Source organism: Suncus etruscus, chromosome 20 (genome assembly GCF_024139225.1).
Source record: "Suncus etruscus isolate mSunEtr1 chromosome 20, mSunEtr1.pri.cur, whole genome shotgun sequence".
In the NCBI taxonomy this organism is placed as follows: Eukaryota; Metazoa; Chordata; class Mammalia; order Eulipotyphla; family Soricidae; genus Suncus; species Suncus etruscus.
In genome coordinates, this window is record NC_064867.1 from 43,105,924 (window position 1) to 43,230,112 (window position 124,189).

Genomic DNA, 124,189 nt, shown 5'->3' on the forward strand with positions numbered 1-124,189 from the left:
GAGCTGACGGCCCTGAGCGTGGGCTGCATCCAGACCTACCGCGACGCCGTGGACTCCCTGGGCGAGGCGGTGGACATGAGCATCAAGGGCATGTACACGCTGCTGGCGCGCTGCGAGGAGCTGGAGCGGGCCCTGCAGCCCGTGCAGGGGCTGGCCAGGCAGATCCGGGACATCCGACGCGCCCTGGAGGTGTTGGAAGCCCTGTGCAAGTGACCCCAGGGGCAAGACACGGCGCCCACATACATACAAACACATGCACGCGCATAATCCTAAAGACTTGAAGGAGACTGGCTGGTCTGGAGCTGCCCGTCGAGGGAAGGCCCAGAAAGCGCTTGCAAAAGCTCTTGCAAGGCGCTTGCCCTTCCTGGGCCTTGTGCAATTGTCTCTGAGGATGGCCTAAGAAAGGACTGCTTATGATGGGAGGGCTTGACACTCATTTCTGTTCATTTAGCCCCCCCCTACTGTAGCGACCTTGTCCCCCCTTGTCCTTCCAGCTCTTTCCCAGCCCAAGCACCATTCTGGGAACCCAGGGCTTGGAAACTAGTTCTGTATGTGTCTGACAGAACAAGTTCTTGGCCTTGGAAACTAGTTCTATATGTGTCTGAGAGAACAAGTTCTTGGCCTTGGAAACTAGTTCTATATGTGTGTGTCTGAGAGAACAGAAGAGGCCCCCCAAGCCCAAATGCGGCCACTCTGATTTCAGGGCCACATCCCAGGCACTGAGGGCTGTGGGAACTTGAGTTCTCTCTGGGCAAACACCATGCAGACAAGGTTGTCCACCTGCAGATGAAAAACTTCCTGCTTCCGTCTTCTGGTCCCTCCAGGCTACTTCCTCCGTCCCAGCAGGGGTGGAAGAGGAGAGGAGAGATGCATTCTATATGTCTGAGAGAACAGAAGAGGCCCCAAGCCCAGATACGGCCGCTCTGATTTGAGGGGTCACATTTTAGGCGCTGAGGGCTGTTGAAACTTGAGTTCTCCCTAGGCAAACACCATGCAGACAAGGTTGCAGACCTGCAGATGAATAACTTGCTGCATCCGTCTTCTGGTTCCTCCATGCTACTTCCTCTGTCCCAACAGGGATGGAAGAGGAGAGGAGAGATGCATTCTGTAGTGGAGATGGGTGTCTCGCTGCCTTCAGAGTTCAGGGGGAACTGTGGGTGGTGTGGAAGCCGCCTGTGGTGGAGTGTTCTAATCCGTTTTGGCTAAGTTTTTTGTGGAATTAAAGTAATGCTACTCCTAAGGCTGAGGCTGTGTCTCTGTTGGGTACAGATTTGGTGAGCCAAAGGAATTGCAAGGAAGGTCCATCTTTTCCATGGATCTCCCTTGGGAGGGTGGGAGACCCAGGCTACATGGGGATGGGCATGGTTTTATTAACAGATCTGAGGGGACATTTCAGACACAAATATGGATTTAGGTATCCAGTAAAAGCAAATATGGAAATCAGGTACTTCAGAAGACAGGAGGGGATCTCTTCTTAATTTTTTGGGGGGTCACACCTGGCAACACTCTAGACTCAGAAACTGCTCCTGGCAGCTTGGGGGACCATATGGGATGCCAGGATGCCAGGATTCAAACCACCGTCCTGCATGCAAGGCAAACACCCTGCCTCCACACTATCTCCCTCTTCTCAGTTTTAAAGTGACCAGGTTGGGGAATTGGACAGCTTGGCTCTGAGTTGGAAAACCGTAAAGAGCTTTTAGTTCCATTCTTGATTCTTCTTTCTACACACCACTGATCAGTGCCATATGGATGGCTGGTGCACCCCTTGGTATGATCCCTGTGATAGCCACCCATGTTTAGGTTAAGATATTTACCCAAGGGCCCGGAGAGATAGTACAGCGGCGTTTGCCTTGCAAGCAGCCCATCCAGGACCAAAGGTGGTTCGAATCCCGGTGTCCCATAGGGTCCCCCGTGCCTGCCAGGAGCTATTTCTGAGCAGACAGCCAGGAGTAACCCCTGAGCACCGCCGGGTGTGGCCCAAAAACAAACAAACAAAAAAAGATATTTACCCAAGGAACAAGAGGAAAAAGAAGGGAGGGAAGCACAAGAAAGGACAAAGGCAGAAATCACATTTTTATTTCTTTTGGGTCACTCCTGTTGGCGCTCTGGAGTTACTCCTGGCAGGCTGGGAGGGACCATATAGGAATCAAACTGGGGTCCAGCCAGCCAGCGTTGGCCATGTGCAAGGCAAAACACCCAACCGCTGTGCTATCAATCCACCCTTAGAAATCACTTCTGGGGCCGGGCGGTGGCGCTCGAGGTAAGGTGCCTGCCTTACCTGCGCTAGCCTAGGAGACGGACCGCGGTTCGATCCCCCGGCGCCCCATATGGTCCCCCAAGCCAGGAGCGACTTCTGAGCGCATAGCCAGGAGTAACCCCTGAGCGTCACCGGGTGTGGCCCAAAAACCAAAAAAAAAAAAGAAATCACTTCTGATTTATGTAATCTTCCACTTCCCTCCAAAAAGACTACTTTTCTTTAGATGACTTAAAGAGAACTTTCTCAGAGTGCAGAAAGTTCTGGAATTGGGAAAGCTGCTCAGTAGCAGGTGTTCTCATATTGTAAAATAAAATTATAAGTTTTAAAAAAAACTTAGAAGCCTGTACAAGGACTGAACTCACATCCACGAATTCCTAGCACTGTGTTCTAATCAACTGAGCTAACCAACATCCCTAGCCCACCACAGAAAATAGTTTAGAATTTACATTTTGTCCAGTCCTGCCACGAATTTAAAAAGTCTGAAGAGGCATTAAAGCAACAAAAGCTCAGTCCCTAAAGCAACAAAAGCTCAGTCCCTTGAGTCCTTAAAGTAAAACCCAAGCTGCAATTCTTAAAAACATGATGGCGCTTGGGGAAAGACGGGGTCCCACCTAAGTGCAAACAATATCCACATCCATCACCATTTGGAAACTGCCTTAGAGATCTGTTATTGTAGGAGAAGAGGATACAAACTAGAGCCAGATGCTGAGACCTGAGCAAAAAGGAACTGAAAGAGGAGGGCCCGCTGGGAATTGAACCTAGGCCCAGCCCCCCAGTCGCCTCTCCCAAACCCCCCATTTGTCAAGGTCAAAGAACCTTCACTAAGCCAAGAAACCTTGTCAGGAAAAAAAAGGGACATTACAAAACTCCAGACATTTTGCAATTGCAACTGTTGTACAGGAAAACTATATTGATCTGTCCGAGGAACTTCGATCACAAAATAGATCAGGACACAGAGAAACCGACGAGGATGGGATTCGAACCCACGCGTGCAGAGCACAATGGATTAGCAGTCCATCGCCTTAACCACTCGGCCACCTCGTCCGCAGGATCGCTGCTTGCCAGAGGATAAACTCACCTGGAAGTGCGGCCCCGTGGATCACCCGGAGACTAAGGTCGGGGTTCAGTCCTCTGAGCTTCTTGCCTTCCACCCTCGAGCCCAGCGATTCCAGGACCCACAGTTGCCTTTCGGGCCCAAAGTGTGGTCGTTTTCCAAGACAAAGCATTTGGGCTCGGGAGTTAAACCATTGTTGATAATGAGGGGAAATAAAATGTATATTTTTTAATATATTATAAAAGATCTACTTTTTATATAAAGGGGGACAAAAAGGAGTGGACACCTGACCCCGACGTGATTTGAACACGCAACCTTCTGATCTGGAGTCAGACGCGCTACCGTTGCGCCACGAGGTCGGCCGGCCAGCAGCGTCAGCAGATCCCTTTATGACCACTTGACAAGCAGGGAGCCAGGCTGTGGGAATTGAGCTCTGACAGTTCAAGGACCTTTCAGACTTTTGGAAAATCCCAAAAACCTGGGGCTTGAGTCTTGGTTTTGTTTTGTTTTGTTTTTGGTCATTGGGGAAAATGGAATGCTGCTATGGACTCGAATTCCTTCTCTTTTGTGTCCGTCCACCAGCACCTTCGTTTTTGCTCTTTCTCCTTTAATATCTTGGTGGTATGCGAAAACTAAGGATGTTTCTTTTTCATTCCTATAACATCTTTATTTAAACACCATAATTCAAACATGTTTGAATATGTGCAAACAAGGCAAACGCCCTAGCCACTGTAATATCTATCTCTCGAGTGGCCCATTTTTCTTTCTCTTTCAGTTTCTTGTTTGCATAGAGATGTACAGCTCGATTTTGTGTATTGATTTTGTAGCCTGACACTTTTCTGTCTTGTTCTTATTTTTAATAGTATTTTTGGTAGAATTTTCCTTTTTCATTTAACTTTATTTTTTTTAATAGCATCTTTATTTAAGCACCATGATTACAGACATGATTGTAATTGAGTTTCAGTCATAAAAAGAACACTCCCCCTTCACCAGTGCAACCTTCCCACCACCTATGTTCCCCCCATTTCCCTCCTTCCCCCTCCCGCCTATATTCAACAGGCATTCTACTTCTTTCACTCATTACCATTGTCATGTTAGTTGTCGGTGTAGTTATCTCTCTAACTGAACTCACCATTCTTTGTGGTAAGCTTCATAGCATGAGCCTGTCCCTCTGGCTCTCATCTCTATTGTCTTTGGGTATTATTACAATAATGTCTTTTCTTTTCTTTTTTTTTTCTTTTCTTTTCTTTTCTTTTCTTTTTTTTTTTTTTTTTTTTTTGAATGTTGTGAACATTTATTTAAAAAAAAGGTTACGGAGAAGAAAAACAAAATGGATTGAACCAAAAGGGAAATAAAAACAACACAAGAAAGGAAAGACCCAAAGTGTCTGGAAGGAATGGAAAATGTCTTTTATTTTTCTTAAATTCCACAGATGAGTGAGACTATTCTTTGTGTCTCTCTTCCATAGCATGAGCCCGTCCCTCTGGCTCTCATCTCTATTGTCTTTGGGTATTATTACAATAATGTCTTTTCTTTTTTTCTTTTTCTTTTCTTTTCTTTTCTTTTTTTTTTTTTTTTTTTTTTTTTGAATGTTGTGAACATTTATTTAAAAAAAAGGTTACGAGGGGCCGGGCGGTGGCGCTAAAGGTAAGGTGCCTGCCTTGCCTGCGCTAACCTTGGACAGACCTCAGTTCGATCCCCCGGTGTCCCATATGGTCCCCCAAGCCAGGAGCAACTTCTGAGCACATAGCCAGGAGTAACCCCTGAGCGTTACTGGGTGTGGCCCAAAAACCAAAAAAAAAAAAAAAAAAAAGGTTACGGAGAAAAAAAAATGGATTGAACCAAAAGGGAAATAAAAACAACACAAGAAAGGAAAGACCCGAAGTGTCTGGAAGGAATGGAAAATGTCTTTTATTTTTCTTAAATTCCACAGATGAGTGAGACTATTCTTTGTGTCTCTCTTCCTCTGAGTTATTTCACTCAGCATAACAGTTTCCATGCCCATCCACGTATAGGAAAATGTCATGACTTCATCTCTCCTGACAGCTGCATAATATTCCATTGTGTATATATGCCACAGCTTCTTTAGTCATTCCTCTGTTGTTGGGCATCTGGGTTGTTTCCAGATTCTGGCTATTGTAAATAGTGCTGCGATGAATGTAGGTATGCAGAAGGCATTTTTGTGTTGTGTATTTGTGTTCCTAAGGTCTATCCCTAGGAGTGGTATAGTTGGATCATATGAGAGATCAATTTTCAATTTTTTGAGGAATCTCCCTACTGTTTTTCATAAAGGGTAGACTAGACAGCATTCCCACCAGCAATAAATGAGAGTTCCTTTCTCCCCACATACCTGCCAGCACTGATTGTTCTTGTTTTTTGTTTTGTTTTGTTTTGTTTTTTTGTGGTGTGTGCCAGTCTCTGTGGCATGAGATGGCACCTCATTGTTGTGGCCCCAAAACCAAAATAAATAAACAATAAAACAGCATGGTAGGGGCCAGAGAGATAGCACAGTGGTAAGCCGGGTTCAATCCCCAGCATTCCATATGGTCCCCTGAGCCTGCTAGGAGTGATTTCTGACCTCAGAGACAGGTGTAACCCCTGAGCGCCACCAGTGGCCCAAAAATAAAATAATAAAATAAAATAAAAACCAGCATGATGGTATTGGAATACAGACAGAATCTCAGATCAGTGGAATAGACTTAAGTATTCAGAGGTAGTTGTGTCTTCCAAGTCCCAGAGGCAAAGGCAGAATCCTTAGTAAAAATGATAAACAAAAAACAACAGGACAGACCTAAAGGGTTTATTGATTCACAAAAGGAAATGGGACTACCTAGTTCTTGCTATATCAGACTCCCAAGATATTGGAAGCCTAATAGAATTCCCCCAAACTTCTAGATGCAGGAGTCCAAAATTTAACACTAATCCTTGACTCACACCCCCTTTTTTGAGTCACACCCAGTGATGTTCAGGGGTTACTTGTTCAGTGGTTACTCCTGGCTCTACACTTCAGAATTCCACTTAGTGAGCTTCCGGAGCCATATGGGATGCTAGAGAATCAAATTCAGGTCATACATATACAAGGCAAGCACCCTACCTGCTGTTTTATCTCCACTCTGCAATACTCCTGGCTCTGTGCTCATAAATCACTCCTAGGGACAGAGGATTGAACTTGGGTGGGCTCTGTGCCAGGCAAGCACACTACCTGCTTTACTAAAACTCTAGCATCACACCCCTTTTTTCTTACCAACCCACAACCCAAGTCAGATTTTGTTGTTGTTGTTGTTGTTGTTGTTGTTGTTTTTGGGCCACACCAGGCGGTGCTCAGTTACTCCTGGCTGTCTGCTCAGAAATAACTCCTGACAGGCACGGGGGACCATATGGGACACCGGGATTTGCAAGGCAAACACCGCTGTGCTATCTCTCCGGGCCCCCAAGTCAGATTTGATCAATTGAATACCTATACTTTTTTTTTTTTTGGTTTTTGGGTCACAAGGCAAACGCCGCTGTGCTATCTCTCCGGGCCCTAATACCTATACTTTTTTTTTTTTTTTGGTTTTTGGGCCACACCCGGTGACGCTCAGGGGTTACTCCTGGCTATGCGCTCAGAAGTCGCTCCTGGCTTGGGGGACCATATGGGACGCCGGGGGATCGAACCGCGGTCCGTCTCCTAGGCTAGCGCAGGTAAGGCAGGCACCTTACCTCGAGCGCCACCGCCCGGCCCCATATACTTTCTATTCCCAAAAGAAAAGGCCTGTAAGTTACAGGTAAAGGTAAGAAAAATTTTAAGTCCTATCATTCTGTATTCTTTGTCATAAGAATTTTTTTTTTTTGGTTTTTGGGCCACACCCGGCAGTGCTCAGGGGTTACTCCTGGCTGTCTGCTCAGAAATAGCTCCTGGCAGGCACGGGGGACCATATGGGACACCGGGATTCGAACCAACCACCTTTGGTCCTGGATCGACTGCTTGCAAGGCAAACGCCGCTGAACTATCTCTCTGGGCCCTGTCATAAGAATTTTTCCAGACTAGCTGTGCTCCAGTGTTGGGAAAGTATATATACAAGGAACCAACCTTATTGTACTTTAGGTGTCCAAGTCATCATTCATTTCCTTCTTTTCGTAAAGCAGTTTAATATTTCAATGATAATACAGTACAAGATTGAGAAGGTCAATTTAAAAAATTTATTGTGGGGCTGGAGTATAACAGAGTGGGTAGGGCATTTGTCCTGCAAGTGGCTCACTTGGTTTCAATCCTGGCACCCCATATGTTCCCCATAACCTGCCTTACAGAGCCAAGAGTAACTCATAAGTGCTGCTGGGTATGGCCAAACAAACAAAAATGGTTTAAAATTTCTTTGTTTAGGGATGCAAATATATAATTTAGTAGTGCTCAGGGTTTATTCCCAATTTAATACTTGGTAGATCAGATAGGATGCAGGGACTCAACTCCAGTGCTCAGTCTTTGAATTCTCTCTCCATCCCTATTGAAAACATGTTACTGTTTAAAAATGAAAATACACACATACGATTCCCTGAGCACTGCCAGAAATGATTTCAGAGTGCACAGCCAGGAGTGGGCCCTGACTATTGCCGGGCCTGGTCCCAAAATATAAAAAGTAACTGAATTAATTGGGTTAATTTACAGAAAAAGTTGCATAAATAAACGAATTCCCCTAGGCATGACACGCATGGGGACACCTGTTGTTTCCTTCCTGAAACATCGCTATTTCCTAGCTCAAGGATGCTGCCTATATTCTCCTAAACTCTGCAAACCCCTAATAGTCTGGGGCGTTGAACAAGTTCGAAAACAATGGCAGCAGAAATCCGTGGAAGGTAGGTCTGGGTCTGGGGCTCTCAGACTTCAGGAACTAGGAGACAATCACCTCCATTATTTCTTCCCCCCATTATTTTAAAAATCTTTAAGAACCATAATTACAAGCATGTTTGTAATTGGGTTTCAGTCATAAACAGAATACCCCCCTTCACCAATGCAACATTCCCACCACCAATGCTCCCCTCCTCCCCTCCTCCTGCCTATACTTGAGACAGGCTTTCTACTTCCCTCATTCATTCACATTGTTATGGTAGTTCTCAATGTAGTTATTTCTCTAACTATGTAAAGGAAGCTTGAAACAGCCGTCAGGCAAGGACAGGAAAGTGGGCTAGACGTGGCCCTCAAAAACACTGGGGTCGGGGCCGGGCGGTGGCGCTAAAGGTAAGGTGCCTGCCTTGCCAGCGCTAGCCTTGGACGGACCGCGGTTCGATCCCCCGGTGTCCCATATGGTCCCCCAAGCCAGGAGCAACTTCTGAGCACATAGCCAGGAGTAACCCCTGAGCGTTACCGGGTGTGGCCCAAAAACCAAAAAAAAAAAAAAAACCAAAAAAAAAACACTGGGGTCATACAGGCATCCATGATAATTCTGGGAGTTTCCTGACTGCCCTGATCACCCACCCCCCTTCACAATTGTGGGAAAATGCCAGATGTCATGTACTTCCTAAAGCAAATCAATCTACTGTACCTTTCTATTGTTTAAAATACTATATATAGCTTGTAAGCTCATGGCTCAGGGCTGGCAGTTTCTGGCTTATGCTGGATTCTAGCACAGCCCCTGCATATGCTTGTAAGCAAATAAACCCCCTGTTTTTGCATGAGACTGTGGTCTTGGTGTCTTTGAACGGCGCATCATTCTCCAGGACTTAACAACTACACTCATCATTCTTGGTGGTGTGAGCTTCTTGTCGTGAGCTTCACCTTCCAGCCCTCCTCTCTTTTTTTTTTTTTTTTTTTTTTTTTTTCCGTTTTTTGGGTCACACCCGGCAGTGCTCAGGGGTTACTTCTGGCTCCACACTCAGAAATCATTCCTGGCAGGCACGGGGGACCATATGGGATGCCAGGATTTGAACCAATGACCTTCTGCATGGAAGGCAAACGCCTTACCTCCATTCTATCTCTCTGGCCCCAGCCCTCCTCTCTTTTGTCTCTGAGAATTATAGTAAAAATGTCTTTTTTCTTAAAACCCATAGAGTGAGACTATTCTGCGTCTATGTCTTTCTCTCTAACTTATTTCACTCAGCATAATAGATTCCATGTACATCCATGTATAGGAAAATTTTATGACTTCATCTCTCCTGACGGCTGCATAATATTCCATTGTGTCTTTGTACCCCAGTTTCTCTAGCCATTCATCTGTTGAAGGGCATCTGGGTTGTTTCCAGAGTCTGGCTTTGTAAATAGTGCTGCAATGAATATAGGTGTGAGGAAGGGATTATTGTATTGCATTTTTGTGTTCCTAAGTATATCCCTAGGAGTATAGCTATATACTATATACTATATATATCCAGCTATAGCTGGATCATATGGGAGCTCAATTTCCAGTATTTTTGAGAAATCTCCATATTGTTTTCCATACATTTTTTTCCTTTTTCTTTTATGCAATGCAGAGGGAAAGAATGGAAAGAGGCGAGAAAGTGGCACATCCAAAGGTCAAAGGTCAGAGGTCGCCAAGGGGCTATGCGCATGCGCATCCGAGAAACAGGCGGTCCCGGGACCCGCCGCGGTTTTCAAACTCGACGTGTGGCGCGGCCTACACGCTGCATCCATCGCCATCGCACCGACAGCGAGACGGAGCGAAGCGGCGAGTGGAAAGGTGAGAAGATCTGTAGCCAAGGCATCCATGCTACCACCCTCCGTGTTTTCCTTCCGCCCGGTTTTTCCGACTCTCGCGAGATGTTGCGAGATTCTCGTCGTGCTGTTGCCATGGTAATGTGGCTGCGCATGCGCAGAGGAGGGAAGGAGGGAAGGAGGCCTTGCTCTGCTTTGATCTCCTTTTCTAGAGCTCAGGTCTTGGGGCTTTCGGGGTCTGGGGCCACGATCTCTGTTTGGGGGGGGGGTCTTGGAGGTCATGGGCCAGATCCCTGAGCTCGTGCCCTCTCGCTTCTTGACTCTCCTGGCACATTTGGTGATTGTCATCACCTTATTCTGGTCCAGGGTAAGACTCAAGTCTGCCTTCCCCTAGGGGACCCACCCACTTATGGGGGTCCCAGCCTCATCCTGAGCCTTCCCTGGAGGCCCTTGTAGGGGGGCACCCTTCACCCCCTGATTGCTTCTTTCTGATTGCTCTTCCTCTGCCTTCCCCAGGACAGCAACGTTGAGGCCTGCTTGCCCCTGGCCTACACCGTTGAGGAGTATGAGAAACAGGACGTTCAGTGAGCACCTGGGGCTGGGCATTTTGGAAAGCACCCTTAGAGGCACAGTAGAGAGGGTCTCGAAGGCCCCAGAAAAGTCTGAGTCCCAGTCTGTTCCCTCTCCGCAGGTTGGTGATTGCGCTTTCCATCACCCTGGGCCTCTTTGCAGTGGAACTGGCTGGCTTCTTATCAGGCGTTTCCATGTTCAACAGCACCCAGAGCATCATCTGTATCCTTTCTACCTGTGTGCCCCTCTCTGCCCGACACAAGCTAATATTATAGTGCCCCTTCCTGGCACAGTGTTGTCTGTCCTAGATAAGACAGAAATATATATATATAGAGAGAGGGGGGGGTGCCCTCCTACAAGGACCACCAGGAAAGGCTCAAGATGGGGCTGGGACCCCCATGAGTGGGTCTCCCAGGGGCAGGCAGACATGGGCCTTATCCTGGACCAGAAATATATATATATGTTGGTTTTGGGGTCACACCTGGCAGTGCTCAGGGGTTACTCCTGGCTCTAGGCTCAGAAATCACTTCTGGCAGGCATAGGGGACCATATGGGATGCCAAGATTCGAACCACCGTCCTTCTGCATGAAAGGCAAACGCTTAACCTCCATGCTATCTCTCTGGCCCCAGACAGAAATATATTAATCAGTGAAGAAAATCTAAGAAAATGGGCAGTTTTTCATTAAGGTTCTGTCTGCCATATACTAGGCATTTAGAGTTCTTAAAATGGGAATAATATATAGTTATTTTTGGGGTGTATGTTAGGTGTACATGGCTGATTATCCTCAGGGGGCTGCTCTTCATGGTGCTCAGGGGCTATATGTGATGATGGGAATCAAATGGGCTAGCCCATCCTACCCACTGTACAGGCCCCAGTAGCAAAATGATTTTTTGTTTTTGTTTTTTTCCTGTTCTTTGAGTTTTGGGCCACTCCCAGAAGCTCTGGGTTCTCCTGCCCTGTGCTCTGAAATCTCTCCAGGCAGGCTCAGGGGACCATATGGGATGCTGGGGATTGAACCCAGGTCTATCCTGGATTGGCTATGTGCAAGGCAAACACCCTACTGCTGTCCTATTACTCCACCCCAGCAAACTGTTTTAAAAGCATTTTAGTATAGGTTAGGTAATATGGTTACAATAATGTTAACATTTATGGTTTTTATGTAACAAAATTAATGCACCATCTCCCACCAAAGTGCCCAAGACCCTCCACAGTTGTCCTTATCTGAGTCATAACAGTTCCTACCTTTAGAAAGAAGCAGATATGTCTCCCAAGTTCACTAGGAGTGATTGCTGATGGCAGAGCCAGGAGTAAACCCTGAGCACTGCCAGCTGTGACCCAAAAACCAAGGGGAAAAAAGGTAGAAGTGAGGTAAGTAAGTGAGGAAAGGCTCTAGTCACTTGAATTAAGAACCAGAAGGGCCAGGATGCTAGCGGGTGATTCCAGATAAAGCGTAGTTATTGGGGCTGGAGAGATAAGATGGAGGTAAGGTGTTTGCCTTGCATGCAGAAGGATGGTGGTTCCAGTCCCGGCATCCCATATAGTCCCCTGAGCATAGAGCCAGGAGGAACCCTTGAGCACTGCTGGGTGTGATCCAAAAACAAAGCAAAACAAACAAAAAAGAGGTTATAGCTCCCAAATTCAAGCTCTGCAGGCTCAACTCTGTCTTCTTTACAACTGATCTAAAACTCAGAGAGACAAAAACAGCTCTGGTGTTTGCAACCAGTAAGAAGTGAACTTGTGGGCCTGGAGAGATAGCACAGTGGCGTTTGCCTTGCAAGCAGCCGATCCAGGACCAAAAGTGGTTGGTTTGAATCCTGGTGTCCCAAATGGTCCCCCGTGCCTGCTAGGAGCTATTTCTGAGCAGACAGCCAGGAGTAACCCCTGAGCGCCGCCGGGTGTGGCCCAAAACCCCCCCCCCAAAAAAAAAAAGTGAACTTGTATGCAGTGTGTAGTTGCCATTGGACTACTGATCTTTTCTGGTTTAGCACTAAACTCATCTCAAGATTTTCCTTGACTCATGCTCTCCTAAGCCATAGGAGCTCATTGTAGTGCATCTGTGGCCCTTTCCTTTTTCATATCTGAGCGCTGGGAGTGTACCACATACTGGTATATTTTTGCCTTCTGCAGGTATAGTACCACCCTGTATTTGGAGAGGAGGGGAGAACGGTTTAAATCCTAAGCTTTTGGGACCGGAGAGATAGCATGGAGGTAGGGTGTTTGCCTTGCATGCAGAAGGACGGTGGTTTGAATCCCAGCATCCCATATGATCCCCCAGGATCTGCCAGGAGCAGTTTCTGAATGTAGAGCCAGGAGTAGCCCCAGAGTGTTGCCAGATGTGACCCAAAAATCAACAAACAAAAAAAAAATTCTAAGATTTCTTCTGCTTTTATTTCTCCCACTTTATTTTACGTTTTTTGACCAGTTTTTTTTTTATTGTTGTTGTTGTTTGAGGGTTTTTTTTTTTTTTTCTGGCAGTGCTTGGGTTTATTCCTATCTCTGCATTCAGGTATCACTCGTGGCTGGACGCTGGGACCATATAGGGTACCGGTGATGGGAAATTGTAACTCAAGTCAGCCACATTCCAGGCAAACACCCTGTCTACTATATTCTCTTCAGCCTGATTTCTCCCTCTCTTAACTTAGTTTGGGAGTTCACTAAACATATTGCAATTTAGGGGTAGGGGGATACCCAGTGGCACTCAGGTTACTCCTGGTTCTGTGCTCAGAAATTACTTCTGGCAGGCTCAAGGAATCATATGAGATGCCTGGAATTGACCCAGATCGGCTGTGTGCAAGGAAAATCCACTGTGCTGTTGCTCTGGTCCCACACCTTGCAATTTTTTAATGTTTTCCTGTCTCCTCTTTATATTTTGGAATGGTGCCCCTGGTTTGGGGATTTGAATCTTTTATTGGAAAGGGGCTCTAAAACATCTCCTACCATCCACAGTGCCCTCCCAGCTGTCACTGAAATGGCATTATTTACCAGTGTCTTCGTGTTGAAAAAGAAACCTTTCTGAGATCACCTCATAATGGAACTTAGATGTGAAGGCTCATCCTTGGAAGAAGAATGAAGGCAAAGACTTAAATCTTCTTAAAATTTTATTAACATGTTGATGGACTTCAGAGTTCGGATAAACTCTCTCGATCTGGGATTATCAGCATGTATTTTGTTTTTGTAATAAAAACATTTTTCCCCCAGGGGAGCTTCACTGATTTCGTTTGGGACTCGCTACTAGCTCTGCACTCACAGTTCACTCCTGGCTGGACTTGGAGCTAAAATATAGCTTTTGTTTGCTTGTTTTTGTTTGGGGGGCATTCCCTTAGATGCTCAGGGGTTACTCCTTGCTCAGGTATTACTCCTGGTGATGCTTGGGGGACAACATGAGATGCCCAGATCAGCTGTGTGTTACGTGTAAGGCAAGTACCCTACCTGTTGACCTTCGTAACAATGGGCCCAGCTGCATAACTCCTGCCATACTATTCAACAAGTTAAGAGTACAGCCAACTGGATGGGGAAGATACATAGAAGCCCACAAAGCCCAATGAATGAAAACAAGAACACGGTGATCTCAAACAGCAACAACTAGCTCAGTAAATCTTAAGACAGTGATTTCAGTGACACCATCATGAAAATGTTTAATGAGCTCAAAGAAACAAAGCCAGCAGTGCAGAAGAAAAATCAAGGCTGAAATGAGAAAACTATAAGCAGAAAGGAAATATGTGGTAGGTGATTTTTAAAAAATAAAAATAAAAGGGGGCCGGAGAGATAGCATGGAGGTAAAGCATTTGCCTTTCATGCAGAAGGTCATCGGTTCAAATCCCGGCATCCCATATGGTCCCCCGTGCCTGTCAGGAGCAATTTGTGAGCATGGAGCCAGGAGTAACCCCTGAGCACTGCCGCGTGTGACCCAAAAACCATAAAAAATAAATAAATAAAAATACGGGCCCAGAGAGAGAGCACAGCGGTGTTTGCCTTGCAAGCAGCCGATCCAGGACCAAAGGTGGTTGGTTTGAATCCCGGTGTCCCACATGGTCCCCCGTGCCTGCCAGGAGCTATTTCTGAGCAGACAGCCAGGAGTAACCCCAGAGCACTGCAGGGTGTGCCCCCACCCCCCAAAAAAAAAAGGGAGGAAATGAACTAGAGAGATGTTGGGCTTCTTTCTGCAAAGGTGGAGACAGCCCCAATACATAACCCAGCATGAAAGTAGGAAAGTGCACATCGAGAGAGAGAGAGAGAGAGAGAGAGAGAGAGAGAGAGAGAGAGATATGCCGGTGACAGTGTTCAGTCACCTAGAAGTACCCAAGCAACACCTGTGCGCATCTCCTTTGGTCCAAGTTGACTTTTATGGAGATTTTTTTTTCCCCCAGCCTGCTCCACTTGGAGCTCTCAAACAGGGATTGCTCTCTAGGGTGGTTAAAATGGAGGTAGGCGATGGTCTTCTTTGATATTCCTTTCCTGGCCATTGTTCCAACTGGAGCTTCTCACCTTGGTAGGAGGAGGGAATGGGTGACAGTGATGGAAGTGGAAGGAAACTTTGGTGTAAGGAAGATGATATCGAGGGTGGGATTGGTATTTAAATTGTATGCCTGAAACAACTGATTTACAAATCATTCATTATGTAGAGACAACTAAATTTGTAAATCACGGTGTTTTAATAAACTTAAAAAAACATTTTTTTGAGTCACACCTGGGAGTGTTTTAGGGCAATGCTCAGTGGACCATCCTGCTGCCCAGGATCAACTCAGGTTGGCTGCATGTAAGGATTACTCTACCCTCTGTACTGTCTCTCTGGCCCCTAATAAACAAATGTTTAAGAAGACATACAAGGGCCGGAGAGATAGCATGAAGTTAAGGCATTTGCCTTGCATGCAGAAGGACACTGGTTTGAATCCCGGCATCCCATATGGTCTCCCAAGCCTGCCAGGAGCCATTTCTGATCGTAGAGCCAGGAGGAACCCCTGAGCGCTGCCGGGTGTGACCCAAAAACCAAAACCAAAACCAAAAAAAAAAAAAAGACATACAAATATGAGAAGAGAGTGATCAAACTACTGGAGAAATGAAAGGCTGGTTTTGCATGCTTTGAGCTAATGTGTGTGTCACTATTTATATATAAACATGTTTGTATATATTATATACAATATACTTCTGGCTGCACCCAGAAATCCCTCCTCCTGGCAGGCAGGCAGTCTTGGGGGTCCCTATGGGATCCACCATGGCCCTTAGTCCCTTCCACTCTATGGAGTCTCCTATGTGTTGTCATTCTAATCCAATCATTACGGTAGGATCCCGGAAGTCATGCGAGGAGGGCGGGGCTATGCAAATCATGTCCCAAAACCCGGAAGTGAGTGAAGCAATGCATTCTGGGAGGAGACAGTTTCCCGCCTTTTCAGAGCCAGGGGGGAGCCCAGAATTTGGGGGTAGCCTCAGGCAGCTGAGGAAGTGAAAATGGACGCCCTTAATTGGACTTCAGCTTGCCCAGGTCGAGCTTTCATCCCTCACCGTAAGTGGGAGATGCACCTCCCCTCACTGAGCTAGACGCGCCCGCGCTTTGGCTTTATCGTCAGGTAGGATAATCCTTACCTGTTCCTCCCCCTCCGGGGGAGGGCAGCGAGAAAATGATGATCGGAGCCCGCATGACGCGTGATTAGCGCCTCCTGGCGGTTGGGGACTGCAACACCCCGATTGCTCCTATCTGATTCGGCCTGACGATCCCAACTTTGTTATTGCTGGCGGAATCTTGGCCTTTTGGCTTTCCGTAGCCGCGGGGTTTTGACCTCGTGACCTTGAAGTACTTCCTCCTGGCTGGTTTTTGGCCTTTCTCCTCTCTGCTGTGGGGCTTCGTCCTGTCTCCTGGAAGGAGTTTTTCTGGTCCTGCCAGGTTTCCTCTGAGTTTCGGCCTTCCTCTGCTTTGGGGCGTTTTGCCCTTTGCCCTTGAAGGCGTCGTTCTAAGTTCGTTTTATTTGGGGGTTTGGGGGGGGCCCCCTCGCTCTGGCTTTTGCTCCTCTCAGCTGTGGTACTTAGTTCTGTGTGCTGAGGGAGTTACTCCTGACAGGATAAAGCCAGATCCACCCAGTTCTTTCTTTCAGTTTGTTTTGTACTGTTTTGTTTTTGGAGGGCTACTTCCTGTCACGCTCAGGGGTGACTCCTGGCTCGAGGGACCCTATGGGACGCCGGGGCTCGACCCCAGACACGCCATCGCTCCCGCCTCTCACCCCTTCCTTAGCTACTGAAATGAACCCAAGTCTCACTGGCTGGCGGGCCTTTGGGTGCTTCTTGCTTTTGCCTCCTCTGTCCCGGGCGTCGTTTTGTGGGAGCCCTGCCACCAGAGACATGGGTAGTGTGCGGGAAGGCAGGGCCACAGCCGGCGCCCCACTTTGATTGGCTGGCCTCCCATTCTCCAGCCACCAGGGGTGGTCTAGATCTAAATCAGTGGTTTTCAATCTTTTTTTGTGTGCAAATCTTTATTTTCGTGGGAAAAAATCACTAGGCACGCCAGCGTTAGGAAATGTTCTTTTAAAGAAAATAAACGTTTCCCTTCTTTCCTCCTTCCCTCCCTCCTCCATTCCCTCCTTCTTCCTCCTCTCCCTCCATTCCTCCTTCTTTCTTTCCCTCTTTCCTCCCTCCTTCCCTCCCTCCTCCTCTCCCTCCCTCCTTCCTCCTCTCCCTCCATTCCTCCTTCCTTCCCTCCTTCCCTCCTTCCCTCATTTCTTCTTCCTTCTTCCTTCCTCATTTCTTTTCCTCCCTCCTTCTTTCCCTCCTTCCCCCCCTCCTCCCCTCTCTTCCTTTCCCTAAGCCAATTTCTTGCCAGAAAGAAAAATAAAAGAAGATGTCAAAAAATATTTAACTCTGGGCCTATATTGACTATATCTAAAGTACTTCTCTCGAACAGGCATCAAACACGAAGATCTTATTCCGTAATTATTATGAAATAATAAAGCAGTTTATCATTGTTCCTATTTCTGTTGACTTACTAAAATACACACGAAGACCTTATTTCATAATTACTATGAAATAATAAAGCATTTTATCGTTGTTCCTACTTCTGTTGACAACAAAATTCACACAAACACATTATTGTATGATGCCTTTATGATGAAACAACCAGTGGTTGTCGTGGTTCCTTTTCTGTTGACTTCCTCAGGCTCAGCCCTGGGCCTGTTCGGCTGAACCCCAAGCTGACGTCCTGGCAGGAATGGGAGAAAGACAGACGGAGCTCGTGGTCAACAGCTCTGCTTCTGTCTTTAGTTTCCATAGTCCAAACAGACCCAGCATGCCCAAGCCACATGTTCTGGATGAAACTGGGATTTTCTTTTTTTTTTTTTTTTTTTTTTTTTGGTTTTTGGGTCAAACCCGGCGGTGCTCAGGGGTTACTCCTGGCTTTCTGCTCAGAAATAGCTTCTGGCAGGCACGGGAGACCATATGGGACACCGGGATTCGAACCAACCACCTTTGGTCCTGGATCGGCTGCTTGCAAGGCAAACGCCACTGTGCTATCTCTCCGGGCCCGAAACTGGGATTTTCCCCACAGCACACAATGCCTCACGCGCTGCGGCCCAGTGGTTGAAAACGCTGATCCAGATGTTCGTCCACCTGCTGTACTCTCTCTCCAGCCCCCCAACAAGTTCATTCTTCGTCTTGGTGCCGCCCTAGCAAATGCTCAAGAGCCGCACCTGACAGTACTCGCTCCTGGATCACTCCTGTGGTGGGTATTGGGGATAGAACCAAGACCAGCACATTCCAGACAAGTGCCCTGCTTACAAGTAAACGATCTAAACACAGAGGTGATCCTCAGAACTCACTGCTTTCTGATGATTTTTGGTAATTTTACTAGTATATGCCCTGAATTCTATCTAGAATTACTGTTTTTGTACGGAGGAAATGCTCTGTAATGAAATGCTATTATATATTTAAGCACGCTTGTTGACATCTGGTTTGTATTTGCAATTGGCGAATGGTTCGTATCAGGTTTTGTTGATTACCTAGATTTAGGAAAATTAATCTGCAACTCAGCTTACAAGTGTCATGTCCGGAGCGGTGGCACAAGCAGTAGGCTATCTGCCTTGCAAGTACTAACCTAGGTCGGACTGCAGTTCGATCCCCTGGCGTCCCATATGGACCCCAAGCCAGGGGCGATTTCTGAGCACATAGCCAGCAGTAACCCCTAAGTGTCACCTGGTGTGGCCCAAAAACAAAAAAAGTATCATGTCTTAAAAATAAATAAATAAATAAAACAAAATGTATCATGTCTTGGGGCTGGACTAGAGAAATAATATAGTGGGTAGGGCAGGCACTTCCTTGCACAACCAACCTGGGTTCGATCCTGTTATTGTCTGGTAAAAACAAAAACGAAAAAGTATGTCTTACAGTTATATTGGGAATGGCTCATATAATCTTTTTTTTTTTTTTTTTTTTTTTTTTTTTTGGTATTTGGGCCACACCCGGTGGCTCTCAGGGTTTACTCCTGGCTATGTGTTCAGAAATTGCTTGGGGGACCATATGGGACACCAGGAGATTGAACCGCGGTCAGCCCTACTGCTTGCACCACTGCTTCGGCCCCAAATGGCTCAAATAATTTAAGAGGATATTCTACCAGGATGTGGAATCTATTAATAGACTTAGTTAAATAGTCTTAGTTAAATAATAGACTTAGTTAAAATTCAGTTTATGAGGGGCCGGGCGGTGGCGCTAAAGGTAAGGTGCCTGCCTTGCCAGCGCTAGCCTTGGACGGACCGCGGTTCGATCCCCCGGTGTCCCATATGGTCCCCCAAGCCAGGAGCAACTTCTGAGCACATAGCCAGGAGTAACCCCTGAGCGTTACCGGGTGTGGCCCAAAAACCAAAAAAAAAAAAAAAAATTCAGTTTATGAGGGCCAGGGTGATAGCACAGGGAGAGGGTGTTTGCTGCTGACCTGGAACGTACCCGGGTTCAACTCCTGGTATCCCTTTGGTCCTCTAGCCTGCCAGGAACAATTTCTGAGCGCAGAGCCAGGAGTAACCCGAGTGCCACCAGGTGTGGCCCAAAAACAAACAAACAAAATCAGGTTATAAGGGACCAGTGAAGTATTTACTTATCTTTATTATTTTATTTTTATCTTATTCAAAAACGCAAATAAAAAATTTTAACAAAAGATTCTGGAAGAGATAGCTCAAAGTTTTGCAAATTAGAGGCGCAGGTTCAGTCATCAGCACTGCACAGTCCCCACTGCCAAATGTGATCCCCAAAACCAATAAAACAAAATCAAATATTGATTTTGAAATACTTGTAGTGAGAACATAACTCCATTTATATATATTTTTTCTTTTTGGATTTTGGGCCACCGGATGACATTCAGGGGTTACTCCTGGCTATGCGCTCAGAAATCACTCCTGGCTTGGGGGACCCTATGGGACGCCGGGGGATTGAACCACGGTCCATCATAGGCTAACGCGCGCAAGGCCTAAGCCACCACTTCGGCCCCCATTTATAAAATTTTGACTATAAGTGGAATATATAGGAATGACTATTGGAACATTAGGGACACAACTCAGAATGGGATCCTGCTAGGTTCAATCCCTGGTACTGCAATACTTGGTAATGCTATTCCTGGTTCTGTACTCTGGAATAATTTCCAGAAGTGCCAAGGATTAAGAAACCTTATGGTACTAGAGTTCAAATGCAGGCAAAGCTTGTATTCAGGACCAACCCATGTCGATCTTTGGCATTCCTTATGAGTCGTGTCTCCATGACCCCCTCAACCTACAGTGATTCATGACTGCAAAGCCAGGAGTAAGCCTTGAACACTGATGGGTGTGGTTCCAAAACCTAAAACAAAAAAGCATTTGCTAAGTCTGTTGTACAGTCTCACTGTCCCCTTTGTCACCTAGATTTTTTGGGGGGGGCCACACCTAGTGATGCTCAGGGGTTACTCCTGGCTCTGTGCTCAGAAATCCCTCCTGGCTTGGGCGACCATATGGGACGTCGGGGGATCGAATTTGCAGTTCTTACTAGGTTAGCGTGTGCAAGGCAAACGCCCTACCACTAGCTCCTGGCAGGCACGGGGCGGGGGGGGGGGGCGCATATGGGACACCGGGATTCGAACCAACCACCTTAGGTCCTGGATCGGCTGCTTGCAAGGCAAACACCACTGTGCTATCTCTCCGGGCCCTAATCAGTAATTTTTTTAATAAACTAAATATATCCATAAATGCATACTTATTTTTGAGGGCTGTTAAGCATTTACTTGTATATTCCTTCCCAAATAATCCCAAGAAACTCTCATCACCTTAATTTTCTTGTTGCTAAATCCAGAGGTCATTTCTCCGTGTTTAACTTGATTAATTGGAGCATATATTATGTTGACCACTCCTTTCTTTTTTCTTTTTTTTTTTTTGGTTTTTGGGCCACACCCGGCGGTGCTCAGGGGTTACTCCTGGCTGTCTGCTCAGAAACAGCTCCTGGCAGGCATGGGGGACCATATGGGACACCGGGATTTGAACCAACCACCTTTGGTCCTGGATCGGCTATTTGCAAGGCAAATGCCGCTGTGCTATCTCTCCGGGCCCGAGCACTCCTTTCTTAGGAAACTTTTTCCTCCTTAGTCTTTGAAACATGGTTTTCTTCCTGCTTTAGCTGCCAATATTTTCTTTTTGTTTGTTTGTTTGTTTGTTTGTTTTTTGGGTCACACCTGGCAGCGCTCAGGTTAGTTACTCCTGGCTCTGCGCTTAGAAATCGCTCCTGGCAGGTTTGGGGACTTTGTGAGATGCTGGGTATCGAACTCGGGTATGTGCCAGGTCAGCCATGTGCAATGCAAATGCCCTGCTACTGTGCTTTTGCTCCAGACCTAACTGCTAGTATTTTCACTGTTAGTCTGACCCCCAAAATCTGAGTGACTCTGTCAGTGAGTAAGTCAGTCACTGGAGAAATAATACCCTGTTATCTTCTCCATTTTTCTCAACTATTAGTGATTGAGCTGGGGAGTGGAGCTCCAAGTTTGGTTCCTGGAACTACACACACACACACACACACACACACACACACACACACACACACACACACACACACACACACACACATATTTACCCACAGCACACTCTTCCTCTTAAATAATAGTAATGGGGGGACGGATAAACAGCACAGCAGTAAGGCATTTGCCTTGCACACGGCCAACCCCAGATGTACTCCGGTTCAATTTCCAGTATCCCATATGGTCCTTCGAGCCAGCCAGGAGCGCTTTCTGAGCACAGAGCCAGGAGGAACCCCAGAGTGCTACCTCAGGGTGTGAACCCCCCAAAAAGAAACAATAGTAATGGTTCCTGTTGCTTTCGGGAAGAAAAGATTACAATAAGAGCCATTTCTTTTTTTGGCTGGGTATCAGATTTGGGGGTGCTGAGGAACCACCAGGGCCATCTCAGAGGCTGCGAGGGTTAACCCAGTAGTACTCTGTTGTGTGTATGGTGGTGGTAGTAATAGAAGTTGATGTAAACTGGAGTCTGATGCAAATAACGCACAGGCCCTAAGTCCCAACTCAGAAACTGTCTCCCTGCCCCCTTTGCCCCTTTTTTGTTTTTAGGTCACACCCAGCAGCGCTCAGGGGTTCCTCCTGGCTCTAACTCAGAAATCACTCCTGGCAGGCTTGGGGGACCATATGGGATGCTGGGATTCGAACCACCATCCTTCTGCCTGCAAGGCAAACGCCCTACCTCCATGCTATCTCTCCGGCCCTTCCTTTTTTTTAAATTAGAGTAAAATAGTCATAACAAAAATTAATATCCTAGTCGTGTGGATGTGTGCATATGCGTGTATTCGTGTGGGCCATGCCCAGTGATGTTCAGGAGTCATTCTTGTCTCTGTTCTCAGGAATTCTGGTGGTGCTCAGAGGGGTACAATGCAAGCATCTGAAAAAACAACAGCAACAACAACAATGCAAGCACCTGATGTACTCCAGTCCCTTGAGACCCCGTCTTCACCATTTTTTTTCGTGTACATTTCATTATTTTCAGTACATTCACATAGCTGTGCAGCTGATCTCCATAACTCTTCATCTTGTAAAATTGAAACTGTTCCCTCCATTTTCCAGTCCCTGGCAACCACCTGTTTTTACTTTATGAATTTGCTGTTCTAGACGCCTCAGTGGAATGAAGCATTAGCTGTCTTTTTATGGTTAATTAACAAATCACTTCTTTTGCGGGGGGCACACCTGGAGGTGTTCAGGGGTTACTCCTGGCTCTGTGCTCAGAAATCGCTCCTCGAAGGCACCAGGGACCATATGGGATGCCGGGATTCGAACCAGCATCTGTCCTGGTCGGCTGTGTGCAAGGCAAACACCCTACGGCTGTGCTATCTCTCTGGCCCCTGTAGTCGCTTCTTTTGAGTGAGAAGAGAAGTGAGGAACAAAGAAGTGAAGTTATGCTTGAGACTTCATGGTTTTTCTTTCTTTTATTAAGACACCGTGATTTTTTTGTTTGTGTTTTTGTTTTTGGGTCACACCCAGTCACTCAGGGGTGACTCCTAGCTCTACGCTCAGAAATCGCTCCTGGCAGGCTCAGGGGACTCTATGGGATGCTGGGATTCAAACCACCTTCTTCTGCATGCAAGGCAAATGCCCTACCTCCAGGCTATCTCTCCGGCCCCAAGACACCGTGATTTACAAATTGTTCATAATAGTTATTCAAGCATACAGTGTTCCAACACCAATATCATTTACTACCAATGTTCCTGTCCTTTCAACAATGTTCCCAGCTTCCCTCTCACCCTCGATTCTGTGCCTTTTGCAGGCATATAACAAACAGATTTTCTATTACTTGCTCCACAATACTAAAAGGAATGGAATTGCCAGAAATTAAATCAACATAAGGTAATTTGTGGGGCCAGAGTGATAGTACAGTCGGTAGGGCTCTTGCCTGGGGGCTCACAGCCAATCTGGGTTTGACCCCTGGGACCCCATATTCTTCCCGGAGCCTCATTAGGGATGATCCCTGAGCCTGACAGAGCCAGGAGTAAACCTTGAGCACTGCTGGGTGTGGACAAAAACAAAAAAAAAGTCAACTTCTGAGGCTATACTGATAGCACAATGGTAGGGTGCTTGCCTTGCAAATGGCTGACCTAGGTTTGATCCCCGGCACCCCATAAACCAAGAGTTATTTCTGAGTGCAGAGCCGGGAATAATACGTGAGCATTGCTGGTGCAGTCCAAAAACCAACCAGCCAAACGAACAACCAAAAAAAGTCCACTTGTGATGATGGCTAAGTGATTTTAATTAATATAAACAAGAGGTTAATAATGGAAAATGTAGAAAATCTCTTGACAAGTTACCTTTCTTAACCTAGTAGAGGACAATATGTACTGTTATGCACTATTAGTGAGTGGCATATTCAATGGCTCGTGTTGGTAAGTCCTGTCTTTCAGAGAAGCACGTATGAGCTGGAGCAATAGCACAGCGGTGGGGCTTTTGTCTTGCACACAGCTGACCCAGGACGGACCTAGGTTCGATCCTTGGTGTCCCATATGGTCCCGCAAGCCAAAAGCGATTTCTGGGTGTATAGCCAGGAGTAACCCCTGAGCATCACCGGGTGTGGCCCAAAAAACAAAAAAATAAAAATAATAGTGAAGCATGGGGGCTGGAGTGGTGGCGCAGAGGTAGGGTGTTTGCCTTGCACGCACTAACCTAGGGATGACCAAGGTTCAATTCCCTGGTGTACTGTTGTATCAAATAATTAAGGATGGGGATGGATGGTGGTGGATGGTGAAGGATTTCTTTCTGCCATCCCAGGCCACGTGGCTCAGCAGCCCCCATGAATCGGCAGGTTCCAGGCCCAGGTGATCCGCGTAATCAAGACTCACTCACAGGCAGGCATTAGGAAGCATCAGCTTTATTCATGCCCTATTCACCACATGTGTGTGGCCTACTCATAACCTTTCAAGCACTAGTTATTCTTGGCCCTGCATCTTAAACTCCTTTCAGCCATCTTCCCTTTGGGCTCCATGCTGGTCCAAGACCAGAACACAGAGACCCCAAAGCCAGCGAGCTCAGCCGGGCCAAAAGGGGGCCGAATCCCCTTGGGGCCGGAGAGATAGCATGGAGGTAAGGCGTTTGCCTTTCATGCAGAAGGTCATTGGTTCAAATCCCGGCATCCCATATGGTCCCCCGTGCCTGCCAGGAGCAATTTCTGAGCCTGGAGCCAGGAGTAACCCCTGAGCACTGCTGGGTGTGACCCAAAAACCACAAAAACCACAAAAAAAAAAAAAAAAAGGCTTATCTAACTTTTCCAAGACCCGTCCCAGGAATGGGCCGGGTCTTGCAGGTAAGGTCACACCTAATATCCGGTTCCCAAGACCCCTCCCAGAAATGGGTGGGTCTTAGGTATCTACACCAAATCCAGGGTCTCACACCAACAGTGTACCATATAGTTCCCCAAGCCAGGAGCGATTTCTGAGTGCATAGCCAGAAGTAACCCTGAGCATCACCAGGTGTGTCCCCCCCCACAAAAAAGAAAAAAAAAATAGAGAAGCGTATGCCTAAGCCTATTGAACTCTCTTTTGCCCTATTATGTCTTTTTAGTTGCTATGTTTGCCAAGTATACCTGTGTTTTGTCTACATACACTCACACACTTGGCTATCATTCTGGACCTTCGATCTGTGTGTGTGTGTGTGTGTGTGTGTGTGTGTGTGTGTGTGTGTGTGTGTGTGTGTGTGCGCGCGCGCGCCACACCCAGAAATGCTCAGGGGTTACTCCTGGCTCTGCACTCAGAAGTCACTCCTGGCAGTCTCAGGGGACTGTATGGAATGCCGGATCTGATCCGGGGTCCATCCTATATTGGATGTGTGCAAGGCAAAAGCCTTACAGCTGGTCCCAGGGCTACTTATTTTTGATAATTTTATTACTTTTTGGTTTTGGGACTATACCCAGTAATACTTAGGAGCTACTCCCGACTCATTGTTTGAGAGTCATTCCTGGTGGTATTTGGAGACCAGGCAATTTTAGGGATCCAAGCTTTTGTATGCAAAGTGTGTGCTTCAGCCCTTTAAATTATCTCTCCAAATGGATTAAAACATTTTTCTTTGGTGCCGGAGCAGTGGCACCAAATGCAAGGCATTTGCCTTGCACATAGTTGACCCAGAACAGACCACGGTTAGATCCCTGGCATCCCATAAGGTCCCCCGAGCCAGGAGCAATTTCTGAGCACATAGCCAGGAGTAACTTGAGCATTACCATGTGTGCCCCCCCCCCAATTTTTTTTACATTTTATTTGGGGCCACACTCAGCATCAGAGATTATTTCTGGCTCTGCACTCTACCTACCTACCTACCTACCTTTATCATCTACCTATCTGAGTTTTATAATTTGGGCCCAGAGGACTATTACTGTGGTGTTGGAGGACTGTGTTCAGGAAATTATGTACTACCGAATTTCTACATGTGAAGCATGTATTCTAGCTTTCTCAGCAATCCCCTTGGACTGAGTTATTTCTTTGCTGTGTTTTGTTTTGTTTTGTTTTGTTTTGTTTTGTTTTGATTGTTGGGGGGATTGGGAGGGAGCACTTGGGCCATGTTCAGACAAATGTGGTGCTGGGAATTAAACCAGGATGGTACCTTAAGCTCTATACTTTCTCCTCAAGTTTTGAATTTTTTTTTTTGGCCACACCCGATGACGCTCAGGGGTTACTCCTGGCTATGCGCTCAGAAATTGCTCCTGGCTCCGGGGACCATATGGGATGCTGGGGGATCCTAGGCTAGCATGCTAGCACAGGGCAGATGCCTTACAGCCTGTGCCACAGCTCCGACCCCAAGTTTTGAAATTTTTAAATATATCTTGAGGGGCTGGAGTGATAGCACAGTAGGTAGGGCTGGGCTTGATCCCTGGCATCCCAGAGCCTGCCATCCCTGAGCCTGCCAGAAGTGATTTCTAAGCATAGAGTCAGGAGTAATCCCTGAGTGCTTCTGGGTGTGGCTCAAAAATCAAAATATAAAATATATCTTGGGCCAGAGTGATAGCACAGTGATAGGACGTTTGCCTTGCACACGGCTGACCCAGGACATACCTCAATTTGATCCTGGTGTCCCATATAGTCCCCCAAGCCAGGATTTCTGAGCACATAGCCAGGAGTCACTGAGTGTGGCCCAAAAAGACCAAATAAATAAATTAATTAAAAATATATATGTGTCAGATGTATGGTGTATGAACACTTTCTTCTATTTTTGTTTGTTTGTTTGTTTGTTTGTTTTTGGGTCACACCTGCCAGAACTCAGGGATTACTCCTGGCTCTAGGCTCAGAAATCGCTCCTGGCAGGCTCAAGGGACCATATGGGACGCTGGTATACAAACCACCAACCTTCTGCATGCAAGACGAACACCCCAGGAGTGATCCATGAACATAGAATCAGGAAGGAATAAGCCCTGAACACGGCCAGATGTTGTCGTCTAAAAACAAGACAAACAGGTCAAGACCTGGCAGACATGATGAGTCTGTGCTCCCCCAAAATTCTGGGTATATCTAATTTTCATACTTGAGTTTCATGCACTTGCTTTCCACATTTCAATTTGAGCCTTGTTGACACCAGTGCCAGCAGAGGTGAAATGAGGTAGAAATAGGCCAATTCTTCTGTGTTCACCCTCTCCTGCATTGAGGGCAGAAATGGAAATAAGGAAGATCCTCTTAAAAAAATGTGACGGGCCCGGAGAGATAGCACAGCGGTGTTTGCCTTGCAAGCAGCTGATCCAGGACCAAAGGTGGTTGGTTCGAATCCCGGTGTCCCATAGGGTCCCCCGTGCCTGCCAGGAGCTATTTCTGAGCAGATAGCCAGGAGTAAACCCTGAGCACTGCCAGGTGTGACTCAACCCCCCCCCCCAAATGTGACAAGGCCGGAGCGGTGGCTCAAGTGGTAGGTCTTTTGCCTTGCACGCGCCTAACCTAGGAGGGACCACAGCTTGATCCTCCGGCGTTCCATATGGTCCCCCAAGCCAGGAGCAATTTCTGAGTGCATAGCCATGAGTAAACTCTGAGCATCACCAGGTGTGGCCCAAAAAGAAAAAAAAAAAAGTGGCTCCAGAGAAATCAATGAATGTTTGTAAGTCTCCCTAAAAGATTGTCGAGACTACCCCATTCAAACCCTTCTAATAAGTCTCTTGGTGGCCCTCTATTAAATATGAGTAGGGGATTGGACCAAGGAGATGGTACAGTGGTTGAGGCTTTTGCCTTGTTTGTGTCCTAACCCAGCTCAACTCCTGGCACATCAGGAATGACACAACTGGAGTAGCACCAGTGTAACCCCGTCCCACCCAAATACGAACAGGGAGCCAAGGTCCGACAGACATTTGAGGAAAGTCTCCAAAATTTCCACATATTCTATATACATTTTTAAAGGATTAATTAAAATATGCTAATGTGGCCCGACAAGATAGTATAGGTTATGGTAAGGTGCTTACCTTGAAAGTAGATGATCCTGGTTCAATCCCCGGCACCACGTACAGAATCCCCAAACAACAGGAGTGACCCCTGAGTACTGTTCCCAAATATATATGGAAGAGAGGCACTGGAGTGATACAGTACAGCAAGTAAGATGCTTGCCTTGCACACAGTCAACCGGGCTCTTATCACTGGCATCCCATATGGTGCCCAAGCACTGACTGCCAGCCATGTTGAAAAAAAAAAAGGTCTATATGTTTATTTCTGAACCGCCAATCTGGATTGTAGGTACATGTTTTGGAACATTTAGAACAAGGGTTCATTAAACTTTCTTTGTACTTTTTGAAGTTTGATTTTGTCACATATTACCTACTGGTAGTTTAAAATCTAATAATTGAGGCGCTGAGAGGACAGCTCAAAGAGCTGGGGCATAGACTTTACTTGCTAGAGTTTTCTTTTTCTTTCTTTCTTTTTTTTTTTTTTAAGATTTTTTTCAATTCAGTCCCCAAAAACTGCCAAGAGTAGCCCCAGAGCGTTGTCAGGCATGGTTGCAAAATAAAACATATAGTAGATAGATAGATGCATACATATACCTTTACATACAAATATCTATCTATATTAATTTTATTTTATTTATATTTTTTATTTTTTGGGCTACCTCCGGTGACACTCAGGGGTTCCTCCTGGCTATGCGCTCAGAAATTGCTCCTGGCTTGGGGGACCATATGGGACACCAGGGATTGAACTGCGGTCCATCCTAGGCTAACGTGTGCAAGGCAAATGCCCTACCACTTGCACCATCTCTCCAGTCCTAATTTCTGTGTGCAAGGCAAACGCCCTACTGCTGGTGCTATCGCTCTGGCCCCTCTATATTAATTTTTATATTAATTTTAAAGATAAGGGCTGGAGTGATAGCACAGCGGATAGGATGTTTGCCTTGCACATAGTTGACCCGGGACCAACCTGGGTTCAATCCTTGGTTTCCCATATGATCCCTCGAGCCTGCCAGGAGCAATTTCCGAGTGCAGTGTCAGGAGCAATCAGAGTGCCACTGGGTATGGCCCAACCTCCCCCCAAAATACCTTAAAAATAGAACCAGAAAAATAGTATAAAGAGTAATTGCTTTGAATATGGTCAACCCCGTAATAACCCTTGAGCATTGCCTAGTGTGTTACCTTCCCTCCAAAACAGTTATGGTGGTTGGCATAAATTTGGAGAACCAATTGGTATGGTTTGGCATAGAAAGTTGGCACATTACTATTGCTATTGTATCTGGAGGGCTGCAGCACTGTACACAGTCCACTACACACTGCCAGGTCTCCCATATGTGACCTAAAAACAAAAAAAGCAATGTGGCAACCCATGTAAAACATGTGGCACACAGTGGGTAGTTTCCCTTATCTCTAGGCAGGCTAACACTGCACTTGGCCAAAGGCCTCCATGTGGGATTATTTTTGTTTTGTTTTTGGTTTTTGGCCACACCTAGCAATGCTCAGGGGTGACTCCTGGTTCTGAGCCCAGGAATCACTTCTGACTGGGCCAGGAGACCATATGGGATGCTGGGGACCTGGTCAGCCACATGCAAAGCAAGTGTACTATGGCTCTGACCCCTAGGCCTCGGGTTTTGAACAGCTGATTGCAAAGATCAGTACAGGTCCTTTTGCCCCTATTCCATACTGCATCCCCAAAAGCTCCTAATTAGAAGGCTTTTTTTTGTTTGTTTTCGGGCCACACCCGATGACGCTCAGGGCTACTCCTGACCATGCGCTCAGAAATCACTCCTGGCTTGGGGGACCACATGGGACACTGGGGGAATGAACCTAGGTCAGTCTTAGGCTAGCCCTAAGGCAAGGCAGACAACTTGAGGCAGACATACACCTAGGCTTACAGCTTGCTTGTGCCACTGCCAACCTCCTAATTAGAAGGCTTTCTACTTTCGTTTTCTATTTTGTTACAAACCCTGTTGAATTTGGGGGCTACTTCTAGTGTAATGCTCACGGTGTCTTGAATTGAATTTGTATTTTATGGAGGTTCTCCATACAAAATGTATGCTTCAGCCCTTTGAAACCTCACCTTTTACTGTTGAGGGACAGCCAAGACCTTTGACATTAATTACTAGTTTGGTCAGGTTTGACTCATGTGGAGAGAGCAAGCTCATGAGACAGTGTAGGAATAACCCAGCCCCCTTCTATGGCAATCTCTCTCTCTTTTATTTTTTTAATAATATCTTTATTTAAGCACCATGATTTTTTTTGGGAGGGGGCCACACCCGGTGACGCTCAGGGGTTATTCCTGGCTCTACGCTCAGAAATCACTTCTAGCTTGGGGGACCATATGGGACACCAAGGGATCGAATCACAGTCCGTCCTAGGTCAGCGCATCCAAGGCAAATGCCCTACTGTTTGTGCCACCACTCGGCCCCTAAGCACCATGATTACAAATATTTCTTTGGTAGAGTTTGTCATAATATGCCAATTTCTAAGTCAGTTGTTAGATAAGGAAAAACGTAGACAATCTTTGTGAGGCCAGAGTGTGATACAGCTCCTGTTCATTTCCAAGGACTCAGTCATCGACTTTACCCCCTGTATCTCCATCTTTGATCTAAATTTGAGGTGTTCAAAGTACTGCTGCATAAATGGGATGGGCAGGAAGAGAATCCTCCGTGAGAGGCCTCTTTCTGCCCTAAGTTCCTGCACTCCTATTTCCAGGGGTCATGTATGCCCGTTTCTGCTGCTGCAGTCCTCCAGATACAATAGCAATAGCAATGTGCTAATTTTCCATGCCATACCAATTGGCTCCCCCAATTTTTTTTTTTTTTTTTTTTGGTTTTTGGGCCACACCCGGCGGTGCTCAGGGGTTACTCCTGGCTCTCTGCTCAGAAATAGTTCCTGGCAGGCACGGGGGACCATATGGAACACTGGGATTTGAACCAACCACCTTTGGTCCTGCAAGGCAAACACCGCTGTGCTATCTCTCCGGGCCCATGGTTTGGTTTTTGGGTCATACCCGGAAACCATAGGATTTCCTGAGTACCACCAGGAGTACCCGTAAACACTCGGGGGTTACTCCTGACTGTGCTCAGAAGTCGATCCTGGCAGTTTCAGGGGACCATATGGGATGCTGGGATTTGAACTGGGGTCCATCCTGTGTTGTCCTTGTGCAAGGCAAACGCCTTACTGTGGTGCAATTGCTCTGGCTCCATACAATAAATAATTTCTTAGCTGGTGCTAGTAGGGGACTCCCTTACTTATAGCTCCTTCCTTCTTCCTTTCTTCCTCCCCCCTTTTTATTTATTTATCTTGGTGGCACACCCAGCAATGCTCAGGATTCATTCCTGGCTCTGGGCTCAGAGGGCACCATATAGGATGCGGGGACCCAGGAATGACCTACTTTCCTTCCTTTCTTCCCTCTCCCTCTCCTTCCTCTCTTTCTTACCTCCCTCCTTCCTTTCATGCAAAGCTTGCACTTTGCTTTGATCCCTAGCCCTAGCCCCTGTTTTATACCCAAACACCGATTTCAACATGAAAGCTTAGAATTTAGCATCTCTCAGAAAGGAAGTTGAGACATCTCAGTACCAACCAACAGCTGGGTCAGAGACCCTCACACAAGCTGCTTTTTTCTTCTTTTTTCACAGGCTGAGCTATCTGATTTTCTGTTTCTGTGTCAGCACACAAGTACCAGAGAAGTGTCAGCCCCTGGGGAGAGGAAGGGAGCTGAGAGCAGCACACCTAAGAGTCCCTCACCCACCACTTGGCTCCAGGCTCACTCACCTCCCCCAGACAGCTGGGAAATGACACCTTTGGTAACTGAGTCAAGCTTCAGGCTTTGGTGGGGAGGAGGTGGAATACCTGGGGGAGGTTGACAGCAGGAGGCCTTGGGCAGCCTTGGTGGTAAGGGGAAAAATGTGTGTGTGGTGTGTGTATGTGTGTGTGTGTGTGTGCTAACTAGTGTGTGTGTGTGTGTGTGTGTGTGTGTGTGTGCTAACTAGTTTATCTGGCCTCCCTACCATCTTGACAGCAGGAGGCCTTGGGCAGCCTTGGTGGTAAGGGGAAAAATGTGGTGTGTGTGTGTGTGTGTGTGTGTGTGTGTGTGTGTGTGTGTGTGTGTGTGTGCGCGCGCGCGCTAACTAGTTCATCTGGTCTCCCTACCATATTGTCCTGTCCTCCTTGCAGTCTGCTAAGACAAAGCAAGGTGTCTTGTGTGTAGCGCCTTAGAGAACCACTCAAGGCCCAGTCAAGGGCGCTTCATTTCTTCCTGCCACGTCCCAGATCCAGATGTGTGTGTGTGTGTGTGTGTGTGTGCTAACTAGTTTATCTGGCCTCCCTACCATCTTGTCTTGTTCTCCTTGCAGTCTGCTAAGACAAGCAAGGTGTTTTGTGTGTAGCGCCATTGGAGAACCACTCAAGGCCCAGTCAAGGGCGCTTCATTTCTTCCTGCCACGTCCCAGATCCAGATGTTTATTGGATGTCTACATGTGGATTCTCTTTGAAAGAATCCAGAGAGGAGTCAGTCAGTCAGTTAGTCAGGTAATGCCCAAGGAGGTCGAGTCCCATCCAGGAGGCCAAAATCTGCAGGCAAGTGGGTCACACGTAGGCCATGCATGGGGACAGACATGGATGGCGAGGCCCCTCAAAAAAGGAGAAAGTGGGGTGCAAGATCTCTGGTCATCACATGAGAGTCACCCCACTTGCAGCCTGAGTTGGGGGGGTGCATGATCTCTGGAGTCATCGCACGGGGTCACCCCACTCGCAGCCCGACTTGGGGTGCAAGCAAGGGCGTGAGGCAGAGACAGACATTGCCTCAGCCCCTTTTTCCTCAGCCTCCCCAAAAAAATCTGTCAGGGGGGCCGGGGTGGGGTGCCCTGAGGAGAGGCTGAACCCCTCAATTCCTCGCCTGGCTCGCTCCCCTCCTGAACCCCACCTCGGCCAGTGGCAAGCGTCCACAGGGGCGCTGTGAGGCGCGGGCGGTGTGTGAGGAACACCGACAGCCGCGCCCCGCCCCCGAGGAGGAGTTAGCCACGCCCATCTCTAGAAACGCCCAATCAGAAGCCAGCACCGGAGGAGGCAGCCACGCCCCCCGGACAGGCCGACCAATCAAGCGCCAGCGGCTCGCCCCGCCCCTCCCGCAGTGCCCGGATGTGGCTGACGCGCGGCCGCCATCTTGCCGACCGGGGCAGCCAGCGAGCGCCAGTCAGCCGTCGCCGCCATCACTGCCCGTCGTCCCCGCCATGTAAGTCGCTCGCCTTCGCCCCGGCGTCGCCTCCTCCCGGCGTGCAGGGCGCCCGGGTGCGCCGGGCTCAGTCAGGGCGAGAGGCAGAGCGAGCTTGAGGGTGGGGGAAGGGAAAGCTCAGGTGACAGGCGGGGAAACTGAGGCACGAGGGGGAGGGGAGGGCTCGCATGCAGGTCAAGGTCAAGCCCGCCGACGGACGACGGGAGGCGAGCTCGGAGGGGGCATGACGGACTGGCGGGCTGACTGACGGACGCACTGACAGGCGGATGGGCGGAGCCCCGGGCCCCCAAGTCCGCCATCCGCACCCCATCGTCGTCCCCACCCGTCCCCGTCTCCCGCAGGTCGGCCACAGCTGCCACCGCCCCCCCTCCGGCCGCCCCGGCTGGGGAGGGGGGTCCCCCCGCACCCCCGCCCAACCTCACCAGCAACAGGAGGCTGCAGCAGACCCAGGCCCAGGTGGATGAGGTGAGTGGGGGACTCGGGAAGGTCCCGAAAAGCAAACCCGCGTGTGAGTACGGATTTGGGGGGTGTCCATCTTGGGTGGGGTGCATGGCAGGGCCCTTTGGAGTCGTGGGGCCATTGCAGCCAGGCCCCAACCCTATCAGAATAGCCCTGGCCTTGGTAGCCTGGGGGAGCTTCGGATGGTGTAAGGTAGGTACTGGCGCAGCCTTATGCTTCTAGGGGGTTGTTACCACCCCACCCCGTGAGAGTGTGTCTTTTGGGGGTGCCCATCTAGGGTGGGGTGCATGGCAGTGGCCTTTTGAGTCATGGAGCCCTTGGAACCAGGCCCCAACCCTATTAGCAGGCACTCAGAGTAGCCCTGGGGTGTTTAGTCAGTCGGCCTTGCTAGTCCGGGGGTGCTTCGGATGATGTAGGGAAGCACTGGCACAGCCTTGTACATCTCGGGGGTTGCTACTACCGCACCCCGGTTGTTATTCGAGCTTCTGAATTGACCGCACATATGGATTTGCTCAACACTCCCCCGAGGGGTGCACTTAGACCCAAGCCCAAGTGGATGAGGTGAGTGAATGAATCAGTAAGGTCAAAAGCAAACCCGTGTGAGTATGGATTTTGGGGGGTGTCCATCTTGGGTGGGGTGCATGGCAGAGCCCTTTTGAGTCATAGGGCCATTGCATCCAGGCCCCAACTCTGTTATCAGGCACTCAGAATAGCCCTGGGGTGTTCAGTCAGTCTGCCTTGCTAGTCTGGGGGTGCTTCGGATAGTGTAAGGTAAGTATTGACGCAGCCTTATACATCTAGGGGGTTGCTACTACCCCACCCCGTGTGAGTGTGTTGGGTGTATGGTAGAGCCCTTTTGAGTCATGGGGCTATTGCTACCAGGCCCCAACCCTATTATCAGGCACTCAGAATAGCCCTGGGGTGTTCAGTCAGTCGGCCTTGCTAGTCTGGGGGTGCTTCTGATGGTGTAGGTAGGCACTGGTGCAGCCTTATACATCCAAGGGGTTGCTACCCCACCCCGGCAGTTATTATTTGAGCTTCCAGACTCACTGCAGGTTTTATGTATTATGTATGTGCACACACTCCCCTGAGGGGTTCACTTAGGTGTGTTCTGTATGTGTCCTTTGCATGTTAGCATGTTAGCTAGCAGGTGCATGTTCCTTAGGGTGGGTCTCCAGGATAGAGTTCTCTCTCTTGGGGTGGATCCTTTGTACACCCCTTGTCTCATGAACCCCCTCCTCCAGGTGGTGGACATCATGAGAGTGAACGTGGACAAGGTCCTGGAACGAGACCAGAAGCTGTCAGAGCTGGATGATCGCGCTGACGCTCTCCAGGCGGGGGCCTCCCAGTTCGAAACGAGTGCAGCCAAGCTCAAGCGTAAATACTGGTGGAAAAACCTCAAGGTGGGTATGGGAGCAGCTCCGACAGACAGGAGGGAGGAGGACTGGGAATGAACAGGGCTGTTGTTGGTTCGTCTCTCTCACTCTCTCCTCTCTCTCTCTCCACCCTCCAGATGATGATCATCTTGGGTGTGATTTGCGCCATTATCCTCATCATCATCATCGGTGAGTAGGGCAGGAGTGGCTTGGGCCCTTTCACTAGATAGATTTCCCCTTCGATTTCTGGCTTTTGAAGATCATAACCAGTTTTCACTGTTCAGTTCAGAACCTATAACTGCTTCTGGCAGTTTCATTTAGAACCCCCAAACCTTGATGTTTGGTTGGCACGTGCGTTCTGGGCAATTTGTTAAGATTTTGGAAACAGGAATTCTACCCTTGGGGCCGTAGAACCCAGTTTGGGAATACTGGAATTGGGGAGTGGGAGAATAGGAAATGCCCAAGCCAACCCCTAAAGAACTTGTGGTCTCAGGCTCGAGGGTTGATGAGCTATTCTCCCAAGATTATACCATGGAGTTGAAGAGACCTGAGAACCCAGTTGTCTGTTTCCCTTATTTTATTGAGGAGAGAGTCTGAGACCCAAGGGGTGGAAGGGTTTTCCCACAGCGGTGTGTGTGTGGGGAGGAACTGGGTGGGGCCTGACCTGCTACTTTCTCTTTCTCTTTCTTCCTTCTTCTTCCTTCTCTTTTCCTTTCTACAGTTTACTTCAGCTCTTAAACCCCTGAGGAGCCTGCCCTGCCCAGAGAAGGGCCTCTCCCCCATCCCAAGCTGCTCCTCCACCTCTCAGCCATATCTTCCAGTCCTTCCCCTCCGGATCCGTGTGTGTGTGTCCGTGTGTGTGTCCCTGTAAATAGCCAGCTGTTATTTATACATATATAATATATATATTTGGTCTGTTTGTAGTTTTATTACTAGAAGATTTTTCCGGTTGTCCTGAACACTCCTTCCTGAGGTTCCCCATCACAATCTTCCTCTTCCTTTCTCCCCTTTCCCTCTTCTCCTGCCCAGAAGTCCCTTCATTTGCATTTGCTATGCAATAGTCCTCCTTTCTCTCCTTCCCTTGGATTTAACTAATTCTTTTTCCCATCCTGGCTTTCCCCACACCCATACCTCAAACCCCTACCAAAAAAAAAAGTAAGACAAAAAGCAACTGTCCAGGCCTCCTAGGTGCATCTTTGCATCACTGGAAGGCTCTGAGACTGACCTCAGAATCCCAAGGTATTCTGGGAGCTTCCAGCTTGTTAATTAGCATTCGTTTTGCATTTGACTGTACTTTTTGGTTATCTTTTTTGTTGCTGTCACTCTTCAATGTTTTATTGTTTTATTTAATTTTTTTTTATTAGAATTAGCACCCATTGGTCCTAGTTTTTATACTTTGATTTGCATGACATTCATTGGAGGTGACGGGAAGCGGAAGGTTTCGGGCAGTCCTCTATTCTGATCCCCAGAATCCTTCTCTCTTATCACCTCTAGTCCAGTTTGCCTTCCTTACCCCCATTTTCCGAACCTCTCGTTATCCCCCTTTCCCTCCCCCCAGCTGGTGTGTAAGTGTCTTGGAGTTCAGTGTGTTATGATGGACCAATAATTCTGCCATTTGGAGTCTCTTCCCCACATTCCTGCTCCCCAGTTTTCATGTGGGGCGCTCAACTGACATTCCCAGGAGGTTTCCCTCTCTCCCATCTGCCTAGTCTGCCTCCTCCTCCTCCCACCAGGAGAGTTGGGGGGTTGGCCACAGTCGGATCTCTCTTGGGAGAGGTGGCTACCAGTGTGTGTAGAGTCATCACTGCCTTGGGGCGGAGTGGGGCAGGGCAGAGAATCCCCCCAGATCTTGCCTGAAATCCCCTCTGACCTATCCCTGCTGGGAATTGGACTGTAAATCCTACTCCCCAATTCGGGGGGTATTGCTCCCATCACTGCCCAGCTCCTTTGACTGCCCCCTGAGTTCTGGGGGATACTAGTCACTGCCAATGTGTGTTTGGGACTTGATGGAAAATGGAGATGCTTGCCTTCTCTCTAGGGCCGTGGAGCCCAGAGAGAGCTGTCTCCTCAGCTAAAGTGATAGAGGAAGCATCTGATGTATTTTTCAATGGCACAATTTTAGGGGTCTGAGGGTGCAGTTCCTTAAACCTACCACTGGAGGGGATCCCCTAAATTATTTTTCCCCTCACACTCAAAAGATTTCTGTGTGGAGGGGAGCAGGGAGATCTAAGCTGTGGTGTTAAAAGGGTAGGAAGAGATGCTGGGGTGGGGGTGCTGTGTTCTAGACCCCCCCATATGATCCCAGTGTCCCCTGCCCTCCTTCCCTCACCCCATGCCCCCAGTTCTGTGGCGCATCCAGATTGTGAAAATGTACAATAAATGTGTAATGAGTAATACAAGTGTTGTCTAAGGTGTTTTTTTAACCGGTGGGAAGAATATTGGATTTACCAATAGCATTGGAGGGTTTAAAATAGGGGTCTCAAACTCAATTTACCTGGGGGCTGCAGGAGGCAAATCGGGGTGATCCTTGAGTTTAAAGGCAGTAGTAAGCCTTGAACTAAAACAAAACAAAACAAAAAAAGATTCCTCTAGGGCAGGGCCACAGAATGTTGTACGGAGGACCGCAAACAGCCTGTGGGTCTCGAGTTTGAGACCCCTGGTTTAAAAGATAAATTGAAAAGATACTGGGGGCCGGAGTGATAGCACAGTGGTAGGGTGTTTGCCTTGCAGGCGGCCAACACAGGACGGACTTTGATTTCAAATCCGGGCATCCCATATGTCCCTGAGCCTGTCAGGAGCGACTTCTGAGTGCAGAGCGCCGCCAGGGGTGACCCCCCCAAAAAATAGGAGGAAAAAAAGAAAAGATACTGAGCTTTGCCAAAGGTCCTGACCTTGTCAGGTCAAAGTGTTATTCCCAGAGTGGGCCACTGACTAGGAGAGCACCTGGGATTTATTATGGGAAGTGTTTTTGTTTTGTTTTGTTTTGGGGCCACAAAAACTCTGGCTCCTGGCTATGTCCTCAGAAATCACTTTAGGCTTGGGGTCCCATATGGGACTAGGGGGATTGAACTGCGATTCATCCTACGCCTTAGGCCCTGTGCCACCGCTCTGGCCCCAAGGGACCTGTTCTTGATTCTTGTGTCTCAGCCTGATAAACTTTGGTGGTTTTTTTTCTGTTTGTTTTTGTGGTTTTTGGGTTACACCCAGCAGTGCTCAGGGGTTATTCCTGGCTCCAGGCGCAGAAATTGCTCCTGGCAGGCACGGGGGACCATATGGGACTCCGGGATTCGAACCGATGACCTCCTGCATGAAAGGCAAACACCTTACCTCCATGCTATCTCTCTGGCCCCTCAGCCTGATAAACTTTGAAGTCTGGACTTTACAACTTCTCCCCTGCCTAGGATCATCTGCTATTGGTTTCCTAAAACTCCCAGATGCTCAGAAGTTGCTCCCTAGGCTATTTTTGTTTATTAATTTTTTTTAAGCAATGTGTTTGTTGATTGATTTTTGGGCCACACTTGGTGATGCTCGGGTTTCTCCTGGCTCTGTGCTCAGAAATCACTCTTGGCAAGTTCTGGGGACCTTTTGGGATGCCAGGAATCGTCCCGGTCGGCTGCATGCAAGGCAAATGCCTTCCCGCTGTGCTCTCTCTCCACCCTTCCCTAGGTCATTTAATCCTTGGCCTGAGTAGGTGACCAAGTGCGAAATAATCTTTTCTGATCCATCCTGGCACATATCCAGACGGGGTAAATAACTCACTGGGGCTAGGGCGATAGTTCAAAGGGAGTATGTACAGGAGGGTCCTGCATTTGAACTCTATAGCTTAGAACTGCTGGGTATAATCAAGGCCTCCAGCACCACTGGGGACGTGCCTTTCCCCTATAAGTTAATGGCCTCAGAGATCTAACTGGGTAGCCTGTACTCAGTGTTTGGTGACTGTAGAACCTGAGCTAAACCCCTTTGGCCCCCAGGTCTTTTTTTGCCTGTGGAGGGCCCTCACCTAGTGATGCTCAGGGGTTACTCCGGGCTCTGCACTCAGGAATCGCTCCTGGCTCGGGGAACCATATGAGACACCAGAGAACAAACTTAGAGCCATGCTGGGTCAGCTGCGTGCAAGGCAAACACCTACCGCTGTGTTATCACTCCAGCTCCACCTCCAGGTCTTTTATGCCCCTGATGTGACATCCCTGTTCCTGCCTATTCGGCAGTGAGTGGAAAGTATTCGATGAACTGTGGATGGCCACATTCTGTAGTATGAGGGTTCAGCTTTCTAGCAGACCTAGTGATTTCCAAATCTGTCAGCTCCTATCTGGAAAGCTTTTAAAAAGGATTTAGGTGGAGGCCCCAGGGTGGCGCAGTCGTAGGGCATTTGCCTTGCACATGGCTGACCTAGGATGGACCGCAGTTAGATCCCCAGTGTCCCATATGGTCCTCCCAAGCCAGGAGCGATTTCTGAGCGCAGAGCCAGGAGTAATCCCTGAACGAACGTCACCGGTGTGGCCCAAAAACTAACCAAACAAATAAAAGGATCTTTGGCTGGAGAGATAGCATGGAGGTAGGGCATTTGCTTTGCATGCAGGACTGGTTTGAACCCCGGCATCCCATTTGGTCCCCTGAGCCTGCCAGGAGCGATTTGTAGAGGCAGGAATAACTCCTGAGCGCTGCCAGGTGTGACCCAAAAACCAAATAAATAAATAAAAGGATCTAGGTGGAGGGGAGATAGGTCAAAGAACTAGAATGCTTGCTTCCCATGCAGGGGGCCTGGGTTTGGTGTATGCAAGGTCCTCTGCCAGGAATAGGCCCTGCACAAGTGGGGTGTTTTCAATAAAACCAAATTAACAACAAAAATCAAGCTTCAAGAGAAAGTAGTTTTAGTGACAGAGCACAGGCTTTACATGAATGTGGCTTTGGGTTAGTTTGCTGGCACAAATAAAGGTCAAGCCCCTTCCTGCAGATGGATTCAGCCCTTCTAAGGGGCCCAGATAAAATCATCTTAGTTATAACTAGGTACAAAGTCATAATACCCACCAGTTAAGTCACTGGATCCCAGACAGCGCTCGTGGTTCTTTTGCTTTTACTAAATTTCTTTCTTTTTTTCTTAGCTCACCTCCTGATGAGCTCAGGAGGGAGGAGACCAGATAGGGGTGCCAAGAAAAATCAAACCCAAGTTTTGCTCCTTGCAAGGCCAAATCCCAAACACTGTACTATTACTGTCACTCTGACGCCCTCTACTGACATTTTTGGGTTCACAAGTCTAGAGTTTCTGTATTCTACGATCAGTCTTCTACATAGAGTCAAGAACGTGGGTTCAAGTTGGACCCCAAAATGGACTAGTATATTAATTTGGGCTGATTATGTAACTTCTCTTCTGGCTCCCAATTCAACATGGTGCCCTCTCTCTAGTTGTTTGACAACCCACTAGTCTGCGTAGAAAGGTGTCCATAAAATGCAAAAATCAAAAATTGTGTTTATTTTGCTCAGCATGATCACTACATGATTCCTGAAAACCGTTTTTACCTCAGATCTTTAATTTAAGCTTTGTGGGGGAGTGTCTGACTGAGCCAGGGCCTCGAGGCCCAGCGCAGAGGGAGTTCTTGCAACCTTGCTATGTCTCCCCAGAAAGAACTATCACAGCCTCACGACTGCCACCGCCGTTGCGTTCTGCGCCTGCGCGCGGCCCACAGCGTGCATGCGCACAAGCCTGCTTTTCCGGGGGCGGAGTAGGGAGCGAATCGTCAAGGAAAATCCCCAGCTTCTAGGTAAACAAGTTGCCGCGTGAGGCGCCCGGCACGTGTACGCGACAGCTCCGCGAGCTCAGCCAATGGAAAAAGAGCGGATGGCTGACGTCACCGGTTGTCAGGCAGGTCAGCGGACGCCCGCCAGCCAATGAGAACGCGGAGAGTGGATGGGGCATGGCCTCCAAGCAGGAAGTCCAATTTAGGAGCGCGCGCGGGCCCCCTCCCGCACGTGGATCCGTCGCTGACTCGGAACCGGCGGGCCAATGGGAAGAGAGCGGAAGTGAAAGGAGCCAATGAGCGTTGAGCTGCGGTTCTCGGGCCGCACGCGGCGCGGGGCATGGGTCGGAGGCTTCCGGCCAATGAGCGCGAAGGGGGCGTGGCCGACCAGGGCGGTGGGCGTGGCCTCCCGCCTGAGGGAGCGAGCCTGAGGCGCTGAGGTAACTTGGGAGTGAGGAGACGTTGGCTTCGGCGGGATCGCCTGTGGTGAGTGCTGGGGGACCGGGGTGGGAATGGGGTGCGCGTGGGGGGAGGCCGCGTTTCTGTCAGGGGGCCCCAGTCAGCCCTGCCATGGAGCCCAGAGTCGCTGCCCTGCGCGCCTCACCGTCCTGTGTAACTGAGTCACGCGGCTGCCTGGGGAGGGTCTCGGGATCCGCTCACAGTGCTCCTGGGGAGATCCAGGGGGCGTCCCACTGTCGGGATGGACGCCATCAGCTGACAGAGATCTCTGACAGAGACAGAGACTGACGTAAATTGACAGAGACAGAGACTGACGTATATGTCTTAGTAGGGCATCTGATAGATCCTCTCACAGTGCTCCTGGACAGATCCAGGGAGTGCCCCACTGTTGGGGTGAGCGCCATCAACTGACCCAACATCTCTGACAGAGATAGAGACTGACCTATGGATCCTCATAGGGCATCTGGTAGATCTTCTCACAGTGCTCCTGGGGAGATCCAGGGAGTGCCCCCCTGTTGGGGTGGGCGCCATCAACTGACCCAACATCTCTGACAGAGACAGACTTGTATCTCTTCGTAGGGCATCTGGTAGATGCTCTCACAGTGCTCTTGAAGAGATCCAGGGAGTGCCCCTCTGTTGGGGTGGTGGGCGCTATCAACACCCAACAGAGACTGACATCTAGACCCTCATACGGGGTCTGGTAGATCCTTTCACAGTGCTCCTGAAGAGATCAAGAGAGTGCCCCGCTGTTGGGGTAGAGTAGACTCTTTCAACTGACCCGACATCTCTGACAGAGACATAGATTGACATCTAGATCTTCGTAGGGCATCTGGTAGGTCCTCTCATAGGGCTCCTGGGGAGATCCAGTGAATGCCTCACGGTTGGGGAGGGTGGTATCAACTGACTCAACATCTCTGATAGAGACAGTCTGACCGTAGAGATCTTCGTAGGCATCTGGTAGATCCTCTCACAGTGATCCTGAAGAGATCCAGTGGGTTCCCCTCTGTTGGGGTGGGTGCTATCAACTGACCCAACATCTCTGACAGAGACACACTGATGTATAGACCCTCATAGGGGGTCTGGCAGATCCCTCAGGATCCACCTTCTGGCTGCCCAGAGGGTGACGGACGAGGTCCATGACCCGACCTGTGGTCCCGTGGACGCTCTGCATGTTTCTCGTGTGTCAAATCCGGAGTGCACCCAAGTCCTCACCAGGTGGGAATCGACTGTTGAGGGGTAGTTGTGCATATCGGTCGTAGTTAAATCTTTGCTTGCCTGTGAAGAGGCGTCAGATTCGGTGCCTCTGTGGTGTCTGTGTCCAATCCGAAAGGGACCGGATAAGCCATGGTGGTCCTGTGGAGGAAGGGGAAGAAAACGAGTCAGCGGGGTTCCTAGGGAATAACTGGGATTGGTCGATCGATCACTTGGAGATGTGGAAATTGAGGCTGTGCTGTTCAGTGGGGTAGATAGGTGGGTGGGTGGGTGAAGTCTGCATGACATCAGATTGGCCCCAGGGAGGGAGGAAGGGGAAGAAAGGCATGAAGGGGCCGCGTGTGTTCCAGTGTGTGTGTGACTCTGGATTTATTGCTCACAGGGTAAGAAACCAGAATTAGAGATCCATTGCCAGAGCTCGGATTTAACTCTGGGCTCCGTTGGTCAAGAGCCTGAGAATATAGCATGAGGCCATTTGGGGGGAATGTGTTGGCTCTGGACCTTAGAAGTTGATTCCTTGACGATGTCCAGTCGTCCTAGGGCTCGGATAATAAAGGGGTGAAGCCCTCAGCAATATTTGAAATAAGACTTAGCTTCGAGAGTGGCAGGACAGGAGGTCTGGTGCTTGCCAGGCTGGAATCCCCCAACATAGGATCCCTGAGCCAGGCAGGGTGTGCCCCCCCCAAAACACAACAGAAAACCAATACCTACTGGGGATAAGAGCAACGGTGACAGGGCGAGACCTCTGTGAGAGTATTGTGGGGTGCTTCTCAACACATTTCCCAATCTCCCCGAGTGTCTTGAGGCTCAGGCTTGATCCAACCCAGGTCCCTTTTCTTTTGGGGTGAGGGCTGGGCCAAGTCCCTTTCTGCCTTTTGGACCCATGCTCGCTCCCACACGCTGCTCTGCTGCAATCGTAGTAAAAGGAGCCTGGCACGGGGAGGCGGCCTCCAGGGCAGGAGCAAAGGTGCGACTGACTGATTTCCCGAGCCAAGCCAACTTGGGGGGCCTCCAGCTCTGGCTCCCCGAAGCAGAATCGTGCGGTTCTGAAGTCGGGGTGCCCGGGGTGTGGGAGAAAGCCAGCCGCAGGGGCAGGCGGATTGCCCGGGCTGCATGCAGCAGGGAGAGGGAGGAGGAGAGGGGGAGCCCCTTCTCCCCATCTGCCCCCCTTGATCCCACTTGGGGAAGGCCGGCAGTCCTCGGACCGGATCGGGGAGAAGGCGAGGCCAGACCCAGGGCTCAGGCTGGGCCGCCCGCCAAGAGAACGCGATGTTCCCGAGAGCGCCGGCCGCCGCCCTCCCGGCCCGGCCTGGCCGCCTCCCAAGCCGCGGCCTGCCTTCGCCGCCTCGCTCCTCCCCGGCTGCTGCGCCCCACTTTCCCCGCTGCCCGCTCCACCCCCGGGCCCGCTTTGACGTCACGGCCGAGGCCTCCCGCCCCCTCGCCTCCATTGACGGAAGAGGAGCCTCGGTTTCTGTGGGGACCGGCGGGCAGCCCGGGAGCCCCAGATCCCTTCGTCTACGTAAAGGAGAAGGAGGGGGAGCGGCTGGCGCAGGGGCTCACACCTGAGGCCCCGAGGAGAAAGACATTGCCAGCAAAGGCATGACATCGGAGACGCAGGGCCAGGCATATGCTAGTGCAAAGGCTTACACACCCAGGTTCCCCAAGCTTTGGTTGGTTGGTTGGTTTGTTTTGGCTTTAGCTCATTTTTGGAAGGAAGGTGGAGAGGAAACCTCTTCGGTGCTCAGGGGTCACTGCCAGGGTACTGGCGTGAAGGGGGCCATATGTCGTGTCTGGTGATGAGGGGCTAGTGAGCTGCGAGCAAGACAAGCACCCTCTCCGCCCCCTTGTCACTTCGATTCTTATATATGGGTTGCTTTATGACATCCCGGTGTCCCCAAGTTTTCCACAGAGATTTCCCCCTGAAATCTCACCATGGGAACTCATTGGAAAGATTGGGGCTCCTGATGGAGTGAGTGAGTGAGTGCTTGCGTTGCCCGTGATGTGATGTCAGCAGCAGGTTGAGGCCCTCTTCAGTGATCCCCAGTGCTTCCAGGGAGCTCTAAGAGGAACTGCCTATTCCTCCCATTCCTGAAGGGGACAGGAGGCCTGTCTTTCATGTGCAATTCTCCTGATTCTGGCTGGGGACTTTATTTTTGCAGTGCTGGGGACCTTACAGGATGCCAGGGGTCAAATCTGGGCTGGCAGCAGCTAGGCCAACACCCTCTGTCGCTGTGCTATGGTACTGGCCCATAGCCGGGCACTTTATCCTCCCAAAGAGGACCCTGTTCTTTATTTTAGACCTGGAGTTCTGCTCACTCTTGAATATATAAACAATGATTGATATATATATATATATATATATATATATATATATATATATATATATATATATATACACACACCATTGAATGATAGCACAGTGGTAGGGCTGTGGATCTGGTTTGGTTCTGAGCATAAAGCCAGGGTAACCCCTGAGCACTGCTGGGGGTGGCCCCCAAACCAAAATAATAAAGATATAAACGAGATCCAGTGGATGCTCTATTCTCCCCCTTTCCTACCTCTTCTCATTAACAATAAAATCACCATGTTCATTGGCCATGTACCCTACATCAGGTTTGTTGGGAATACAATGAAGAAGTCGCTGACTTTTCCTTGTGTGCATCTGAGGTCCTCTACTTGGACGCCGCTGCTCACCAGCTAGGGTCCCGGTTGGCGTTTTCTGTCGGTGGCCTTCTTTGTTTTGCTCTTTGGGCCTCCACTTTGGGGGGCAGCGCTAACTGGACTTGGCTGCATGCTTAGGAGAGGGGTCCTCGTCACCGTGAGGTTGTCAGGAAGCCTCCAGCTGTTGTTGTTGTGGTCCCTCCAGCTGTTGGTTGCAGAAACACCTGGCCTGCCTCCCTTGGTGTTGTTGGGAGGCCCTGTCCAGCCAGGGTCGGCCATGCTCCTGCAATTACCCATGGTCTCTCTCTCTCTCTCTCTCTCTCTCTCTCTCTCTCTCTCTCTCTCTCTCTCTCTCTCTCTCTCTCTCTCTTCTCTCTCTTCTCTCTCTTCTCTCTCTCTTCTCTCTCTCTCCTCTCTCTCTCCTCTCTCTCTCTCTCTCTCCACTCTCCTTTCTCTCTCTCTCTCCACTCTCCTTTCTCTCCCTCTCTCCCCCCTCTCTGTCTGTCTCTCTGTCTCTGTCTGTCTGTCTGTCTGTCTCTCTCTCTGTCTCTCTCTCTGTCTCTGTCTCTGTCTCTCTGTCTGTCTGTCTCTCTCTCTCGTAGCCTTGCATTCACAGCATTTTGAGTAGGAGGGCTTGCCTGGGAGGAGGCCTGGATTCTGAGCACACTGGGGCAGCCTCCTCCGTCCCTTCCCTTCACCCCCTTTCCAGCCTGTTCCTTCATCTCGTCCAAGCCTGGTCCAGCTCCGCCTTGCGAGGAAAGGAGAGGATCCCTGGGCTAGGGTGACCCGGGCCTCTGGGCCTCTGGCTTTGCGGTGTCGCGCCTGCCAGTCCGTCGGTCCGCGTCCAGCGGTCGGGCCCCGGCGAGGCGAGGCGAGGGAGCGGGCGGGCGGGCTTGGGCGCCAGCACCCGGTCCACGTGCGCCCGCGGGCGCGAGTGCTTGGCCGTGACCTCAGCGGCCGAGCGGGCCAATCGGGCGAGCCGGGGCGGGGCGGGCGCTGCTGGCCCGGGGCCAATGGGGGGCCGGACCCGGATTATGCAACCGCCTCCCTCCCCGCCCCGGCCCGGCCGGCTGCTTCCACGCCACTTGCTGCCACTCGCCGCCGCTCGCAGCGCCACTCCGCTCCGCTCCGCTCCACTCGGGCGGCTGGACCGGGCCGGGCAAGGGGAGAAGAAGGGCCGGAGGGCGGCGACCAGGTAGGTAGGCATCTCTCTGCGGGGTTCGGGGGGCTGATCGATCCATCGACGGATCCATTGATGATCGAGGGCGTGCCTGACAGACGCCGGTGCCGGTGCCGGTTCCGACCCAAACGCTGGGATGGAACAGCGAGCGCCCAGGAGTTCTTCTCCTCACGACCCGCTAGCCGGCTCGGCTCGGCTCCGCTCAGCTCCCCCGGTTCGGCTGTTCTGCCCTCCCTGGGCTCTTTGGGCTGCCCGGTCCGGTCCGGTCCGGCTGGGTCTCAGGGACCCCGCAGGCCTTCCGAGCTCAGCTCCGGGCCCCCCACTGGCCCTCCCTCCTCCCTCCTCGTGATGTCAGCTCAGTCTGGGCTGGGAACATCCCGTTCCCTTCTTTCCCTTGCCGGGCCCCAGTGCCTGCCGCTGCTCCCCATTCTGCGGGAGCGGGGAAGGAGCGTGGCCTGGCCGGTCCCGGACAGTGTCCAATGCTGGCCGTGGTCCTGGCGACAAGGACCGAGAACTCGGGGGCTCTGCGCCTGGCACCCGCAGTTGTGTCCCCTGCGCCCCAGGCCTCCCTCCCGCCGTCTCCTCGCCAGCCTCGCTAGCTCGCTACCCTGGACGGGGGCTCAGGCTGCCCCCAAGGTGGGTGACCCCGGCCCGCGGCCACACCCTCCACCGCCGGCCGCCGTGGTCCCTCCAGCAACCGCTGAGCTCAGCTGCTGACGTCCGTCTCCCTGGCGACCGTGGCGGAAGGAAGCGCGTGTGGGGCCCCCAGGCCACTTGCGCATGTGCGGCGGGAGTGGGGGCCCCCACCCCCTGGATAAAATTAGCCAGGAAGGCCTAAATATAGGAGGAGGTGGCTGCCTCTCCCGCAACTCGACTCGACTCAGAGCCTCGGAGTCCCGGGCCGAGCCGAAGGGAGAGCCGGGGGATGGAAAGCGGCCAGGCCTTGGCCCGCTGCCGTGACCATGATCTGCGGCTCACGCTCGGCTCGCCCGGGCCACACTGGCAGTGGGAGTCGAGTGGGATGCACGGGAGGCCTCTCAGCGGCGGCTCCCTGACGGGGGTATGGAAGGAATCCTTCGCTGGTGCTTTGGATGGGAAGTTAGGAAACCTGAGGCCGGGGAAGGCCTGTCTGCTTGGCGCCGGCCTGCTCAGATCTGTCTTCTTGCTCTTCCTCTCCAGGTATCGGCCTCGACCGACTGTCTCCATTCTGAGCCTTGGATCTCCCACCTCTCTCCCTCAGCCAGGCCTCCCGGCCCCCTCGCGCATCCGTGGTGGCCTCTGCACCATTCCTGTTCTCCTGCCCTGCCCATGGCCCGGATATGAGTAGCTCCCAAGAAGGGGCGGACGGGGTAGGGGACCCCAGGACCAGGGAACCCTTTTGTTCCGGAGGGACCCCATCCCCTGGGCCTCCTCAGCACCGGCCTTGCCCAGACCCCAACCTAGCTGATGACATGGATGCCAACAGCAATGGCTCAAGTGGCAATGAGTCGAATGGGCCAGAGTCCAGGGGTGCGTCTCAGCGGAGCTCGCATAGCTCCAACGGCAAGGACTCAGCCCTGCTGGAGACCACAGAGAGCAACAAGAGGTAGGTATGGAGGATGTCCCAGGGCCTGAAGCGTATGGGTTAGGTGGTCTGGGAGGTGGACACTTCCGCCTCATTCGGGCCTGTTGCTTCTCTCGTAGTACAAACTCTCAGAGCCCGTCCCCACCAAGCAGTTCCATTGCCTACAGCCTCCTGAGTGCCAGCTCAGAGCAGGACAACCCATCGACCAGTGGCTGCAGGTTCATGGGGAAAAGCTGGGGGAGAGTGCCTGGGGCTTGTACCACGGTCTAAAGCTAACGCTTCACTTCTCTGTCCCTCTGGGCACTGCAGCAGTGAGCAGTCAGCCCGGGCGAGGACCCAGAAGGAACTCATGACGGCACTTCGGGAGCTCAAACGTCGACTGCCTCCGGAGCGCCGGGGCAAGGGCCGCTCTGGGACTCTGGCCACGCTGCAGTATGCTCTGGCCTGTGTCAAGCAGGTGCAGGGTGAGTGGTGCTTCCCGGGAGGGCAGTCCAGGTCCTGGGCTACTGTGGTGGGGCAGGCCCCCCTGAACGCCCCCTTCTCTCCCCTGGTAGCCAACCAGGAATACTACCAACAGTGGAGCCTGGAGGAGGGGGAGCCTTGTTCCATGGATATGTCCACCTATACTCTGGAGGAGCTGGAGCATATCACATCTGAGTACACGCTTCGCAACCAGGTCAGTGTATCCCAGCCTCGCTTGCTTAATCCCCCGGCCCTTTCCCCACGGCTCCTGACTCTCCTTTGGTTTTCTCCGCCTCGCTCAGGATACCTTCTCCGTGGCGGTCTCCTTCCTGACGGGCCGAATTGTCTACATTTCTGAGCAAGCAGGCGTCCTGCTGCGCTGCAAGCGGGATGTGTTCCGTGGTGCCTGCTTCTCAGAATTCCTGGCTCCCCAGGATGTGGGGATCTTCTATAGTTCCACTGCTCCATCCCGTCTGCCTACTTGGGGTGCCGGGGCTTCAGCAGGTGAGGGTCCCAGATGCTTTGAAGGAAATGATAAGTCTTAGGAGTTCTTATGCTGCATTCTTCTCAGCCCAGGGAAGGACTGGAGGGCTAGGCTTACTTGACTCTTCTGATTTGTGCCAGGTTCAGGCGTCAAGGACTTCACCCAGGAGAAGTCTGTCTTCTGCCGTATTCGGTATGTGTGGGAAACAAGTGGAGACACCAACCCACCTCTTCAATCTCTGTTTATGTGGTGGAGGGTTAGTGGCCTTCCATTGTTAGTTCCTAATGCCTCTTTCTTTTGTTGCTAGAGGAGGTCCTGACCGGGAACCAGGACTTCGGTACCAGCCATTCCGCCTAATTCCGTATGTCACCAAGATTCGGGCCTTGGATGGGGCCCCTGCTCAGCCATGCTGCCTGCTTATTGCAGAGCGCATCCATTCGGGTTATGAAGGTAGGTAGGCAAGGGGCCTAGTCTGGAATATGTATAGGCATATATGTCTGACATATAGGTAAAGTTAGATTCTCCTAGTTGGGAGTAATGCAGGCTAAGTCAGGGAGGCATGACTGAATGAGTCCCTTAGAACTTGGGAACAGGGGTGGGAGAGATAGCACAGCGGCGTTTGCCTTGCAAGCAGCCGATCCAGGACCTAAGGTAGTTGGTTCGAATCCCGGCATCCCTTATGGTCCCCGGTGCCTGCCAGGAGCTATTTCTGAGCAGACAGCCAGGAGTAACCCCTGACCACCGCCAGGTGTGGCCCAAAAAAACAAAAAACAAGAACTTGGGAACAGAGGTATTGTAAGCATAAGATTTGAAACCCCTTTAGAGGTAGAGTTTGGTAAGAGAGCAAAGTGGTGGTTTTTTTTTTTTTTTTTTTTTGGGGGGGGGGGGTTCGTATTCAGTATACTCAGTATACTCAGGGTCTGTTTCTGGCTTTGCACTTAGGAATTACTCCTAGCGGTGCTCAGGGGACCGTCTGGGATGCTGGGGACCAGGGTTAGCCATGTGCAAGGCAAACGCCCTGCCCACTTTACTTTCAGTCCATCCAGAGTCCCGTTTGAGGGGACCAAGATAGGAGGTCCATTACTGGTAGAAAGCAAGTAAATTAGGCATACTATCTTTCTAGGTTAGAGGGTCTAGGGAAGATGTGATCTAGGAAGGGGCCAGAGAAGTAGTACAGTGGGGTAGGGTGCTTGCTGTGCACGCAGCTGATCTGATTTTTATTCTTGCTGCTACATATGGTAGTAGCAAAAGAGTCAGGAGTAAGTCCTAAGTGTCACTTGGTATAGCCCTAAAACAAAATAAACAATAGAAAAACACGTGGGAGGATTCCAGCCTCTCTCACCCCAGGAAAGATGGAGGGCTAAAAGGCTGAATCATTTTGGATGAAATCCAGTGGTTGACCACACCGTCTGTTCTCAGCTCCCCGGATCCCTCCTGACAAGAGAATTTTCACCACACGACACACTCCCAGCTGCCTCTTCCAGGATGTGGATGAAAGGTGAGGTCAGAATCCAGAGGAAATAGTGGTCCAGGGCTGATCACAAGAGGCCTTGGCAATTTTCTTCCTCTTTCGCTTTCAGGGCTGCCCCGCTGCTGGGTTATCTCCCTCAGGACCTCTTGGGAGCGCCTGTGCTCTTGTTCCTGCATCCGGAGGACCGACCCCTTATGTTGGCCATCCACAAGAAGAGTGAGTGGTGTCTTAGTCTGCAATTCCTTCTGTTTCTTTGGTGACTTCTGAATAGCCGAGCAGAGGCTTCCATCTCTCTGTGCTTCAGTTCCCTGAACTTCACTTGAGTGGATGTCTTGGCTCTGACTTAGCACTTCCTCCGGCTGATCCTTATCTCATTTCCCATTTTCATCAGTCCTGCAGCTGGCGGGCCAGCCTTTTGACCACTCTCCTATTCGCTTCTGTGCCCGCAATGGAGAGTATGTCACCATGGACACCAGCTGGGCTGGCTTTGTGCACCCCTGGAGTCGCAAGGTAGCCTTTGTTTTAGGCCGCCACAAAGTGCGCACGTAAGTAGGCCATGAGCAAGCGCCATCACTGAAGAGGGGGAGGCCCTGTGCAAGGGGCTCAACTCACATTTCTTCACCCCTCAGGGCACCTCTGAATGAGGACGTGTTCACTCCCCCGACCCCCAGTCCGGCCTTGTCTCTTGACCCTGATATCCAGGAACTCTCTGAGCAGATCCATCGGTTACTGTTACAGGTTTGAGCTATGGAGAGGGGAGGAGTAGGAGTTGGGGGAGGTGTGGAAGGGGAGAAAGCTTCTCGTAGATGCCTAATCCATCCCTTTCCTTCTCATAGCCCGTGCACAGCCCCAGTTCCACAGGGCTCTGCGGAGTCGGCCCTGTGACTTCTCCAGGTCCTCTCCTCAGCCCTGGCTCCTCCAGCGAGAGCAACGGGGGAGATGCCGAGGGACCTGGCCCTCCTGCCCCAGTGAGTGTTCCTTGCTCCTGGCATCCACTGGCCTCCCATACCCTGGTTCTTCTAGGAATTAATACTACTAGTCCCGGGGAAACTTTACTTCATGACCTCCTTTCCCTCTTTGCACTGTTCTTTCTCATCCTTGCTGTCATGCTCAACCATCTCTGTGCTTCAGTTCCCTGAACTTCGCTTTAGTAGATGTCTGAGCTCTGACTAAACCATCTGTCTTCTTGCCACATGGGACCAGGAGACCCTGAGGCCGTTTTGTTTGTGCCACAGGTGACTTTCCAGCAGATCTGTAAGGATGTCCATCTGGTGAAGCACCAGGGCCAGCAGGTCTTCATTGAGTCCCGCACCCGGCCGCTGACCCGGCCCCGCATCCCTAGTGAGTTGGCGAGGTTACGGGTGAGGAGTAAGATTTGGGTGCCCTGTGACCTTCACCCCTAACCCAGTGGAATTTTGCTCTCTTTCCTCTACAACTACAGGTGTGGTCAAGGCTAAGACTTTTCCCTGCCAGTCCCCAGACCCAGAGTTGGAGGCTGCGCCTGCTTCAATCCAGGCCCCTTTAGCTGCAGTCCCCGAGGAGGCTGAGAGGAAGGAAGCCTCCAGTTGTTCCTACCAACAGATCAACTGCCTGGACAGCATTCTTAGGTAAGACCACTGCGGTACCTTCTTCTGTTTTGGTCCTGGCTTCATCCGATCCCAGACCCTGCCTTCATGTTCTTTGCTCCCGGCTAGGTACCTAGAGAGCTGCAGCATCCCCGGCACGACCAAGCGTAAATGTGCCTCCTCTTCCTCCTGTACTGCATCCTCAGCTTCTGACGACGATAAGCAGAGGACAGGTCCAGTCCCTGTGGGCGCCAAGAAAGGTAAAAGACCCCCTAATGTGTACTCCGTTCCCACTGCCCTGTCCTCTTTCCTCTTCCTGTGACCCTTTCTGTTTCTGCCTGGGGGGGGGGGGGCCCATCTTGTGCCTTATCCCATTCTCAGCCCCCAAATCTCCAGACTCCTCCTGCCTGTAAACCCATTAGCCCACCATTCCAGGGATCTTAATCTCTTGGAGGGGTGAGGTTGGTTAATTGCAGCCATCTCTCTGCACAGATCCAGCATCAGCGGTGCTGTCTGGGGAGGGGGCTACTCCTCGGAAGGAGCCTGTAGTGGGAGGCACCTTGAGCCCACTCGCCCTGGCCAATAAGGCAGAGAGCGTGGTGTCCATCACCAGTCAGTGTAGCTTCAGCTCCACCATCGTCCATGTGGGAGACAAGAAGCCCCCGGAGTCGGGTATGGGCCTGGAATGAGGGAGGGGCAGTGCCTGGGCTGGCTCCACTTGCTCCCTTAGCTGTAGCTTCCTCCTGCTTTCCTTTCCCCTTCCCCTCTAGCCTTTTAGCTGAACCTCTATGCTGTCCACCCAACCAACCTTTGCTGCTTTGCTTCACCCCATCCTGCATTCTGTATTCTTGGCATTGGTTTACAAGTCAGTCCAGGATAGGGGGTTCTGAAAGCAAGGCTGTTGAAACTCCACCCTTAAAGGTCTTTGAACATTGACTTGGAAAATGTGTGAGGGACAGGCAAAGGGGCGGGGCGGGGAAGGGGAAGACACGCTTCTCAACCAGCCTTGGAAGTGTGTGTCATCCTAGGGATGTGCCCTTGGAGGGGGCTTCGCATGGAGAAGAGGGTACAGGACTGGCCCTTCTCAGAGAGGTGGCAAAGAGAGACTCAAGGGAGCCAGGCTGGAGTGTGGGGCAGAGGTCGGAATGGCTAGGCCATTGGGCAGGGAGGGTGATGTGATTTTGTTGATCTAGATCTAAACGGTTCCTATTACCTTTGTCCCCATCTTGCCTTTCTTAGATATCATCATGATGGAGGACCTGCCTGGACTGGCGCCAGGCCCAGCCCCCAGCCCTACAGTAGCCCCTGATCCCGTCCCAGATGCTTACCGCCCAGTGGGCTTGACCAAGGCAGTGCTGTCTCTGCACACGCAGAAGGAGGAGCAGGCCTTCCTCAGCCGCTTCCGTGACCTTGGTAGGCTGCGTGGACTCGACGGCTCCTCCGTGGCTCCCTCGGCCCCTGGTGAGCGGGAAGCCGAACTGGATCTCCCTAAACCCGACCCATTGCCTCGTCTAAAATCAGACTGTTGGGGCTCAGAAAAGGGGGCTCACTGGTGTTGATGCTACCACTTAGGCCTGCAGAAGAGGGACAGAGCCTTTTCCCCACGGAAAAGTGGGGATTCTAAGCTGTAGCAGGAAGAGGGCAGCGGGAAGGGCTGGTACTGAGGCAGGCCAGGTGAATCTGCTTCGGGGAAGGAGCAGGAGTGCCTGCTGAGGACTCAATGGCTGAAGATCAAGAGATCTGCATAGACTCTAAGCCAGATAGGCAAGGAGGGCTGGGGCAATCTCTGTTCAAGGGCAGATGGCAGACTTCCAGCCGCCTCAGAGGGGCCCCGTGGAGGCCATGACACAGGACTCAGGACTGGGCTTTTCCCTCTCCCTCTCCACTCCATTGTGAGCTAGCCAGAGTAGTGCCTTGATGGGCCCCAGTGCCCAGGCTGGGAGTTCCTGCAGGATTTAGGAAGATGGACCTGAGTTTCCTGCCTACTCACCTACTTCCACCTACCCCTCCTGTAATCTTTCCCCACTCCATCCTCAGTACATCTTTTCCTGAGGGTTTCCTTTCCTGCTCGGAATCCCCTCTGTGGTAGATGAGCCAGAAACTCAAACTCTTTCAGGGGGACTCTGCCCTCTCCCAATATGGCCAATATGGCAGACCAGTTGGGGTGTCATGGGGTGCAGGCCCCCCAGTCTGAGCCCCTGGATAACCCTGGTTTCTCCCCACAGGCTGCCACCATGGCCCTGCACCCTCTGGCCGCCGCCACCACTGCCGATCCAAAGCCAAGCGCTCACGCCACCACCAGACTCCCCGGACGGAAGCCCCCTGCTACGTCTCCCACCCCTCAACTGTGCCATCCTCTGCTCCCTGGGCCCCACCACCAGCCACTCCTCCCTTCCCAGCTGTGGTCCAGTCCTACCCTCTCCCAGTGTTCTCTCCACGAGGAGGCGCCCAGCCTCTCCCCCCTTCCCCTACATCTATGCCCTCAACCGCTTTCCCTGCCCCCCTGGTAACTCCAATGGTGGCCTTGGTACTCCCTAATTATCTCTTCCCTGCTCCATCCAGTTATCCCTGTGGAGTGCCCCAAACTCCTGCTGAGGGTCCTGCTACTCCTGTCTCCCCTTCTCCTTCCCCTTCTCTGCCCCCCATGCCCCCCAGCCCTACCCAGCGCCCAGAAGCTCCACTGTTCAATTCGAGATGTAGCTCCCCACTTCAATTAAATCTGCTACAGCTTGAGGAGACCCCTCGAGTTGAGGGGGGTACAGTTGCAGGGGGCTCTGGGGACAGTGCTGGGCCCCCGCCTCCCACTGAGGAGGCTGCTGAGCCAGAGACCAGACTGGTGAGCACTAACTCCCTCGCATCCTCTTGCCAGTCCCCACCCCGCCCCTCACTCCTCCTTCACTTGGTGCTTTTTCCTGCTCTTACCGGCCGGCCGGCCGGCCTGCCCTCCAGCAGGTGGTATTGTGGGGTGGGAAACACCAGCTGAGTTTCTGAATGAGGCTGCAGTAGGCACAGTCCTGTCTGTCTGACAGGAGGTGAGAACAGCCTGGTACCTTCTGAAACACATCTGCCACTTGGCAAGGGTTCAGCGTCACGTCCCTAGACTTGGTCTAGGCTCTTCTCGTCCTGTCCTGGCCCCACTATCAAGGAGTGGGAACAGAGACCACTTGGGCTGGTGGGTACACCCCCACCTGTGGAAGCAGGTGAAGGGAAACCCCGATGTTGATCTCCTAATCCCTGCCCCTGTCCTTCCTCGTCCTACCCAGGTGGAGGTGACCGAGTCCTCCAACCAGGACGCACTTTCAGGCTCCAGTGACCTGCTGGAGTTGCTGCTGCAGGAGGACTCTCGCTCGGGCACAGGCTCCGCCTCAGGTTCCTTGGGCCCTGGCTCTGGTTCTGGCTCGCAGGAGGGGGGCAGCACCTCAGCCAGCATGACTCGTGAGTGTCCGTCTTCCAGCACCTCCTGCGGTGGGCAGTGATGGGTGTGGGGAGGCCGGTGGGTCGATTCTGCAGCCTGGAAAGGAGCCTCGGAAGGCCCTGGGAGGTGGGAGCCTTGGCCGTCCTGACTCCACTGGTGTGTCTCCTGCCTTCCTGCCTCTGCCTCCCAGGTAGCAGTCAGAGCAGCCGCACAAGCAAGTACTTCGGCAGCATCGACTCTTCGGAGGCGGAGGCCGGAGCTGCCCAGGGCCGGGTTGAGCCTGGGGACCAGGTCATCAAGTACGTGCTCCAGGACCCCATCTGGCTGCTCATGGCCAACGCGGACCAGCAAGTCATGATGACCTACCAGGTACCCTCCAGGTGAGCTTCAGAGGAGCGGAGGTGGGTCTCCCTCAACCCCTACTGACTCGGATATCCTTGATTGGGGCTGCACTTCCCTAGGACTTGGGCCCATCCCATCCCTTGCCCCTGGGAGCCCGCCCCTCCATTAGTTTCTTTTTTTTTTCTTTTCTTTTTTTTTTTTTTGGTTTTTGGCCACACCCGGCAGTGCTCAGGGGTTACTCCTGACTGTCTGCTCAGAAATAGCTCCTGGCAGGCACGGGGGACCCTATGGGACACCGGGATTCGGGATTCGAACCAACCACTTTTGGTCCTGGATCGGCTGCTTGCAAGACAAACGCCGCTGTGCTATCTCTCCGGGCCCCATTAGTTTCTTTTAGGATGAGGGCAGCTTTTCTGGACTTGAAAGCTCTAAAAAGCCAGTATCGAGTTCGGGGAGGGGTACTGCTATGGAAGAGTGCTTGTGAACACTGGGCCCTGCTTCCAGCCTTTGCCTTCTGTGCGCCTTTCTCGAGCAGGGACATGGCATCTGTGCTGAAGAAGGATCGGGAACAGCTCCGGGCGATGCAGAAGCAGCAGCCTCGGTTCTCAGAGGACCAGCGAAGAGAGCTGGGCGCCGTGCACTCCTGGGTCTGGAAGGGCCAGCTGCCTCGGGCTCTTGATGTGATGGTGAGAGGATAAGTCTGAGCTGGGGGTGGGGATAGGAATAATTGAGTTCAAGTTGAAGGGAATGAAGCTCAGGTAGGCCTGATCTCTTAGTATCCTTGGATCATTTTTAGGTTTGGTTTAGGGGATGAAACCCAGTACCTCATATACACGAAGCTTGTGTTCTACCATTGAGATCCGTCACCACCATTGGAACATTTTGTTTATTTATTCATTTATTTTTGGTGGTGGTTGTCTGGTAGCCACACCTGAAGGTGCTCAGGAGTTACCCCAGAAAAGATCTAAGTCTTTATCTGAGTCTTACATTGGCATAGATTGTAACTGTCCAATAGTGGAGCCCCGATATAGGGGTGCAGTGCAACTGCTAACCTTGTTCTTCCAACTCAAGAGCATTGTTTCTAAGGTCGGGTGGGGTGGGTGGGAAATCTTTTGGTATATACTCTAGGCTTGAGGACAGGTGGCAGTTGGGGTGGCAAGTCGGCCATGAGAGCTCTGTGATCCACTGACCCTCTTCTCCCTCGAAGGCCTGCGTGGACTGTGGCAGCAACACCCAAGACCGAGGCCACCACGAAGACCCACTCTTCTCGGAGCTGGATGAACTGGGGCTGGAGCCGATGGAGGAGGGAGCGGGCGAGGGTGGTGGCTCTGGGGCGGGTGGCGATGAGACCCGAAGCCAAGCTGGGGCCGGGCTCTTGCGCTCCCAGGACTTGGCCATGGAGGAGGAGGAACAAGGTGGGAGCTCCTCCAGTCGAGCCTTAACTGCCACAGAAAACGGCGCAAGCTAAACTGCATTTGGGCCACCCCTGGGAGTGCCCAGCTCTCAGAACTCAAATGTGGCTGGACCAACCAATAGCAAACTGCCCCAGCTTTTGCTGCTGTCGGGGGTCCGAGACCCCCTGTCACCAGCCAGGGACCCAGGGACCGCCTCTGACCTCTTGGGGAACAGAGGCTGGAACTCTTCCGTCCATCTCAGAGCACCCTCCCCTAGAGCCCCTGGAGAGGAGGCCGCCTTCCCGTGGAGTGGACACTGCTGGCAAGCTGCTGAAGTGGTTTCCCAGAAACGTGCTCCGCCGAGTCTGGTCCCAAGGGTTGGGCTACACTTATTTATTGGGGGGAACAGCCCTCTTTCCCTCTCCCTGGTGGGAGGAAGGTCTGAACCCCTAGCTGCTCCAGGGTGGGGGAGGTTGGTGGACCATGGAGTCCCTGGTGCTGCCCTCAGGTGGGACCCAGACGTTCTCAGCTGTACCTCTACCGATGGCGTTTGTGTTTTTGATATCGTGTCTGTTGTTATTTTTTAATACAAAAAGAAAAAAAAGACTTTGTGGAGTGAAGTTTGGGGGTTGGATGTGGGGAGCTTTGTGGGGGAGGTGGGCCCCCACTCTGACAGCGTCCTCCCTAAGAGTCCGTCCCTGTGTTCCCTTCGCCGCCACCATCCTATGGTTTTAAATTTTTGTTTTTGCAGCGCGCACACACAACACACACACAGAGCACGTGTCATTTCTGACGTTTTCTAGCTAACATTTCCACCAGACTCAGCATGCCCTACTCCCATCACCACTGGGTCCACCCCACGAGAAAGGTGAGAGGCCGCTTGTGTGGGTCAAGTCCACTGACGTTGCAGGCGGGACCACACTTCACCTGGGGGTCCCCTGAAGCAGTTGGGGGTGTCGGCCGCCTCCCCAAACCTTGACCTTCATTTCAGCGAGTCAGCCCAGGTGGTGCTGAGGGAGGGCCAGGGCGACGCGGTCGTCGTCAGTCCCACGGCCGAGTGGTGCCCACGGCGCGGGAGCAAAGCCGGGGCGCAGCGCCTGGCAGTCCTGTCAGCCTGGAAAAGGGAACCCCAGCAGCTCCCTTGGCGGGCTTTGCTTAGCTGGTTAAAGCGCCTGTCTAGGAAGCAGGACAGCCTGGGTTCGAGGCCCAGCGGTGCCTGGCAGGCGCCTGAGAGAGACTAGAAAGCTGCCTGTGAGCTTTCTCAGCACTTTTAGAGGCCTTGCTCTCACTTCTGGAGACGCTCTTCTTCCTGTGCTTTCCCTCAGGGGAGCTTGACTTCCCTGTGGTGAACTTTCTCTCAGAAGCACTTTTAGCTCGCGCTGAGGCCTTGTTCCCAGTTTGCCTTCCTGAGCCATGACGGAGACGCTCTTCCTCCTGTGAGCTCTCCCTATGGCGAACTTCCTCTCAGGTGAGCCTGCTCTGTGGCGAACTTTCTCTCAGGTGCACTTTTGGCGCCTACTGAGGCCTCCTTCCATTTGGTTCTCCTGACCCATGATGCAGACGCTCTGCTTCCTGTGAGCTTTCTCTCAGGAGCTTTCTCTGTGGTGAACTGTCTCTCAGGAGCACTTTAGGTTGTTCTGAGGCCTTGCTCCCATGTCGCTCTCCTGAGCCGTGAGGAAAACACTCTGCTTCCTGTGAGCTTTCTCTGTGGTGAACTTTCCCTCAGGTGCACTTTTGGCACCTGCTGAGGCCTTCTGCCATTTTGCTCTCCTGAGCCTGGATGCAGACGCTCTTCTTCCTGTGAGCTTTCTCTCAGGTGAGCCTTCTCTGTGGTGAACTTTCCCTCAGGAGCTCTTTTAGCTTGTGCCGAGGCCTCCTGCCATGTCGCTGTCCTGAGCCCTCCATTCCCCTGAAGCGAGTGAAGGCGCCTCTGGCCTCCTGAAGCTTGAGGCGACCCATCGCCTCTTGACCTCTCCTCTCTCCTCTCCTCTCCTCTCCTCGTCAGAGCCGCGCAGGTGCTTCCACTAGGCCAGGCTGGAAGCGTCTGACAGGAACCTGAGGCGCGGGGGCGTGGTCTGGGCGGGCGCTTCCGGGGGCGTGGCCTGCCCGGGGCGGGGCCTGGGCGGGGCGGGCGCTAGGCAGCTATAGTGGCGCAGGCCGAGGCCTCCGCGCGGCTGTGATGGCCGAGTGGTTAAGGCGTTGGACTCGAAATCCAATGGGGTCTCCCCGCGCAGGTTCGAATCCTGCTCACAGCGTGTCCGCTGTTTTGGGGGCAGGAGCCACCGCCTCGTTTTGGTGGCGCTCCCTTCGCCTGCAATGGGTCCCCCCGCCGTTTCTGAGGGCCCTAGAGCAGGAGGTGGGGGATCCATCCAATCGGGGATCCCAGCCAGCCCTGCCCGGCCGGTCCTGCAGCGCCCCCTCGAGGCCTTGAGGTGCACCGAACAGCCAAAAAAGATTGTGAATCTTTTCTAACGTGACATTTCTTTCTTTACTGTCTTCATTCATTTATTTTTAATTTACTTAAAGAAAATACATCCCGTCGTTGACCCAATTGGTCCTACCACATCTGCTCCAGGAAGACCCAAGGCATTTAAAAATTAAATTTTTGATTTTTTAAATTTATTTATTTAAGGAAAATACATGCCATCGTTTTGACCCAATTGATCCTACTACATTTGTTTCAGGAAGATCAAAGGCAAAGTTATTAAAAAAAAGAAAATAGGAAAGAAAAAGAAAATAGAAAAACTGAAGAGATGACAGAGAGAGAAAATAGAGAGAAATAGAAAATAGAGAGAAAATAGAAAGACTAAAGAGTTGAGAGAGACACAGAGAGAGAGAAGAGAGAGAGGACAGAGAGAAGAGAGAGAAAGAGAGAGAGGAGAGAGAAAAGAGAGAGACAGAGAGAAGAAAGAGGAGAGAGAGAAGAGAGACAGAGAAAGAGAGAGGAGAGAGAAGTTCAGTAGCAAGTATATAAAATGACTTTTTTCTTGGATTGAATCAACATGAGATGCAAAGTCACAGAGTTCACGATTGTTCACGCTTGAGTCTTAGTGGCACAATGTTCGATTTTTAATTTTAGTTTTTGGTGTTTTTTCATTTTTCTTGCATTGTGCTTTAGCAGCGCTGCATCACTGAATTGACCCCTTTTCAGCACTCAATCTGTCCAGAGTGATCCTCTGCCCCTCTCCCTTGTCATAGTCAGTCCACTAAAGACCACTCAGTCCTCTTGGCTTCCCTTGCTACTGTCTAGATATCCTCCTCCTGCAGTTTTAAATCTGAATGCCATCAAATTCAAGTGCAATCCAGCAATCCTATTGCTCACATTCGGCCTCCAAGTCTCCTGCAGGACTCTTCCAAATCCAGAGTTCCTTCCTCTCTCCATTTTACTTTTAGTTGATACATCCCTCTGCCAAGTTTCCTTTTCCTCACCAACATCCAGTTGGTGGCATTCTGTGGGCCTGGACCCTTCCTTTCTCACTTCTGAGCTAAGGCCCATCCTGACCCTTAGCTAGATTTCCCCTTCTCCCTCCTGGTTGCTCTCAAGGGAGCCCATCCTTCTCCCTTCTCTGTCACAAAGACTCCTACAATTTCCCTTCTCCTTTGGACTGTTCCTCCCAGCCTGCAAACATATGGAACAAAGGAGACAGCAAAAGCTATTAAGTAAGTAGGTCCCTTGCAACACCTCCAGTCCTTTCATTTCCCTGTTCTTTTCTAGGGCCAAATAAATCAATAATAACCTTTTACCCATTGTCTTCCATTTCTCATCTTCCTGAATCACTTCAGATAAGTGCGTCAGTCTCATTCATAAAAACTGGTTACCCAATGGCCTTCAGGTTGCTACATCCATTGCTCAGTGTTAGTGACTGGCATAGATGTTTATTCTCTCTCTCTCCTAGAATCTCTTTATTGCCCTTCTAGGACACCACAGCCTTGTGATATTTGTCCTACTTCATTAGCAGCTCATTCACACGCTCCTCTGGTAGTCCATCATCTTTGCAGGATCTCTGGATATCTGGAGTGTTCCCCAGACTCAAATATTTTCTAACTCCCCATACGATCACTCTTTGTATAATCTCTATTTTCAGAACTTAAAATACCAACTAATAATAATCATGAAGACAGTTCAAATATTCAGCTTCAGGCTTCTTCCGGAAACAACAAGAGGCCTGACATCTTCTGTCTCCTCATTTTCACTTGGATGGCTCATAGGGAGGGAATTGCAAAGAAAAGTCCCTTCCAAACTCCTACCCCCTTCCCAGGAATCTGCTTCAGCTGTAGAGTTTTATCATCTTAAATGAAAATCCCATGTCTTAACTTATTTACCAAAAATGAATAAATAATAAAACCCTTAGAGATACCCCTGATTCTTTTCTCATATATTCCACATTAAAATAGTTACCAATTTCTTTTTTTTTTGGTTTTTGGGTCACACCCAGCAGCGCTCAGGGGTTACTCCTGGCTCTATGCTCAGAAATCACTCCTGGCAGGCTCAGGGGACCATATGGAATGCCAGGATTCGGACCACCGACCTTCTGCATGAAAAGCAGACGCCTTACCTCCATGCTATCTCTCTGGCCCCAGTTACCAATTTCTTTTCTTTTTTGTGGATTTTGGGTCACACCCAGGGGTTACTCCCGTCTGTCTTGCTCAGAAATAGCTCCTGGCAGGCATGGGGGACCATATGGGATGCCGGGATTTGAACCACCGTCCTTCTGCATGAAAGGCAGATGCCTTACCTCCATGCTATCTCCTCAGCCCCTGTTACTAAATATCTTCTAACAAAACAAACCAGAGGGCAAGAGAGATAGTACACTGGGTAAGGCGTTTGCCAGGTACCAGCTGATCCTGGTTTGATCCCTGGCACCACATATATTCCCTGAGGGCTGCCAGGAGTGGTCTCTGAGCACAGAGCCAGGAATAAGATCTGAGTAGAAAAAGGCTGATTTTAGGGGCCAGATTATACAGCAAGTAGGGCATTTGACATTTGCCTTGCACACAGCCCACCCAGTTTCGATTTCCATAATCCCATAGGGTCTCCCGAGCACCACCAGGAGTGATTCCTGAATGCAGAGCCAGGAGTAACCCCTGAGCACTGCCAGGTGTGGCCCCAAACAAACAAAAGGCTGATTTTATTACTGAGGCTTGGGAATTATAAGAGGGTATTTGCCTTGCATGCAGCCAACCCAGAGTGAAACAGTTTTGATCCCCGGCATCCCATATGATCCTCTGAGCCTGCCAGGAACAATTTCTGAGCTCAGAGCCAGGAGGAATCCTTGAGGGCTGCCGGGTATGACCCCCCCCCCAAATAAAATAGAGGGTACATGGAAAACAAAACAACTCGTACGGTAAAGTGTGCTGCCAAAGGCACATTAAGTATTGGAAAAAAAGAAAAATTTTTTTGGTTTTTGGGTCACACCCAGCAGCGCTCAGGGGTTACTCCTGGCTCTATGCTCAGAACCCCCCGCCCCCTCCCCGCCCCGGCAGGCACAGGGGACTATATGGGATGCTGGCATTCAAACCACTGTCCTTCTGCATGAAAGGCAAACGCCTTACCTTCATGCTATGTCTCCGGCACCAAGTATTATAAAATTTAAGCATCAAATAATTTTTTGTTTTTGGGCCACATCTGGCAGTGCTCAACAATACCCGTAAACCAGATATCCTGACCTCTACTGTACATACATTGGATCTTTGCGATATCTTCTTGGCCCTTGAGCATTACATTTAATTACTTGAGCATTCAAGCTATTTACTGCTACTATGGATTCCTTGAATAAAGAATCCTAAATTCATGTCAGTAGGTAAATACATAAATGGGAAATAAAAGTGGAATTTTTTTTCTATTTGTCACAGTGAATAGGGTGCTGACATTACAAATAGTAAAGTTGTAACACTAAAGTTGTAAACATTTTGATAATATTAAAATATCTCAGGGGCCGGAGAGATAGCACAGGGGTAGGGCGTTTGCCTTGCAAGCAGCTGATCCAGGACAGATGGTGGTTCGAATCCCATATGGTCCCCCGAGCCTGCCAGGAACAACTTCTGAGCACAGAGCCAGGAGTAACTCCTGAGAGCTACAGGATGTGATAAACAAACAAAAAACCCCTCAAATTATCTTCTCAAAAAATTACTAATTTTTACTATTTACAAGAAATCTGGAACATGAGGTTATCCTACCTTGATCAAAGTCAATTTCTCAGTGTTAGGACAGCTGCCATATGTCTTTTGATGAGATATAACCAAGATATGCATCACTTTTTTTATTTTCAGAGTCAATGAAAGTTTTATTTATCTTTACAACTCCCTTAATAATGAAACTTTTACTGTGCATGTGCAAATATAAACAGTATATTGCATACATTAGAAAAGAATATACAGGCCTGGAGAGATAGCACAGTGGTGTTTGCCTTGCAAGCAGCTGATCTAGGACCAAAGGTGGTTGGTTCGAATCCTGGTGTCCCATATGATCCCCCGTGCCTGCCAGGAGCTATTTCTGAGCAGACAGCCAGGAGTGACCCCTGAGCACTGCCGGGTGTGGCCCAAAAACAAAACAAAAAAAAAGAATATACATAGTATCTTTGTTATTTTACAATATTTTATTCAAACCATTCAATATATTAATATAAGAAATAATAAAAAAAATAAATGTGTCCTGTGTTATTATTTTCTCTATAGATATCATCATTAATTCCACTTTAAAGAAGAACTTTTAGGGACCAGAGTGATGGCGCAGCGGTAGGGCTTTTGCCTTGCACGCGCTGACCCAGGATGATCCCTGCATCCTATATGGTCCGCCAAGCCAGGAGCGATTTCTGAGCACATAGCCACGAGTAACCTCTGAACACTGCTGGGTGTGTTCCCCCCCCAAAAAAATAAGGACTTTCTTTTAAGAATGGTTTTGAGTCTGTAAAGTTTCTGAGCTGTTGTTTGTCTGTGAAACTATGTATTGTTCCTTCAAACCTGAAAGTGAGTTTTGCTGGGTGAAGTATTCTAGGCGAAGCATTTATTTCATTGAGTTTTGTCACTATGTCCCACCACTGCCTTCTGGCCTTGAGTGTTTCTGGTGACAGGTCTGCAGTAAATCTCAAGGATGTTCCCTTGAATGTAATTTCTCTTTTCGATCTTGCTGCTTTCAGAATTCTGTCTCTATCTATGGGATTTGTCATTGTGACTAGGATATGTCTTGGGGTGTTTTTTCTGGGGTCTCTTTTAGTTGGCATTCTTCGGGCATGCAGGATTTGATCGCATATTCATTAGCTCTGGTAGTTTCTCTTTAATAATGTTCTTGACTGTTGATTCTTCCTGGAGATTTTCTTCCTGAGTCTCTGGGACTCCAATGATTCTTAAGTTGTTTCTGTTGAGCTTATCATAGACTTCTATTTTCATCTGTTCCCATTCTTTGAGTAATTTTTCCATTGTTTGATCATTTGCTTTGAGGCTTTTTTCCAATTTCTTCTGCTGTATGGAATTGTTATGCATCTCATCTTCCAGTGTACTGATTCTATCCGCAGCTGCTGTTAACCTCCATGGAAGGCTCATGGGAAGGCAGGCTGGCAGATGAGCCGCACCCAGGATGAAATCAGGCCGAAAATGCAGGACAGCACAGGAGAGAGGCAGATAGGGGTGCTGGCATCTGAGATCCAGCAGAGTTCAGTCCAAAAAATAAGGACTTTCAAAAATTCAGTTGCAAGGTTTTTTAATCCCATCAATTCTTTACAAGTATCCTTTGCATCACCATTTTAATATATATTTTAATAATATCCTTATTTAAACATATTTTACTATATCTTTTGATCACATATTTATATATATCCTATAATATTTCTTTTTTTTGGGGGGGTCACACCTCATACCTAGCAGCACTTAGGGCTTACTCCTGTTTCTAGGCTCAGAAATTGCTCCTGGCAGGCTCGGGGGACCATATGGATGTCGGGATTCGAGCCACCATCCTTCTGCATGCGAGGCAAATGCCCAACCTCCATGCTATCTCTTTGGTCCCCCTATACTATTCTTTACCAAATAATTAAATCTTGTAAACTTATACTTTATAATGGTCATCTTTTATTACTGATGATTTTTCTCCTTTTTGTCATATACATCACTTTTGTAGCAATGTTCCTGCCCAAAGGAAAAAGACCTACCCACTGTACTATCACTCTGGCCCAGGTTCTGAACTCTTTATGTTGTTTTGTTTGTTTGTTTTGGGGCCACAGCTGGCAGTGTTCAGGGGTTACTTCTGTCTCTGCACACAGAAATTACATAGGGTACAAAGCATTGAACCCCGGTTGGCCGTATTCAAGGCAAAGGCTCTCCCTGCTATACTATTGCTCAGTGCTAAGGTCCTGAACTCTTAAAAAATAGGAAGAATGACCAGAAGATTAAAGGAGACTGGAAAGCTGTAGCAAGTAAATGTAATGTGTGCTCATGGGATAGATATTGAATTGGATTCTGAATTGTGAAAAAGAGCTGAAGGACATTATTGAAATATTTAAGGACATCTGAATTGGTCTAGGGACTAAAGAATAGTATTATTTGGGGGCCAGAGTGAAAGTACAGTGAGTAAGACTCTTGCCTTCCGTGTGGCAGACCCAGGTTTGATCACTGGCTTCCCACTTGTTCCTCTGAGTGTGACAAGAAAATTTCTGAGGACAGAGCTGGGAGTAATCCCTGAGCATTTCCAAGTGTGGTTCAAAAGCAAAACAAAAAGTAGGAACAGTATTTTCATTTTAATATCCTGCTATTAAATTTTTTGGTTATTATTGTGCTGCATATGTCCTTGTTCTTAGGAACTACACTATAACTATAGGCAAGATTTTGTTTCCAATTTACATAGTGGTGCATAAACAAATATATCTATTATATTTTGAGAAATGCCATAAAGTAAACAGGGAAAGCTTACCAATGGACCTGGAAGAAAATAACACTTGTAGAGGTAAGAATGAAGCAGTGGTGCAAGGGGTAAGGTGTCTGAGTTGCCTGTGCTATCCTAGGATGGACCAGGGTTCGATCCCTGGCTTATGAGGTACCCCCAAACCAGGAGTGCCTTTTGAATACGTAGCCAGGAGTAACCCCTGAGTGTCACTGGATGTGGACCCCCCCAAAAAAAAACAACAAAAATAACCAAAACAGGGGCCGGAGAGATAGCATGGAGGTAAGGCATTTGCCTTTCATGCAGAAGGTCATTGGTTCAAATCCCGGCGTCCCATATGCTCCCCCGTGCCTGCCAGGAGCAATTTCTGAGCATGGAGCCAGGAGTAACCCCTGAGCACTGCCGGGTGTGACCCAAAAACCACAAAAAAAAAATAACCAAAACAAAGAAAATAACACTTGTAACTTTTATGAAAATTTGAAATTATATAATTTTTTAAAATATCAAATACAAAATAAAATTTTAAAAAGGGTAAGAATGTTCTCCAGGTTTGTGTGTGTGTGTGTGTGTGTGTGTGTGAGAGAGAGAGAGAGAGAGAGAGAGAGAGAGAGAGAGAGAGAGAGAGAGAGAGAGAGAGAGAGAGAGAGAGAGAGAGAGAGAGAGAGTTTGGTTCCCAATGCTGTATTTGGTTCCTGAGCACTGCAAGAAATAAGCCCCAGGTTCCAATGCACCCTCTATGGCTTCAGATTTCACTGATGGATAACGAATCCCTCCAAGGTCCCACGGGGTCCCACATGAACTTCCTTTATGGCTCAGTTCTCATTTCTAACTTTTGCGCTTGGCCACATCTTTTCCAGCCTTGTTTCCTTACAGCTCTTTGTTTTCTTTGACTGCATTGAGTCCCAGGAACTCAAGGCCTTTATGCTGGTGGCTAGCTCTGCCTGATAAGCTTTTACAGTGTGTTCCTGGAGTTAGCTCTCTCATCTCTTAAATTTCATCCTCTCAAAGAGTCCTTCTTTGATTCTGTTATCTAAAATTATAGCTCCTACTCGCCGTGGCTCTTCTCACCGTCTGAAAAAATGGTTGCCTAGTGTTCTTTTGACAGCTACCCTGCCTGAGTGTATGACCCAAAGGGCAGAAGTTATTGTCAGTGTTGCTTGGAACTATATACCGAGGTCTTCTATTCCATTTCTTCCTCAGGTCTTCCTCCTCCTCTACCCCAACTCTCCAGGATTTAACAGTCTAACAACTCCCTCCCCAGAACTCAGGAGGTCTCAGGAAGCTAGGCTTCTCTTTGATGAACAAAGAAGGAGGAGCTGAATGTTCAGCAACCCAGCCCTGCTGGAGCAGGATGGGGGAAAGAAAGGGAAAAGGAGAGGGAGGATGAGGAGGGGAGGAGATCTCAGCAGGGGAGGGGAAGCTAGCACTGGAGCTGTTGTGCCCCCTCACTTCACTGCGGGGGGGGACCAGCACGTGTGGGACAGGGACAGCTGCTCCACTCTCCTAAACCCAGACACACCTGCCCAGAGTTGAGAAGGCTTCCAGGAGAAGGTTGGAGACTCGGACACTCATATGCATAGCATGTACACACATGACCAATTACACACTGGGCAGTTTTTTTTTTTCCAGTACCATCTGGTCCTGTGCAAATGCATTTGTGAGGGTGTCCCCCATACCCATTGTCAATCCCCCCCATTTCTGAAGGGGTGTCTAGATGAGGGGTCTTGCATGGCTAGCACACCTCTGTGACAGCAACCGCCTGATCACACTAGTCTTCTCCCCCAATCCTTCTTTCTCAAAGTGACAAGTCAGTTCTGGGGTGCCCCAGGGCTCCTCACTGACCTGGGCTTTTGTCTTTCCATGTTCTCTTCCTCCATTGGTGCTTCAATCTCAGCAGTAAAAATCCATCGAAATCCTTCTTGATTAGTCTCCCATACTCTCTTCAGCCTTGACCTGCAAACTGTACATTTCTGGTCCACGTGTAGACGACTTGCTTTTCTAACAGGATCTTACCTAACCTGACTAAAATGATATTGCTTCATCCTTCCTTCTCCCCTCCCACTTTATTTATTTTTTTGTCCTCTCCCCCTGATGGTTCCCATTTTAGTAAAAGGTAGCACCATTCACAAAGTTACAGGAACTTTAGTCTATAACCTAGATAGATATAACATGTCAATCTAGCAACCATAGAAATGATTTCTATTTCCTTTCTCCTCACAGCAAAATGAGTTATCAGCCAAAGTAAATATAAATCAGAGACTGACTTTACTGACTAAAGTTCACAGTCTTAGAACTGGCTGATGTGATAGTACAGTGGAAAAGGTTCTTGCCTTGAATGTGGCCAAACTGCACCCCATATGGTCTCCCATGCCAGACAGGAATGATCCCTGAGCTCAGTCAAGAATAATCATTGGGGCTGGAGAGATTGCATGGAGGTAGGGCGTTTACCTTTCATGCAGAAGGATGATGGTTCGAATCCCAGCATCACATATGGTCCCCTGTGTCTACCAGGGGCGATTTCTGAGCTTAGAGCCAGGCAGGATTGACCCCTGCGCGCTGCTGGGTGTGACCCAAAAACCAAAAAAGAAAAGAATAATCATTGAGAACTGCTGGGTGTGACCCCAAATCCAAATTAAATTAAAAAATTTAAGTCCACAGATTTCTCATTCAATGTTGAGAAGTTCAGGTCTTTTTAAAATTTTGTTTATTTATTTTTTTTGTTTATGAATCACCCTGGTAGTGCACAAGGGACCACTCTACACTCTACACTCAGGGATCGCTCCTAGTTAACTCAGGGTGCTAGGATGGGGTGCTAGGGATTGAGCCTTGGTCAGCTCAATTGAGTAATACCGTTGTATTATATTGCTCCAGCCCCTTCAATCTTTAAAGCCCTCTATATCTATATCTATATCTATATCTATATCTATATCTATATCTATATCTATATCTATATCTATATCTATATCTATATCTATATCTATATCTAGTCTCTGCCATACTTTAAATTTTCCCTCACAGGGACACTGGCCCTTTTCTGTAGCTGAGATCAGCAAATCTCATTCCTGCTTTAGCTTTACTCATATTGTCCCTTTTGTCTGGCTGTTTGGGCTTACCTGATGGAGGCTTTCAAATTAGTGCCACAGCTTGCTTTTCTAGAATCCTCTCATCTGTGTTTCCTAGTTGAAAATTTTTTTGTTTTTGTTTTTTTGGCCACATCCGATGACGCTCAGGCGTTTACTCCTGGCTATGTGCTCAGAAATCGCTCCTGGCTTGGGGGACCATATGGGATGCTGGGGATCAAATCACAGTTCGTAGTGGGTTAACCGCGTGCAAGACAAAATCTCTACTGATGCGCTATCACTCCAGCCCCTTGTGGTTATTTTTTTTTCTTCTTGTGGTTATTTTCTGTTTTCTTTTTCTTTTTTTCTTTTTTTTGTTTTTTGGGTCACACCCGGCAGTGCTCAGGGGTTACTCCTGGCTCTATGCTCAGAAATCGCTCCTGGCAGGCACAGGGGACCATATGGGACGCCAGGATTTGAACCACAGATCTTCTGCATGAAAGGCAAACGCCTTACCTCCATGCTATCTCTCCGGCCCCTTGTGGTTATTTTCTATCTATAAGTAATCTTCAACAAAAGGAAGCTCCAGAATAGCCCAAACTGGTTCACTTTCAATTGGCCCTTGGTGCCTCAAAATACTTGCCACCAAGAGAAGTGCCATGGGAGCCATGGGAGGCCCTCCAGGAAGGTTGGCTGAGTAACTTCTCCAGTGGTGTAATGTCTTGTACCTGCACAGGTACCATTTGTGATCATGGCTTCGGGTTGAGTTCTATTCCCAGCCTCTGAAGCAGGGGTCCTCAAACTTTTTAAACAGGGGGCCAGTTCACTGTTCCTCAGACCATTGGAGGGTCTGACTATAGTAAAAACAAAACTTAGGAACGAATTCTTATGCACACTGCATATATCTTATTTTGCAATGAAGAAACAAAACAGATACAAATACAATATGTGGCCCGCGGGCCATAGTTTGAAGACCACTGCTGAGTGAGTCTGAAGTCATTTAACCTCTTTAACACAGGTGAGTTCCAGAGACCAAAATTCAAATAATTCTAACAATGATACGGCTAATACAAAAACAAAGATCACATCACAGGATACTGTGAATTTCAAAGGTTTGTATGTTTTCTCTTATTACAAAACCAATTTGAGCATTTTGATTTCCACTAAAAAAAATAAAATAATGCCTTGCCTGCGCTAGCCTAGGACGGACCGCGGTTCGATCCCCCGGCATCCTATATGGTCCCCCAAGAAGCCAGGAGCAACTTCTGAGCGCATAGCCAGGAGTAACCCCTGAGCATCACAGGGTGTGGCCCAAAAACAAAAACAAAAAACAAAAAACAAAAAAAATAAAATAAAGAACAAAATTCAAATCAGGGAGCCAGAGCTATAGCACAGTGGTAGGGCATTTGCCTTATACATGGCCAATCAGGACAGATCTGGTTCAATCCCTGGTGTCCCATATGGTTCCAGGAACAATTTCTGAGCGCAGAGCCAGGAGTAACTCTTGAGCAAAACCCCAAAATAAAATAAAATAAAATAAAATAAAATAAAATAAAATAAAATGGTCAAACCTCTAAGAAGGATTATTAATTTACCCTCGCTGTGAAATAATTAAAAACAAACACAACAAAATTCAAATCAGACCAGGCACAGATTTCTCCACACCCTGACCCCTGAAATCCAGAGTCCTTGAAAGGAAGAGGCCAGCTCAAAGCTGAGCAGCCAGAGGGAAACCCGCACCCCAGCTCCGCCCAGGCCCGGGCCAGCAAGTGACCTGCAGCTGGTGGTGTGCCCGCCTGCTGACCGACGCGTGCGGGATCAAAGGGTGGGAAGGGGTGGCAGGAGGTGGCAGGAACCTGGAGGTGTGAGCGAGCTTCCCAGGGATGGCTGGAGCGTGGGAGCGCAGAGGCCGCAGAGACCAACCCGGAGAGACAATCAGGGTTTTAGAGACCCAGCAGAGTGAGGCGAGAGAGAGCAGAGAACATTGTGGCAGGGCCTAGAGAGGAGAAAAGGAAGAGATTTTATGTGGATTGAGTAGAAGATGCGCTTTGAGGAGAGCAGAAAACAAGAGAGTTAGAGATGGAAAAATGGAAAGAAGAATAAGACTTGGAGGAGAGAGAGAGAGACAGAGACAGAGAGACAGAGAGATACAGAGAGACAGAGACAGGCTGACAGACAGACAATGACAGAGAAAGAGAGACAGAGTGAAAGGAGAGGGGAGACTGAAAGGGAGACAGAGGGAAGGAAGGAAAGAGAGTGAAAATAGAAAGAGAAAAGAGGGAGGAGAGAGCTCATCCCTGAGGGAAGCCGAGGCCTCCTGGGGACAGACATGGAGATCCTACCCACCCCCCAGGGTGGAGCCTAGAGGAGATGGCAGAAAGGAGGGTGGTGGGACTCACACTGGGCCTGAGAAAGTGAGGAGACATGGAACCAGGCTCAAACTCTGGGAGATCATAGCAATGTTGGATAATAGTATTTACTGAAGACGAGGGACCTAGACAGTGGTGCAGGAATATTGGGCCTTTTATTTTTTAATCCTAAGATTATGAAAATGATGGTTGGTGTGGTGTAGTGACAATATACACCTAAAATGTAAATGTTGGAATAAACCATGTCTCTGCATTTAAGGAAGGAGTGAATTTAAATAGGAATGAAAAAGCACTATTCAACTGATCCCTGGGGCTGGAGAGATAGCACAGTGGTAGGGTGTTTGCCTTGCATGCAGCTGACCAGGGAGGGACCCAGTTTGATTCCCAGCATTCCATATAGTCCCCCACCCAGTCTCCCCTGAAGGAAAGAACTCTTCCATTGAACCACCCATGCAAACAATGGAACCTTGCAGGAACCTATCTATGAGTGTGGTTGGGTGGTCAGTGTAAGGTCAGAGACTAGGCAGAGGAGTCAGGAGTGGCGCCAGAGTCGAAGTGTTTGGAGGCCCCCCTCCCATCCTTTCTCCCACCAGGATCCGGCAGCCAGGCCATAAAATTGCCCCATATGGCTGGGGGGTGGCCCCACACCCAGGTGCTAATAGCCCTGTGCCCCAAGCCTCAAGTGCAGGTGAGAAAAACTCAGCCCAAGCACAGGTTCCCAAGGAGGGGGGCTAGTGGGGGAGACTAGGGCCACACATCTGGCTCCCATTTGGCCCAGGTAGAGGGAATGGCGGTGCTAGGGCCAGGATCCCAAATGGAAGCAGCTTCCCCAAGGTTCAGGCCGCTCTGGGCTCAGGGTTTGTAAGGCAGGCTCCAAACAAACGTACAGAAGCAGCAACTTCTGAGACTCAGAGGACACCAGCATGGCATAGATTCCTTCTTCCCATTTCTAACCCAACTATTTTGCAACTCAATTTGCCTCCTTGTCTGAAGTGTCTCTCACACTGGCTAGCCCATTAAATCTCCCCCCAGACCCCCTAAGAGTTTTGGGCCACACCCGGTATTGGTCACACTCTGGAATTACTCCTGGTGGGTTCAGGGGATGTTATGGATGCCTGGGGTCAAACCTGGGTTCAACTGGCTGTGTTCAAGGCAAATGCCCAGAACCTTCAGCTACATCTTTCTTTCTTTCTTCTCTTTCTTTTTTTTTTTTTGGCTTTTGGGCCACACCCATTTGACGCTCAGGGGTTACTCCTGGCTATGCACTCAGAAATCGCTCCTGGCTTCTTGGGGGACCATATGGGACGCCGGGGGATCGAACCGCGGTCCTTCCTAGGCTAGCGCAGGCAAGGCAGGCACCTTACCTCCAGCGCCACCGCCCGGCCCCCTCCCTCCCTCCCTCCCTCCCTCCCTCCCTCCCTCCCTTCCTTCCTTCCTTCCTTCCTTCCTTCCTTCCTTCCTTCCTTCCTTCCTCCTTCCTCCTTCCTCCCTCCCTCCCTCCCTCCCTCCCTCCCTCCCTCCCTCCCTCTCTCTCTCTCTCTCTCTCTCTCTCTCTCTCTCTCTCTCTCTTTCTTTCTTTCTTCCACATTGATTTGCAGTAATGGTCATCTTATGTATTTATTTATTTGGTTTTTGGGCCACATCCAGTGATGCTCAGGGGTTAATCTTGGCTCTGCACTTAGAAATTGCTCCTGGCAGGCTCGGGGGACCATATGGGATTCCGGGATTTGAACCACCGGCCGTCCTGGATGGGCTGTGTGCAAGGCCAATGCCCTACTGCTGTGCTATCTCTCCAGCCCCTATTAAATAAAATAAAATATTTAATTACATTTTTTTGGGCCACACCTGGCTATGCTCAAGTTACTCCTGGCTTTGCACCCCGGAATTACTCTTGGCACCCAGGAATTACTCTTGGCTGACTCAGGGAACCTTATGGGTTACCAGGATCAAACCCCGGTGGGCCACAAACAAGGCAAGTGCCCTACCAGCTGTACTATTGCTCTGACCTTCTTACTACTGCTCTGATCTCCTTTAAATCTTGATTTTACCTTCTCAGGCATCTTGAGTGGAGTAGTTTATCCATCATTCCACAGAGGGCTGTACTCTTGGCTTTCTATTTTGTATGTTTTTGTTGTCTATTTTCTATTTTGGCCTTTTAAGAACATATTACTTCCTGTTCCCCTCTGGTCTGGAGAGGTCTTCTGGAGGGGAAAAAAAAAAAGGAGCAACCTTGGGTCAGGTGTCCTGCAATATTGAACGCGAATTTTTGATAACTATTCTTGAATTAAACACTTTTGGTTTTTGGGTTACACCCAGCAATGCTCAGGGGTTATTCCTGGCTCCAGGCTCAGAAATTGCTCCTGGCAGGCACGGAAAACCATATGAGACTCTGGGATTTGAACCGATGACCTCCTGCATAAAAGGCAACCCTTACCTCCATGCTATCTCTCCGGCTTCCCAATTCATTTTTTTTTTTTTTTTTTGGTGGTTTTTGGGTCACACCCGGCAATGCTCAGGGTTTTTTCCTGGCTCCGTGCTCAGAAATTGCTCCTGGCAGGCACGGGGGACCATATGGGACGCCGGGATTCGAACCGATGACCTTCTGCATGAAAGGTAAATGCCTTACCTCCATGCTATCTCTCCGGCCCCGAATTGAACACTTCTAAGTGGGGGCCGGAGCAGTGGTGCAAGTGTTAGGGCATTTGCCTTGCATGCACTAACTTAGAACAGACCTTGGCTGGATCCCCTGGCATCCCATATGGCATCCCCCAGGCCGGGAGCGATTTCTGAGCACATAGCCAGGAGTAACCCCTGAGTGTCATCGGGTATGGCCCAAAAAGCAAACAAACAATATACTTCGATGTGCAATAATCTCTTTTTTCTATTCATGTTTCAAAGCCTTGCTGTCTCTTCTTTGAGGTTTCCCCTTTCCCAGTTCTAATCCAGGGAGGCCTGCACCCCAGTGCCTACTTCACTCTACATTTTTTTTTTGGGCCACACCCCAGGTGATGCTCAGGGGTTACACTTGGCTATGTGCTCAGAAATCGCTCCTGGCTTGTGGGGACCATAAGAGGCGCCGGGGGATAGAAACTCGGCCCATCCTAGGTTAGCGTGTGCAAGGCAGACGCCCTACTGCTTGCGCCACCACTCTGCCCCTAATTCAATATAGTTCTTTTTTTTCTTTTTTTGGTTTGTGAGCCACATCCGGCAGCACTCTGGGGTCACTTCAGGCTCTGTGCTCAGAAATTATTTCTTTAGTAGCAATGTGATAACACATGGTATTTTCCACTAGATGCTGGATCTGTAGTAAACATCTCACTCAGAAAGGACCAGAGATCATGATGACCACCAGATGTTAGGACAATTGAATAAAATCATTTTGTGGGTGGGTGGGAGGGGAACCTGGGACATTGGTGGGGGGAGAAGTGTATTGGTGAAGGATGGTGTACATTCTATGGCTGAAACTTAAATATGAACGATTTTGTAACCACGGTGCTTAAATACATTAATATGAATAAACATTTCAGGGGATAGAAAGATAAGGGCTGACTCAGGACCTACCACTATGCTATCTCTCCAGCCCCAAGACTGAGTTTTGGAGATTTCAGAACGTCTTTCCAAGTTTTGTCTCCTAGCCTCTCCAGTTCTCTCTCACCCTAAGAACCCCCACCTTCAGTGAGGCTCCATTTCATTATACAGCCTTATGGTCCTAAAACCAACCTGGACTGCAAATGCCCCTCATTTCCCACTCTCCCAACAACTGGGCTGCTGCTTCTCCTCCCCCTTGCGCTCCTCCCCTTTCCGGAGCCTCGTGCCTAGGTCTCAGGGACTCCCTGTGAAGCCCCCCCCCCCCAATTCCAACCCTCCCACCCCCATCCTGGAGCTCCTGGGCTATAAAGCCACTTGGAAAAGCAGGGACTCGGTCCATACCGGGGTCAGGAGGAGCCGATGGTTACCCAGGATCCAGCCCAGAATAGGGAAGGCCCAAAGGTGAGAGGTAGGAGGAGAGGGAACATCATCTGGCCATCTCAGGGCCACAGTGGGTCTAGCTGGGGCCTGAGATTATGGATCAGGAAAGAGGCAGGACTTGAAGGGGGAGAGCGGCCTAGGCCTAGACTAGAGGGACTCTAGGAGCCAGGCGCTGGGGTGGTATATGTAAAAAGATAAGGACCTAGGTGGAAGCAAAGGTCTAGGGGCTTGAGGGATAAAAATTGGGGCCTTGCTGCCTGATCAGAGTGAAGGGGGTGTGGAGTTTGAGTTAAAAAAATCCATATTCTCTCTGCTTCCTTCCTTCTTTCCCCTATCTTTCCTTCCCTCCCTCCTTCCCCCCTTCCTTAATTTTCTTCTTTCTTCCTTACTTCCTAAGTTTCCTCCCTGTTTCCCTCCTTCATTCCTGCCTTCCATATCCTTTTCTTCCCTTTTCCTTTCATCTTTAAAAAAAAGAAAGAAAGAAAAAATCAGAAAAACACAGAACTAAGGGAGGAGGGTGAAGCCAAAGCAAGCGAGCAAAACTTGGGGGAACCACCACTAAGGAGTAGTGAGTTTTCAGGGGCCTCTTAGAGAGAGATCCTTAGTGCAAGGTTGTTTGCAAGGCCCAGACGCTCAGCAGACACTTCTGAGTCCGGGGATGGGGAGGATGATAGTCCAGATAGACCCCGTTAGAGGAGGAGGTGGGTGGCTGTGGCCCCAGGTGATCTCTCTTTCTGCACTCAGGGCCTCTAACGGGGGGAGCGCCGTGCGGCCCACGTGTCTGATCCCCAGAGTTCTCCACTGAGACAGAGAGAAGCTGCGATCGAGATCGAGACGTAGAAAGAGAAGAAGGCTGGAAGGAGGGACAGACCCCGAGAGGGAGGAGGAGGGAGGACATCACAGAGCGAGGAGGCGAGCTCTAGATTGGGGCCCCATGGGTGTCTTGTCTTGTCTGTCATTCGGGAGGGAGGAGGAGCGAAGATGGGACGCCAGGGGGGGGGGGGATCGCCCGGATCAGGTCTTGGGGTGCTAGTATGGAGGATCTCGGGGCAAGGGGCGAAGATGGGACTGTCCCCAGCAACGGGATCCGGACCCCGGCTGGCTCGACGGCGCTGAGTTTCGGTCGGGTCGGCCCGCTCTTCTCCCTTTTCCTGCCGGTCGCAGATGCTGAAGCCGCTCGTAGAGAAGCGGCGCCGGGACCGCATCAATCGCAGCCTGGAAGAGCTGAGGCTGCTGCTGCTGGAGCGGACCCGGGACCAGGTCAGTCCTTCTGCCTACCAGGGGAACCCCCATCTCCCCCAAAGGCACCCCATCCTTCAGTGCCAGGGCTTCCTGCTGGGGTGGGGTGGGGTGGGGAGGGGTGGGGATGGAGTGCTGAGTGACGATCCGGCGCTGTAGGGCACCCCGATTCCGGGTGGATCCCACCCTAGATCCTAGATTTCCCCCCTTGCTGTCAGAATGCCAAATTCCTTGACACCTCTGGGGTTTGTGAATTTCACTTCCGGCTTGTCAATTTCAGCCTCAGGGCTGGTTAATTTCAGTCCCAGGGCTGGTTAATATCAGTTTGACGGCTGGTCAATTTCAACCAGAAGGTTGGTTAATTCCAGCTGAGAACTGGTTAATTTCACCCCGAGGGCTGAAGGCTAGTCAATTTCAACCCCAGGGCTTGTTAATTTCAGTCCCAGAGCGGGTTAATTTCAGCCTCAGGGCTGGTCAATTTTAGCATCGGTGTTGGTTAATTTCAGACCCAGGGCTAGTTAATTTCAATCTGCTGGTCAATTTCAGTCCGAGGGCTGGTTAATTTCAGTCTTGAAGGCTGGTAAGTTTCAGTCCAAGGGCTGGTTAATTTCAACTGAGAACTGGTTAATTTCAATTCGGGGGCTGTCAGTTTTAACCCTAGGGCTTGTTAATTTCAGCCCCAGAGCTGGTCAATTTCAGCCTCAGGGCTCGTCAATTTCGGCATCGGAGTTGGTTAATTTCAGACCTAGGGCTAGTTAATTTCAGTCCACTGGTCAATTTCAACCTGAATGCTGGTCAATTTTAGTCCGAGGGCTGGTTAATTTCAGTTTGACGGCTGGTCAATTTCAACCAGAAGGCTGGTTAATTTTAGTCCTAGAGCTGGTCAATTTCAGTCCTTCAGTCCGTGGGCTGGTTAATTTAAGTTTGATGGTTGGTCAATTTCAATCGGAGGGCTGGTCAATTTCAGCTCTAGGGCTAGTTAATTTCAGTCCGCTGGTCAATCTCAGCCCCAGGGCTGGTTAATATCAGCCCAAAGGCTGGTTAATTTCACCCTTGAGCTGGTTGATTTCAGTCCTAAGGCTGGTCAATTTTAGTTCCAGAGCTTGTTAATTTCAGACTCAGGGCTGGTCAATTTCAGTCCTAGAGCTGGTCAATTTCAACCAGAGAGAGGGCTGGTTGATTTCAGCCTCAGAGCTGGTTAATTTCAGTTTGATGATGAAAGCTGGTTAATTTCCGTTCCAGGGCTGGTCCATTTCAATTCAAGGGCTGGTCAATTTCAGCATCGGGGCTGGTTAATGTCAGTGCTGAATTCAGTCCCAGGGCTGGTCAGTTTCAGACTCAAGGCTGGTCAATTTCAGTTTGACATCTGGTTAATTTCAGCCCCAGAGCTGGTTGATTTCACTTTGACGGCTGACGGCTGGTTATTGTCAGCCCCAGGGCTGGTCAGTTTCAGCCTCTGGCTCTTTCTCCCTAGTTCCTCCGGCTGGGTCTTCCCAAAACAGTGCTCAGAGGGTGGTTAATCAATGAATCAATGTTCCTCTTCCTGTCAATCTCGCTGCGGAGATTTGTGGGAGGTTCGATCCCTTTCCTCCTCCTGCAGCTCTGGGTTCGGCTCCATCCCCTTCCCTTCGGGTTGGCCAGCAAGTTTTCATCTCAGGCACCGGTGCGCCCAGGCCTGACCTTGAGACGTTGGCTAGCTAGCTAGATCCATCACTCACCCCATTTCGCAGTCACATCCCGCGCGATCGGTGATGGGGGGCGGGGCACCCCCAGCTCCCGCTCCCTTTTCCCTTCTTCCCTTCTTCCCCCAGCCACTTTCCCCATTTCTCCCCACCCCCTTTTCTGTCTTTTCCGTGCCCTGCCTGCCTGCCTGCCTACCTGTATGTAGAACCTCCGGAACCCGAAGCTGGAGAAAGCCGAGATCCTGGAGTTCGCCGTGGGCTACCTGCGGGAGAGAAGCCGGGTGGAGCCCCCCGGTACAGTGACGGGGGTGGCCGAGGGGGGCTTGCCGTGTCCGGGGCGTAAGGGTGGGAGAAATTGGGCCTGCTCCTAAGGCCAGACTTTAATAACAGGCCTTCTCTGTCTGTGTCTCCCTCCTCTCCTCTCTGTCCGCCTGTCTGTCCGCCTGCCTACCTGTCCATCTATCTGCCTGCCTGTCCACCTGTCTGTCTTCTGTTTGCTTGTCTGCCTGCCTTTCCTCCTGTCTGTCTGCCTGTCTTCTGTGCCTGCCTGTCCACTTGCCTGTCCTCCTGTCTGTCTGACTACCTATCTTCTGTCTGTCTGCCTGTCCACCTATCTGTCTGCCTGTCCTCCTGTCTGTCCTGTTTGCCTGTCTGTCCACCTGTCTTCTGTCTGCCTGCCTGCCTGTCCACCTGTCTGTCCACCTGTCTGTCTTCTGTTTGCTTGTCTGCCTGCCTGTCCTCCTGTCTGTCTGTCTGCCTGTCTTCCTGTCCACCTGTCTGTCCTCCTGTCCGCCTGCCTGCCTTCTGTCCTCCTGTCTGTCTGTCCTCCTGTCTGTCTGTCTGCCTGTCCTGTTTGCCTGTCTGTCCACCTGTCTTCTGCCTGCCTGTCCTCCTGTCGGTCTGCCTGTCTGCTTGCCTGTCCTCCTGTCTGCCCTCCTGTCTGCCTGTCTGTCCACCTGTCTTCTGTCTGCCTGCCTCTCCTCCTGTCTGTCCTCCTGTCTGCCTGTCTTCTGTCTGCCCTTCTGCCTGTCTGTCTTTCTGCCTGTCCTCCTGTCTGCCTGTCCGCCTGTCTGTCCGCCTACCTGTCCGTCCTCCTGTCTGTCTGCCTGTCTGCCTGTCTGTCCACCTGCCTGTCTGCCTGTCTGTCCACCTGCCTGTCTGTCCATCTGTGTATCCACCTGTCTGTCCTCCTGTTTGCCTATCTGTTTGCCTGTCTGTCCACCTGTCTTCTGTCTGTCTGCCTGCCTGTCCACCTCTCTGTCTTTCTGTCTTCTGTCTGCCTGTCCACCTCTCTGTCTTTCTGTCTTCTGTCTGCCTCCTGTCTGTTCTCCTGTCTGTCTTCTGTCTGCCTGCCTATCCTCCTGTCTGTTCTCCTGTCCTTCTGCCTGTCTGCCTGCCTGTCCTGCTTGCCTGTCTGCCTGCCTGTCCACCTGTCTTTTGTCTACCTGTCTGTCCTCCTGCCTGTCCACCTGTCTGTCTGTCTGCCTGTCCATCTGTCTTCTGCCTACCTGCCTGTCTGTCCTCTTGTCTGTCTTCTGTCTGCCTGCCTGCCTGTCTGTCCACCTGCCTGTCCTCCTGTCTGCCTGCCTGTCCTCCTGCCTGCCTGTCTACCTGTCTTCTGTCTATACTCCTGTCTGCCTACCTGTCCACCTGTCTTCTGCCTGCCTGCCTGTCCACCTATCTGTCTGTCTGTCTGTCTGACTCCCTGTCTGTCTGTTCACCTGCCTGCCTGTCTGTCTGTCTGCCCTTCTGTCCACCTGTCTCTATCTGTCCGTCCTCCCTCCCCCTGGCCCCTGCCCTGTCCCGATCGCTCTTTCGTCCTCCAGGGCTGCCCCGATCCCCAGCCCCGGACGCCGAGACCCTGGCCAGCTGCTACCTCTCCGGCTTCCGAGAGTGTCTGCTCCGCCTGGCAGCCTTCGCCCACGATGCCAGCCCGGCTACCCGAGCCCAGCTTCTGTCAGCGCTGCAGGGATACCTGCACCCCAAGTCCCGGCGGCCCCTGGACCCCGCAGCCCCGAGCCCCCTCTTCTCCTGCTCCTGCTCCCCGAAGTTGTCCCCCTGCTCCCCCGGAGCCGGTGATCGCCAGGCCCAGGCGGCTCCTCTCCCCGGACTGCTGGTCCCAGACAAGGCTGCCATGCCACCACCTCCACCGCCTCCACCACCACCGCCACCGCCGCCACCCGCCTTCTGGAGACCGTGGCCCTGAGTTTTGGGGGGCGATTGGGGGGCAAGGGGAGCCTGGGGCGCGTGGGTGCGGCGCGTGGGTGAGATGTGGTTCTATATGAGAGTATCTATATAAATATATATTTCTCCTGATCGGTCCCTGACCCTGTCCCTGTCTCCCTGGGCCAGGCCTAGTAGTAGGCCTGAAGCCTACTAGTAGGCCCAGCCCTGCTTCTGAACCCCAATTCCCCCCACAATCTTCCCTAGAGCAAGGAATAAAGTGTTTCTCAAAGCCCCTTGTGTCCCCCCAAGTGGCCCCGAGTAGGCCCCAGCCCGGCTGGCCTTTCTCTCTTGACTTCCATCTCTTCCTCTCTTCCCTCTTCTCCTGACTCCCAAAGCACCCCCAAGGCCTTGCTGCTCTTCCCACCAGCCTCTCTGCCTTTAGGGGGGCAACCAGGTAAGTAAGAGAGCTCACAGCAAAGACTATTATTCATTAATATTCATTCGTTATTAGGCTAATTAATAACAGTCTAATACAATAAAAAATAGTCTAATCCTGGAAGTGGGAAAGCTTGAAGGATGTTTCCAGATGGACCAGCTAAGAAGGAAGGAGCTTTGATTTTGATTTCTTATGGATTCATGGATTTTGATTTTGATTTCTTATGGAGAGAAAAAGGTACCCCATAGTTGGGCATCATGCGTGTCTTGTCATTATTTTATTTTGATTTCTTATGGGGAGAAAAAGGCATCCCAGAGTTGGGCATCGTGTGTGACTTGTCATTTTTTTAAATTTTGATGCCCATCGTTGGGCATCATGAGTTTTATTTCAAGATGAGGGAAAGCAAAAGTGGTTGAGAAACTTAGAAACACTTTCCAACAGCACCTGGGGGAGAGAGGAAGACAGAAAGAAAGACAGAAAGAAAGAAGAGAAAAGCTCTCGGTATCACAAGGAAATCTGTGCCAATGATTGTGTCTCCAATAAAGGCATTCATACAATCGCAGAAGGTTTTTTATTTTGATTTTCTTAGCAAGCTCTCTTTTTATTTTAAGGAGATTTTTAAAAAAAATGAATAAATATAAGAGTTTTTAAATAAAATACAATAAAAAAGGTGTGTGTGTATGTGGCAGTGGTTGTTGTCTGCATAGGCCACACAGGCAGAATTTGGGGGAAAAAGTAGAAAGGAAAAAAATAAATAAAATCTTGGGTTTGAAGGAATGAATGAGTCTTTTTAATAAATAAAAATGATATAAAAGATTTAAAACAAAAGGAAAAAAATGAAAACAAAAAACAAAAAAAAATCAATAAAGGAGAAAAAGTTGATTAAAAAATAAGAGGGAAAACAAAACCAAAACTCCCCTGAAGCGTACTAAAACCGACTCTGGTGGGATTCGAACCCACAACCTTTGAATCGCTCTCTCGTCTCTAGAAGTCCAATGCGCTATCCATTGCGCCACAGAGCCACCTGGTGGGGCGGCGGCGCCTTCACAGCTTACGGGGACGAGGAGCGGCTCGGGGGAAGGAGACCGGAAGTGGGGCGTGGCCCTAGGGTCATGTGACCGAAGGCGGAAGCACGGGCGGGCGGGACTTCCGGTGAGGGCAAAAAAAAAAAAAAAAAAAAAAAGACAACCAAAATAAGGTGCAGAGAGTAAAATCGAATTGATCAGACCCGCTGGTTACTTTCTTTGGGGTGCTTTCAACTCCGGCGCACCCCATTTTATTTTATTTCTGCATTTATTTTGCACCCCCTTTTATTTATTTTGCACCCCGCCTTATTTATTGATTTTGCACCCCACTTTATTTTTTATTTTTGCACCCCACTTTATGTATTTTGCACCCACTTTGGTTTTCTTTATTTTAGCACCCCCATTATCTATTAATTTCTTTTTGCTCCCTACTTCATTTTTATTCGTTTGACACCCCACTTTATTATTTACTCATTTATGCACCCCACTTTCATTTTATTTATTTATTTTATTTCACCCCACTTATTTTTGCACCCACTTTATTTTTATTGATTTATTTGCACCCCACTTTATTAACCTATTTCTGCACCCCACTTTATTTTTATTCATTTCACACCCCACTTTATTATTTACTTATACTTATTTACGCACCCCACTTTATTTTTTCCCCATCCCTCCCCTTCCCACTTTATTTTTCATTTATTTTGCACCTCACTTTATTTTATTTTTCTCACTTTATTTTTAATTTATTTTGCACCCCACTTTATTTTCTTTCATTTACACCCCACTTTATTATTTATTTATTTATACATCCCACTTTATTTTCTCACCCCACTTATTTATTTTTGCACCCCACTTTATTTTTAATTTATTTTGCACCTCACTGTGTTTTTAATGTCGTTTGCAACCCACTTTATTTTTTTTATGGATTCATTTTTGCACCCCACTTTATTTCTTTTTATGTTTTGCACCCCACTTTAGAGGTGAATGAATGGCCTGTCCCCTTCTTGGAAGTCAACTTGCTCCTGTGCCCTTGCCTGGGGTTTCTTTGGCTGTGGTCTGCTTTGTCTTTGGAATCTTGGGGTGCCAGCCCCACTTCTGCCTTCCAGTCTCTTAGGAAGACTACGGGGCGGCCGCCTCCTAGCGTAGGTAGCGTGGCCGAGCGGTCTAAGGCGCTGGATTTAGGCTCCAGTCTCTCCGGAGGCGTGGGTTCGAATCCCACCGCTGCCAGGCATCAGTTTTTCCCCAGAGGGGGAAGAAGATAATCTCATCTCTAATCATTTGTTTTAGTGATTTCTTGTGCGGGGTTCATTCAGTTCAGTCCTAGTCGCTCATTCTGCAAAGTTGCATGAAATCCTAGTCCTGTCTTTGGCAAAAAAAATGATGGAAAAAACCTAAGGTTCCACCGAGATTTGAACTCGGATCGCTGGATTCAGAGTCCAGAGTGCTAACCATTACACCATGGAACCTCGCTGTGGCCTGGATCCTCTGGGATCCCAGATATTGTTGGGGGTGCTCAGTCTGTGTCTCCCCCCCCCCCCCAGCAGGCTCTTTGAGCAAACACTAGGCCCAAGGATGCTTGAGGCCTGCACCAACTCCTTCAAATCATAGCTGCAACATGCTACATGTATGACATTGTCTTCTCCACACATGGGATGACTCAGAGACTGCTTTATTGACTAAAACATACAAAAAAATGGACAGTACCCCCAAATTTTAATAACTCCCAAAGCCTGATGGCTTCTCAAAACTTGATCCTTGAGTCTAAGCAAGTGTCATTTCCTTCATTTCTCCCATTTCTGTTTGCTATTTAAGCTACAAAACTTCAATTTGTATCTAGGATCTTGCTCTGGCATATTTTTATTTATTTTTTCTGAGATATGCAGTGGAGGACTGGGTAAAAGATATCTCAGAAAAAAATAAAAATAAAGAAAAATATATATTAATATTTAAGCATTTAGGAGCAGTTTCTTTCCAAAACCAGTAAGTAAAACTACGCACATATATAAACATTCTATTTTTTTTTTAATATTTAAGCATTTAGGAGCAGTTTCTTTGTAAAACAAGTAAGTAAAGCTATTTATGAACTCCCTTCCTCTTTGTCTTGTTGAAAAGAAAATAAGTAAGGTTTGCTTTTAAAGTTCCCCAAAAGTGAAGAAGGGGAAGAAGAAGAAAATGAACAAGAGGAGGAGAAAGAGAAGAAAAGAAGAGAAAGAAGTAGAAGAGGAGGAGGAAGAAGAAGAAGAGGAAAGAAGAGGAGAAAGGGGAAGAAGAGAAAGAAGAAAGAAAAGAGACAATGGGAAGATGGATTTTTCATTTCTTTTCTTCTCAAGTTGTCTTTGAGCACCTAATTGTAGGCCTGGTTGCTGTTAAAAAATAAAATAGGATAAATAAAATGAAATACAAATAAATAAAATAATAAAATAAATAATAAAAAACAAAAAACTAAATAAAATAAAAACTAAACTAAATAGAATAAGATAAAATAGGTAAAATAAAAAATGAAATTAATAATAAAATAGTAAGATTAAAATGAGTAAAATAAAAATAAATAAACAAAATAAAATACAATGAAATAAAATCAATAAAGAAAAAAGTAACTTCCGCCCGAACAGGGACTTGAACCCTGGACCCTCAGATTAAAAGTCTGATGCTCTACCGACTGAGCTATCCGGGCTCTGCCCCAGGAGCCTCCGCAGGCCGCACAAGATGCGTCTGGCGGCAGCTGCGCCTGCGCCACAGAGCTTGTCAGGGCTTGTCACAGCCTCTCTGTCTTTCTGTCTGTCTCTCTCTTTCTCTTTCTCTCTATCTGTTTCTCTCTCTATCTGTCTCTCTCTCTGTTTCTTTCTGTCTCTCTCTGTCTCACTCTGTCTCTCCCCTCTCCCTCTCTCTGTCTCTCTCTCCTCTCTTTCTCTCTATCTCTGTCTGTCTCTCTCTGTTTCTCTCTGTCTCTCTCTCTCTCTGTCTCTCTCTCCTCTCTTTCTATCTCTGTTTCTCTGTCTCTCTGTTTCTGTCTGTCTCTCTATCTCTGTTTCTCTCTCTCTCCCTCTCTCTCCCTCTCTCTGTCTCACTCTGTCTCTCTCTTCTCCCTCTCTCCCTCCCTCTCTCTCTCCTCTTTCTCTCTATCTCTGTTTCTCTCTGTCTCTCTCCTCTCCCTCTCTCCCTCTCTCTGTCTCTCTCTGTCTGTCTGTCTCTCTCTGTCTCTCTGCCTCTCTCCTCTCCCTCCCTCTCTCTGTCTCTCTGCCTCTCTCTGTTTGTCTCTCTGTCTCTCTCTATTTCTCTCTCTGTCTCTCCTCTCTCTCTGTCCCTGTCTCTCGACCTCTCTCTCTGTCTCTCACATCTCTCTCTGTCTCTTTGTCTTTCTCTGTCTCTCTCTCATATCTGTCTCTCTTATCTCTGTCTCTTCTGTCTCTTCTGTCTCTCTCTCCCTCTTCTCCCTCTCTCTCTTTCTCTGTGTCTCTCTGTTTGTCTCTCTCATCTCTCTGTCTCTTTCATCCCTCTCTCATCTCCCTCTGTCTCTCTCATCTCTCTCTGTGTCTCTCTCATTTCTCTGTGTCTCTCTGTCTCTCTCATCTCTCTCTGTGTCTCTCTCATCTCTCTGTCTCTCTCATCTCTCTGTCTGTCTGTCTGTCTCTCATATCTCTGTCTCTCTGCCTCTCTGTCTCTGTCTCTGTCTCTCTCTCTCTCTCTGAGGGCTGCTGTGGGGCTCTTGGTTTCCTGGGGGTGTCTTCCCTGTCAGGCCTGACTGGACCTTGAACTTGGACCCCGTGTGTGTGTGTGTGTGTGTGTGTGTGTGTGTGTGTGTGTGTGTGTGTGTGTGTGTGTAGGGGAAGGAGAGTCTCCTCCCCCTCCACACACAGTGGCCACGGTGGCTTCCTCCTCAGCCCTGGACAGGACTGTCCCTCCTGCCTGCCTCACTCAGGAGCAGGAATGTGCTGTCCAGCGGCGTCCCTTCTCCCTGAAGGGTCCCTGAGGAGCAGGTGGGCCTCCTGGGGGAGCGTCCCCTCCACTCAGGCCCAGGGCTGGGTCCCTCCCCTGTCTGAGTCGCCCAATTCCCTGACACACATCTGGGCAAGCATCTGGGCGGGCAGCCTGAGGGACCGGCTGTGGCAGAGGTCGGCAGACGCCTGTGGGCGGGAAGGGGAGCCTCCAGCCAGCCGGGACCGAGGAGAGAGACAGAGAAAGAGACAGAGACAGACAGAGGGACAGACAGGGACAGGCAGAGACAGAGAGACAGACAGACAGAGACAATCAGAGGAACAGAGAGACAGACAGACAGAGACAATCAGAGGGACAGAGAGACAGACAGAGACAGAGAGACAGACAGAGACAGACAGACAGACAGAGGGATAGATAGAGACAGAGAGACAGACAGGGACAGGGACAGGCAGACAGAGAGACAGAGGGACAGACACAGACACAGACAGGAGGACAGGTAGAGACAGACAGAGACAGAGAGACAGAGGGAGGGACAGACAGAGGAACAGGCAGAGACAACAGAGACAGAGAGATAGAGGGACAGGCAGTCAGAGAGACAGAAACAAATAGAGACAGACAGACAAGGACAGACAGACAAAGAGAGCCCCCCAAGAACATCCCGGAGAAAGCCTGCCCTTGCCTCGACACCCCCTCCAGACCACCCCGAGACTCTGCCCTGCCCTGCCCCGGGGCTCCCTGCTCGCTGCCACCCCACCTGCCCTCGAGACATGGCCGTGTACCGCGTGTGCGTGACCACCGGGTCCTACTTGAAGGCCGGCACCATGGACAACATCTCTGTCACTTTGGTGGGCACATGCTGCGAGAGCCCCAAGCAAGCACTGGACCGCCTGGGCCGGGACTTCGCCCCGGGATCTGTGAGTATGAGAAACAGCAAGTGGACAGTCCATTCTGATCCTTGAGATCTCTGGTCAGGGCATGACTGACTCTGTCCTGGTAGGAGGGTGGTTAAGAAGAAGGGACAGCAGGCTCAGCTTCCACTGCACCCCAATTCCTCCCTCAAATGAAGGTGGCCTTGTGCCAGCCATTTCTTGGCCTTCTCTGAAGTTCTGTTGCCTCTTCTCTGGCACATCTGTTGCCTCCTCCGGGCCTGTCTGCTTGTGCCAAGCTTTCTAGGGAAATGCAGAGCTCCAGCACAGAACATGCAGTGTGGCCTGGCTTCCTCTGCTGGCATGCAAGGACACCTTCTAATTTGTCCAAAACTACCCCCCAGGGATTAGGAGATTAGTCGCAGTTGAGATTTATAGACCCGACTGGGACTTGCAGACATGCCAGGCAACACAAGTCAAGGGCCCTGGATTTTTCCTGATCTCTCACCCACTGTTGACTTGGACCTTGCAGGTGCAAAAATACAAGGTGCGCTGTTCTGAGGAGCTGGGGGAGCTCCTGCTGCTGCGTCTGCATAAGGAACGGTTTGCTTTCTTCCGAAAAGACTCCTGGTACTGCAGCCAAATCTGTGTCACCACCCCTGATGGATCCCACTATCGCTTCCCCTGCTATCAGTGGATTGAGGGGTTCTGTACCGTAGAGCTGCGGCCAGGAACAGGTGCTCAGAGGCAGGGGCTGGTCTTGCTTACAAAAAGCGTTGGCTGGATTTATGGGTGGTGTAGGTGGTGTTGGTGATGGGGTTCTCAAAGCCCAGGATGTCAGGAAGAGGGAGGGAATTGGGATACCTGGAATTGAAGCTCCGAAGTAGATAAGAGAAAAAGCCAGAAAGAAGCTCATCTCTCAAGTCTGACATGTGGGCTCTTGCTGAGCATTCCTACCACACTAGAGATACAGACACATGTTTTCACAGTGCTCACAGACAAAATTATGTCCTTTCTCCCCTCTGCTAGGTCTTTCTGCACATCACTTCATAAAGTGTATTTGCATCTCAGTTATTTAAATTCATGTTATGTGTCCAGTGCTAGGCTCTACATAAGATCTGGGGAGTCCAGAAAGGGAGGATGTTTTTGCTTCTGCCTCCCAGATAGTTTATAGTCTTGGATAGGAGGGCACACACACACACACACACACACAGAAAGAAAGATTGTTAAAACTTTGAGGTGAGATTATCCCAAATCTTTTTTTATCAAAGAACATGATGTATTTATTTTGCTAAGGGTGAGGAGGCCAGGGAAGGTTTGCTGGAGGAGTTGTAAATTGAAGAGACTTCAACGATGGATTGTTATTTATTATCATCATCATCATCATTTTGTTTTGGGTCACACTTGGTTGTGCCCAGGGCTTATTTCTTTTTGTTTGTTTGTTTGTTTTGGATGCTCTGGGGTTCCTCCTGGCTCTGCGCTCAGAAGTCACTCCTGGCAGGCTCGGTGGACGACCATATGTGATGCCAGGAATGGAACCTGGGTCCGTCCTAGGTCAGCTGCATGCAAAGCAAACACCCTAACGCTGTGCTATCTCTCCAGCCCCATGTGATTATTTCTGACTCTGTGTTCAAGGATTGCTCATTGGGTAACCATATATTGTAGTGGCAGGGATCAAGCCAGGGTTGGCTGTGTGCAAGGCAAATGCCTTAGACCCTATACAATCTGTCTGGCCCCTGAACTGATGGGTTATTTTCATTCCTGACAGCAAGAACTATTTGTCAGGATTCCCTTCCCCTTCTTCTGGATCATCGGAAACGAGAACTCCAGGCAAGACAAGATTGCTATCGGTGAGGATGGCCTAATTGGATTTCTGTCGATCCCCATCTTTATTCTGACCTGAGCCTTAATCAAAATGTTACAAAATCTGACCCCAATTCCAAATTGAACTTGGAATTTAATGCGAATGCTCAACTGCCATGAGGATACTCATTTAATATTATGCCTGAATCCAAGCCCAATATCAAGACCAAAAATTATGACAATACCACCCAGGAATCTACAACAACACCCAGTTGTTCTTCTTGTGACCTCAATATCAGAAACAGCACTAGTGGGGATAACACTAATACCAGGGATTGAACCTGGATAGGAAACATGCAAGACCAACACCTTACCCTCACTGTACTAGATGGCCCACAACCTTGGGCAAACAATGTGGACAAATAATAAAATAGCCTATACAAACAATACTCTGACCTGAAGACCAGTGTCTTCCAGGAGAAAATTCCAATTCCTTCTCATCTACTCAGACATTGGGTCATTTCTGAAAGTATTTTTGTTTTGGGGCCACATTTGGGTAACAGGGATTACTCCTGGCTCTGTGCTCAGAAATTACTTCGGACAGGCTCTGGGGATCATATGGCATGCTGGAGATTGAGCCAGAGTTAGCAGTATGCAAGGCAAATGCCCTACGCACTGTGCTATTGCCTCAGCCTCCACTTCTGGAAGTTTTCATTTGAACCCATGTCTTTAGAAGCAAAGGTGTCAGGTTGGAAGCGATAGTACAGAGGATAGTACATTACATGGCAAGCACCTATCCTGGTTCAATCCCAGCATCTCATATGGACCCTTGAGGCTGCCAAAAAAATAACCTCTAAGCATCGAGGATGGAGCCTCAAAATAAACAACCAAAAACCCACTAAGGTTTCTTTGAGATACTGCCAACAGAATTGAGGCTGCCAGGTCAGTGCTAGATGGGTATGAGAATGAACCGTGGTGTAGTAGAAAACTCAAACTCTTAATATCATATACATTACACATAATATATAATACTGCAATATAAAATATTAATACTCTTGTACCTAAGATACCTCAACATTTTTTTGGTAAAATTAAGGTTTCTGTTTGCCCTAAATCTGACCCATCATTTCTGACTTCTTTCTCTTGGAAGTTGGAAAATCTATGCTCCTGGTTTCCCCCGCATGGTGGATGTCAGCAGCTTTTCAGAGATGGAGTCGGACAAGAAATTTGCCTTGACCAAAACGATACCTTGTCAGGATCAGGAAGACAGGTGAGGAACTAGACTTGGGAAGAAGGTGCTACCAGCTGTAGAATGACTGGGGTGGGCGCATCCAGGGATATGACTAGAGGAGGACGTGAGGTGCTGGCAGGGGTGGGGTGGGGGTCGGGGGGACATGGTATAAGGAGAGGTTCAGGGATCGAAGTAGGGAGGAGTGAGGGAAAGAAGTAGGGAAGGAGCTGCTAGTTTCTTTGACTGGTTTTTGTCCTTGTGCTTCCCAGCAGTGGGAATAGATATCTTCCTGGTTTCCCAATGAAAATTGACATCCCATCCCTGCTGCATATGGAGCCCAATATTCGTTACTCAGCCACCAAGACGGCTTCGCTGCTCTTCAATGCCATTCCAGCGTAAGGCCATTGCCGTATCCAAAGTCCTGTTCATTGCCTTCCTGCCTTGCTCCTTTGAGGCTAATCCATATCTCTACCTATCATTTCCTCACTCTTTCCCCTTTCTTTGCTTAGTCTCCCTGATCTTTCCTTGGGCTTCTCCATTCTCTTTTTGTTCTCCAGCCATCTCTCCTCTTTCAATCCAACAAACCAATAAAGAGAATCAAGCACCTACTCTGTAGTGTAGACAGAAAGGCATGCCCCTTGAATTTTAAAGAGGGGGCAGATCACCTAGGTTCAGATCTTAGAACCAATTATTTTTGACCAGGTAACCTGGCTTTTCGCTTAGCCTATACAGATTTTCCTTCTTTGTAAAAAGACAATATTCATACCTACTTCATAGGTTTAGTGAGAGGTAAATGGAATTCTCAGAACAAAATAATTTCTTGGGTCAGAGAGATCATATAGAAAGTATATCTATACTATAGGGTAGTATAGAAAGTAAGGCACTTGCCTGGCTTGTGGCCAACACAGGTATTTCCTGAGCCCTGCCAGGAATGAACCTTTGGCATGAGTTAGTCCTGAGAACAGCTGGATGTGACCCAAAATCAGTGGGGCCCAGAGACGGCTTCTGAGGAAACAGATGGGACTAAAGTTTGCTAGGAAAGTATCTTTGGATTGGGAGAGGAGAGATGAGGGGATAAAGAGTGGGTCCTGGGAAAAGCCAGATGTATTTAGTGGGAAAATATAAGACTTGGGCAGCCCGTGCATATATTACTGCATGAGGCCCAGGAGAATTAGAAATTTATGTGTGCCCCAAGATGGATATGTGAATTGTGGCAGAGAAGGACTCAGAAGACCAGCAGAACAGTAGGGCTTAGAGAAGAAACAGTGGGGAGAGGCATCATGTGGGCATTTAGGAGAGAAAGGAATGGTCTTCAGTAACCAGGGCTACTGTGGCATATTCTGGAGGTTGTCTGCGGTAGGCCCTGGCAAACGGAAGACCTTCTTTCTCTTTAACTGTCTCCTCTGACCCTACTCAAACACCAGAGCTTCTGCCAGATTTTTCCCATAGTCTGGATCTTAACCTGGCAGACTGCCTCAGCATTTACTTGTGAAATGAAGTGTGAGTGTCTAGTGAGCTCACAGGAAGTTGTTCCTGGACTTGTCAGGTGACTAGTGCCCCCTTACCCCCACACATTCTCCATACACCCACATGCTTCATGACACATCAGTATCCTTAAACAACCTGCCTTACTGTGTTCCATTCTCTTGCATTTGACTTTGACCCAGCTAGTGAGGCATAGTGAGTTTATTTTTGGTCCCAGGGAGCCCAAGGTATCAAGAGAGAGGTGATGAGTATATTGATTTTCCTTCCTTCCTTTCTTCCTTCCTTCCCACTTCCTCCATCTTCTTTTTCTTTTCCGTGTGTGTGTGTGTGTGTGTGTGTGTGTGTGTGTTTGGGCCAAGGTGGGCAGTGCTCAGGGGTCACTCCTGGCAGGCTCAGGGGATCAACAGGGGTTCTGGGAATTGAACCCAGATCATCCACATGCAAGACAAATGTCCTACCCATTGTACTATCAATCTGGTCCCTCTTATTCTTTCATTTTTATTACCTCCTCCCTCCCTGATGAACAGGGGTTGCATACACACCTGGCTGTAGTGCTCTTTTGGGGGTCAAACATTTTCTGTTCGTTTTTGGGTCATATCTGGCAGTGTTCAGGGTTACTCCTGGACCTGTACTCAGGAATTACTCCTAGTGGAATTTGGGGGAACCAAATGGAATACTGGGACCCAAACCCTACCACCACCACCTACTATCATTATGGCCCTGAGGGTCACACTTCTTGACTGTGGCACATCATTTTCATTGTGGTGTGTACCGCTTTTTGTGATGCTCAAACATATGTGGCTGTAGTGAGTCTAGAAATAATTTGTGACTCTGGGGATTACAGACAGCAGAGTGGCTAGCCTCAAACAACCAACAACTCAGGCTTTATTTATTTATTTATTTATTTATTTATTTATTTATTTATTTATTTATTTATTTATTTATTTTAGTTTTTGGGCTGCTCCTTGAAGTGCTCAGGAGTTACTCCTGGCTTTGTGCTCAGAAATTACTCCTGGCAGGCTTGGGGGAACCATGTGGGATGCCAGGGATTGAACCTAGGTCAGCCACAAATAAGGCCAACGTACTACCTGCTGTGCTATGGTTCTGGCTGGCCCCAACTCAGGTATTATAAAAACAAACATAAAATAATGCAAGCCCATTATAAAAATTTCAGACATCCCCAATGTGCAAAATATGCCTTTTATCCTAAGGTTGCCAGCGTCACTTTCACCAGTGCAGTGTCCACTTGTGTGTGTTGGTTGCGGTTAGCAAGAAGATCATGGTTGGCCTTATGTAATGCAAGATTTGGGAAAAGGCTGAAAATGTTGGTGAAATTGCTTCCTGGGAAGCCTTCTGGCCATGGAGGCGTGTAGTTATGCTGTATGTAGCCAGTGCTGTGGGCAGAGGGAAGTCAGTGAAGGTCATGGACAAGATGTAAGTGGAGGTAGCAGGATAAAACACCAGTGAAGTTTTGGACACTTGTCCACTTGTACCACTTTTTCATATGTTCTGGGTCATCCCTGCAAGATCTCAGGAGACCACAGATTTTTTTTTTTTTGGAGACCACCAGATTTTTTCTCTCATGTGTATTGTTAGGCACCTGGCTCTGGGCAACATAGAATTTGTCAGGTCTTTTCAGATCTCTAGAAAGGCACACAGTCTACTCAGCAGCAGTCTCATCTTCACCCTTACTGTTCCTCTGATCAGGTCCTTAGGCATGAAGATTCGTGGCCTGCTGGACCGAAGGGGCTCTTGGAAGAAGTTGGACGACATGAGAAATATTTTCTGGTGTCACAAGACCTTCACTTTACGTATGTTTAATCAGGAGGAGTTGACCATTTCCTCTCTCCACGCTCAGACTCCCTCTGCTATATTTTAAAAAGAATCCTCTTCCGGTCCACTCAGGGGAGGCAGTTGGAATCTGGTGGGAGGAGATACTAAAAGTGCTTCTGGTTCCCTCCCAGATTCCCCTAAGAAACGTCAGCGCGCCCCAGCTGCAGGAGGGGACTAGAACAGGGCATTGAGGACACAGGGCTATTTTGCCTGTTTGGAAAGGTATAAAGATTCTTTGAGAAATTCTTGATCCTGATCAAGACATTTATTTACCTATCTTCTACCACTGTAAATATGAGATCTGGGCTTTTGCAAGATATAGGTTTAAATTCCTGAACTGAACTATTTCAACCTTGTAAGCTGAAGATAGAAGTCTCTGGAAGGTAAACATAAGCCACAGTGATAAGCAGAAAGGGTTAGGCAGAAATAGAATTGAGGAAAGTAGTTTCCAGACCAACCTGCCTCCTTTCTTGTGCCGCAGAGTATGTCACAGAGCACTGGTGTGAGGATCGTTTCTTCGGATACCAGTACCTGAATGGAGTCAATCCCGTGATGATCCATTGCATTTCCAGCATACCCAGCAAGTTTCCCGTGACCAGTGACATGGTGTCCCCCTTGCTGGGACTGGACACTTGCCTTCAGACAGAGCTAGAGGTGGGTGAAGCTCTTGGGAGTGGACCTGATGGGAGGAAGGTGGATAGGTGGACTTCTGGCAAAAGATGGTACAGAGACTAAAGAGTGGCCGGGGCTGCATTTGACCATTAGACTTCATCCTCTGGGCAGCCTGGCTTCTTTCCCTTTGGAGTAGAGAAGATATGGATGCAGTCCAGGTTGGCTCTGGATGAATAGCAGTTTGAGTGGTATCCTTCAGAACAGCTTGGAAGGGCAAAGATCTTGGAACTGAGGTCTTAAAGAGGGCCATTTTAGGACAGGCTACTCTATTAGACAAAACAGAACCAGCTATGCATTGAGAAAGTTTGAGAATGGAGCAGAACTACAGACTTTGAAGATGTGAGAGAAGGTGGTTGTTCCCAGTCTCAGTGAGGCAGTCAAACCCACAGCCATCCTCCAGAGCAGGGGTCCCCAAACTTATGGCCTGTGGGCCACATGCGGTTGCTTTCATTTTGGGGCCACACCCAGCGGCATTCAGGCATACTGTTGGCTCTGTGCTAAGAAATTGCTCCTGACATACACAGGGGACCATATGGATGCTGGGAATCAAACCCAAGTCAGCCGCGTATAAGGCAAATGACCTACCCACTGTGTTATTCCCCCAATCCCCCTGCTGGGTGTTTCTTTTTTTGCCTGCAGAAAGCCACGGTTTCCATTGAAATACTGTTAAGTTTGTTGATTTAACTTGTTCTTCATTTTAAATATTGTATTTGTTCCCATTTTGTTTTTCTACTTCAAAATAAGATATGTACAGTGTGCATAGGAATTTGTTCATAGTTTTGTTTTTTTTTTGACTATAGTCTTTCCCTCCAGCAGTCTTAGGGACATTGAACTGGCCTTCTTTTTAAGAAGTTTGAGGACCCCTGCTCCAGAGGATGGACACATGTGGGGAATCCTCACTTTGAGTTGTTGGAGACATTGGGTCATTTAACTTGACAGACCTGGAGGCACTGAATATGGGGAAAGCGTGAAGGATGCTGACTTGGCCAAGCTGAGAAGCCATGTAAAAAATTGCCCAATGATCAGCTCAGCTGGACTTCATTCCGAACATTCTGGAAAGGGTGGAGCACCAGGGTTGTTTAGTGCTGGTACCAAAGATGATTATCAGTTTAAGTTTTGGGTCACACCCAACTGTGTTTGGGGGATACTCCCTGCTGTGGGCACTGTGAGTTGCTCCCGGAGGTGCTCAGAGGTCCAAAAGATGTTCCAACCCGGGCACCTACCCCTGACCCACATCCCTGACCCACCAAGCATTATTGAGGCCCAAGCAGAAATTACAGAGATGAATCAGAGAGGGTTGCAGAATTCAATGGGGGATCACCATGATCCTGGGGTTCACCATAAACCTCTGTGCGACTTCCACAGAGAGGGAACATCTTTCTGGCTGACTACTGGGTCCTGGAGGAGGTTCCTGTCCACTGCCTAAATGACCGCCAACAGTACGCAGCCGCCCCACTCTGCCTATTGTGGCTGAACCCCGAGGGGTTCATAGTGCCTTTGGCAATCCAGGTGAGTTGGGGACAGGGAACCAGGGCTGGGGCCTACGGTCACCACCTGCCATTGGTCTTGAGTTCCACCTCATTGTCCTGAGTCGCAGCTCTGCCAGACTCCTGGGCCTGATAACCCCATCTTTCTGCCCACTGACTGCGAGTGGGACTGGCTGCTGGCCAAGACCTGGGTGAGGAATTCTGAATTTCTGGTGCATGAGAACAACACTCATTTCTTGTGCACTCACTTGCTGTGCGAAGCCTTCTCCATGGCCACACTGCGACAGCTGCCGCTCTGCCATCCAATTTATAAGGTCTGTGCAAATGCTCCCTGGGTGGCACCCGAGGGAGCTGGGACTCTGGTGGGTCATCCTCTCTTGACCATTGATACCACGATCTCATCCCACACTTAGCTTTTGCTCCCACATACCCGCTACACGCTGCAAGTCAACACCATCGCTCGGGCTACGCTGCTCAACCCAGAGGGCCTTGTGGACCAGGTGCGACCTCCCAGCCCTTCTCTACCCTCCCTGAGACTTCACCCTCATGCCCTGGTAGCCATCCTTCTTCCAATCCAACCCAGATTGCTAATCCCATCCAAGAACCTCCCCCTGTTTACTCAAAGGTTCTTTGAGGTGGGGGCCTGAGCACTGGTTCTTACACCATGCATTTCCCTGCCTTCCTGTCATAGGCTCAGTCTTCAAAAGTCTACCCAAGAATTACAACCAACTATTACAATCTCTAAGTATTACAACCCCTGCAAGTTGGAGGATTCCAAACTGTGCACCCAACACCCAAATGACCCTATAGTCATTCGATTCCCGGTCTTGGACTCCTTGAGTGGTCACCAGAAAAATTCCCTCTCCTGAGTCTTTACTGGACCAACTGAGCTATGCTGTCCCCAGGTCACATCCATCGGTAGAGAAGGCCTCATCTACCTCATGGCAACTGGTCTGGCTCACTTCACCTACACCGATTTCTGCCTTCCGGAAAGCCTGCGGGCCCGTGGTGTCATGGGCATTCCCAACTACTACTACAGAGATGATGGCTTGAAGATCTGGGCTGCTATTGAGAGGTTAAATTCTGCAAACCTGCAGATGCTTTGGCCCTACTCCGGCCTCCCCAGACTAGGAACATTGTGCCGCATGTGCTCTTGCAGGCTGGGGTGTTTGGCTCTGGGGTGTTTAGTGTTTTTTAGGCTTAGTATAGGGCCAAAATCTCACCCTTAAGTTTGGGTCCTTAAGAAATGGTAGGAAGCATTGAAGCAGGGAGTTGCTGGTGTGTGTGTGTGTGTGTGTGTGTGTGTGTGTGTGTGTGTGTGTGTGTGACACACACAAAGACAGAGGCTTGGGTTCCAAATAGAGTTGGGGCACCTACTAAACCTCCACAGATTCTCAGGGAATTCTGGCTTGCTCCAGCCCAAGTGGCACAGTGCCTTGGCTTTTTTGCCAGACTCGAATCTACAGTCCCTTCCATAACATGCTTTTTCTCCCACCTGCAGTTTTGTCTCAGAAATTGTATGCTACTATTATCCAAATGATGCATCTGTACAGCAAGATTCGGAGCTACAGGCTTGGGTTGAGGAGATTTTTACTCAGGCATTCCTGGGCCGGGAAAACTCAGGTATCCATTCTGCATCCCCCAAACACAGACTTTCAAGACCCCTTGTGTTCCCTCTGACTTTAGCAATCTTTGAGGTACTTCTTCTTATTAGCTCCCCTGAACAGACAAGGCTCAAAGAAGGCCTCACAAACAGAATGGCAGAGGCAGGATCCAGAACCGCTCCACTGGGCTACAACTTCACTGAGCCCCTCTGGTTCCTACTTGGCTTTTAAGTGAGCCCTTCCTTTCAATCTCTGCTTTCTGAGTTCTATGGAAGTGTTTCAGAGTTATTTATTTATTTTTTCACAGCCAGAAGTGTTAAGGGATCATTCCTGGCACTGCTCAGGGGACCATATGGTGTGCTAGTGATCAAACCTGGGTCCGAGTCAGCTGCATGCAAGGATAACACCCTACCTGTTGTACTATCTTTCCAACACGCACATCACAACCCCTCTCTAACTTCTTTGGGCTCAAACACAAGGTCTGTAAATGCCTCTTGTGCTCTGTCATGCCCATTTCATTCCTATCCTGCCAAGTGATATCTCCAATTACTACATTTTTGACCCTATGGAATGGGAAAGCCCACAGCTGCCTGATTCCTTTTTATACCTGACACAATCCTCACTCTTCCCTCTCTTTTTTCCCCTAATCTTCACTCTTTCCTCTTTCTTTTTGGGGGGTGGGGGGAAGGGACACCCAGAGGCATTCAGAAATTAATCCTGGCTCTATGCTCAGGGATTGCTCCTCTAAATCGGATGCCAGGGATCAAACCTAGGTTGGCCATGTGCGAGGTAAGTGCCCTTCCTGCTGTATTATCTCTCCATCCCCTCTTTTCTCTTCTGACACTACCTAGGAAGCACCTGAAACCCAACAACATCAGTGGCCCCTCTTAGGCTTCCCAAGTGCCAATATGATGATGCAAACCACCTTTTTTTTCTAGTTTTAAAACCTTCTCTTAGTTACAAGGAGACTGTTTTTTGAGTATCCCACTTCTCAGATCTCTGCCATCTCCCAATCTTATTTGCAGCTTGGCCTGGAGTTTAGTCTTTTCTTTCTACTCCTGCTTAATAAAATAGGCCTTTCTCCTGTTTCTACTCTATTTGGTTCCAAACTTGGAGATCCTCCCTGTTCTCTATTTCCTGAAAGATTTCCCTTCTGATCGTCTCATTGACCGCAATACATGAAAGCTACAAGTCATCCTCCATAGAAGGACTTCTGGCCTCATTTGGGTTTTATGTTGGTATTCATTGTTGCGTGCCGCTCTAGTGCCATTGTATACACACTTCGTTCTCTTGGAAAATGTAAAAGAGGCCTCTATATCTGGGTTCTGTACATAAAAGGAGAAGCTCAAAGTGGCATAAATGTCTGTCTTTCAGTCATCCAGTATGATCTGATAGTGGAAGGCTCTCACTGCCTGGAATATCATCTCTCAGCAGGATATGCCTTTCCAGTCAACTAACTCAGTGCTTCTCAGGGCCAACCACAGATCTAGGGAGAAAGATGGGCTCAGGTTACTTAAAAAATGGAATGAACAGCTGTTGCAGTCCTTCCTATAATGGGCTCGAAAACGTTTTAAAATTTTATTTAATTATGATTCTTTTTTTTTTTTTTTTTTTTTTTGGTTTTTCGGGCCACACTCGTTAGATGCTCAGGGGTTACTCCTGGCTACGCGCTCAGAAATTGCCCCTGGCTTGGGGGGACGCCGGGGGATCGAACCGTGGTCCTTTCCTTGGCTAGAGCTTGTAAGGCAGACACCTTACCTCTAGCGCCACCTCGCCGGCCCTAATTATGATTCTTTATAATTTATTAAAATTTTGTATTGAAGGGACCGGAGAGATAGCATGGAGGTAGGGCATTTGCCTTGCATGCAGAAGGACAGAGGTTCGAATCCCGGCATCCCATATGGTCCCCCGAGCCTGCCAGGAGCGATTTCTGAGCATAGAGCCAGGAGGAACTCCTGAGCTCTGCCAGGTGTGACCAAAAACCAAAAACATTTTTTTTTGTATTGAGATTCTATGGGTTATAATGCTATTATTAATAATTTTCCACGCACATATTTTTGGAGGGCCACACTTGGTGGCCCTCAGGGGTTTCTCCTGGCTCTGCACTCAGAATCATTCCTGGCAGGTTTGATATGGAATACCAAGAATCAAACCAGGCCGGCCCTATGTCTGTGCTATCTTTCCGCCCCCCACCATGTACATAATTTCAACACAATAAGTGTACCCCCTCTCTCTCTTAAGGACCCCGAGACTTCTCCTTTGTAAGCCCCTCTTCTCTCGACTCAATTGTATGAATTCGTATTCCCATTATGTTGCCTTTAGACCCTTGTTGCTACTTATACCCAGTGTTGCTCAGGGGTTACTCCTGGCTGTCTGCTCAGAAATAGCTGCTGGCAGGCATGGGGGACCCTATGGGACACCGGGATTCGAACCAACCACCTTTGGTCCTGGATCGGCTGCTTGCAAGGAAAACGCTGCTGTGCTATCTCTTCGGGCCCTATCCCCTTTCTTTTAGCTGATTTCACTTAGCATGATATTCTCTAGTCCCATCCATGTTGCTGCAAATTGCATGATTTTGTTCTTTTGTAGAGTTACACAATTCTTCTCGGTGTATACTGTATGATGTACTTTAACTTCTTGGTCCACTCATTTGTGGTTGGAAATTTGGATTGTTTCTATCTTTTTTGTTTGTTTGTTTGTTTGTTTGTTTTTTGTTGGTTTTTTTTGGTTACACCCGGCAGAGCTCAGGGGTTCCTCCTGATTCTATGCTCAGAATCGCTCCTGGCAGGCTCAGGGGACCATATGGGATGCCAGGATTAGAACCACTGACCTTCTGCATGCAAGGCAAACAAACGCCTTACTTCCATGCTATCTCTCCGGCCCCGGATTGTTTCGATCTTGGCTATCATACTAAGTTGAGTAGTCAATATGGGGTGTGCATATATCTTTTTTTAAAGGAGTGTTTTGGGGATAGAAGCCAATAAGTGGTATTGCTGAATTATATGGTATTCTATTCATATATATATATATATATATTTTTTTTTTAAATAGATCTTAATATTGCTTTCCTTAAAGGCAGAACTTGATGCCATTCCCATCAACACGGGAATGGTTGAGGTGAGGGCTCCTTTCTCACCATAATCCCACCCAACACAAGGTGTTTCCAGACTTTTTATTTATTTATTTTTATTTTTAAATTTTTTCCAGACTTTTTTTTTTTTTTTTTTTGGCCATGTGATCAGCCACATGCGAAGCAAATACCTTACTCATTGTACTATCATTCTGGTTTCTGTTTCCAAATTTTCATCTATGTGCCATTCTCATCTGTTTGAGATTATATGTCATTGTTGTTTGATTTGCATTTCCCTAATCATGAATAATGATTAGTGCTTTTACATAGACCTGTCTATTCTATGTCTGGATCAGCCAGATCCCTTCAGAATTTTTTATTTATTAAAATTTTGTTTGTTTGTTTTGGGACCACACTGGAATTGTTCAGGGACCACTCCTGGCTTGGCAGCTCAGGCTTTTAACTCCTTGTATGTAGTTCTTGAGGGAACACAGGATGCTGGGAATTGAATTCAAGCCTCCTTGAGGCAAAGCATACATTTTATGGCCATTAAGACATCTCCAGGGCCTGGAGAGATAGCACAGTGGCGTTTGCCTAGCAAGCAGCTGATCCAGGACCAAAGGTGGTTGGTTCGAATCCCGGTGTCCCACATGGTCTCCTGTGCCTGCCAGAAGCTATTTCTGAGCAGACAGCCAGGAGTAACCCCTGAGCACCGCCGGGTGTGGCCCAAAAACCAGAAAAAAAAAAAAAGGACATCTCCAATACTTCTCTTGAATATTTTAATTAGTTTTTTAAAATAAAACACTAATAATTTTTTTTTTCTGTTTTGGGGCAACACCTGGCATTGCAGAGTGTCGACTGTGTGCAAGGCAAGAGCTTTACATATTCTACTATCATTCTAGCTTTGAAAAAAGATAATCTTTATTGAATAAAATTTAGAAAGATGTGAGGGGGAGGACAGAAGAGAAAGAATACCCCTTCAGGGAGAACACAAGCTTGAAAGAGAAAGCAAACAAAGAGACATAGAAATAGGTGTTTAATGAAGAACATGAACTTAAATAACACACTTCTTGGACTTTTATTTATTTAGTTTTTGGGCCACACCAGTGACATACAGGGGTTACTCCTGGCTATATGCTCAGAAATTGCCCCTGGCTTGGGGGACCAGATGGGACGCCATGGATTGAATCGTGGTCTGTCCTAGGCTGGTGTGCACAGGCAGATGCCTTATGGCTTGCGCCACTGCTCCGGCCCCATTTTGTTTGTTTGTTTGTTTTTGGTTTTTGAGCCATACCCGGTAATGCTCAGAGGTTACTCCTGGCTATTCGCTCAGAAGTCACTCCTGGACCATATGGGACACCGGGGATTGAACCCGCGCCAGTCCTGGGTCAGCCATGTGCAAAGCAAATGCCCTACCACTTTCTCTGCCCTCCTTCCCCCCTTGAACTTTTTTTTTTTTTCTGGTTTTTGGGCCACACCCTGTGACGCTCAGGGGTTACTCCTGGCTATGCGCTCAGAAGTTGCTCCTGGCGTCTTGGGGGACCATATGGGACGCCGGGGGATCGCGGTCCGTCCTAGGCTAGCGCAGGCAAGGCAGGCACCTTACCTCCAGCGCCACCGCCCGCCCCCCCCCCTTGAACTTTTAATTTTAGGGATTTTGGTTTGTTTGTTTTGCTTTGGGTCACATTCAGCAGTGCTCAGGGCTTATTTTTGGCTTTTGAGCCACACTCTGCAGCACTCAGGGGTTACTTCTGGCTCATATGTTCAGAAATTACTCCTGGCAGGCTTGGAGGACCATATAGGATGCTGGGGATTGAACCTGGGTCAGGTGCATGCAAGGCAAATGTCCTATTTGTACTATCGCTTCAGCTTCATCCAGCACCTTTTGGATCTTTTATTGGTAATTTGTTTTTTAATTTGTTTCTTGCTTTTTTGGAGGGTACACCCAGTAATGTTCAGTGCTTATTACTTGCTCTGTGCTCAGGGGATCATATACAGTGCTGGACTGAACTAAGATCAGCCACCTGTTTGGCAGGCACCCTAATCTTTGTCCTTTCTCCAGCCATGACTTTCCTTCTTATTTGTTCATTCGTTTGTTTGTTCATTTGTTAGTTCGTTCGTTCCTTCCTTCTCTCATTCTCCTCTCCTCTCCTCTCCTTTTCTCTTTTTCTGGAAAATAATTTTTTTGTTTTGTTTTTTCATTTTTGGGCCACACCCGGCGATGCTCAGGGGTTACTCCTGGCTGTCTGCTCAGAAATAGCTCCTGGCAGGCACGGGGGACCCTATGGGACACCGGGATTCGAACCAACCACCTTTGGTCCTGGATCGGCTGCTTGTAAGGCAAACGCCGCTGTGCTATCTCTCCGGGCCCGGAAAATAATTTTCTTAAGGGAAGATACTAATTCTCAGGAGAAGGAAAAAGAGAGAGGAGAAGCAAGGCCAAAAGTAAAAGAAATTCAAGGGTCGAATTAATAGCATAGCATGTAGGGCATTTGCCTTGCATGCAGCCAACCCAGGTTCAATCCCTGGCATCCCATATGGTCCCCCAATCTTCTAGGAATAATTTATGAGTGCAGATCCAGGAGTCACCTCTGAGCACCAATGGGGAGGGCCTCCAAACAAACAAACAAACAAAAAAAAGAAAAGTAAAGGAAGATTGTGCTAGAAACCAAACAAACATAAAAGTAAAGGAAACAAGTTCTAAAGAAGGTCTTAGGCAACCCTGCGTTTGAGCAGGATACCCTTGGGTGGGATGTGCCATAAAAGTAAAGAAGGGCTAGGAGAGCTAGTGAAAGAAAGACGACACTTGCCTTGCATGTAGTCATAATGACTGTGACCCTGATTAAAATCCCATAGATGGTCCACATATCACCTGAATACTGTAAGGTATAGGCTGAAAACCAAACAAAAAGTAGAGAAGAAATGGATTCCTGATGCTGGGATACGTTCAGTACCGGACTAGTGATTTTCAGTCTGAATTCTTTATTTTTTAGTATTCCTAGTTCTTTTATTCAAATAAATGGATTCAAATTTATTAGAATATTAGTCATGAATGGGAAATTTGGAAAATTCTTTCCAGGCTGCAAGAATGGCCAGTCCTTGTCTCTTCCATTCTGTCAGTTTCTCTTTAGTCATCGTGACTCTAGAACTTAAAGTCATCTTTGACTCATGTGTTTCCCTCCTAGATCCAGTTGGGTAGCTAATGCCTCTTGTCTGTGTCACTTCTCACTGTCACCACCCTCGTGGTGGCAGCTACTTTTCAACCTGTCTCGCTTCTCCCATCCTCAGCCTGTGGGGCCACCACCCCAGTAATCCTCTGAAATCGCCTGTCCGGCAGCTTTACCTCTAATTAGCCCCCTTACCCGATTATACCCCATTCCTTCCCATTCTGGCTCCACTGCGTTCAAGATATCATCAGTGTTTTTTTTTTCTAATGTATGAGCACCGCTCTGGGTGTTGGGGTTTAGCAGTGAATACCAAGAGGAAAAATTATGGCCTGAATGGAGCTTACTATTTTTGTAGGTAGATGCAGATAATAAATAAAAACATATTCTAAGAAGAATTAAATGCATTAAGGAATATGGTATTGGGGGAAGAGGGATTATTTTAGGTATATGGTAAGGGGAGACCTCTTTGAAGCAGTGATGTTTGAGTAGAAGAAATGCAAGAACTAGTTTTGTGGATATCTGATATGAAGGAGTACTGGCAGAAGTATAGTTAGTGCAATAGCTCTGAGGTGGAAGTATATTAATGGGGTCGAGAACTATCAGAAAGGCCTGCATGGCTGGAGTAGAGTCAGAGCGAGAGAGAAAAGAAATGGGGAAAACTAAGTCAGAGACTGAGCAAGAGCCACATCAAACAGGGCCATGATACATTAAGATGGTGGAAAATATTTGAGAATCTTAGCAAGGAGTGCCACAAGAAAGCATGATTCTAGGAGCTGAAGAGATAGTACAGTGTGTAGGGTGCTTACAGCAGACCCAGGTTTGAATCCTGGCATCCCATATGGTCCCCCAAGTATGCCAAGAATGATTCCTGAGCCAGGAATTATCTCCTGAGCCTCACTGGATGTGATCCCCCTAACCTCCCACATCAGAGGGATTTTGTCTGAAAGCAATGAGGACTGGAAACAAGAGGATCAAGAGCTGTGCTGGAAAATAACTTTTCTCCATCATATTTTTCCACTCAAATTTCATCCACTCTTCAATTCAGGGAGATGACTTTTCAAGAAAAGACTTTCCTAGCCCAGTGTCTATTACTTTCTTGTGCTTTTCAAAAAACCAAGATCTCAGATCATTATTTCTTTTCCATCTCTCACTGTGAACCTCTAAGTTGCATGCTCTGGTGTTGTCTGTTCAGATAAATCTTGAGGGATTGGGCGATATAAATCAATATCTGCTAATATGAATAGCAGACAGAAATGCTTTGGTGGATAGGGAAAGGCAGCTTGGTAACCTTCAGCCATAATCTGAGTCCCCTGTTTTGCCATACTGGCTGGGCATATTCTGGTCATAAGCCTGTACTCAACTTCCCTTCCATCCTTGGGTTACTTCTGTTGTAGTAACTAATCAGAAACCATGGATGCCAGGATTTAGAGCTGGGACTTCTGCACATGAAGCATAAGCCTTCTGTTTTGCATCTTCACCTAGCCCTACTACTCATCTTCTTAGATCACTAATCTGAGGGACGACCTAAGCCCGAAAGCCCGACCTTTTCTTTTTTCTTTTTTTTTTTTGGGTTTTGTTTTGGGGCCATACCTGGCAGAGCTCAGCTTTTACTCCTGGCTCTGACCCTAGAGATAATCCTGGCAAGCTCGGGGGGATATTTTGGGATGCAGGGATCGAATCCAGGTCTTGTGCAAGGCAAACACCCTACCCGTTGTGCTATCGATCAGGCTCCTCCCAACTTTAGTCTAGTCTATAAATAGTGGTGGCCAAATGCTAATCTGTCACCTCCTCACTCCCCTGTGGTGAGCCTCAATACTGTGTTACTCCTAAGAATCTGATCTCCTCCATCCCCACCCTCTTTCTTTCTTTCTACACCCAGGCTTCCCACGAAAATTGTGCAGCCCCAGTGAGCTGGTGAAGTTCCTTACTGCAATTATCTTCAATTGCTCCGCCCAACATGCTGCTGTAAACAGTGGACAGGTGAGGCTGCAGAAGGTTCCTTTGGCCATGTGGATGAGCTTACCCATGGATATGAGGCCAGAGTTTGTTAGGAGCATGGGTGGGTGGGTCTGGATTGGGGAAGGGTTTCTGACTATGGCTGTGGTTCGAGTAGCCATTGGGTGGAGTAAAGGAATGGTGTTAAATGATGACTAGGGTGGAGTTGGTTCAAGTTTGTAATGGTGGCTTGAGTTGGTATTGTGCAGAGAGTAGAACTTCCAGGTTGTTCTGTGGGTCTTGACTAGGTGGAGTGTCAGTGTGTGACATGCAAGCCCAAGGCCCTTTCCTTGGGTTCCTCCTCTCTAGGACATTCTTCTTCCCTGGTGAGTCACTCCTTCCAATCCTGGAATATTGGGGAGGAGTGACAAGGGCAAGGCTTGCTTCCCTCCCCACTTCTAGTACTTTCTATCTTACATTTCTCCCTCTGTTCTTTTTTATCATATCTTGACTTCCAAACTTCCAGACCTGAGATGATAGAGGGCAGGATCAGGATCAGGGATGATGATAAGTCCACCCCCCCTCTTCCCAACTGGCTCATCTATGTGTCTCCACAGCATGACTTCGGGGCCTGGATGCCTAATGCCCCATCGTCAATGAGGCAGCCCCCACTCCAGACAAAAGGGACCACCACCCTAAAGACTTATCTAGAAACCCTCCCAGAAGTGAATGTTACCTGTAACAACCTTCTCCTCTTCTGGTTGGTCAGTCAAGAGCCCAAGGACCAGGTATGTATGAGGGGACAGTATGGAGTGATGACCACAGGACCTGCTGGGAAGGATATTTTGGAAGTATATTTGGATGCTTTATTGGGGATCTTAGGAAGACTGCTGGCATTATGCACACTGCCAAACTGCCTTAGAATCTTTAGATTTTTTTTAGGAAATAATAAAAAAAATACATGTATACAAGTTTAGTGACAGGGCACAATTTCCATCCTATTTATGATTTTATAAATCCATGCTCCTTTTTACCCATCCATCTATTTTTTCACCTGTCAGCCATTTATCTCTCAATCACTCAAATCCATTCACCCAAATATTTAACTCACATGTTCTGGTTTCCTCCCTTATGTCAAGATAGTGCTGGTACGAGGCATATAAAGTTTAACAAGAGGCAGATAATGTATTTGAAATCTGTAAAAAAGGATGATATTCGCCTAGTATCTGGGAAGTGTAAACACATCAGGAGGGTAGAAGAATGGTTGCTAGTCTGATGTGTAAGCAGTGATGGTGGTAAGTGGTGACGAAAGGATTGCTGGACTATGGAATAGCCTTCTTTCTATCTTCACTGCCTTCAGGATTCCCTTGTTTTCATCCATATAGCCACACAAGTCTCTGTATCTGAGAATATGAAACCAGAAAGTAGCATAGTGGGTAGGGCATTTCCCTTGCACGTGACAGACTCAAGTTCAAATCCCTGGCATCCCATATGGTCCCCCAAGTCTTCCAGGAGTAATTTCTGAGCACAGAGCCAGGAGTGATTTCTGAGCACTGCCAGGTGTGGCCCCCAAACCAAATAAATAAATAAATAAATATAAGAATAGCAAAACATGGTTCTTTTCCCACTCTCTTTGCATGTACCTGATGACTGCAGAATCAGGCAAGATAGTGGTCCCTCATTCTCAAAGGCATAAAAACCACATCTCCTTGAAATGTAAATTGTGAATTATTTGTAAATGAGAAACAGAGGCACCACCCAGATACAGAAATCCAGTACCCCACCCAGAGAAGGGTAAACCCCTCAGAAAAGGAAAGTAGATGGTGTACTTGCCTTGCAAGTGACCTACCCTAGGTTTGATCCCTGGCACTCCATTGGCACAGCGGCAGGCATAAGTCCTGTTGAGTTTCAGATATACAATGGTCCAATACCAGCAACTTCATCAGTGTTCACTTATCCCACGTTGTCCCTAGTTTCTTTCTTTCTTTTTTTTTTGGTTTTTGGGCCACACCTGGCGGTGCTCAGGGATTACTCCTGGCTGTCTGCTCAGAAACAGCTCCTGGCAGGCACGGGGGACCATATGGGACACCGGGATTCGAACCAACCACCTTTGGTCCTGGATCGGCTGCTTGCAAGGCAAATGCCGCTGTGCTATCTCTCTGGCCCAGTGTCCCTAGTTTCTGTCCCGCCCATCAACCTTCCTTTATAAATAGGCACTTTTTATTTTTAGGTATTATGGTTTACAATATTATTACTGATAGGTTTTCTTTTTTTTTTTTGTTTGTTTGTTTTTTGGTCACACCGGCAGTGCTCAGGGGTTCCTCCTGGCTCTATGCTCAGAAATTGCCCCTGGCAGGCACAGGGGACCATATGGAATGCCGGGATTCGAACCACTGTCCTGCATGAAAGGCAAATGCCTTACCTCCATGCTATCTCTCCGGCCCCAGAGATATAGTTTTTAAAACTAGATATCAATAAAAAAAATAACTAGACATCAATTAGGCAAATAGTCATTAAAAAGTAATTCTGTGCAAAGAATAATAAATAAGGAAGCCAGAGATCATACTAATCATGAAGAAAATAAGAACTCACATAAGTGTACACTATTAGGAATAGGAAAGGCACATAAAGCTGTTGATATAATGGTAGTTGGACTTGGACATGCCCCTTGGGATACCCCACTGTAATGACAGTTGAACCAGGATACACTCCCTGGACATGCCCCTGGGACATGCCTCCTTGTCATGTGGGGTATAAAAGGAAAAATTTGGATCTTTGAGGGGCCCAAAGATAATGACCAGAGATGCTGCCTGTTTTCTTTTCTTTTTTTTTTGTTCATCCTGGATCTGCTGCTTGCAAGGCAAATGCCCTACCGCTGTGTCATCTCTCTGGCCCGCTGCCTGTTTTCTATCTATCCCTTTTTCTGTCTTTCTTGTATCAGGGCCTCCCCCAGCCACCTCTGGCCAATGAATTTCCATCTTTGTCTCCCTTTTTCTCAAAACCCCTGGGCATCAGCAGCAGGCCTCAGACTCTAGGAGGAATAAAAAGTATACTTGGTTTTTACTTCTATCTTCTCTCTCTCTCTCTCTCTCTCTCTCTCTCTCTCTCTCTCTCTCTCTCTCAGTCCCCTGTGGATGGTTGCTACATGTTGGCATCCCTGGGTGGGCATGGGGCTCCACGCGGTAGCCGGGCCTCATGGGCTCCTGAGCTTTCAGCACTGGCCCCTGGCAGCTTTGGGCCTCTATAGCATATAGCTCTAGCATCCTTGATTCAATTAAGTATTAATTAATTTATTTTTTTTTGGCTTTTGGGCCACACCCAGCGGTGCTCAGGGGTTACTCCTGGCTGTCTGCTCAGAAATAGCTCCTGGCAGGCACAGGGGACCATATGGGCCACCGGGATTCGAACCAACCACCTTTGGTCCTGGATCGACTGCTTGCAAGGCAAACGCCGCTGTGCTATCTCTCCGGGCCCAAGTATTAATTATTAATCTACATGAAATAAATGTTTCACCTAGGAAAAAAACAGCTAAAACTTAAGTTAAAAAAGAAAGAGCAAAACCACATATAAACAGAAAAGGGAGATTCTATTAAAGCAGTAAGGGACAATTATGCCTAAATCATTCAAATTGCTTGGAAGCATAGAAAAAGGTAGAAGCTTCCAAACTCATATTATTGGGCCACATTTTACTGTGAATCCTGATGTAAGCAGCTAGCAAAGGAAGTGACGTAGGGCTTAGCTAGATTTCCAATCACAGATCCAAACTTTTCTCTGATGGTCTCTGTATATACCTATTTATTTTCTTGTAAAAAGGGATAAAAAGAGTACCTATCACATAGGATTGCTGTGCTATGTAAAATGCTTAAAATGCTATCACCGAGAAAATTAATTATACACTCTTTATAGTTAGCTACAATAATCTTAAATATATATTCTTGGCCAATGAAGACTAATTGTGAATAGTAAAACAATACATCATCACAATGATGAGTTTAGTCTAAGAATGAAAGGTTGTTTAAATCTTATGAAATCTTACAATAAAAATGATTACATCAATAAACACGCCATCTATTCATCTTTATATATGTTGAAAGACAGTTAATGAGCCCAAAGAGTCATAACTAATAAAACTCTGTAAAATGAAATTCACTTACAGAGTTTTGATAAATAGTCTATGTTAGGATCCAGAGAGATAGCATGGAAGTAGGGCGTTTGCCTTGCCTGCAGAATCCTGGCATCCCATATGGTCTCCCCAGCCTGCCAGGAGCCATTTCTGAGTGGAGAGCCAGGAGAAACCCCTGAGCGCTGCCGGATGTGACCCAAACACCTGAACACCCCCCCCCCAAATAGTCTATGTTACATTTGTGAGATCTTGGGTTCAATTCCTGACATGGCATAGTTCCCCAGTCACTTGCTAGAGTAATCCTGAGCACTGTAGCTGGAGTAGTCCTCACACAGTCTGGTGTGGCTCAAAATAAACAACAACAACAACAACAAAACAGTTTTCTGAAAACAAAAGAAAACATTGTACTTAGGGTAGATCAAGAAACATTTCATTATTTTATTTATTTATTTATTTTTTGGTTTTTGGGTCACACCTGGCAGCACTCAGGGGTTACTCCTGGCTCTATGCTCAGAAATCGCTCCTGGCAGGCTCGGGGGACCATATGGGATGCCTGGATTTGAACCACCAGTCCTTCTGCATACAAGACAAATGCCCCGGGGCCGGGCGGTGGCGCTCGAGGTAAGGTGCCTGCCTTACCTGCGCTAGCCTAGGAGACGGACCGCGGTTCGATCCCCCGGCGTCCCATATGGTCCCCCAAGCCAGGAGCGACTTCTGAGCGCATAGCCAGGAGTAACCCCTGAGCGTCACCGGGTGTGGCCCAAAAACCAAAAAAAAAAAAAAAAAAAAAAAAGACAAACGCCCCATCTCCATGCTATCTCTCTGGCTCCTTCATTAAAATTTTTAACATTTTTAGTATTAGGACATTTTATCATTGTCAATTGTGATGACAAACTAATTGTCTTGGTGATGGAGAGGTGGCAATCCTGTACTGTCACAGGATGGCATGGTTCATTGTGTCTTTTCTTGACTGTGGTTGACTAAGTTAAATAATGTGGCAGTGTATGGAGATGGTGATTATGTTAGCAAAAGTTCCATTTTGACAGTGATTGAGAGGATGCTTCAAAACTGGTCATCTTCAAGGAGTTGAATTTTGGGAAATTCTGAGATAATAGATAAAAAATTAAGCATATTTACCAGACCATGTTTTCACTGGTTCCTATTATGTATTATAAATGTTGTATTATAAAAGTTATAAATGTTGTTGTGCTCTTATAGTGTAAATAAGGCATAGGGGATCAAGTATGAAAGGGCTTTTTATAAACTTTCTAGACCGACTCATCCATTTAGAGACACAGAAACTTGAGTCTGAGAAGTGTCAGAATAACATACTTAGGGTTACCAGCAGGGGGAGGACTGCTCTTAGTTTGGCTGGTTCCTAAGTTCCATTCTCATTGGAGGGTTGCTCTGTGTCTTAATACTGGAAGGTGTATTGGGGTTATGGTTTGAAGGATTTATTTATATTTGTAGTAACTATAACTTTTCATATTCTTAGAAATCACCTGGACTGTATCTGTGGACAAATGTGGTTCTTTTTTAGTCTTGGTTCCATCCTGATTTCATACCTGATTTTTTTCCCTAGAGACCCCTTGGCACCTATCCTGATGAACACTTCACTGAAGAGACCCCACGCCAGAGCATTCAAGCCTTCCAGTGCTGTCTAGCCCAGATCTCACAATCTATTCAGGAGCGAAACCAGAACTTGGAGCTGCCCTACACCTACCTGGACCCACCTCTCATTGAAAACAGTGTCTCCATCTAGCTCCCTCCTTCTACCCTTGAAGAAAGGCCCATGTATGAGACAGGCCAACTTTTTAGAGGTCTTCAGGTCTTTCAGTTCTCTCTGTTCATCCGTCAACCTGAACCTTCCCTGAACATTTTTCCATCTAAAATGACTCTGGTATTATATGAACTGAGCCTTGAACTGTGAAAGTCCAGGATGAGAAGTCTCTGGCTAAAGTCAAACGCACAACAAGCCCTTCCAACAGGAAGGAATTCTATCACTCCTTACACTAATTTGTAAAAATATACTTCTTCTCATTGGGACCCACAACTTGGGACTCTGCATTTTTCTTTCTATGACTCATCCCCAAAGTCTTTCTCTTATTTTTCCCACTCTCTCCCAAGCCTGTGGACAACCAATCTTGCTCCTTTCTCTGGAAGAACATGAAAATAAGGCAAGAAAAGATGTATGTTCTGAATCTACCATTTGTTCCCCTTTGATTTCAGTATCTCTAAAGAGTAGATCAGAGAGCCACAACCAGATCCCACAGCCTCCGCCATGTCTGCTCATTGGCCAGCTTCATAGGCTCATTTTGTTCTCAAGAGATGCAAACAAAGTCATGAAAAATCATGGATATGTCTGTCTCACAGCTAAAAACTGGGACACTCTCAGGAGGAGGGATAGACCTAATCCCTGTCCTGCTGAAGATTTGGCTATTGTGGGTATCCCCAATCCACAAATATTGTCAAGCCAATGGCACAATTTTACTATCCCATTGATCTTTGCAGAGATGCACAACTGACCAAAATTCCAGCTATGCTGATATTTGGGCTGATCTCACCAGAGTTTTGCTGGAGTAAGTGCAGGCCACCCTGGCCCTGCCCTTTTGTACTTCCAAAAGTCCTGTTAGCTATAACCATGGCCCACCGCTGCCACCATGTCAGCCACATAACTTGCAATTCCTGGACCTTGAAACACTTCAAAATTTTTCAATACTGACAGCCCAGGAGGAATACACCAAATTAAATGTCAAAGAAGCACAGAAACCACCTAAGGTTAACAAAACCAATAACAGTATAATCAGACAGCAACATACATATCAGCCAACCTTCAGACAATGTCTTAACGACTCATTACAAGATATAATATTTTTTTTTTTTTTTTTTTTTTGGTTTTTGGGTCACACCTGGCAGTGCTCAGGGGTTATTCCTGGCTCCAGGCTCAGAAATTGCTCCTGGCAGGCACAGGGGACCATATGGGGCGCTGGGATTCGAACCGATGACCTCCTGCATGAAAGGCAAACGCCTTACCTCCATGCTATCTCTCCGGCCCCGATATAATATTTTTTACAAATTTTCTTTTGCTGTAGTTTTTTTTTTATTATTATTTTTTGGTTTTTGGGCCACACCCAGCAGTGCTCAGGGGTTACTCCTGGCTGTCTGCTCAGAAATAGCTCCTGGCAGGCACGGGGGACCATATGGGACACCGGGATTCGAACCAACTACCTTTGGTCCTGGATCGGCTGCTTGAAAGGCAAACACCACTGTGCTATCTCTCCGGGCCCTGCTGTAGTTTTTTAAACAATTCCATTACCATTTATTTGTTTGTTTGTTTGTTTTTGGTTTTTGGGCCACACCTGGTGGTGCTCAGGGGATACTCCTGGCTGTCTGCTCAGAAATAGCTCGTGGCAGGCACGGGGGAACCTTTACCACTTATTTGTAAACAAGCAATATAACTTATTTTGTACCTGTCAAGGTGACAGACTTGGAGGTGAAGGGAAATCTGGGGACAGGGGTGGAGGAAATTTTACACTGCTGGTGGGATTGGTGTGGGAACACGAAACAGCAGAAACAAATGTATTATGCACAATTTTGTAAACCACAGTATTTAAATCAAGTAATAAAAAAATTAAAAAGAGAGCATTAGACTTAGGGCCCAGGTAATGTATAGCTATAGCTCTAGTTCTATGTTCTAGACTTCCTGACCTGGGTAGGTATATTTGTAGGGTTGTCTCTCCCTAATTCTTGTCTTATCTCCCTTTCTTCCCCTTGAGTACAGTAAATTTAATAAACACAAACAGCTTTCATTTCATTTTTGTTTTGTTATGTAACTTCCACTTAATAATTTTGTCTTGAAGTGTGTGTGTGTGTGTGTGTGTGTGTGTGTGTGTGTGTGTGTGTGTGTGTGTGTGCAACTGGTGAAATACCAGGGGATCAGGGCAGGAAGAAGCAATAGTGAGTCCCCAAATTAACTGTTCTGGAGACAGGAAGTCATACAGTTCAGTCTCCTACCTAGTCAGATCCTAGATTTCTCCTTACCGCTCAGAGTATGTTATCCTTCAAGAAGTGAAAGGTTATTCAGACTCAAGGGACTGAATGTGAGAAAAAAAAAACGGTGTTTTGCAGGACAGCTAGCCATAGGTCCCCTGGGCTGACCACTTAGTCCAGGGGACTGAGACTCCCCCCACTCCATGCCAGACTGGCCTGGTAACTCGGGCCCTGGGGGGGAGGGTGGGGGAGAGGAACTCCTCCCCTATGCATACTGGACCCCATTCAGGGGTCCTTTTTTTTTTTTTAACTAGTGTTCATTTTTTATAGCAAGAGGGCGCATTTGTGCCCACGCGACAAATATACTTTTTAACATCACCCAAAAATGTTCTTAATTCTTGACTGTTTCTAGGAAAGGAAATGGAATGCCCTAGATTGGGAGGATAACATTCAAATAGGTCTCTAAAATCAGTGTATATATAGACGTGGCTTCCTATACAGTGGTCCTCTCTGATTGTCAGGCCTAATCCATAAACAATTCATCTATACAATGTATATAGCCCCTCTGATATATTTCCCCTCCTTCACACCAGAGCCCCTTTTACTCCCTCATCTCCCAACCCAGATTCGTTATCTTCCCCTTAATTAACCCCCTTTACCTTCAGCTCTTAACTTGTTAGGCACCAAGACCGACCTCCTGCCCCAACAGACCACCATCCAGCTCCTCAATAAAAGACACCCTCTTGATCCCCCATCTCATGTCTCAGCAAGAAACCACAACCAACACGCCTGTTGACTCAAGCTTTGTGGCCCCTCTTACCCTCATCAAATCGTGGACTGTTGCATGATACTGGAAGCACCTTCAGCAAAACCCCCAGCTTAAGGACACTACATGATTCCATAATGCCGCAAATCATATCTCAAACTCAAGACCAAGGTCTGTGATATAAAAAAGTGCCTTGGCTTTCACTACCCACAAGAATATCTCAAAAGACCTAATTGGGAGGTCTATATTGCCTTTGTAAATTTAATGCCTATATAATAATGCATCTTAAGATGTGTATTCCTAAACATACAGGTAGCCTCCTCCTCCATCACTTGTTTTCTTCAAATACCTTTTTTTCTTTTTTAAACTCAGTTTTATTTATTTGTTCTATTTTTATATATACATATTTTCTCTATCTTCACCAGTTTTGGTGCTGGTACAAAAACCAAGAAAACGTCTTGCCTGGGATAAAAGCTCAGATCAAAACCAAACCTCAGTATCTGTGATCTGTCATCCTTACCCAGAATAGCACCAGCAATACAATATGACACCATACGTTTTTTGTATAGGCACAGTAAATAAAGGGGAAATCATAAACACAGAAACTACATCTTATCTTCTAAGGATAAGAACTCACACTTTTTATAACACAAGGGTGCCTCCCATCCTGGACATATGTCATGTGGATACAACTCAGACTCCATGGGGCCGGGCGGTGGCGCTGGAGGTAAGGTGCCTGCCTTGCCTGCGCTAGCCTAGGACGGACCGCGGTTCGATCCCCCGGCATCCCATATGGTCCCCCAAGAAGCCAGGAGCAACTTCTGAGCGCATAGCCAGGAGTAACCCCTGAGCGTCACAGGGTGTGGCCCAAAAACAAAAACAAAAACAAAAACAAAAACAAAACAAAACAAAAAAAAAACAACAACTCAGACTCCATGAGATTGAACAGTGTTAATTCAATCTTAAACCTCGGATCCCAGACGTAGAACTGATACAGCTCCCTGCAACAACACCAGGAACTAAGTCCCATTGGGAGATTTATAACATCGCTCTGATACCAACTTGTGCCAGTGTTAATATTACAACGAGGACAGCATGGAAATGACAACTTGACTTAAGACCAGGAGGTCCTATCACATCACCTAACACTAAGTGGAAATCAGAAGATGTATCATTCTTTGAACTATGAAAAAATAAGAGCACTAACTACAGAAAACTGACTTTGACAACCATGACTGGGCAAAGCTTACTTTGGTACCAACAAAGAAAACCTACCCTAGACTGTAGCCCAGGACTCTTACAAAAATAAAGATTTCCTAGTACAGAGGCCCAACTTTGACAACAGAGACTGAGCAGAACCTTTGGAACCATAATATCCTAGGCTTCGTCTTAGGGACTGAGCAAAAACAGGGAGCACAAGATACAGAAAACTGAACACAACAACAAAGATTGAACAGAACCTCTAGAACCGTAAAGACTCTATCCTAGAACTTGTCCTATGACCTGCGCAATTACCAAGATTACTAGCTACAGTGGCCTGATTTTCTCATCCACAACTGAGAGGAAAGTTTCCTGGCACCATAAAAAAAAAAACCCCAAAAAAAACCCTTGGGATACGGTAATGAGTATATATGAAGCCAGTCATTGTTCCCATGAAAGTACGCGTCAAGAGTTGGGAGAAACCCTGAATCTCTTGGGCCATGGGAATTCTCTTTATTCCCCAATATTTACTGTGCCTATGCAAAAAAAAAAAAAAAATAAAGTGAGGAGAACACCAAACCCTGCCACTCCAGCAGTCCTTTTTCTTGTTTTGTTTTGTCTGTTTTTAATATTATTTTTCTTCTCTCTTTTCTTCCACTTTTTTCTTTCTTTTTCACTCCTGTGGATATTATTTGTTTTGTTTTGATTTTTTTTTTTGGCTGGGTGCATTTTTCTTTTCTTTCTTTTTTTCTCTCTTTTTTCTTTTTTTGTTAGTTGCTACCAATTTTTTTCTTCTGTTTTCCTTATCCTTTTATCTCCAACAGAATCACATAACTTGAATCATTCAGCCTCATAAGTTGAGGGGGAAAATGATACCAGGACCAGTAATATGAACATGTAGTGAAAATAAAAAATGATCAAACTTGAACACCAAACCCAAAGTCAATGACAACAGAAAAGATACCCCATCTACAACAAGCTGTAAAGTGGAGACCAGTTACACTACTATTCTGTGGGGTAAAAGAGGGAGATATGGGATACATGCTGGGAACAGGGGTGGAGGGAGGACAATACTGGTGGTGGGAATGCCCCTCATTCATTGTCACTATGTACCGTAAATAATTCTGTGAAAGACTTGTAATACACTTCGATCACAATAAAAATTTATTTAAAAAAAAAAGTGTTTAGCAAAGCCACAGGATATTGTATTTCTGTGTGTTTATGTGTTGTCAATGGTCGTCACTGAGATCCTGCTCCTCTCATGGACATATGAGAAAATTGACTTTGGCCTTCTTGTGGATGAGTGGAGTTATGGTTAGTTTTGGCCATCATGCTATGAGCAGAAGAGGTTTGAGTCATCTTCAGCTGGAGCATTGAATTGCTGGCACAAGCCATTATTTGCACTAGAATCTGAAATTCTCTTTTTTTTTTTTTTTGGTTTTTGGGCCACACCCGGTGACGCTCAGGGGTTACTCCTGGCTATGCGCTCAGAAGTCGCTCCTGGCTTGGGGGACCATATGGGACGCCAGGGGATCGAACCGCGGTCCGTCTCCTAGGCTAGCGCAGGTAAGGCAGGCACCTTACCTCGAGCGCCACCGCCCGGCCCCAGAATCTGAAATTCTCTTTACCTTTGCAAATCTAGAAGCACTACACATATATTGCACTTCCATAAGTTTCTGTCTTTGGAAAACTAGAGTAGGTCCAACCTCTTGACCTAAGCTGTAAGTGAGCTTAGTAAGAGACACAGTTTATTGGGTCAAAATTTCAGGGTTGTTGCTGCAGCAAACTCCTGTCCTGACTGACTTTGGGGTTTGTGTAGTCCAGAGAGTCTGATATTCTTCATTCCGGCCTTGTAACTCGGTCATCCATAACCCTCCACTACTATCTCAAACGTACTGAGATTTCTGTTTCTCTAAAGTTCAGGTTGGAATGTATTCTCTCCTCTGCCACAGGAGTTCAATTCTGTGCCTGATCAAACCTTGGTCATGGCCTCTCTCTCTCTGCAGAGAGTCATGGTGCCCACAAATGGTGTTGGGCCTCGAAGGAGAAATGGTTCCAACAGCACCATTATTCTGATGGTAGAAAATGGATGACTTTAATAATAACTTTAATAACTGATAATTCCTTCTAGGATTTAAGAAAATAAAAACTGCTTTGCTGTGCAGATACAGCTCCACACCAAAAAGCACCATACAAAAGCAGATTTTTTTTCCTCTCCCAGTCTTCCTAGAGTCCCTGACATATTGAAACTTTGACATATTACCATCTCATAGTCTTAGGGAAAGGTACAGTTTCTCCCCACCTAGCCCAAGAATATTCTCCCTGTTCAACCAAGCCCTTTCTCCCTTTGCAGTAATGCTTTGTGGAGATGAGGGATAAGGCTATATCAAAAGGGGTTGCAGTGGTCCTCAAACTTTTTAAACAGGGGGCCCATCAGACCGTTGGAGGACCTAACTATAGTAAAAACAAAAACTATGAACAAATTTCTATGCATACTGCATGTATCTTATTTTGAAGTGAAGAAACAAAACGGGAACAAATATAACATGTGGCCCGTGGGCCATAGTTTAAGGCCCACTGGACAGGGAGGGAACTTGCCTTGCACGTAGCTGATCTGGGTTTAATCCCCCCCCTTTTTTTTGGGGGGTCACACCTGGCAGCGCTCAGGGGTTACTCCTGGCTCTGTGCTCAAAAATCACTCCTGGCAGGGATTTGAACCACCATCCTTCTGCATGCAAGGCAAATGTCCTACCTCCATGCTCTCTCTCCGGCTCCCGAAATAAATATCCCTTATATTCAATAAATTAAAGGTTATTTTTTTAACTTGGTGTTCCTTCTCTTGCTTTATTTTTATTTTTCATTTATTTATTTAATTGTTGGGGCCGGAGAGATAGCATGAAGGTAAGGCGTTTGCCTTGCATGCAGAAGGACGGTGGTTCAAATCCCGGCATCCCATATGGTTCCCTGTGCCTGCCAGGGGTGATTTCTGAGCCGAGAGCCAGGAGGAACCCCTGAGCACTGCCAGGTGTGACCCCAAAACAAAACAAACAAACAAAAAACCAAAAAAAGTTATTTAATTGTTATAGTTTAGGTCACATGTTCACATTGTTTACAAAACCATTTTATTATTTTGGGGTACATAGTTTCCATATTTTGCCACCACCAAAATGCTCAAGAACCTTCACCAATAAATATCCTTAGATCATTTTTAGTTCATTTCATCATTATCTCCTAGCTTAGGTTCTTGGTTTTATTTACTTTGATTTATTTTTTTATAATATCTTGGTGTTTTTTTTTGGGGGGGGTCACACCCAGCAGCACCCAGCGGTTGCTCCTGGCTCTATGCTCAGAAATCACTCCTGGCAGGCTTGGGGGACCATATGGGATGCCGGGATTCGAACCACCATCCTTCTGCATGCAAGGCAAATGTCTTACCTCGATGCTATCTCTCCGGCCCCCTACTTTTAATAATATCTTGTTTTTTTTTTTTTATGTTTTTGGGTCACACCCAGCAGCACTCAGGGGTTACTCCTGACTCTATGTTCAGAAATCGCTCCTGGCAGGCTTGGGGGACCATATGGGATGCCGGGATTTGAACCAACATTCTTCTGCATGCAAGGCAAACACCCTACCTCCATGCTATCTCTTGGCCCCTATTTCTTATAATATCTTTATAGGTTCTTGGTTTTAAAATCAAAACCACCCTGGCAAAAAACAGCCTGGTTCCTCTACCATGCTCAAAAAACAAACAAACAAACAAACAAAAAGGTTGCTGATACTTTCCAGGTCGTCTAGTTCAAGTTGGTACCTCTATGGCATCCTAAGAAGGGTGCAGATCCCACTTTTTGCATGAACAGAGCAGCCCAATGCCACACCCTACACCCTCTGACAGAAACAGCCAGCTCTGCAACTTAAACTTATTAAACTTATAAACATCCAACCCACCAAATTTCTTTGAGGCCTATCAATCCTCAGTATTTTATTATAGTGTCAGGCCAGTCACATCACAAGAAATCTTATAGGAAAATTACATAATAATCTACTAAAGTCAGTAAGCCTAAATTGTAACAGAAGCAATTAACACCAACTACAGCTCAGTAAATCGGGAGACACTGACTTATTAACACCATGGAAAGAGATAACAATCTTTTTTTTTTTTTTTTGGACACAACTGGCAATACGCAGGGGTTACTTCCGGCTCTGTGCTCAGAAATCGCTCCTGGCAGGCTCGGGGTACCATATTGGATGCTAGGGATCAAAGCTGGGTCTGCCCTGTGCAAGGCAAATGCCCTACTGCTGTGCTATTGCTCTGGTCCAACAATCATTTTCAATTGACCCTGTTGATCTAAGTTTTGATCATTCCATTTACCTTTTGTTATAACAAACTATATGAAGTAAATTTTTTGTACCTGTATGGTGTGTGGGATACTGGTGAAGTAAGGGTCACACCACTGTTGATATTGGTGTTTGAATAGTTAATATCTGAAATGACTGTATTATGAACAAATTGGTAAATCATGGTGTTATAATAAAAATTAGGAAAAAGAGAATTAAAGAGGACTCAAAACAGCGCTGGAAACTATTCAATAATGTGAAAGTACTACAACTGGTTTAGATGCTAAATTAATTGTAAAATTCCAATTTTTAATTTTATTAAAATTAAATTAAAATCTTATAAGCTAAAATTTTATAACTTATAGACATTATAAAATATCAATAGAGAAAATTGAGGACCAAGCATTTGTTTTCATTTGACTTCTCTTTCCTTTAAAATTTAGATGTTTGCTATTAGAAAAAGAGCAACCAGGGGCTGAAAAGACAGCATGGAGGTGGGGCGTTTGCCTTGCATGCAGAAGGACGGTGGTTCGAATCCTGGCATCCCATATGGTTCTCCGAGTCTGCCAGGAGTAATTTCTGGGTGTAGAGCCAGGAGTAACCCTTGAGCGATGCTGGGTGTGACCCCAAAACAAACAAACAAACAAACAAACAAACAAAGTGCAACCAGGGCCAGAGCAATAGGCAGCAGGCAGGGCACTTGCCTTGCAATAAGTCAGCTCAGTTTTGATCCTCAGCACCCTAGAAGGTCCCTCGAGCACTGTCAGGGTGATCCCTGAGTGCAAAGCCAGGAGTAAGTCTTGGGTACCAGGTGTGATCTCTCCCTTTCCATTCCCTCCCCCCAAAAAAGCAAAAGTAAAAAAGGAAGCACAGCTCTTTCCTTCCTGGGAGCCGAGCCAGGAGGTCCTGCCAGCATGGCCTTTGGCAGCCCTCCGCCATGCCAAAGGCTTCTGTAACCAGGCCTAGGAAGGGGTGCGGGACATGGGTCACCCCAGCACCTTTCTACCTCCTTCCTCCGGTACTCCAGGGCTTTGCCTGGCCACATGGCTGGGCAAGGAAGCGAGGTGGGTCCCTTGGAGGAGTTCCTAGGTGGGAATAGCAGCACAATAGGTTCTGGCATTAGGACTTACCAGGGTATTTTTTTTATTAAACCTGTTCATTGTGAAATGAGAAATATATGGATATTATTGTTTTTCCTCTGCTTGTCATTACCTGAACACTGTGCAGGCACTGGCTTATTCCTTTAGTCTCTCACTCCCAGCTCTTGTTACCCCACATTTAACCATTTTTCTGTACTAAGGATTTTTGTTTGGCCAAGGTGGATTACATATCTTTCACAGTAATTTTTTTGGTGGAGTTTGAAGCTTCAGCTGGCAACGCGTCATGGCAAGGTTCCATGCTGTAGGCTTTTTGACCAAGATAAGGTGAAGATGTAGCCTCCTGCCCCCCACAGCCTTTTCTCTCCTTCCTCCCCGTTTCCAGGGTTATTCCTGGACACCTGCTCCCGGTCCCAGAAAGTGGGTTCCGGCAAGGTGCAATTTAAAAGAGACCCCAGGCTTCCTTGCTCCTGCAAGGGGCTGGGAAAGGACTGCTGAACTTTCAACTTCCAGCAATTAGGAAGCAAACGCCTCTCGGGGAGTCGGAAGCTTCAGCAGGCAACAAGGGGAGGACATGGCTCCATGCTCTCTTCGCTTGTCCAAATCACAGACCAAAGTGGTGTCTCGGAAACACTCCCCTCCCTCTTGACTATTTCTAAAACACAAAAGGGACACGTGTATCTCAGATGTATTCCCTTTATATCTATAACTCTTTTAAATATCGTCATATAGTGACATTTTTGCCTACTGGATTTGTTATTTGATTGTTTGATTTTCCCCCTTTGAGATCTGTTTTATAAGCAATACTGGTAGAAGAGTATCGCTGTATAAATTTCATGTATGTACCAAGTTACGGGAAATGTTGAACTTTATTCGTCGGCCCACAGATGCACCATCAATATCTTGTGGCATTGCTTCTCTTTTGCATAGGCACATTAAAATGGGAAAATAATACATATGCAAACAAGTTCTTATCTAATAGAGATGGGAACACAAATTTGGTAATGTAATTAGGCCTTTTACCCTGAACATTGGCATAATGATTTGACTCAGGCCTCGAAAGAATGGGCATCACCCACACACTCTTGAACAATGGATACCATCTATGGAAACAACCACAATTGTCTATAACATTACCAGGATCCAAGCCTCTACCAGGGAAGACCTACCACTGCTTTGGCATTGACTTCCTCCAAAGAGTGCTCCCAACACCCAGACAACTCAGCAACAGTCTGCATGCAGGGCAGATTGCTCCGCATTGAATGGTATGCTGAAACTAGAGGATGCTCCACATCAGCCTGACATCGATGAAAGAAATGCATAGAATCCAGAGTCTTTAAAAATAAGAATCTGATACCAACAATAGCTAAAGTGTGAAAAAGTTTCACCAGGACCTTGAGAATGATTCGAGTTGGACGAACTGGTATGCCTGGAACCCAGAGTCAGTCTTATGCCAATAAATTTCTGTGGTGAGGCCTTTTTGTAATCAGGTCAAGGATTTTTTCCCATTTTCCCCATTTTTCTGGACCTATGCAAACAATGGTGATTGCCACTATCACACCTTTATTATATTTTTTTACTCTTATCCTTTAAGGAAAAAAAATACAACTAACTAAACTTAAAAACAAATAACTGTAGTAGAATGCCTGTCTCGAATACAGGCAGGGGATGGGAAGGGGGGAGGGAGTAATGTTACACTGGTGAAGGGGGGGTGTTCTGGTTATGACTGTAACCCAACTATGATCATGTTACTTAAATAAAAAATATATTAAAAAAAAAGAAAGGAAAAAATAAAAAAGGAAGCACAATTAGAATTGGCCTAAGTTTGAAGGATGTGACACTATTTCTCTGGAAGAAGCAATCTGCTTATAGTAGTCTGGTTTGATTGAATCAAAACAGACCCTTAAGAATGCCTTTGCACTGCTAAGATACCCAGAACTCTGCTTGGACAGTACTAGATCAGCAAAGACTGTAGAAGGAACCCCCTTCTACCTACAGTCAACTTCTCCTTATTAAAATGGTAAAAACCACACTGTAACCATATTCCTTGTCCATTTTCTGCACACATGATATTTATTCCTCATCATATGTTTTTAAAATCTGCATGCCTGTTTTTCTCATAGTTATGCATGATTTCCTGAAAAATTACTCAATATGTATAGTCTGTTAGGTCACTCTATAGCAACTCTACCAAGCTTAGGACAAGATTCTTGTCTTTCTTTGAAATTTGCTTAATAGTTTGTACTGGTTAGACATAACTCCCAACTTTATTTATTTTTATTATTATTTTTTTTTTATTTTTGGGCCACACCTGGTGATGCTCAGGGGTTACTCCTGGCTATGCACTCAGAAATTCCTCCTGGCTTGGGAAGCCATATGGGATGCTGGGGATTGAATCCGCGGTCCATCCTGGGTCAGCCGTGTGCAAGGCAAATGCCCTACCGCTGTGCTCAGGCCCCAACCTCCCAACTTTAGTTGTTTTCTCTGCTTAATAAAACCTCTCCTTTAAATTCAGTTCTTTCTGTGCTTTTTGGACAATAGTGAAGAAATGTGTTTGTAGATAGTTATTTTTTTTTCTTTCTGGTTTTTGGGTCATACCCGGCAGCACTCAGGGTTACTCCCAGCAGGCTCAGGGGGACTATATGGGATGCCGGAATTTGAACCACCATCCTTCTGCATACAAGGCAAACACTCTACTTCCATGCTATCTCTCTGGCCCCGTGTTTGTAGATAGTTTTACCTGAAGATGCCCACGGTAAGAATTTAGCCAAATTCCTCAGTTTTTGTTTATATCAGAACGAAGTCAACAGTCTAAGAAATACCAAGAGGTGCCCCTTAATAGCCAGGAAGACTCTGGAAAATCTGGTTGAATCAAGCCCTTGATTTGCTGAAGTGATGTCAGGACACATTCAAGAGGCCCATCCCTCCAAGAATATGAACACCACTTGGCCTACACCGAAGTCAGAGTCACACTCTACTCATTCTAAAATATGTTCTCTAGCCAGAGAAGGTGGGGCCAGTGCAGATTAATGGAATCCGGTTTTCCAGAAAGTCAGCTTGGAGGAAGGTTCATGGGGAAGACACACCTAGCCTCATCAGGTATAATTCTGCCTGGGTTCAATTTTGGGGGACAGGTGTGGGGATAGAACACACGTAAGGCTACCCTCTCTGCAAAAGGGCTTGTCTTTAAACTTTTCTGGACTTTTTTCCCCCCCAGTTCAGAAGGTGACTAGTATGGTTACCTTTTTTCCCCATGCTGACCTTGAGCTAATGCCTCAGCCTTGCAAGGTGACCCAAATATGTCAAATAAATGAGAGGGCGGAGAGGTCCTGGAAAATCCCTTCCAGAATTGAAATTCAAGAATCTGCCTGGCTCATGACTTCTGGTTCCCTGGTCCTTTTAGACATGCGAGGAAATAAACTGTGTAGTGTAGACACCATCCCTAGTTCCTCTGTCCCTGGTGAAAGACACAACAAACAACACCAACATGTCCTTTGAGAGGGTTGCTATGCAGTTAGGAGCTGAAACACGGGGGCGGAGTGTTAACCTAACTCGGGGATCTGGTGATTTGGAGGGGGTGACAACTTGGATAACAAGATCAAAACACTTGAGACTGCTTAACTGGCCAAGGAGAGGTCAAGGACAAGGACTTTGAGCATTTTTTGTCCAAGACAAATTCTGGGTTATGCCTATACAGGTTGTACAAGTAAGTCCTTGCATATGTTCCTCAGGTTAACACTGTTTTTAGCTTTGGCAAGATTTAAATAGGGAGTGACCCAATTTGAATTCTCTTTCTTTTCTGTGTCCATTGGGGCCAGGGCCCCAAGTTTGGGTCCCTGATTGAAGGGTTTGAGGTGGGGTGGGGTTGGGGTGTACTAGCA

General features: G+C 48.1%; 6 protein-coding genes and 8 non-coding genes across 16 annotated transcripts in view; 9 read left to right on the top strand and 5 right to left on the bottom strand.

Annotated features, from left to right (window-relative positions):
• BORCS6 (BLOC-1 related complex subunit 6) overlaps positions 1-1,039 on the top strand; it is a 1,987-nt gene extending 948 nt beyond the window's left edge. Inside the window, exons 2-3 of the mRNA XM_049766115.1 lie at positions 1-644; positions 861-1,039. The exon at positions 1-644 is cut by the window's left edge and continues 183 nt beyond it. Coding sequence (XP_049622072.1) covers positions 1-213 — 213 coding nt within the window. The 3' untranslated portion in view covers positions 214-644; positions 861-1,039. The remainder of the gene's footprint in view (positions 645-860) is intronic.
• Positions 1,040-3,219: 2,180 nt separating this feature from the next.
• TRNAS-GCU (transfer RNA serine (anticodon GCU)) lies at positions 3,220-3,301 on the bottom strand. Its single transcript has one exon. It is a non-coding gene; the product is annotated as a tRNA-Ser (tRNA).
• A 297-nt stretch (positions 3,302-3,598) lies between these two features.
• Positions 3,599-3,670, bottom strand: TRNAW-CCA (transfer RNA tryptophan (anticodon CCA)). Its single transcript has one exon. It is a non-coding gene; the product is annotated as a tRNA-Trp (tRNA).
• Positions 3,671-10,114: 6,444 nt separating this feature from the next.
• On the top strand, positions 10,115-13,674 carry TMEM107 (transmembrane protein 107). Its single transcript, XM_049766342.1, has 5 exons — positions 10,115-10,297; positions 10,447-10,514; positions 10,622-10,722; positions 12,532-12,628; positions 13,448-13,674. Exons 1-5 carry the CDS (start codon positions 10,211-10,213, stop codon positions 13,515-13,517), a joined length of 423 nt encoding a protein of 140 aa, XP_049622299.1. The 5' UTR covers positions 10,115-10,210; the 3' UTR covers positions 13,518-13,674.
• A 2,384-nt stretch (positions 13,675-16,058) lies between these two features.
• On the top strand, positions 16,059-16,198 carry LOC125998419 (U8 small nucleolar RNA). Its single transcript, XR_007491991.1, has one exon. It is a non-coding gene; the product is annotated as a U8 small nucleolar RNA (small nucleolar RNA).
• A 16,750-nt stretch (positions 16,199-32,948) lies between these two features.
• Positions 32,949-37,346, top strand: VAMP2 (vesicle associated membrane protein 2). Its single transcript, XM_049766197.1, has 5 exons — positions 32,949-33,112; positions 33,454-33,577; positions 34,816-34,974; positions 35,085-35,136; positions 35,669-37,346. Coding segments are annotated over exons 1-5 (354 nt in total). The 5' UTR covers positions 32,949-33,110; the 3' UTR covers positions 35,686-37,346.
• Positions 37,347-47,195: 9,849 nt separating this feature from the next.
• On the top strand, positions 47,196-57,497 carry PER1 (period circadian regulator 1). 2 transcript variants are annotated; one of them, XM_049766185.1, is made up of 23 exons: positions 47,196-47,254; positions 47,374-47,779; positions 47,878-47,976; positions 48,068-48,222; positions 48,313-48,434; positions 48,523-48,724; positions 48,845-48,896; positions 49,012-49,154; positions 50,124-50,202; positions 50,285-50,391; positions 50,567-50,720; positions 50,805-50,913; positions 51,012-51,143; positions 51,411-51,516; positions 51,617-51,782; positions 51,870-52,000; positions 52,233-52,412; positions 52,980-53,201; positions 53,966-54,576; positions 55,004-55,175; positions 55,346-55,535; positions 56,033-56,183; positions 56,705-57,497. In XM_049766185.1, exons 2-23 carry the CDS (start codon positions 47,514-47,516, stop codon positions 56,963-56,965), a joined length of 3,810 nt encoding a protein of 1,269 aa, XP_049622142.1. In that variant the 5' UTR covers positions 47,196-47,254; positions 47,374-47,513; the 3' UTR covers positions 56,966-57,497. The 2 variants fall into 2 exon arrangements, with proteins under 2 accessions (XP_049622142.1, XP_049622141.1); XM_049766184.1 differs by lacking the exon at positions 47,196-47,254 and having other exon boundaries at positions 47,340-47,779.
• Positions 57,498-59,064: 1,567 nt separating this feature from the next.
• Positions 59,065-59,146, top strand: TRNAS-CGA (transfer RNA serine (anticodon CGA)). Its single transcript has one exon. It is a non-coding gene; the product is annotated as a tRNA-Ser (tRNA).
• Positions 59,147-76,159: 17,013 nt separating this feature from the next.
• On the top strand, positions 76,160-80,533 carry HES7 (hes family bHLH transcription factor 7). Its single transcript, XM_049766192.1, has 3 exons — positions 76,160-76,417; positions 78,285-78,372; positions 79,905-80,533. Exons 1-3 carry the CDS (start codon positions 76,322-76,324, stop codon positions 80,282-80,284), a joined length of 564 nt encoding a protein of 187 aa, XP_049622149.1. The 5' UTR covers positions 76,160-76,321; the 3' UTR covers positions 80,285-80,533.
• A 1,082-nt stretch (positions 80,534-81,615) lies between these two features.
• Positions 81,616-81,702, bottom strand: TRNAR-UCU (transfer RNA arginine (anticodon UCU)). Its single transcript is given in 2 exon segments — positions 81,616-81,651; positions 81,666-81,702. It is a non-coding gene; the product is annotated as a tRNA-Arg (tRNA).
• A 1,151-nt stretch (positions 81,703-82,853) lies between these two features.
• TRNAL-UAG (transfer RNA leucine (anticodon UAG)) lies at positions 82,854-82,935 on the top strand. Its single transcript has one exon. It is a non-coding gene; the product is annotated as a tRNA-Leu (tRNA).
• A 167-nt stretch (positions 82,936-83,102) lies between these two features.
• On the bottom strand, positions 83,103-83,174 carry TRNAQ-CUG (transfer RNA glutamine (anticodon CUG)). The gene has a single exon. It is a non-coding gene; the product is annotated as a tRNA-Gln (tRNA).
• Positions 83,175-84,309: 1,135 nt separating this feature from the next.
• Positions 84,310-84,382, bottom strand: TRNAK-UUU (transfer RNA lysine (anticodon UUU)). Its single transcript has one exon. It is a non-coding gene; the product is annotated as a tRNA-Lys (tRNA).
• Positions 84,383-86,411: 2,029 nt separating this feature from the next.
• On the top strand, positions 86,412-110,766 carry LOC125997994 (hydroperoxide isomerase ALOXE3). Of its 2 annotated transcripts, none has more exons than XM_049766186.1 (15): positions 86,412-86,558; positions 87,043-87,247; positions 88,279-88,360; positions 89,464-89,583; positions 89,814-89,939; positions 92,737-92,840; positions 93,344-93,516; positions 94,900-95,043; positions 95,132-95,335; positions 95,435-95,521; positions 95,927-96,096; positions 96,523-96,644; positions 104,742-104,842; positions 105,415-105,585; positions 110,503-110,766. In XM_049766186.1, exons 1-15 carry the CDS (start codon positions 86,412-86,414, stop codon positions 110,680-110,682), a joined length of 2,136 nt encoding a protein of 711 aa, XP_049622143.1. In that variant the 3' UTR covers positions 110,683-110,766. The 2 variants fall into 2 exon arrangements, with proteins under 2 accessions (XP_049622143.1, XP_049622144.1); XM_049766187.1 differs by having other exon boundaries at positions 89,817-89,939.
• Positions 110,767-124,189: the final 13,423 nt, after the last annotated feature.

Excerpts from the sequence above, each read along its gene's own strand:
- HES7 (XM_049766192.1), top strand. The coding sequence starts at position 76,322 with ATGCTGAAGCCGCTCGTAGAGAAGCGGCGCCGGGACCGCATCAATCGC. Across the intron at positions 76,418-78,284 it reads TGGAGCGGACCCGGGACCAG|AACCTCCGGAACCCGAAGCT; the intron begins GTCAGTCCTTCT and ends ACCTGTATGTAG. Across the intron at positions 78,373-79,904 it reads AAGCCGGGTGGAGCCCCCCG|GGCTGCCCCGATCCCCAGCC; the intron begins GTACAGTGACGG and ends TTCGTCCTCCAG.
- PER1 (XM_049766185.1), top strand. The coding sequence starts at position 47,514 with ATGAGTAGCTCCCAAGAAGGGGCGGACGGGGTAGGGGACCCCAGGACC. Across the intron at positions 47,780-47,877 it reads ACCACAGAGAGCAACAAGAG|TACAAACTCTCAGAGCCCGT; the intron begins GTAGGTATGGAG and ends CTTCTCTCGTAG. Across the intron at positions 50,914-51,011 it reads TCCATCGGTTACTGTTACAG|CCCGTGCACAGCCCCAGTTC; the intron begins GTTTGAGCTATG and ends TCCTTCTCATAG.
- VAMP2 (XM_049766197.1), top strand. Across the intron at positions 33,578-34,815 it reads CCCAGGCCCAGGTGGATGAG|GTGGTGGACATCATGAGAGT; the intron begins GTGAGTGGGGGA and ends CCCCTCCTCCAG. Across the intron at positions 34,975-35,084 it reads ACTGGTGGAAAAACCTCAAG|ATGATGATCATCTTGGGTGT; the intron begins GTGGGTATGGGA and ends TCCACCCTCCAG.
- TMEM107 (XM_049766342.1), top strand. The coding sequence starts at position 10,211 with ATGGGCCAGATCCCTGAGCTCGTGCCCTCTCGCTTCTTGACTCTCCTG. Across the intron at positions 10,515-10,621 it reads TATGAGAAACAGGACGTTCA|GTTGGTGATTGCGCTTTCCA; the intron begins GTGAGCACCTGG and ends CCCTCTCCGCAG. Across the intron at positions 10,723-12,531 it reads CAGCACCCAGAGCATCATCT|CCATAGGAGCTCATTGTAGT; the intron begins GTATCCTTTCTA and ends TGCTCTCCTAAG.
- LOC125997994 (XM_049766186.1), top strand. The coding sequence starts at position 86,412 with ATGGCCGTGTACCGCGTGTGCGTGACCACCGGGTCCTACTTGAAGGCC. Across the intron at positions 89,584-89,813 it reads TGTCAGGATCAGGAAGACAG|CAGTGGGAATAGATATCTTC; the intron begins GTGAGGAACTAG and ends TGTGCTTCCCAG. Across the intron at positions 96,097-96,522 it reads ATCTGGGCTGCTATTGAGAG|TTTTGTCTCAGAAATTGTAT; the intron begins GTTAAATTCTGC and ends TCCCACCTGCAG.